The 135,810-nt window shown below is 41.7% G+C and overlaps 8 protein-coding genes across 8 annotated transcripts in view; 4 read left to right on the plus strand and 4 right to left on the minus strand.

Moving 5' to 3' along the window:
• Positions 1-1,744, plus strand: part of dlx3b (distal-less homeobox 3b) — a 1,891-nt gene extending 147 nt beyond the window's left edge. Inside the window, exons 1-3 of the mRNA XM_061095275.1 lie at positions 1-196; positions 924-1,108; positions 1,427-1,744. The exon at positions 1-196 is cut by the window's left edge and continues 147 nt beyond it. Of these exons, the coding sequence (XP_060951258.1) occupies positions 1-196; positions 924-1,108; positions 1,427-1,744 (699 nt within the window). The remainder of the gene's footprint in view (positions 197-923; positions 1,109-1,426) is intronic.
• A 6,541-nt stretch (positions 1,745-8,285) lies between these two features.
• dlx4b (distal-less homeobox 4b) lies at positions 8,286-11,717 on the minus strand. The gene is made up of 3 exons (XM_061095305.1): positions 11,396-11,717; positions 10,279-10,472; positions 8,286-8,543 (listed from the first exon to the last, which is right to left on the minus strand). Exons 1-3 carry the CDS (start codon positions 11,715-11,717, stop codon positions 8,286-8,288), a joined length of 774 nt encoding a protein of 257 aa, XP_060951288.1.
• Positions 11,718-65,753: 54,036 nt separating this feature from the next.
• si:ch211-131k2.2 (protachykinin-1) lies at positions 65,754-66,935 on the plus strand. Its single transcript, XM_061094865.1, has 6 exons — positions 65,754-65,867; positions 66,062-66,167; positions 66,296-66,325; positions 66,488-66,541; positions 66,694-66,765; positions 66,901-66,935. The coding sequence occupies exons 1-6, from the start codon at positions 65,754-65,756 to the stop codon at positions 66,933-66,935; spliced, it is 411 nt and encodes a 136-aa protein (XP_060950848.1).
• kat7b (K(lysine) acetyltransferase 7b) lies at positions 66,569-76,600 on the minus strand. Its single transcript, XM_061094864.1, has 14 exons — positions 76,431-76,600; positions 74,041-74,191; positions 73,695-73,943; positions 73,489-73,571; positions 73,217-73,300; positions 72,351-72,449; positions 72,108-72,218; positions 71,206-71,397; positions 70,895-70,984; positions 69,964-70,104; positions 69,772-69,865; positions 68,615-68,761; positions 68,364-68,470; positions 66,569-67,630 (listed from the first exon to the last, which is right to left on the minus strand). Exons 1-14 carry the CDS (start codon positions 76,446-76,448, stop codon positions 67,529-67,531), a joined length of 1,668 nt encoding a protein of 555 aa, XP_060950847.1. The 5' UTR covers positions 76,449-76,600; the 3' UTR covers positions 66,569-67,528.
• A 772-nt stretch (positions 76,601-77,372) lies between these two features.
• Positions 77,373-78,935, plus strand: ptges3l (prostaglandin E synthase 3 like). Its single transcript, XM_061094522.1, has 7 exons — positions 77,373-77,492; positions 77,637-77,750; positions 77,958-78,024; positions 78,146-78,244; positions 78,387-78,476; positions 78,559-78,621; positions 78,787-78,935. Exons 1-7 carry the CDS (start codon positions 77,458-77,460, stop codon positions 78,793-78,795), a joined length of 477 nt encoding a protein of 158 aa, XP_060950505.1. The 5' UTR covers positions 77,373-77,457; the 3' UTR covers positions 78,796-78,935.
• An 880-nt stretch (positions 78,936-79,815) lies between these two features.
• aarsd1 (alanyl-tRNA synthetase domain containing 1) lies at positions 79,816-84,704 on the plus strand. The gene is made up of 12 exons (XM_061094521.1): positions 79,816-79,924; positions 80,709-80,837; positions 81,025-81,184; positions 81,271-81,328; positions 81,415-81,571; positions 81,685-81,801; positions 82,456-82,586; positions 82,684-82,750; positions 82,932-83,023; positions 83,116-83,170; positions 83,262-83,356; positions 83,868-84,704. The coding sequence occupies exons 1-12, from the start codon at positions 79,886-79,888 to the stop codon at positions 84,004-84,006; spliced, it is 1,239 nt and encodes a 412-aa protein (XP_060950504.1). The 5' UTR covers positions 79,816-79,885; the 3' UTR covers positions 84,007-84,704.
• LOC133027508 (myoferlin-like) lies at positions 84,420-112,157 on the minus strand. Its single transcript, XM_061094523.1, has 55 exons — positions 112,070-112,157; positions 110,987-111,042; positions 110,388-110,479; positions 104,555-104,663; positions 104,344-104,437; positions 104,097-104,254; positions 103,598-103,726; positions 103,424-103,486; positions 103,287-103,337; positions 103,153-103,183; positions 102,568-102,683; positions 102,312-102,438; positions 102,038-102,141; positions 101,858-101,926; positions 101,707-101,750; positions 101,033-101,115; positions 100,518-100,556; positions 100,103-100,227; positions 99,514-99,627; positions 99,115-99,292; positions 98,914-99,038; positions 98,627-98,736; positions 98,248-98,440; positions 97,480-97,635; positions 97,226-97,357; positions 96,900-97,063; positions 95,307-95,421; positions 94,828-94,930; positions 94,047-94,186; positions 93,505-93,675; positions 93,015-93,108; positions 92,802-92,879; positions 92,483-92,664; positions 92,184-92,342; positions 91,815-91,916; positions 91,576-91,737; positions 91,289-91,454; positions 91,130-91,206; positions 90,912-90,968; positions 89,732-89,743; positions 89,545-89,643; positions 89,317-89,445; positions 88,629-88,784; positions 88,440-88,531; positions 88,154-88,324; positions 87,907-88,055; positions 87,287-87,426; positions 87,093-87,181; positions 86,913-87,008; positions 86,569-86,710; positions 86,237-86,336; positions 85,968-86,161; positions 85,572-85,681; positions 85,255-85,402; positions 84,420-85,121 (listed from the first exon to the last, which is right to left on the minus strand). The coding sequence occupies exons 1-55, from the start codon at positions 112,155-112,157 to the stop codon at positions 85,083-85,085; spliced, it is 6,222 nt and encodes a 2,073-aa protein (XP_060950506.1). The 3' UTR covers positions 84,420-85,082.
• Positions 112,158-124,918: 12,761 nt separating this feature from the next.
• On the minus strand, positions 124,919-125,629 carry LOC133028261 (uncharacterized). Its single transcript, XM_061095458.1, has one exon. The coding sequence runs from the start codon at positions 125,627-125,629 to the stop codon at positions 124,919-124,921; it is 711 nt and encodes a 236-aa protein (XP_060951441.1).
• Positions 125,630-135,810: the final 10,181 nt, after the last annotated feature.

Raw genomic sequence — 135,810 nt, forward strand, 5'->3', positions numbered from 1 at the left:
GCCCTGGGCCACCACGAGTATTACCAGGGTCAACCGTACGGACAGCCCATGAACTCTTACCACCATCAGTTTAACCTGAACGGAATGGGAGCCGCCGGAGCGTACGCCACTAAATCTGAATACCCATACACGAATAGCTACAGACAGTACGGACATTACAACAGAGATCACCTGCAGGCCTCGCCTCCCAGCTCAGGTAAATATCGAGACGCTCTCCTGCTTATTCTGCTGCGATCGTCTTTAGTGTGCATGGTTTAATCTGTGCGTAAAAGTCAGGTCAACTGTGTGTGGACTGTGCGAGCCCTGGTTGTATGGAAATACAAGTCACACGGTTGATCTATTATTTAATGAGTTTTATTGAGCATCGACAATGAATTAGTGAAACCAGATCAGGTGTTTTATTTACGTTTCATGTAGTTATGTTACGTTCATGTTTAGTTAACAACGTCAGTGAAATGAAAGTCACTTGGAAGGAAAAGGAAAAAACCCAAACACTCCTTCAGGGTCTGGTGTTAATGTCATGTTTTAACAGTCTGCCTGGGAATGAGTCAGTCACTAACTACTGACCATAAAATAAGAATGATTTGATTAAAGCTAACAATATTCACCCTACTCTTTCTTTCACGTTTACACTGGCAGGCCAGATTGGAGAATTGACAAAATAACATCATCATGGTGGCGTGATTTAGTTTTGACTTTAGTTTTGTGACATTTCTTTTTTGGCCAATCTCTGAATTTGCCAGTTGACACATAAATATATTGAAAAAACATCTACTTCTTAGAATTTACATTGCGTCTAATCTGAATTTCGTAGCAATTGTCCTTTTTAATTTATTGTAGCTCAGAGATTTATACTTTAACAATGCTCCCGAGTGATCTGATTTATTGACTTATTTCTGATGTATTTTCTTTTTTATTTGTAGTGAAAGAAGAGCCAGAGCCCGAGGTTCGTATGGTGAATGGAAAACCGAAAAAGATCCGCAAGCCGAGGACGATCTACTCCAGCTACCAGCTCGCTGCCCTGCAGAGGCGCTTCCAGAAGGCGCAGTACCTCGCACTCCCCGAGAGAGCAGAGCTGGCGGCTCAGCTCGGCCTTACCCAGACACAGGTGAGCTTCCTAACACTTGAGAATACATAATTCATCAATGCGTATAGAGTGACGCGAGTCAGCGTCCCTGATATTGTCAGCAATTAGCCCTGTTATTATCCATCAGGGCGTAATTACGCACACAGGACGTTGGTTACGTGTGTCTCTTAGTTTGAAGTACTTAAGTCTAACAATTAAAATGCGCAGGGAAATATTTATGAATATATTCATCTACTCAATATAAAAGCAAACAATTATTTAAAAAAATTAAATAATGAGTAGCTCTTCTTCTTTGAATTTTCAGTTGCATTATAATTAAAGTATGTGCTTCTTTCCCAGGTCAAGATCTGGTTCCAGAACAGGAGATCCAAGTTCAAGAAGCTGTACAAGAACGGCGAGGTTCCCCTGGACCACAGCCCCAACGCCAGCGACTCCATGGCCTGCAACTCCCCGCCCTCCCCCACTGCCGTCTGGGAGAACAGCACCCCCCAGGGCACCCCGATCAGCAGACCTCAGGTCCCACAGCCGACGCACAGCTCGTCGCCGCCATACCTGGAGGATTATAACAACCACTGGTACCAGCAGGGATCACACCTACAGCACCCGAGCACCGTGCACCACCCAGTCCCGCAGCAGAGCGTGGGAGCAGTTTATTAACAAAGACTCCAGAGCAGATTGATCTCTCCAGATTTATTTTATTTTTCTCCAAACGAGGTTATCTCCACAATGACTCTGCAGAGCAAACTGGACCGGGAGCAGGCCTGAAGTGAAACATTGCGTTTTTCTTTTTCTTTTTCTGGATGATCAAGAATATTTCAGAACTGGGTTTTTTTCCATTCACAAAGCACATAAGGGATTTCTGGTCACTTGTGGCAGCATATTTAACGGATATCTGGCGTGGTTTTTAAATTATTTATCGCTTATGTTTTATTTCCATAACTTGTTTTTTTTGTAAATGAATAGGCCTATGCAACGTTTTTTTTAGCCTATAACCACAAACCGAATAATGACAAAACTGTGCAGTTGATCCATGCTACTATCAAATCATGCATGCGGGTTTGTAGATAGCGCCTAAAGAAAATAAAAGAAAACACTCAGGTCATATTTATATGGATTTGTACAAAACGTCGAAGGTTGTAAATATGTGTTTATATGCAGAACCACTATGATCATATTTGTTTGAAACGGAACGACTGCACTGCGGTGCCTCCAAAAACCATTTTTATATTCATGTAATTAGTCAACTTGTTGCCTTCTTGTCAATTGAATAAAGGTGTTAATTACATGTTGTGTGTCGAGCGCCTTTATAAACAGACTGTTTTTCAGCCGCCGCTCCGGAACAAACCGTGCAGAGAATTCACTGCAGTCGTGAGTGGCCCGTGCCAGCTTAAAAACACAGTGTTCCAAACGAAAGGGAATTTATCAAAGTAAAAATCTAATTACACAAAAAAAAGTCGTCATTGCAAACCAGTTTAATTCCAGCATCATTTTGTGAACCTACTAAAAACTTAAATACCACACAATGTAATCGATTCAAAATGTCACATATAGTGGGAGCAGTATCATACTAATTATTATTTAATTATAACACATTTTTTATTATTATTCATCCACTTGAACACTGACAGTCATGACACACTGGGCAGTGGTTCAGTCATGCACATTAAAGACGTGATAGTGTCCATGTCTATCACATTTAATATTACTGCACTATAGTTCATATTTTTCTTTAAAGTTCTTCCATCTGCTTTGTTGTTTTGCAAGATATCTCCTTATATGTTTTATAAGACCCTACGTATAGGCATGTATATCATAGTCTCTAAACCCCCCCACCACTGCGTGCTCAGTAACACAGGTTGGAACGGCTGCAGTGCACCGAGCTGTGGAGCGCGCTGCGTGCAAAGCGCTGCAGGAGGAGGCGACACGCACGCAGACATGTTGGAGTCACTCGGTTTTATTACTATTCTGTTGCCAGAAAACAAGAGGGAGAATTCAGCGCGTAGCACAAAGACGCAGAGAGACAGAGAGGGAGGCGGTGGGTGGGGGTGGTCTGGGGGGGGGTGGGGGTGGCCTGGGGCGATCTCACGCGCACACGCACGCGGACGCAGCAGGGTGGATTAAAAAAAGCGGCCAAATATCGAAGGCATAAGGAAACACGACTCATGTGTTATTGTTTTTTGAGCGTTTCACTTTAGACACTTGGATTTGAGCCTAATGCATTTGGTGAAGCAGTTCCTCCAGAAAAAGAAAAACGAGACTGAAGAAAAGCAGGTTTTTAACTCTTGGGTTTTCTTCACCTCGCACGTTTACTCCAATATTAAAGCACGTGTTGCATAATAAAAAAACACTTTGAAAAATAGGGGGGAAAGACTATTTCCAGATAATAAATGGCCTGATCCATGTGAAACCTGGAGAATACTCTGATAATAATGACTGTTATGACAGCGACAATGACAAACTCCCCTTTCCTCTTTTAACCTCAGTTTGACCACACAGCCACATGGATTATTAAATACAGTACACACACACAAAACATTACGCGACGGAGAAACCGCTAATGGCGATCTCATCCACATGGACCACCAAGGCGCCATTACGCACGGGGATAAAATGCACTGATGAGGGTTTTTATAACCCTTTTCTACCACCTTTAGTAACTGGAATGGTATGCGCCCGGGACCGGAGGTGTTACTGTATGAAACTTTATTGCAACGTTGTGCCATAACAGTCAATTCAGAACGTTACAGGCGTGAGATTTTTGAATCAAATGTCTTCTGACATTTTTATTTGATTTGTCTTGAATTGGATAATTCATTTCTGGATTTACGAGGAGAAAACATGTTGGAATAAATCTTACAACTCACTTTTTATTAAAACCAATTTTCAAATAATTCAATACAATACGGGAGATAATTGTTCACCTCAGAATCTGAATTCATAACAAAAATCAAAAATATATCTTTAGTGTAATGAAGATGTATTTATATAATTAAATGATTTCTCTGGTCGAATTTTTGTATGAATGACCACAATTTTGCATATTTATTACTATTATTTTATGACATGCAAAGAGAGACTTGGAACACTATAAGATAAATTGTACTAATATTACATAATTCTTTATATCACAATATTTTAATTTATAATTTTCTAAGCCTAATTTAGATCAAATAAACATTATAATACATAAAATAATATTTCCCACAATTTATTTCAGATCAATCACTTGGACGTGTTATTTAACCAGGATTTCAATAATTGGACCACAAAGGTTTTAGTGCACTTGCATGTTTCATTGACACCTGTGACTTTCAGTGAAGAAGCAGATTTCTAGCAAACTTCAAACACATTCCATCACCGTTTCACAGCTCCTTATTCTATCTCCCTAATGTTTCCTTGAACTCAACACCAGTTGTCTGCGGCATCTCTCACCACATCAGTGCACTGTGCTGATCTGACAGAAGCAGCTTGATCACTATTGCATTCTAATATCAATGAAATCTCATCAAGGGTACGTGTGACCTCCCCTCGGTGGCTCCCTCAGCATGTGTGGCCCTCGGCTGTGCGCTGTCAGGGGAAACATTTGTGCCGAAGACAAACGTGTGTTAGCCACCGGCTGCACTTGTATGTGTGAGCTGTCAGACATGTCCATATATGTCATCTCTCAACCATTAACTAGTGCAAGTAGCCATGGAGGTGGAGGTGAACTGCTGAACTTGAATGTGATCCCTGCATGGCAGAGCATCCCAGCACCCTAAATAGAGATGGTGCCCGAGCCCCTATAAGACCACCCTAACCCCTGCAAAATCAACAGTTAGGTGTCAGCACTTGTCTCTGGGGTGCAGCGATATGGGGTTGAGATGGAGGTCGGGAACTGAAATGCATCCACGGAAAGACTTCAGCAGCTGTCCGACACTTAGTACCGGCCTGGGCCGAGTCCTCTGCTGCATTAGCATCACTCACTCTGTCCATTCTGCTGTAAACTGGGATGAAATGACGGAGGAAAGGCATCCTTGACAGCTGTGGACTTGTGAACCCTGGCTGACCTGCAGACCAGGGACAGGACTGGCCTGCATGGGCTGCGTGCTGATTCCTCCCAGCCAGTCATCACATCCTGATAAAGCCTTCCCCTGCCTCGGTGCTGCTGCGGCACAAGCTCACCTTGACCCTGGAAACTCCACACAGGGCGTCCAGACATGGGTTAACAACAAAAAGATGGCTTAACTGTCAACACAGGGAATCGGTCTTTGATGTGAACAGGAGAAACCTTTGCTTAAGAACCAGTCACAATAAGATTTGAGGATTATCGTTAGGAAAGATGCAGGTTTTTTTCTAGCATCTATACTGAACCTCATAAATAGTGCTGCTAACAATAAGCTGTTAGCAGAAAGTTGAGTTACTATTAAAGCTTCTTAGCACATGAATTGCGGTTGAGTCAGAAATAATGTGTGAATTTACTCTTTAAGACGATTTTTTTCTGATAAATAATGATAAAATTACCCAATTGAAAAGATTTCTACAAACCAGTTGTGTGTGTGTGTGTGTGTGTGTGTGTGTGTGTGTGTGTGTGTGTGTGTGTGTGTGAGTGTGTGTGTGTCAGTGTGTGTGTGTCTGTGTGTATTTGTGTGAAAGTAGGTCAGGCCTTTCCATTCAGATGAGTCATGCAGCCACTCTTTCTCTAACATCTATGTTGCTCACAATTACCAGAGATGTCAGATCACTCAAGCTAATAACAATAATCACCCCAGAGACCTGCTTCTGCTGCTCGCCCATTCACTGCAACTGGGATTTAATAACAAGCTATTTTCACTCTCATTGCTATCCTGCAATTAAAACCCATCAGACACCTTGTATCTGATAACCCCCGACCGTCCGCATGCATTGATACAGCCAGACTTTCCTTTATCATCTGCCCCTGCTTCCCCACTCCCTCCTCTCAGCTTGTCTATTTACGCGAGGAGCCTTTTCACTTTCCCTTCAATCTGCCTGCTTGATAATTGGCCCCCGGTTTGAAAGGTCCCACTATTGTCTGTCCAACTCCACGAGCCATTATTCTAATCTGGAGATGTGAAATTGCCTGTAATTTTCCCTGATGCCCTGTCACTTAGTTCAGCAGAGCTAGCCTCGTCTTCCCCTGGCCCACATGTTTAACAAGGCACATAATCATCAAGAATGAGGAAAAGGACAGAGGGGTGTGCATGTGTGCGTATATATATATATGTATATGTGTGTATATGAAGAAGGAGATGTTAATGTAACACAGCGCTTGTTGTTGTGTGAGGGCATGAAGGACTGAGGACATGGGGCTCCGATGTGGCTTTGTTCTTCAGTGAAACACCTACAGGCTCCACACCTCCTGCACCGGGCTGCAGTTCTCTGACCAAGGTAAGACAGGAACTCAATGAATAGGCTGTGAATCTGCTGTGGAGAGTTGCTTGGATGTTGTTAGTGCAAGATGGCACGTTCCCTTCAAATGCAATAATATTTGAGAATATGCAGAGTGGCTCTCCTTCTAAGAGCCAAGACCTCCCTGTGAAAAATATGAGCTCAGTTAGTTTACTGCTATTCAGTAAAACCAGTTTCTGTGCATGTATTTTTCTGCTGAAGCACAAAGAGACTTAAAAACGAGTTGTCACGACACTTTAAAATGGCAGCTACACTTGATATATAAACAAACTGTTTTCTAATGGACGTAATTCTCATGTAAACATGGATGGTTAGTTATTTCTCTAATCCCTCAGTATGACATCACATCAGACAAACAGTACCTAATGTTTGCCAGGACAGCGTGCAGGAGAAGTGGTGGAGGAGAGAAAGGATACAAAAGGAGCCACCGGATGATTCGTGAACGGACTAATCAGTTTAATTAACAAGAGCTTAACGCGCCATTTATTCTAGAGCCCCAGCTCACACCGAGGCGAAGCGTTTGCGATGAGATGTAAATATCTCGTTTTCTGTGTTTAAACAGTGTACACGCCAGAATGTGCTGTAATCAGTGCGAACGACCATCAATCAGGCGCAGTTCATGGGGGGGGGGGGGGGGGGGGGGGGATGTCGCAACCGTTTGTCTTTTCACCGCCGTAAAGTGTGTGCTCTTCTCGAGGGGAAGGAGTTTAAATGTCTGGCTCGCTCGTCCGATTTGCCCGGCTCCTCACGGCATGTGTCCCCCCTGTCGGGTGGAAAAAACCGGGATGTGGCCTCAGATGTTCCTCGCTTTTTCAAACGCACAAAAAGTGTAAATATTTGTAACCTTTGGAATAGTACATGGAATATATTTTTCCATTTCAAACTATGTGTTTTCTGTCAACCTGGATTTAAAATTCTATGAGACAGTTTGAAAGGCACGCAAAGACATATTGTCCGTTTATCCCGCGCGTAAAAGTAGGCTGAGCGCAACCACTGTGCGTAAAATTCCATGCAACCCTTTGCGTTATCACACTGCTTTCTCCCTCGAGTTAGAGGCTATATGCTTGCCTTCATTCTTAACTCATTATTTTAAAACATAAAACCAAGACAAGCTATGGTAAATATACAAGCAACCATTTATTTCTTACCTGGAATATGTATAGATGTTTTGAAAATCACCTCTCGGGTTTGGGTTAGGGTTAAGCTGTGCTGATTTCCCATCAGTTGTGATATATCTATCACGCTGATGTTATCTAACTCTGCACACTGACACCGGAGATACTGTGTTTTTATCCCCAGGTCAGTAGTGAAAAGATATGAGAGTCTCACAGTTGTGTCCGGTTGTAATTAATCTACAGCCGCTCTTTCCTTGAAGCAGCTATACCCCAACAAACGTGTCAAACAAGAAATCATTCATAACGTCACCTCGACAGGTATTTATTTGCATAACGCAGGTTTCTTGGATCATGCAGCTGAAACGTTATGGCCTATTAGTAATAATGCACACAAGATATCTGTAACCGGTCTCTTACACTAAATCCACATTTCACACAGACGAGGCCGTGCCATCCACGCTGCAGCGACATTATAACAAATCAAAAAATAAAAGTAAAAAAAGCATTTGATGCCTGGTAGAATTTATGATTCCAAACGCACAAGAAAACAGTGAATGTCTAAGAAACACACATTTAAACACAGCCTTGTTCTGAGAGGATGCCTTGAGAGAAACCAGTGAGTCCAGCTTCTTCCCAACAGGCCAGAGCACCCATGGCCTGCATGCGCAATAATCCACTCACATCATCTGAGGCCTGGGCACCGCGTCCTGATGATGGGCATGGTGGTTTGGGTACCAGTGACCAAAACTGTTCATGTAATTGTTCGGGTGCATCGACGCGCCCTTGTTCGCCATGGAGACCTCCCAGAGCTGGGGCATGCCGGGCGAGCAGGGGGAGATGGAGCTGGTGCTGTGGAGATGTTCCCCCTCTGATCCGCTGCCATGCTTCATGATCTTCTTGTACTTGGAGCGCTTGTTCTGAAACCATATTTTCACCTAGAAAAAAGAGAGAAACTGCACATAAGCGTCACTGTGGTTAACCATCAGCGGCAATATGAAGGGAATATCAGAGCGAAAGGGTTTAAAGAGCATTTTTCCCGTTGGTAAACGTTTCAAAATTGGCCTGAAGAGAATGCAATAAAAAAACAATAACAATAAAAAAAGAGGAAAACTCGCCATAACTCTCATATTCTCCGTGTTGCTTTGAGTAAATCCCACACAGGCCTGATCATGGCGCACTGTTATTCATGCAGCCTCATGGTTGACTGGTATTTGTAATCTTTTAAAAACGGAGCTCCCTTATTATTGTTTTTATGAGCTCAATGGTGCATGAGTGTGACAGCAACAAGCCGAGACTGGGAATGAAAACATACCGAATAAGAACCTCTATGTCACTGACATTTCTGCTGATCCAGAATAGCATTTATATATTTGTTTTAAATATAGTGAGAGGATCAAAGTGGTAGATGAATAAATATCTGAGCGACAGCAAGGAGAGAGACTGTGTGTCATCTGCAGATCATTGTTGAAGTAACCGTTGAGGCATTAAGGACAAAAATGCGCAGGAGGCAGATCGGATGACAGATGAGTGGATTCATCTGTTTGTCTCTTAATTTGAAAGAAGAGTGAAATAAAACTAGAGAGAGAGAGAGAGAGAGAGAGAGAGAGAGAGAGAGAGAGAGAGAGAGAGAGGAGATAGAGAGAGATTTGAAATTAACAAATTAAAACAGTTGAATACTCATATATGTTATTTTTTGTGTTATATATTTATATTCTCCACACACACGTTCCACTCACGGTGGGTGCAAATTATGTGTGGTGATTATATATATGCCTCTTTTATAATTTTGTATTATCATTAATGTTTTTGTGATATATATATATATATATATATTTCCTATTCATTTCTATTCCGTCCTATTAAACAGTATTAATGGTTCATTTTGTGATTTCGTATTTTATATTCGAACATTTTGCATCAATCTAAATTAAAGTAAACTGAAAACAATATTACACACTGGATGATGTTGGAATACAGGATACTAAAACGGAAACTTCATAGTATTTCTTGAGATCAAGTGAAAAATCTAATTGGTGTGATTGTAACTCCATCCTTTAATCCATGCTTTATTTACTGCACTTATGTGAATGAGGCATGACCGCAGTCCATTTATTTCCCTTTTTAAATTTTTTTCTTAGCATTAATGGACCGTTATATACCTTGTAACGTACAGGTTACATTACATGATTTATAATAAATTATTGCAAAAACCCCGAAGATACCCTCAATTTGCTGGCCTGTAATGGTTTAAATAATTTAACTGCAGTCATGCCTCATTCACAAAATTTCATGGAGCAGGACTGACAAAGGAAATACAGGCTGGGAATTAAGTACAGTAAATAAGGCATGCATTAAAAGATTGAGTTATGAATCGTGGTTATTCATTTGATCTCCAGGAACACAATCATCCTAGTAGTATCCTGATAAGAAGTCTACTTTTCAATTTGCCCCATTAACTTTTTATGCAAAGTTAATATTATTATTAGATTATGAATTATGATTTTTTGAGTCTTTATTTTTGTATCATAAAAATGATTGCAACCATTATGTGCTGCTAAATAGTTATTTACTCAGGAATAATAATAATAATTATTATTAAAAGATAATGTATACTGTCGTCGGGTTGCAGGGGGAGGGGGGATGGGGAGGGGGGGGGGGTTGAAGGCCCACCTGAGTCTGGGTGAGCCCCATTTTGGCCGCCAAGTCGGCGCGCTCAGGTAGGGCCAGGTACTGGGTCTGCTGGAAGCGCTGGTGCAGAGCCTGCAGCTGCAGACTGGAGTAGATGGTCCGGGGCTTCCGGATCTTCTTCCCTTTGCCATTTAGACGAATGTCCCTGGTCTCACTCACCGTGGACTTCTCGCGATCTGGCACATTGAGACAATAAATCAGAGAAGAGTTTTGATTCCATAGCTTTAATCCTCAGGTTCTGACTGAAAACAAACAGCTTAAGACACGCATGTGACATTTAAACAGGATTTAAACTGCTCTGATAATCTCCTAAATGTTTTAGACAAACATTACGTAGTCTGCCACCTCAAACACAAGGTGAACTGATGAAGGATTGTATTTGACTGCATGGTGCCTGGATTCTTTACACCACGGGCCTTGCACAGCAAACTTTAATAATATCAGATCCAATCAATTTTTTGTGAATATGGTTTTATTGAATTAATGAGGCTTAATGTTTTACTGCAATATTTCCAAGGTGTTGACAATCAATTATCCTACGTTGAGTCATGTTGACACTTTAATTCTACAACAACACAAAATGCCAAAACAATCGTGTAGAAAGTGGGACATCGGTGCACAGAGATGAAGAGGAGTCCTGCACCAACACTGAGGGTGAAATTTTGTTTTTGAGGTAACGTCGACTATAATTGGACTCACCCACAGAAAATTATGGTCAATAAAATGAATGGCACCGTCTGCCTTCATTATATAACATGAGCGGTAAAGAGGGAGCATCCATATGGGCCTTGTTTGGATCTAGGAGTGAGAATCTGCCTGCTGCATGACGCGCACGCCCCAAATAAACTTTCGATATAAGGCCAGGGAAGGCAACATTATTTATATATAGCACAATTCGGACAAAAGGCATAATACAGTATAAATGACTTGTGTTTATTAACTTACCAAACCATGAAGTGAACTGTTTTTATCAACAGGGGAGTTTTAGGGAAATTGCGCAACCGTGCGTAATTACGCACAAGAATGATTGCAAACCAGAATTGTATAGCCTTTAACAACACGACTATTTACACCGATTCTATTCGACTGTGTCACATACCTGTCTGCTCTAATCTGCTGTGGGCCAGGCTGCTGCTGTTGCTGTGATTGCTGTGCTGGTAGGGCATGTACGCAGACGGGGGATGAGCGTTCACCGCGCCGGGGTAGGCGTAGCCCAGAGAGCGGCCATAGGACGAGCTGCCGGGGAAGGGAGTTTCGTGCTGGGAATGGCCGGCGGCGTGCAAGCCATGGACGGGATAAATGTGAGAGAGTCCCGGGGAGTGCTGCTGGTGCGCCGGGTGTCCGTGGCCGAACTCTAGAAAGGCCGACTTGGAGGGATCTGAGGCATTCAGACTGTCAGGCATGAACCCCATAGACATCATTAGCTAATGTACGCGAGTCCATAAACCCGTCGCTCTGAAGAGGGTTTCATGAGTTCGAGGAAAACCACACGGAGCAAATCCACACTATAGGTCCAATGCACTGGTGGTGAAAAGCCGATGAGCGCAGTGATGGGAAACAGTGTGCATGTTCACAGCTTCACAGGAGGCAGGAAAAAAATCGGATAAAAAGCGAAAGGAATCCTTCTTTACACCATTGGAGGAGCTGACATGGTTCTGCCTGCAGAGCCTCACACACACTGCCTTCCATCTGCGAGCTCTGTGATTGGTCTTCAGCAGCCGGCTGTCACCGGAGCTCCACCATTAACTTCATTAACATATGATACAGGAGGCAGGTACCTCCTTCTATACATTATCAATAAATATCATAAGAAACTTACTCGAGTCTGGTTTACAGAGACATGGAGACAGTTATAACAAACTAAATCTGCTGTTTTGTCCTGTAAATAAAACTGCAAGAGGACATTTAATAGGCAACATCACGAAAAAACGGTTATAATGAGAATAATTATAAAAGTGATAGTTTTCAAAATAAAAGTTTCATTAGTAACTGTAAATCTTTTATGAGGTAAAAGAGTCAAAGCTCAAACTCAGACTACAGCCAAAATATGCCTAAAGCTCTTTCATGAATATGATATAAAGGGAATTGACAAGTGAAGTGAATAATACGTTAATACAAAGTTATACATCTCTTTTTATTTGGTGTCACTGTCTAAAATGAAATTGAAATTCCATTATGAATTTTTCAAGCTTGTGCTGTCTATTCACTCCAATCATTTTTTAAATTTTTATTCTGAAAATCCTTTGAATAGAATAATAATTCGACCTTTTTCTTAGAAATTCTGCCACGTTGTCAAACTCGCTAATTTATAATTTTCTGTATACACAGCTGTATGCACCAGCTAATGAAAATATAACATAATTGATTGTTAATTATTTACAAGGGCAAACACTACATTTAAAATCTTTAGGACATTTTCATGATATTCAAAAAAATGTAACCTTAAATTTTACAGCACAATTTTATTTTTGCTAATCATCCGACACATTTTTTAATTGTAAAAACTATTAAACAGTAAATATATAATAGTCTATCATTAACAGACGGAAGGTTAGATGTTTCACAGTTCAGGCTACAAATCATTAAAAATTATTTGTGGCTGCTCACAGGCAACCACAATGACTCAAGCTTGTTTCATGTTATCAGATTTACTGCTCATCCAACACTCATTCCTCGTGTCAACATGCAAATTGATCTTATTAACTGATGTGATTATTAAATTAAGCTTAATTGCATCACTACTTATGAGTAGAAAAAAGTAGAGCAGGTCAAATACTTTATACAAGTACACAGTGTTTTTACCATTTGAATGACCCATTTTAGATGACAGACTCTGTACCCCAAAGAATGTTTGACTTTAGTTTTATATGAAACAAAAATACTCAGCTCACATGTCACTCATATTATTTCTAACTAAACGTTGGGGTTTCATAAAATAAGGGGAAACACAAACCTGCCAGAGGAGGGTGGGACTGCGGTGTAAACTGCAGACTCAGCACAAGTCACAAAGGTACATGTGGATAGGTTGTGGGACGGGGGGAGAAAACTGCGAGCATGCAGGGCCTCAAAGAGCAACCCTGTCTCCATCTCAGCCCCTTATTGACTCAACCCTTGAGCATGGAGTCAATCCACAGGTGCAGAGAAACAGTGAAAGGAGGGAGTGTGTGGATAACTTGAGATATTTTCAGTCAAATCTATGAGCTCCAGAGCAGATGTCACCTTTCATCCACATGCAGGCTGCAATCACAATACAAACGGAGTGTCTGGTGGGTTCCAGCGTGGTGCCGAGCTGCAGTCCAACCCCGTCATTTTGGTCATGTCCTACCCTGCCCGTGCAACTACTGGGAATCCAGCAGCACTGCTGGAGGCTGGACCGCTTCCCGATCCCTCACAGGCCTCAGCAAAGCAGTCGGCCAGTACAAAGCCACAAGTTATTATCATAGTAGCATTTTAGTCACAATAAAAAAAAAATTGAAAAATTAAAGAAGCATGTTGAGAGGTCAGATTCTAATTGTGGGCAAAGAAGTTTCTGACTTCATACATGAGGCCTGTAGCTGTAAATCCTCTCTGGGGAAATTACAGAGTGCGACACTGTGGCTATGTCCATAAGGAATTTACTGCAGCATTATTGGTGGTGGGATTATGGTAGCCATATTTTCAACATGGCAACAAGTGAGTTGCTTTGGGAGCAGGTGCTGCATTTAGAGGCCGTGTTATCAGCAGGAAAACAACCTTCAGATCACGGCAGAGTCCCACTTTGCTGAAGTGAGGAATGGGAGCAGGGAGGCCCAACAGAGATAAACACAAAATCCAAGCCTTTGAAGACAAAGAGGCCCATGGGCGTATATGAACAGAGCTGAATGCTGGGGATTGAGTCCTGGATGTTCATATCTGTCAGGAGATAAGGTGTGGGCACGAGGGGTGTACGAGGCAGAGGAGGAGAGAGAAAGGAAGGTGAGGAGGCGGCTCTTTAAGGCTTGTAATTATGTGTGTATTCTGGGTGAGAAACAAAGGCGGGCCCTGTAGCTATAGGACAGGGATGAGTCCTTGCTGTGGCTCGTTGGATACACGCAAGGGGATGATGCTATAACCAGGCCTACCCCGGAACCAGGCCCAGACTCAGTGGTGTCTCCTCTCGACATGTCTGCGGTGTCTTTGAAATAGGTGTGTTGGGTCTCTCTCACAGACACACACACGCACCAGTCGTGTTTGTCGATCGAACGGCTCTGATGCAGAGTGACAGCATTCTTTGTGTACAAACCAAGAGCACATTCCCAGGCGACTGCATCGGCTGTGATCTTCCGCACTTGCACGTCATGTTTTACAAGTAACCCTCTGTTGCTGGGACCGCGCCGAGGCCAAGACTCAGACTGACAGTGCATGACCCTGACAGGATGCCAGGATTTATTATGTTAGGCTCAGCTCACCACATAATAGACAAGAGTAAAGACCCACACGTCCCATTTCAGCAGAACAATATGATGGGTGTGAGGCTAAAAAGCGGTTTGACACAGTTATCTAGTTATTAAAGTGCGTCACATAATCAACCGGGGAATAAGCCATGAGGAACATGAAAATATAGAGTAAGGACGAAACCTACATTTTTTTTTGTGCAAATGAAAAATGGGTGATTTTATCAGTTTATTTCCCTGTATATTGACTTTTTATGTGTGTTTTTATATGTAAAGATATTAATGTTTTGTCCTTATGTCTCCTGTGCTTGCCTGTGTTTGTTCTCGTGCCAAGGTGAGCAGGTGTCTGTCATTAAAACACCTAAACACTGTACACCGCCAATTTTTTTCCAATTCATTTGCATCAAGAAAACCAATGCAAACAATAGAACCGACTTTTTTCTGCCTCAGGGAAGAGAAGGGGGCAGAGGAGGAGCCTGAGCAGTGCAGAGGATGAACGGTCTAATCTCTCCTCCAGGCGTCATCACACTGGAACACTCATATCTCCACGGCCGGCGTCTCATTCCTCAAGTGCAGCCATGTTGCTGGTGATGTGTGTGTGTGTGGGTGTGCGAGCGAGACGCCTGTGCTGGCAGCCTCCGAGGGCCCAGAGAGTTCACCGGTGTTACATGATCAGCATCACTCCTGTGTGAAGTCTCAGGAGCAGACAGAATTAAGCTTTACACATTTGGTTCAGGGGAAATATGTGATCTTGTAATATATTAATGTCATCCAGGTAGTGTCCTTATTTCCTACTGCATGATCATTGAAATATTTATTGGTTATGGGATAGTCTACTGGAAAATGAATATATATATATTTGTGTATGAAATACTAATAACATACAACATGCTATGAATTAACAGCTTTAAGAAATAAACATTTTAAGGTGAGAGGTTATTGTGTTATGTTATCATATTAATAATATTTGGTTTATTTATTTGCTTAATTTAATATGAACATATATATAAGGACTTGTGTTGTATATTACACACATACATATATATGCAAAACTATGCAAACTAATAATAATGCTACATATATTTTAATGCCAAAGCTTATTAAGATTCCCAAGTTTCTTACTTCTTAATAGCTCTAATTTAATTTGAATTAAGTATTGTATTAAGATTAATGTTTTTAGGTGTGTTCTCTTTGTGTGTGTACATATTAAACTTAACATAACACTAATGGGTTATTTTGCTCATCTTTTTAAAACTTATTATTTGCCATTGGCTTGGTCTGTTTTTAATTTCTTTAAATTACTTTGTCTGTGTTTATCATTTTCTATCCTTGTAATATGATGATTAGAAACGACAAAAACAGTTTAATTAATGAAAGATGTGAATGTGAATAATTAATTTGCTTGTTTTCAGTGAAATCAAGACCAGCATTATACTATACTGAATAATTATTCACAAATGAAATATGAAATTGTTCCTGTAACTGTGTCTGTAAATAAGTAAAATGCATAAGAGAACAAAAAATGTTTCTACCTTTTTTTTCTTTTCACTTCCTTTTTACTGTCAATGTTATTAAAGCGATGGCCTTGCATTGCCATTCACGTCCTAACACGTTCAGTTCTCCTTAATTGTTCGTATTATTTTACTGGCCCGTTTATTTGACCTAAAACTGTTATAATTTAAAACCCAAAACAAATCCCATTTATTAATCGAGGATATTTTGCACCACTTTAGAAACAAGAAGAGAAAAATAGATCGAGCTGAAGGCTGCGGGAAAAAAAACAGTTAAACAGTAGAAGTAACGAGAAAATTCAAAATGAAATCACACAACTAACTCCAAACAGTAAAATGAGTCAAATTGAATAGAATCGCGTGGGAAACGTCGGACTGTGTCTGATCTTTTGGGGTTTGAGCTCTGAATTCATCTCTGGCATAATTGTTGCCAGACAGATGGCGACAGCAGCATCGCCCACTGCCGCTGACTGTTGGACTTAAACTTTTAATTGATTGGTTGGATATAAAGGCCTCGACAAGTCCGAAGAAAATAGACCGTCTGGACTCCGTTAAGCGTAATACGCACAGAAACCATTCTGCAGGATGGTGGTGCAACCTGAGCCCGGTGTCAAATATGGCGCATCTGATTTAAATGGATTCATTTGCGGGCATATGTCTAAATTATACACTGTTGATTTTTTTTGCGAAAGTTCCTCAGTCATCCAAATACACATTTGGTAACAATTCTGACTGTGGGTGCTGGAGCGCGTAAACACTCGCACGCACGCACACACACACACACACACACACACACACACACACACACACACACACACACACACACACACACACACACACACCCTGCGGATTCACACAGTAACCTGTCTATATGGATGCAGTGCGCGCCCAGCTGATGGACACGCAGTGGGACAGTGGTGGCAGTGTATTGGGTTACACTGGGTTACTTGGCTGGAGCTGCTCCAGCAGTGTGTGTGCCTGCTGCACATCTGGAACAAAGAAGCCAGTCTGGGTCTACCCTCGGTGTTTACAGCTCTGTTGTTTTTTCACACTCCTCGCAAAATCTTGCCCAAACACACATTCCAGACTCAACAGCTCAACATGGGGGGAAAAATATACTATATTTTTCCACTGTAAATCTTGCCCCCAGTACCAAAGAGAAGGCGGGCAGAAAAACAAAAGCTGGAAGCTGGCATGGATCAGTGGGGCGACACGAAGGTGGCAGCGGCTGGAGGAGTGGCTGAGAGCGAGACGGTTGTCTCTGTGTGGGAGAATCCTGCCAGGCCTGGTGGCTGAGATGGCAAGTTCATCAGAGGTCAAAAACATCTGGGGGAGTGGCATCAGCCGCCCTGGCAGCCGGTTAAATGTGTGTTTACAAGTATCTAAGATTTCAGAGGAGCCGTCTGACGTAACATTCCAGCAGGGTGTCAGAGAACATCAACTAAGGCCTCCTGTGAGGAGAATATAAGGAGATGACAGCGACAATGTGTTCAGGCCACAAACTTCATCTAGAAACAATATTCAAACACGATTCGCAATTCCCACAATCTTACAAGAAAGGCAACCGGTTTAACAAGCTGCAGATGTTTAGACAAGAAAACAATATGAGGAGTGCAGAACGGACAATGATTTGCCCAGGGGAGTCCTACATGCACACCCAATCAACACACAATGCCACATGGCTCAGGGTTGCCAAGCTTAGACTGTAGGCCCCTGTTAAAGACAGGTTCACCAGGTCCAAGGATTATCCATCTGAAGTTACCTGTCCCTCTGGGTAACGTGAACCCCCTTTTGTGGTCTATAGGGCAACAGTGTGCAAGGCAAGCGTCAGTTGGAAATGCCAGAGGTGACGGGGATGACAAGCCTCTGTGGCCTGCATGGCAGACGGTAGGGCCATCTATTACCTCTCATCAAAAATTTGTCTTGTTAGAATTTACCAAAAATTACAATTGACCTATAAATATACATTCTGTAATACATGAATATCCCTTGAATGCAGAATTAATATTTGGCTTGATATACAGCTTGCAGAGCCGTGAGGTCAATGCCCTTCCCTCATGGCTCTTTAGTGGGAACAACTTGACGGGATCAAGTTCAGCTGCTGACAACAAGCCCTGGCTCTGTCAAGTGTTAAGTTCCATTGTGACCTACAATGGGACACAATGGCCCTGCAGCACCCAGCCTGTACCACGCCGCCTATCGAATGACAGCGTCACTCAAAGGAAAGCTCTGAGAGAGCCAACTGATATCAAGATCGTTGGTATTGCGTGTATCATTTGTTCTTTTAAATCATGCAGCACAGGAGCGTGTGATGAAATTCCTGTCAGTGCAGCGTAAATGTAAACATGCAGAAAAGGAGCAGCCATTGGCGGTGGAATGAAAGTGTTCAAAGTTATTAATAGTTTTGCAATATTATTATTATTATTATTATTATAATATTAAAAAGGTTGTTTTACTTAAAATTTGAGAACCAAATTATTTTGTTTATTAGAATTTAAGGCAGCAAAATAAAGAGGCTGTAGACAAAACATTTTTTACAAGCAATATTTTTTTTGTGCAACAGTTGCAACAGTTGCAACATCCGGCAGATACAAAACAGAATTTGCAATCATTTGGAGATGAACCTAAGTCGTCTCACCAACTAGTCGCAAGGTTTGTCTGCCTGCTGTTTAGTGCTGAGCATGTAGTGTGCAGTGAGTTTATTAGAGCTTCCTATGTGTGTAAAAACCAGGCTGAGCATGGTGGGAATGAACCCTGAACAGTAAAGTTCAGGCAAGAAAAGGAAAATAATGAGTTAAAAGAGGACATAAATCTTTTCAAAGCTGAGGGGAATGTAGATTTCACAATATTCTATCAAGACAAGCACCGCCCTTCCCACAGAAGTAGATATGGGGCATAAATATATTGATCACAGCAGCTTTAGTTACTGATCAAATGAACTTCAACACAACAAAGACGAGAACGGTTGTGTAAAACATCCATTAATAAGTTAACAGTCATAGTAAACTACTGAGCTTCCCACCATTTAAAGTTGCACCCCTGACCCCAGCTTTGTCGTGACCATTTTGCTGCAGTGCTTCAGGTGTTTAACCTTGTCATATTAAAGCTTTTGTCACTGGAGGGCGAGACGACTGGGGCCAGGATGGGCCGGAGATTCAAAAAGGCCTCCGCTTCCAGATCATCAGATTGTCAGTGACTGTCTGAAGCCTGCCAAGAAACATCAAAGCCTCGGAGACTTGCTCATTTCATCTTTGAACCTCACCAAAACATGCCCTCTCTGCTCCCTCCCTGCCGGCATTCCTGTCCTACATCACCAGGCTCCTTCTGTCTTAATTAAAACGAGTAAAATAGAACTGGTGCACAGGAGGATAAATTCAGACCAAGTGGAAAATTAAAATAGAAACACCTTCAGAGGATTTGTTGTGGACTCGTAGCTTTGTGTGATTGTCTGGCATGTCATGCCAGCTCTCTGTCAAAGTCAGGAGACAGTCTAAGTCTGAGCAAGCCCGCTCGGAGAGGGAGCAGCCTCCCATCAGCTCCTCGCCAAGATTGATGGCTACCTGAGGCAGAGATCAAAGTCAGACAGGATACATACGCCTCAGCGTTTAACTCTTTCATCTCCTACCTTTTCGACGTGAGTCACGACCCTTCACCTGACTATCTGTTTGACCTCTGACTGATGACTGGTATTGGCACTCTATGAGGCAGACATTTTTCTTTATTAGAGCAAAAACTAATAGAGAAAAAATAACAATTCCAAAGGTAAAATATGTATTTTATTTCTTATTTTTCTTTTTACAATTGACCAATACATTGTTGACGGTTGGTGGTGAGTCCACTTGCTTTAATAATACATTTTGTAAAATTTTCGTAGTTTTTATTCTTCACTACAATAAATAAGAGCTTGGTCTCACAACATGGGGCTCTCCTCACAGTGGAGGCCAGTGGTGGAGGGCTATTTGCATTCCAGCAGTGAGAGTGAGGACAATTAAGCCATTTCCCCTCCAATCTATCTCCCTCCAGCCAGCCATCCAGGCAGCCCGCTAGATCAATGGGAAGTGCAGCTGCACAGCCAATGTGTGCCAGGCTGTGAGACGAGAGAGGAGAAGATTGGGGTTAAAACCCTCCTGGCCCTCAGATTGGCTCCGTACCTGAAGCACAGACAAACCAACAGCTGTTGCCCGACAGAGGTTCTCGCCACATCTGTAAAAGCATTACATGCTTTCTCACTGCGGCCCACTGTTTATTTTCACATTGATTTGAGTAGAGGTGTCTCGGTGTTATATTTAGCATCATTTCACACCTGAGAGGAGGGAGCTCTTGTAGCAGCAGGTTCATCAGTGCTGTGCAGCATCAACTTCCATCACGGTCCATTCTTGTTCTCTTTCACCCCCAGGCGCTCCAGACTGGCCACTCCAAAATCAATTAGCCAAATCACATTTCACAAAAGTAAATGGAGTTCTGCATTCAGCTGCCAGGCCCCTCAGGTGAATTAGCATCGGTTTTAAGGTGCGGACGGTGAGCCTCGGTTTAAACTGTGTGGGATTAGAGCAAACAAAGAGCCATGGATATCTAGCCACACCTGTGCAACTTGCTCCTGAAGGACCTCTAATAGGGAAAGTCTTAGGTCCAAATGGCGGATGCTCAGAACTTAATCTCCTGACTCTCGGGCCATTGCAGGTATCTGTTACAACTGTACCTGGCAGCAGACACCATCCTGGACTCTGACATAATCGCAGCGCCATCACCCAACAAGGACTTCCATTTCTGCTCACCCCTGCCAAGCCCAGGTGATCAATCATTTACATGTGTAATTAGGAACGAGTGTCAAAACAGAAACTGTACACTCGCTCGGGGACCCTGTGTGCAGTGGGCTGACATCAGACTTGGCCACAAGTGGGTAAACAGGGTCAGAGAGAGAGAGAGAGAGAGAGAGAGAAAAATGAGAAACTGAGATGTGCAGGTTTTTCTGACACATTCAACATTTTACCACCCAAGGGGCGAACTCCCACCTCAGGATATCAAGTTATGTAAGAGCATCGTGCGTGTGTGGTGACTTACTCGTGTGGAGATTAAACTGGATCTTTATCCCTGTCAATTGAGCACAACTAAAATCCTCTGAAATGAAAAGAAGATGAGCCAAGCCGTGTTTATTTGAGAAGGCCGTGCAGTCTCTACAATAATCTGTAAACAGTGGGAAAGATCACGTGAACATTTTTGTTATGGATCAGCCCTCGCCGTCCCCTTCCCCAAACAAGACAAACTTTCTGATTTACTCAAGTGGCTCAATGGTCTCCTGGGCAGCCAACCAGCCATTCAGTCCATTTGAAGTCATAACAAGGGATTACACTGCAACAACAAACACACTCAAGTGTAAAGTGATGCTTTGAAAACAAGCAATAAAAATCAATGGACACTGAGGATTTACTTTCATTGTTACGTCGGGTTGGAGTCTGAGTTTGACACCTTAAAAACAGTGTGAAACCCCTGTACAGTAAAAAAAATTGCTGCGGCTCTTTTGCGACATTTTTCCCGCGGTCAACAGGCTGCAAGCTACTGGGCAAGAAAATGCAGAAATACCGATGCCCAATAATCCACCTGTCACCTGAGGGGGATAGGTGTGGTGCTGCAGGGCTAAGGAGAGAGAGGGGGGGGGGGGGGGGGGGGGGGGGGGATATGTGCAGGTCACCGTGACTTATGTGGACTCATCCAGCCACCACCTCAGCGCCCAGGGGGTGAGTGGGTGTTTAAAAAGGGCCTGTCTGGGGCCTAAGTTTAGAGTTTCCCGGCGCAGAGTGGCTGAGCTTTGAAGAGGCAGCTCCAGTAATGAATTAGAGTATTGTCTGCTCGGAGGGAGAAGCCTCTGGGTGGGACATCACATCAAAGAAGGTCCTTTCTTTATTACTTACAGCGTCAGTTCAGGTATGCAACTGGACAGAGCAAAAGGGCAAACAACCTGATCCCTAAAGAAAGACTTTGGGGAAATTTACATGCAGGAGGAAGCCTCAACTTAAGGTGGATGGTATAAATGATGACAGAATGGAATTATAAATTGAGTCTGTCTATTTGATGATGAAATCCCAGAGGAAGCAAGCTGCCTGATGTTTATGGAAGCAGCAGCAGGAGCTGTGTACCTAGCACGAGGGGTGTGATGACAGCTGAAGTGTTAAAGATGTCAAAAAGTGGAAATCAGGTCATTTTTATACTTGTGTTACACAAGTGAATACATGTTTTTCTATAGGTGACTGACTCGTTTCACATCACCAGTAGACAAGTTTCTTTTTCTGTTTCTTTTTCCAAAGTAAGTCGTGTTCGGTATCACGAACGCACGGGAAATTGAGAAGCTCTCTCACCTCGCTGACAAAACGCATACAAATTTTCATAAGGTGTCATAATGCTGTGCTGGAAAACATGCAGCCTCAGCGTCTAGACTGCCAAAATAAAGAAGAAGAAGAAATTAACGTGTTCACCCAGGTGTCATGTTTTACATCTCCGACGATCAGAGCAAGAGCTAATGTTAATGCTGATGTTTCCATTCACATTGCAGACAAAAGCCAGATGTTATTGGGTTTTTTAACCAGTGAAAAAGGGGCTTTAGTTGGAATGTTGTTGACTTATGTTTTGCCGTCGTCCTTATCTCAGATGTAACCAAGAAACAATCTTTTACTCTGACATTTGACAGCTTTCTTGACCGACCATCAGACACTCAGAGGAATGCACTGACCGCACCTCTGAGGTGCATGGACCTACACATCGTCCTGGGGCCGGAGCGGCCTCTTGCTCACAGGGTCATTCTCCCATGACATCCTCCTCAGCGTGGAGAGGGAACAACACACCTCTGCTTTGATGTCAAAGTGGTCGTGCTTTAGAGGATGAAGCAATGACGCGAGAGACACAAACACCTGGACTGAGTGGAACTAAACAGGAATGCAGATTAGATGGTGATGGAGTAGATGTCATATCTGCAATTTCAAATATTTTCCCGCACTGTAAGGCTATATGAAGATTAAACTGATTACCAGGAACTGCAATAAATGAATGAATAAATTACCAAGAGGAATAAGGGAAAGCATTGTGAATGTTGAGGTTGGGCATGAGGATGGACACACACACACATCCCCTGATTTTGCTCAACTGATCATAAAAATACTTCCCATCAGGGATGATATGATTTAATACTCAAATAATGTTGGGGTTAATTAAGACAGAAATCAATCCAAGTCTTGTTACGGTGTTTATTTGTCATTTATTTATTTTATTTATTGGACTGGGAACACAGCCAAGTACTGTAGACCAATCTGTCCTGAAAGCTTTGATTTGATTTGCCAACACTTGATGGGTAAATCAACTGAATTCACCTTCTCCACACGTTTCATTGAGGTGTGATTGGCTTGCATGTCTGGAAAATAGGGGAAATATTGCAGCACTGACTCGGATATAACCTACAATGTTATTTATATTTTATGATTCCTACTGGCATTGTGCATTGTTGTGCTCTTTAATTTGCATCATGGGTCTGATTTATTTTTAAATGAACCCAAACAATAATGACCTCAGATAATGGGCAGAATGAGACAATAAAAGTTTTTTAAGAAAACTGGAATTAAATCAAATCACTGTTGGATCAAGTTGTTATCCCTCTGCTTCCAGACCCAACCCCTGATGAGGACTGAAAAAACTCTGTCTATGTGGTGGATTGCTTCCCAGGCGGGAACAGTTGCTCTCTGGATGCTCATTCCTTCCTCCGGTTTCTCACCAGCTGGGACTGCTGCTCAGCCACCCAGCCATAATGTCATAATTGTCCTGTTCCTGTGCTCCTCTTCAGCCACTGGGACACAATGGATGGCACCTTACAGGCGGAGGGTGAATAGGGGCCCCGGCAAACTGGGTGGGTCCCAGATTACTCCCACACCTGCTGCTCACACCTTGATAATGTGAATGGCTGTCCGGTGCCACAAGGACGAGTTTAAAGGTGCTTTAGTTGTCTTTTATTTTTATCACTCATATTGTTATCAGTCAATAGTATGATATTTTAAGGATATTGCATGAAGGAAAAAGGGCGGTTGAGACTTTATTTGATTGGTTTCCTATCTGCTTTAATTAATGTAATCTATTCCATTGATAAAACATTCAACAGGGACCTGCACGTCATCACCAAACCATTGCAAGCCAACAATGTCCTTCAGTGGAGCTCCCCAGGTCTCAATTAGCCCTGATGACTTACCTAGGGGGAGCTTGTGTTTAAATCAAACAAGGAAATTATTGCTGGGGAGGTATAATAATTGATTGTGGGAGAGAGAACCACAAAACAATTACTGATTACTTATCTGTGTTTGTCAGCTATGACACAGGGGTGTCAATAAAACAACAGGAGGGGAAAACAAAACTGCTCACCAGGGACCATGCAGGCCTCACACCGGAAAAACTAGACTTGAAATCATCTCGTCAAATTCATGGAGACATATTATTCAAATATTTGATTTAGCATTCATTTTGTAAAATCCATAATTGATCCTAAAATGTAATACAACATAGAGTAGAATGAGCACAATTTATTATATCAAACATCACAACTTGTTCATTATCCCTTGTGAATAACACACAGTCTTGTTAAAACATGAGCACAAAAACAAAACTGACAACACAGGGGACCAGGGAACAGGTGTTATGAAACCACACTGCCATCTGCCATATTCACACATGTCATTTTGTAGGTGTAGTGATTCAAAAGCACAATAAAATGATTTCAGCAGTGAGAAAGTCTTTGGTGATTGTAAATGTCTCGTCTTCTCCAAGATTTCCTTATAAGTCACTGTAGCTCGTTTGTGGTGGACGTGACTGGCGTCGACAGTGATGTACTTCCTGTGGGTTTGTCCCTGAGTCTGGCCCACAGTGAGATCTCCAGATAATGGTTTAAACTGGGGCCGGTTTCTCGCCAGCTGCCTCCTCTGGTCAAATTAACTTGGACCTCATTAGTCATAATCTGCTCCCCGGGGCCTGCCACGAAAAAACCTCTGCCTGGTAACTGCGTAAAAAAAATGCTCCGAGCAAAATGTTCCTCTTGTGTGCCTGACCCAAAATTCTCTTATCTGATGGACAGAGCTCTGGCAGCTCTCCTGTTTGAATGAGGCAGAAAGGAAAGTCTCTTTCTCGCAAGATAACAGAAATAGCTACTTCTGAAAATCTGCATGTGTAGACAAATACAGTAAGGCCTGGGGGGAAGGCTGACGAGTAGCTGCACTCTTTCTCTTCTGCGTAACAAAGCTTACCTAATTTATAAGCACAAAATCTGCCAGAACAACGCATCCAATGTATCGCGTATTTATTTGTGGAGACAGAAAGATTTTCTGTAGAATGCAGAAACTTGGGAGCAAGCAAAAACCTGCGGATAGCAATCTTGGGCTAAGGAATTCAGCCAAGCTTTAGCAGACATAACGAACTGTTGGTGATAACGCCAGCAGAATGAGTGATCCGGCTCACACACAATCTTGTAACCTCTTCATTGGCTGTGTGTAGGGGTTAGCACTTCAAACACATCCATATTTCAGTGACAGGAGGCTCCGGGGTAAAACAATCCATTTACTTGTAATCTGTTGGCAAAACCACCCGAGGAGGAGCGGGACAGGCCGGTAACAATGGGAAACCTGACGGAGGAGATCTGCGTTAGGAGGCTGCGTCAAGATCTGACCGACCAGGAGGCATGAAGCTTGAAATGACCAGAACTTGACTCCATTAGCTCTGGATACTTCGCTTCAGGCAAACTAAGGAATTGTTGTTTTTATGGAGGTCATCTGGAAGGAACATTTGAAGGAACATTTGACAAACCAAGCCTTTGAGATGATCTGAGACATGTAAACTTTGGAAAGTGAAAATTTAACATGGGCAGGAGAATGAATTATGCGAGGAGTGGGACTGAAACCTCCATAGCGATAAGCAAACTATCTAGTGGAGCACATTCTGCTCCACCACCCATACAAATACACTTACTACACATATATTCATATTCATATTATTTAATTTAATATTCCCCATGTGACAATAAACTTTGATTTGATTTGATTTGATTTGATTTAGTCTGGCAGCAAATACACTAATGGTGCAAGGTTAGACGCAGGATAAGAAAATGACAAAATTAAGGTGGAATCTCATATTTTGCTTTGAAAATCAAGTAATAGTTGATTTCAGAGTTCGGTACTGTCATGAGGAAATCTTACCTCAGGTCACCCATGTTTTCTCTGCTGGTTTATCATCTTTGTCATGCAGTTTCTGCTCAAGGCCCTGAAGGCCACGAGGGCCCAAAATGGCTCAGGGGGGACACCCTCTATTGTTTCCCATAAGATTTAAAAACCCATCTGTTTTGTCATCTTTCCCCCTTACCGCTACCTTTTTCCAGTACACACTCACTGGAGGGCCAGGAGGAATGTTAAGTCTGGCCAACAATGGCAACAAAAAACGTCAACAAAAGCCAAAGTGCCAAACCCAACTAAGTTACCTCCCCTGGACATACAATGCCCCTGCTTACATGTCCCTGCCCCTCCATTTCACCTCAACCCTTGCCCCCCTGCCAAGCCAGGAATGCAAGGGACAGCGACCTTTTCACCCAGGTGTCCCACCTTGGTTTCTCAGGAAGATTAGGACGTGGAGGAACTGGGAGTGTCTGGAGTTGATTCCTCTGGGAGAGGATTCCATGTTTAGGTGGAGGACCAGATACTGGATTTGAGAGGTCTTGAAATTTCTGTGCTGTATTGGTATTGCAACCAGCATGTAGACTTTTTCTGCTTCACTGGTTTGGCTATTATTCAAAAATGTGGAACCAGAGCAATGGCTTTTACTGAGCCTTCAATCATGAAGAACTGAACGCAGTCTCATTAAAGAGGCCTCTCCTCGGTGGGAGCAGACTGTTAGCAAACATAAAAGTGTGATTAGTGACTTTATGAGCCTTGCCTTCAAACTTGGTTTCTGTTGAGTCCTGTGTTTTTGTTGGAGCGTTGCCCAAAACCGACGCTCCAGCCGTTTGCGAGGATCCTGAAAGGACAGAGCCTCAGGTGTGTTCCTCATGCTGAGGCAACCCATCAGGTCGTCTGTTGCTCTACACCAGCTGTCTGGGTGGCAACAGTGGCCCACCAACCGCTGACATTACATGGTCCCTGCCGGCAGCAGGAGTACCACAGCCTGTATATGCAAACTCACACACAAATTATATAATGTATAGAATGCCACTTTAGATATTATCTTCTAAGCCACAAACCTTTTTTCTGTACATATGATACGTCTTAAACCCAGAATCCACTTTTATTGAATGATGCTGAATAGATTTTTGCTTCTGTGTGTGTGGGACTATAAATTATAAAGGAGGCTGTACTGCATGTCTTCACTGCATGTCGAGGATCGAATAATCATGTCTAGAGGAGTGACGCCCGCCAAAACAAAATGTCTTCCAGCAAATAGCTCAAATGTGTTGTAACGAAATCGACTCTACATCTGCACGGCACATTTAAGGATTACATCAACCGTATAAAGTCACTCCATGTTACGCAGGAGTGAAAAGACAAACAACAGCAGCAGTGGCAAGAAAAGCTCCTGACGCACTTCAGATATTAGGGTCTCTCAGCCACAGCTGGGTATCATCTCAGCAGACCAAACCAAAGCCTCTGAGCTCTACACAAGTAAGGCTTTCACAAATCAGAAAATTTGAAATTCCAATGTTGAGATAAAAGAGTAATCCACAGCGCTCACGCCTGATAGTCAGGGCAGCAGCCATTATTACAAAGTGTTGCCAGATGCCGTCACGACACGATCAGTCAGGTCGTCAGCTTATCAAATCCCTGATCTCCAGTTTCTTTATATCACATTTTCCCTGTGTCCTGATATATACAATAGTTTGCTTCCAATATAAAGATATAAACACATAAAGATCTCTCCAATAATATTCAAATGAAACCTGAAACCAGAGACACTTGATACAGTCAAGAGACCCTTATAATATTATATTTTTGGTATGTTAAATTACCAGTGCAATTCAGTGTCAAAGCAACATTGTGTATTATTTTCCCATTAAAAAGTAGTGCCTTTAAAATAATTTTGATGCTACACAAACATATCATTGGGAGAGCGGCATCCCTGCCATGTCACAGTGCTCCGGAAAATTGCACTATGTAACTCCTGTACCAGGCAGGAACATTTGCAACACGCTTTACGGTAAACATCATACAAAAAACGCAACAACCAGAGCGGGAGTTATGAGCTAAAGTTAGCAGCTAGCTGTAAGAAAAGATTAGCTCGGTATTCTGTATGTACATCATGGCGGAACCAGAGAAGGAACCGATGAGGACATTGTCAGCGGAAAGGAAGAAGAGTTGTATTTACGATTGGTAAAAACATAAATTACGCTTCCCACCTGTAGGGGAACCCTGAGTGGCACTGAGAGCAATTCTTCCATTGTTTTACTTTTAACATTTCAGGGGAACTGAGGGGGATCTAATAAAACTTACCAACTGTTTGAATCAACATAGTTTAATATATATAGTTTATCAAATATTTGCTCAGGTGTCTTGGTAAACTCCACACACTGTCTCTTATAGTCTACTTACTTTACTCTGTTTGGTAAATGGGAGAGGTGTGTAGGAGGAATATGTACGATACAATTTGTCTCATGAATCTCATTATGAAACGCACGCCATATACTCCATAGTGTATATATTCACAAACTACTGTGTGTTTGACTATCCTGCTCAACAGATTTTAAGAAAGTTGGCCCCTGGTCACATGAGGGCAAACCAACAGGCTGAGGTTCTCTGGTGGTTGTTTGTCTCCCTGTGTTCACACAATATCCCTTTCTGGTTGTTTGTCCTCTTTTGTGTTCCCTTTTAGAATTTTTTGGTGTTGTTGTTGTGCTGTTTGTTTGTTTGTCTACAGGATTACACAAAAACAACTGAACAGACGTTATTAAAGCTTGGTGGAAGTATGGAGTTTGGGCCAAGGAAGAAACTATCAACTTCAAAGGGGGTGGACCCAGAAAATTGTTGTATTATTTTGACATTTTTTCCAATTTTCCATTAAATAATGAAAGGATCTTGAAAAAATGACTGGATGCAATTGCCTGCAACCTGATCGAGTTTAAGGGGACTGCTGAAGGTATGTGCTCTACTAGTTGTGGTTTTTTTTGTCTCAGAACCAACAAAGCAGGTTCACACAAAAAACATTTATGTGTAGTTTCTGCAGATTACAAACTAAATATAACACTGTGTTCAATGGCCAAACAGACAAGCATTTTCAAAGCATAACCATTCTAATGCAAATGAATTGCTAGTCAATATCAATACTTCCTAAACTTGCCAGATGCCAGCCATTCTCATTTTCCTTTGGATATTGACCATGACCAGGTCTGCTCAAGTTGACATTTCCAAAGTAATTTATTTGCTCAGGAAGCATAACATCACATCAGAGCTCCCTAACAGGTCTAAGTAGTATAATGCATTGCTCTCCTGTGAATATCTGTTCTCTCACATGCAGTGATTCATTTCGGCAGGAAGTTGCAGGTTTGTGTGAATCTAGGTGCGTCGGAAACCCAATCCATCAGAGCTGAGCGGGGTGGAGTGAGGCAGAGCCAGGCGGGTGGGCCTGTCCTGTCTGACAATATCCAGACACCGTCCTGACATCTCCGGCTTCACTGCTGACACATGTGCTACCAGCAACATAAGATGGCACTGGGTGAAGAGAGGTTAAGGAACAAGTAGATACATATCGGTAAAATGTGCGGACATTACATATCTAAAGTCAAAGGACCTGCATCAAAACACAAACACTGGAGAAGTTAGCATGAAGTGTGGTCACCCATCCAAATACCGGATATTTACAGTGTTAAAAGACACAACATTTTAAAAAAATGAACGCAGTATTTCCGTCATTGAAGTTTAACCATAATATCACACAGTTTACTCATTCTAGTTTGAAAGAAAAGTGTTGAAATATGTTACCCACTGACATATCTCTGATTGTCATATCAAATGTCCGCACCTCTAACAGCCTCTTAAACTGAAACAGAAGCATGAATTCTCCCTGTGCAGAGCCATCTGTGCTAAACCACGCCAGCTTCCTACTGCAATCAAACCTTCATAAACTTCACAATATCAGCAAGATGGCCGTCTCTGCTGCCTTATTTCAACCTCCTTGTGACCACATAGGTCTAAATCAATCCAATTACTTACTGCTTCCTTAAATGCTCAAACCAGATTCACTGATACTTGCCAGAAATGGCTCAGTGAGAGCTATCCGCTTCTTCTGTGGTCTTCTTGTGTATCCTGTGAAATGACAGCGATCATCTCCGCTGTGACTCTGAGGAATTTTAGAACATGCGGCACAACATTACATGAACAGACGGAGAGTAACAGAAATCATGGTTCTGAGATGTTCTTTGATTATGGACAAATCCACCCTGAAGAGAGTAGTCTTCATGGTTACATTACACTTAACTTGTACACTTGTGCGCCAGCAGACATTGCGATTAATATACAACTCCAGTAAAATGCCAGCATCCCTCATTGCTACATCAACACCAAAACCATAGAGAGACAGTGAAGGTGACAGATGAGACTCTCCTCTTTGAGTGGGTGAGCATATGGTAGCAATCAGGGAAAGTGAGGGTCTGCTGGCCCAACAGTAATTAGTGGACGGCCTCATGTTCATGTTTCTTTTAATAGCTCAACACGGCCCAGTGTGGACTAAAAATAAACAGGGCAATTAGGGGCGGCAAGGAAGGCCGTCATTTGAGGGGTCTGACCTCTGAACCCAGGTCAGAACCCATATAGAGTTGTCCATGTGGACCACCTGCACCCCTCTGGGTCAATGGGGAAAGGAGCCATGTTGTGTTTATGTTAGGGGTCAGGCATACAGATAGGCTATTGTAGGGTAAACAAGATGTGTGAGTAAATATGTCTATTTATATCATGAGGAGTGCAAATGCTTGCTCAAGCTTTGGAGCCAAGATGCAACAGTTGCACCAGTTGTTTGGAAGTTCAAACTTAGCCCAGTTGCTAGCTTCCTACTGCCAAGTAGCCTATAAAAGCAGTGTAGCTAGGTGAACCAACCCAACAAAGCTAACATTAACTTACCAATAATATGTAACCACTTAAGTCTAAAGTAAAATGTATTTAGCCTTGGGCTAAAAGTATGGGGTTTATTTCCTATCTTTATCCTATCTTTATTTTAGTCTTTCAGGTTGAAGGCAGAATTAAGTGATTTCAGAGTTTGTAATGTTTTCAATCAGAACCTTGCATTCGCCCTTAAACATATAGATTTAAACTGTGCTCAAACTGTGCACTAACACTGCTTTGATGTTAATTGCTAGAATAGATGTCCAGCTTGCTCAACTCCTCTCCTTTTGAGTCAAAGCATGATAGAAACTGAATGTGAAATGAATAATTCCTCCTCTCAAATTGAAAGACGCTCTTTAATAAGAATACGAAGAAAAAAAGCATACAAAAGCAGCAGTAAGTCAAGTGATCTTAAACGGTTCAAATTTGTGCTGGGGGACGGCAAATAAGACGATAAAGAATTTAAGGAAAGGCAAATATGGATGAAGCAACAAAAACTGGAAAATTGCACTGCAAGACCCAGAAGTTGCACTAGAAGATGTAGAAATTAGCATTTGCATTAGCTGGCTGCCACATTCAGTAGAAAATGGAGTGTATAGCTGGGGTCTTTAACTCTTGGCAGTGATTGGTAGATGGGTTTGTGGTGTGCAGGAGGAGGAAGCCAGATTGCCACGCCCCCTTCACGGACACGCACACACCATCACACACACACAGAGAAAGAATGCGAGAAAGACAAACAAGAGACAAGTGAGGCCAGAAACATGAAATTCAAACATCATGCTTCAACAAAATGGGGTTAAATATTGATGTCAATTTGGAAAAAAAATTATTTACATAAAAAAACATCAACACACAGTTTGTTTTGTGGAGTTTCCACTTTATCAACGTAAAACCTTAAAGTGGGGGGACAGGGGGGCGGATCTGGCACTAGCGCCATGTAATTAAATTACACGGTACATTCATTTACAAAAAACAAACAATTGAATTGAATGTATTACTTGGACCCAGTTTGGAAGCTGTTACAACTTGTGATTATATATCTAGACTTCCTATTTACTGCTTTTGACTGGATGTACACTTGACTAAAGTTTTCATGAAAAAAGACATTCCATTAAAGTTTAAAAGGGAAATCCTGTTTTGCTGAAAGGAAAGTATAATCCTGTACTTTTATTTCCCAATCCCCCACCACACCCATACATGTGTTTTTTCTCTAATTAACCCATGTTTTTAGGAGGAATTCAAAGTCCTCAGCTTCTACATGACTATGTTTCTCTGCACTGGCTAGAGGTCCGGCGCAGATGTTCACATCGGCCCAAGAACAACAACTAAAGCTTTTCACACCTGGCAACTCTCAAACAGAACTTGGCACCAAAGAACCTGCAAGGTTGTCCCAGATTGACCTTTCACCTCTTGTGATGTCAATGATCCTCTCGACCAATTAGATGCTGGAAGCTGCCCTTGGACTTGCCTGGCTCCACACACAAAGACAAATGATTCTATCAGATTAAATGTTTTTTAATGGCAGGCAGAAAGACAAAATGTGGGTGTTTCACTGGAGGCCATATGTGTATTTGTCAGGTTATCATTCCAAATGAAGCTCATTTGTAACCAATATGTGAATGAAAAGCGAAATTCTGGCAGAGAAGAGAAGTGAAATTTCTTGTTTGTTGCCTCAGGGACAGCACACCAAAAAACAGCAGTGTAAGAGTTTATTTTCCTTACGTCAATATCGCTCCAGCATTGACATTTTCCTCAGATTTGATTGACGATGAGAATAACTGGCAGGCTGTTGAGACTGGCAGTCATTTCATGTAGCTGTGCATATGAAGCAGATTATGGGCAATATATTCTGACCTCAATCTGCCAAGAGAAACAGCACGAGCAAGCCACACATCCAGAGACCTTGTTATTTTTAAACCCACATTTGGACTCAACGCTCTGTGCCTACCACAGCAGAGGGCTGCTGGAGCCATCATCAAACCCAACACAAAGACATTGTCCCTGAGACCGGAGCTTCAAAGGAGGTCAAACGCTATATTTTTAGTCTTATGGTTCTGGGGCACACTGGACCTCATGTAATGGTCTTGATAATTTAATATACATCCAAAGATGTATGATCACTCAGCCATCATCCTGATATTCAGAGGATAGGTCATGGGGTACCTCACCTGGCTATGGGGTGACCTGGTCACTCCTGTGACCCCTTGTCATTGGATTAATCCCCCACCTCCTAAAAGAAGAAAGACCCCTGCACCACTTATGAAGCGTTTGTTCTTCCTGTCAGCCTTCAATTGAGGATAATTGTCTCTTTTAGATCTCAAGGGCCTGTGATCTGCCATCCATTGAGCCCAAAAGGAGGTTATGTTTCACCTCAGGTTGGGTGAGTGGGTGGGTTCAGGGGGGTGGGGGATGGCAGTGTCGAAGACAGGCCCAGATTCAAGAAGGAAGGCCTTGATATTGATGTTAACACAAGGTTAAAACGGAATTTGTGAGAATATTATGACGAAATATGTTGTGACAGAATCGAAGATATCAAACACACTTTAATGTGAGGTGAAGAATGGAGTGATTCATGCAGGTACTCACGTTGATGATCAGGTGTGTGGGATTCAATAGAGATTGTGTTTTACTGTCTTTTTTTCTGCACACACTTCCTGCCCTCTGGTCCTTCCTTAACCCACACATGCAGGAAAGGCTCCGTGTACTAACAGCTTGGTTTCAAATGTTCTTCCCAGATCCAGTGCTGCTGACATCAGAGAGAGAGTTTCCTTTGCTTCCTGCCTGTACTCTTACACCTGCAGCTGCAGTCGCATAATCAACTCCCAGTGGCGGTCCTTTAGCGCAACAGCTGTGCACCAGTGAGAGCATCATATGGGAAATTAACATAAGCTGAGGCCCTTCAACAGATTGTTGCATCTGCACAACATAACAACATAATCATTTTCCAACTCCAACTGCAGCTTGGATGTTGCCTCAGCTCTCAAGAGTCGTGCACGCACCCACAAATAACATAAACACATTGCCCTCCTCCTTTCCCCCACTTTATCACTCCATCTCTCTCTCTCTCTGTCTGTCACACACACACACACACAAACACACACACACACACACACACACACACACACACACACACACACACACACACACACAGTCTGAATTGTGGGTCAGTGCCTCATGTGGTGACAATGTGTGCGCTGTGCTGTGGTGGTGTAGGCAGCAGTCAGTCTGTAAAAAGAGGAAGTGGTGCTGTATACCCCGGAGGAGTAGGGTCCCGGGGAAGAATGTTTATCCTGTCCACTGGCTTTGATCTTTTACTGTTAATCACTTCCTGCACACTGTATATGAACTAAGCAGCTTTGCTCTGCCCTGCCAGACTGATAGTGGGAAAGAAAGAGGAGGGGAAGCCATTTTGGATTTTCTCAACCCAAAAAGGGAGATGGTTTAAAGAGTACTCATGCTCTCTCTAATGCTTTTGTACGGTGGCCCTAAGAGCTCAATGCACTGGAGAATCCGTTTTCATTCATCGATTGCACATGTGTGGCTTATAGAATAGGTGTTGCAAATACGCAAATTCATACTCATTACACTACTGATTACTGGCAACACAATTAAATAGGTGACACTAAAAAGTGATTATTATGGCTGGGACCAAATTCACCCACTTATTCATTAACCCCTACTTTATTATATGGGGTCTTCTTTATAGAGCACTAGTGAACTCATTAGAAGACAAAAAAAATGTTGTACAATATCAACAACAACATCGGCCTGTGGAAAACCCAACAATAAATTTGACATGTTTATTTTATACTTAGTACACTTCTTTTGCTGCAGTTTATGCTGTGATGTGCTGCTCGGATCTCAATGTTCATAATGCATTATGGGAAACAATGAGTGCACTATATAGGGTATAAACATTTTTACTAAACATTCAGACACCACTAGAAAATGGCGAACTCACTATTTAGTTGGCTATATATCGATTAATGAGTGATTTCGGACACAGCCTTATTGTTGCCATGGTTTTTGACGTGTGAAATAACTAGTTGAAGTTGCCCATCACTCAGTGTTGTTGGAAATGGGATCAGTGCTTATTTTAAACATTGTAAATTGCATGATTTCAATACGCTGACTCAGTCTTTTTCTCAACTTAAATTAACATATTGTATTTTGTCTGATTTGGTAGACAAAATACAATATATTTGGCCTCAGCTGTGTCCATCACCTTTCATCATCGGGACCAATTCATCATCGCCTCGAAACACAACATGTCTTGTTCTGAGTATTTTGTAGTCTTGTGAGTCTTTGCAGTGCATTTTCATTTGTCATGCATGCTTTGTCAAATTGATGAAGAAGGTTTCACCATTTGCACTTGTTTTCTTAAATTGCAGAGCGTTGAGCTCTCAGGGACACCATACTTTTCAATTACATTGAAATGAATACACTGACCACTGTGGATAAAATGCATTAAAGTTTAGAGCTTCGCAATGGTATTTTGACATGAAACAGTATTGGACACATTGTGTGGACTTCCAGGAAGAGCAAGCACAGAGAGTTACAGTAAAGCTCCCATGCTCAAGACTTATGAGGCCACAATGTGCATCTGCTACACCGTGTGGTTTGAGAGGCGGTGACAGTAGTTTGTGGCCAATATAATTCAAAATCCCTGCCAGTTTTACAAAAGTCTCCAACCCTCAATACCACTGATCACACGAGGAGACTCTCTCAAGTATAAACTGCTCGTCTGGCTTTTGCTTTCCGTCATTGTCTCTTTGTGTCTTGCACTCTAGCATGTGCACACCCCCCTGCGTCGGTGCGAGACCCCATGCAATCACACCTAACCCCTGCACACTTTAACCCCCCTCCAGCATCTGAGAACGTTTATATGGCTTTGGAATTCAGAGGGTCTAAACCCCACACCTGGCGACCAAAATTTAAATCTGCAACCAAGGACATTTGGACTTAAATAAGACAGTTCCTGACATCCACCCAAACCTTTACTACATGTCTGACTGTGCAATGTGCGTGCCGAAAACACACAAAGGCGATCCACGCAAGGAGACAAAAGTCTGTGACAGGTTGAACAGCAACCACCGCCTGCATTGGCAGTTGACACTTGGTTGGCGGCAGTGTGACAGTGGGTGGATTCATCGATGAAAGACAAAGCGCAAAAGCTTTTGTCCTCGTGTGAACGTTGCAAATTATGGTTACTACAGTAGGTTGCAAATGTCGTGAAATGCCATGAATGAAAAAATAAAGAAAATAAACACAAAACGATAAGATGGACAGGAAAAGATTGATGGAGAATTTGCTTTTAAGGGTAGTGAGTGTTTTTACGTGTGTTGTGATTGGGTGTGTGTGATCTTGTGTCCATGTTACATGCATGTGGGCGTATTAAGAGCTTTGTTGTAAAGGTCTCTCCCATCAGTTATTCACCCTGAAGCCTGTTCTGAAGCATACCTCCTGCTTGAATAGGCCATGTGCTCTCATGCTTTGAACACACACACACGCATGCACAGGCACACACTCTCTCACACACACACACACGCACACACACACAATTTAATAACCTAAGCAGTGTCACAGTCATGGAGGATCATTGGCGGCTGTTTTTCTTTGTGAAACACTATAGCTGTGTCAACTGACTGTGCTATTACAACATTGTTTAATTCTGTAATGCAAATACAAACTTCCCTAATAATGACAAAATGTCCTCACTGGTTTTCTAAGCTTAAAGCAACACGGATACTTCTAAATACATAAATCAAGGCTGCATTTGATTTGTGGATTCATCAGACTTTCAAATAACCACACAAACCACAAACAAAGCCTTGCACAACATCTGACTTTACAATCCAGGGCTGCTTCTCTGACTCATTTCAAGTATGAGGTTTTTGTCTGTGTGTTTTCCTGTGTGTGTGTGTGGGGGGGTGTGTGTTGTGTGTGTGTGAAACTCTGACGGGGCTTGCGTGACTAGTGTGGAGTGCGAGCAGAGAATGAAGTGGAAAGGTTCCTCTCCTGCCTGAGGGGAATAGCAGTGTGTTGTCTGCATCCAACCTCTTTTAATCCCAGAGAAACCTTTAAACGGCCATGTAAAACAGCAATCCCCTCAGGAGGCTGCACACGCAGGCATTATCATAAGGTTGAAATTGCATGAACACTACAAGTTGCCACAAAGCTTTTGAGCAACGTCATGTCAAATAAGATGAAAGGGAAAATCCTTAGCATCTATGAGATATAAAATAGTATTTGATAGGGTTACTTCAAATTCTGTAGAGTGCAAGTTAACTTTTTAAAAAGAAGGATTCTTCCTGCTTATCACAACAGTCTCAGCAGCCGTCTGCGTCATGGTGCAGTTGAGGTGAGTCAGACCTGGCCGTGCCTGGCGCCTCATTGCCTGTCATCACGCTACCAAAACATTATTTATTATTACAACCAGTATTTATTTAGTGACAACTTATCACGCGTGCATGCACTTTCCTAGCTTCTGCCCATTGACACAGTAAGTCAAATTCACACCTAGGGGCAAGCCTGTGTTACCGCAGGCCTCTGCTGTTGGCTGTATGGCAGCTTCACTGACGCAGCTGGGGGTTAAGTGTCCAGCTGGAAGGAACCACGAAGACTTAACGGGAAAAGAGAAGGAGCTGCCTGATCGGTTTTCTCAGATTTTTACAAAGCACGGCATGAGATTTAAAGAAGCATGACTTTCGGATTTATGTGCTTTTAACTATGGTCAAAAGCATTACAGTTGCTAAAAGTTGTTGAATGTATATCGCTTCCAGCTTTCAGATCAAAACCCTAAGGATCTAAAATAAACAGTCCCCTCTCTGACTCAATTTCCCAAATCATAATTCAGTGCAAAACAGGTTAGCTCAAATTAGCCACTGTGGTTCTTTGACGTGGATACTAATATAATTTAAAAATATGCACTTAGTTTGTGTGTTAGCATGCTGACAATTGCCAGCTAGCATAAACACAAACATCTAGTCCTTGAACCAGAATGACCAAAATATAATTTGTTCCTGAACCCTCATAAGACCCTAGGTTTGTTTCTTCAAATAGAGCACCCTACAGCTGCGTGCATACCAGATCTAACATCATGGGCACAGTGATGGTTGAGCTTATGGTGTGGTTTGGTGAGGTTAAGGGGGAAAAATAATCACGGTCTGGGTTAAGATAAGTACTTCCTTAAGGTTAGACGACCTTTGTCATTATGGTAACGATGATTTACATGCAGTTAAGGTTGTGCAACAGTCGTGGATAAAATAATTTGTTTCATACAGGAAACAAACAGCGATCTCCTGTGTGAAAGTCCAAAACAACCTCTTCCTAACATGGACTTTGTCACTCTCCATACTCATCACCTGGCATCTACCTTTGCTCCATCAATGTTGCGGCCTCTAGATTTCACCTGGCAATATAATGTAGCTATGTGTTAACACAATAATAAAACAATAACAATCTGCTGCTCACACACCCAATGAGCTTGTTGTTTTTTTACAGGAAGGCATTTGCTTTGTTGCAAAAATTCATTTAAATTCCACATTTAGTCCTTTCTTTGGTACTTACTTGTTGTGGTGCTGCAGCTCCCTCGTGATCACATGTTAAACAAAGAGTGTGGGCAAGAATGTGGTAGTCTTGTGCATTTTATGTTAATGTTGTTTGAGTGGGATTTTCTGCAGATGTTGCTGCTCACGCTAACGGCTCTGCCACTGTTTTGAACGTCTAAAGTAAAGACTTTGATGAACTGGATCCTTATACGGTTGAATTCATATCAGACGTCATGTAAACAAAGGGATCGGGTGAATTTCTCCCAGAGATGTCACAAAGTGACAAGGAAACAGGTAGAGCACAGGTGGCCTCAGGCACAGAAAGAGGGGGTGTAACAGACATGGAGGTGGGTGAAAGAGGGTGGGATGGATGAGGGGGCACCCTGCTGGTTCCCAGTCCGAGTAACAGGTGGAGGGGGCTGGCCCATGTGTGTGTGTGTGTGTGTGCAGACAATTGAGAGCAGGGCCTTGGGGACGGGGGTTCACCTGTTCTACTCATGTCCTGACAGGTAGAATCCCCCTCCTCTACCAGCGACCCTACCCCCCCAAGCTTAACCACTGTCACCCAGTCCCTATGCAGCACCCAACAGTTTATTTTATTCCATCTCAGGCTTCAATCTGGTCACTGCAGGCCCCTTATGCTCCCGTATGTGGGTGGATGTGTGGCAGCTTAAGGATTCCCATCTGCTGTCCATGACATGGTGCCAGAGGAGCAAGGAGTGGATGCTTCCTGGTTGATTTCCACTTTCATTGTCAGAGCATCACATGATGTTTGTGTTGAAGGCAGGGAGAAGTATTGATACTTACACCATTGCTGTAGAAACTACAAATTAAATCACGTAGAAGTAATGGAAATGGATGGGGTCGTTTGCGCTTTGTGAAAATTATTCCCTTCAAAAATTGTAGTAATATTAATACAAATTTGTGTCCAATTAGTTTTTAAAAGTGTCACCAACGTCCATAGTTCTGCAAAAAACTCAAACATACATTCAGTTATGTGTGCCCATAGACAATTGTAATTCTTCACTGCTAACAGTAAAGATATGTGTTCCTCAAGGATTTATTTTGGGACCAATTCAATTCCTAATTATTTTAATGATTTTGGTGGAGGATTAAATAAAAACAAAGTTAAACTTCCATGTGGATGACACTACAAACTGTGGTACCATCTTTGAAAGTTGCAGTGGATCACTTACAGAATAGGGTATTGCAGATATCTCCTCCTGACTCTAAAAAGACCAAACGACGTTAACATATTCTCTTTATCACCTTTTGAATCTGTGGCTTTAACACTAGATGGTAGTTGTGTAGAGAAATTACCTTTACGTTGCCTTCTGGATTGATGATGTTCATATTGATGTTCCAGTAGCTATCACACTCAGAGGAAATTCTCCCCAGTTTTCTCCCTCGCCTTTTCCTTACATGCAACACCACAAGCTTGGAATGACCTGGGAGGCACACTTCACTTGGAATCTTTATCCTCTCTTAACATTTTTAAAAAGTATTTTAAAATCCCTTTTAACAGAACAATGCCATCACCCTTAACATGCCCTTATTTTATTATTTTTTCAACATGTGACCCTTTTTCATTTTGGGTCTTTTTGTTGAGTTTTAGTATGTTTTTGTGTTGTTACCTGTTTGTTTTTTTTTACATATTTTGCCATCTATCTTAGGACTGTCTGGCAGAAAATATCTTTTATCCCTCATATACAAGGACAATAAAAACAAGCAGTAATTTCACATTATTTTGTTGCAGCCAGTCTATCATGTTGTCGTGTGTTCCACCCACAGGAGACAGGGAAGTGGTGGCCGGTTGCAAGTAAACACAGAGCTTTTGTTTGTGGGAATCGGCCTCAGGTGCAGTTGACCCCTGACCCGTTGGCCTGCAGGTTGAACAAAGGGCCATTAAGTGGAGCTGGGCATGTCTCCACTCCAGAACGACTGAGACAGAGAGGTTTACAGAAAGTGTGCAAAGGGTCAGGACTTCAGACAAAGAAAGACACGGACATTTGGAATTTAAATGTTGACATTTTTATAAACGATATAATGCACATTGTCTATCCTTAAAAAGCTCTCACTAAAATAGTGGCAAAATCATACCTGACACAAATTTATTTTGTCTCTGATTTCTAACATTAATCAATTCAACGGTCTTTTTTGAGGACAGCCACCCATCAAACAAGTGCTGACAGCCACTATCGACACTTGTGAATCCAGACCAGATCACTTTATCATCATCTGATCACTGAAACAAGGTTCCCTTGGAAGTATCCTCTTGTCCCCCCGTCACAGCCATAACAAAGTGGAGACAGGGGCTTGTCCTTTAGGCTATAGCTGGTGACAGGTAAGTCCCTGTGATTCAGCGGCAGCACACAATGCCCTCAGTCTCTCAGGGACCCCCGAGGGAACAATGGGGTCACTCAGTCAGAAAGATTCGGGGTGTGTGGGGTGCCCTGTATACTGGTTGCCTTTCCACCAGAAACTGACAGATGGGTGATGCCGAGGGAGTAACTTATGAGCATGGGAACAACTTGAAAACCTAAAACTCCAGGATTTACATCCTATTGTTAGTGTTTAATATGTTAATCCAATCTGTTGTGGACATACTGTACTGCACACACTTGAAGCTGGAACATAGTCCCCCTCTATTCTCGTCTAGCCTCCATCCTCCTCCTTTCTGGCTCAACACTGCCACCCAGTGATCACAGGCAGAGAAAAAACACCACTCAGTCAGTCATCAGGCTTCAGTCCTGAGGTCTGCGGTTAGGTAGACAACATGACCTCACTGCTAGGGAAATACATAGGACAGGACGGGATTTTCCATTGCATCTTGGAAGGAGTATGCCCCCCACCCCCCTTTCACACTGTGAGCTGAAAAAGACAAGTGCGTGACATTTCCAGAAAAGTCTAAAGTCGACGATATCTGAAATTATAAGATTTAGGGTTGAGATTCAACCTCTGTGTGGAAGCTGCTCTGATTTTGTTAGCTGGTCATCAACAAGTTCTTTCTTTCTTTCATCATTAATGTCAAGATCAATGTAGGCGCTGAAAGGTGAAGCACAAGTCCTTCATTATTTCCCTAAAGATGGAGGGTTGTGTCTCTTCTTCTTCTTCTGTTAGGTTTATTGGGCGATGGAAACCAACATCAAGGTGCATTACGGCCATTTACTTGATCTGCTTCTGCTTCATTGGGTGTCTCTTGTGTTGTTATTTGTAATAAAGTATGCCGTCACAGGCGGCAGCTTCAAAGTGCATAGCCAGGCAATGATTTTTCACTATACTGCTTTGATGTGTCACGAAAAAAACACCACTGACCTAGCTAAGTGTGTTTAATATCAGCTATGAATATGCAGATGACTGTCCCCTGCGTGTGTCGCTCTGAAGACAGATAATAACAGGGGTTGTATAAATGGTCAGGAATGCAAATTAGACAAGTCACGAAAGTCATTTAGGAGCCATTGCCAACATGTTTCTGTCTCCAACAAATTTAAGCTGATTATCTTCTGCTATTATCCAAACACTTCATTAGCGGTTTGCCTGAGGAGCAGGTCGGCCGTCAAAATGCAGATGTAATTAGCGATGGAAGGAAACAGGAGCTGAGGGGGGCGAGCACACCTCAGAGAGATGTGAGATACTGTACTGTGTAAGTAAAATTGGCTGAATAATTCAGATGCTGACACACGCGGCGGGCCTGGGCAGTATATCACACAGTGTGCATTACAAAACTTTATCAAAATAAACGATAAGTGGTACCTGAACTTCATCCACTTCTTAAAGCTGCACCAATGAGTGTTTCTGTGATAATGATAATACTGGATCAATCAATGTGGAAAAAGGTCACTGACAGTGATGAGCCCACCGGCAATTCAGCCCTCTGAGTGTATAGAGCTTTAGCGCAGTTTTTATCTTGCTGTTCCAAACTCCAAATTACCTTCTCAAGAACAAAACACTCGACAGGCACAGTTCGCAATTGTGAAAGTACAAGTGTCAGGAATCAGCGTATGGCACATTAAAGCTACAAGAACACTGGAATTATATTTGTTCAGTGGTGAGTAATATGACTCCAAATGAGTAGAGATGTCGCTCTGTTTCTGCTTGAAATATAAAGAGTTTAATTCTTATGTTATGTTAAAAGCCCGTATATTGAGGGTTAAACTGTTTTTACATTAGCTAAGAACGCTGCATGTCACTGAAGATGCTAATAGGGTAAATTTTATATTTTCTAACATAACATCGTTCTATAATGAGCCTCCGCAGATTTGAAAGAAAATCACAATAAATTTACAGTAAATTGACAAACCAAAAAAAGAACATTACATTTATACCCTGACTGGTTTTCTATTTTTTTTAACTTTTATTTTTGGCTGCATTTTATATTCCTTATGTTTATTGTTTTCTTCAATCCAAAATGACCCCAATGTAAATGTGTAATGCTGGACCCTATAAACAATCAAATAAACGAACACTAAATGAATATGCATACTAACTACTTTTCATTTTTAGTGATGGTTATCAAACATGTTTGTGCAGGAAACTGTAGCCCATGTCACGCATGTCTTCGCACGTGAGAGAAAACACGTCCCGAGAACACGCTCGGGTCTCAGGCAGTTTGATCCTCCGCTCCTCTACACCTTGTAGGGATTACAGGTGTTGGTTTTCTTTCCACTGTGCAAGAGGAACCAGGGTCCTGCTCCAGTGTGCCTGAGCATTTGTATCTACACAAGAGCCGGGGAAACCTGATCATATTTAATAATTCATGGCAACTCCGAAACCCCTTCTTCTGCATCCATTAGTTCCTCTAAGACCTCTGGCCTAACGCTACTTTGTAACGTCTTCAACACAAGAGAGCGTGACTCCCCTGTTGCCTCCACTAATGCCTGACTAATATCAGCATTTACATGGACTCTACCTGTGTCTGAGAGACCACTGATCAGTTATATTCACATGCATTGGACTATTACTACGATGATTTTAACCAGATAGTCATGGGGGAGCATCACAGCCATTTGAAGGAGGTGTCGGTGCGGCACAGCTACACTTTGTCTCCATCACCTTAATGAATGTGTATTTCCTTTTCCTGCCACCTCCAACAGAGCTATAAATCCTACTTAGCAGGGACAGCAGGGTGGCGGTGGGGGGGCTGGAAATCACAAGGCAGCCTGCTGATAAATAATGCACACGGTACACCTCAGAGTGTGACTAATCCATACTCCTTGACGTGCGATGGCCGGGGTTTACCCACGACATTAGCCTTGACACTTCCCATGCTTCAGTGCCTCTTGGCCTTGGTTGTGCATGGAGTAAGTGTGACTGTTTGTTTTTGTACGAGTGTGTCCCGGCCTGACAGAAAGCATCTCGACAATCGTATTACACACAGGACGGATCGTGTATCTAAACTGTTTTGGATCCCAAAAAAAAAATACAAATGTTGATTTCATCTACACCAAACTGGCAGCACAACAAAGAGATATGTCTAATTGGTCTATTGCCCTGAGCAGTCCCTGAACTGTGCGAGTAAGGTTCATCCTAGGTGAATATTTGATTACATTGTTTCGATGTGTTGGTCGTGATCCAAAGCGCCACCCTGTTTTCTGTCAGTGGTGACGATGGTGTCGTTGGAAGGAGAACACATAAAATCACCACACCCAAAAGAATTGTACATCTAATGAGTCCAAATCCTTATTTGTCCAAGGTTGTACCCCTATCCTTTATATTAAAATAGCTAACACTTACATTTAAAATCAACCGATAGAAATATTATTCCGCTCTCCTGTTCCTCCCGCAACGGACAGGGATGAAATTGAGCTCAAATTGTTTGTATTGTTGTAATCCAATGAGCAGCTAATGGCACAGTTAATGTCATAACACTCAGCAGATCCCTGTTCACTCTACCACCTGCTGGAATGCAGGTTTCCCTTTATAATTGGGGCAATTAGAGTCCCCCCCCCCTTCACTATCCTTGGCCGTGGAGGAACCCTGCTATTACTATTACGCAACTTGACCAGGAAGATTCACCTCAGGGTCTACAACAAGCTTATCTTAATTATCATATCAGCTTGCCTCACTTAAGCTTTGGCCTGAGTCAGTGCACAAGGGCTAAAAATGCTAATGTAAATTATTGACAGGAGAAAGTGAGTCTATTTAAGCAAAGCGTCAGTGATTCAAATGGGCATTTGTACAGTATGTGTGAAGCCATTCATCAGTTCAACGGGCACAACCCACAGAGAGGAACATGTACGGAAAGTCTATGTTCCGAACAAACACACAAATATGTACACAAGCAGGCACCTGCACAGGCGCCACATGACTGAAAAAGACAATGCACTAGCACCTTTCTATTGTCACCTGAACACACAAAGGCAAGAGTGACAACTGAGATCAAACAAAAAACAAAGTGTTTAGGTGTGGCCGTAGCAGAAAAGCAGCAGCAGGAGTTACTCTCTTCATCTGCCTTGCGTAAGTGTTTCATCTTGTGGCTCATGACAGCTGATGCCAATTACTTCCTTTTGTTTGTCATGCAGTGACAGTCGTCACTTAAAGACCCCCCGTATACTCACACGCAAGGCTCGTCTCTTATCGGGAGGCCCATCTCTCGTCTCCAAACTGACAGAGCGAGATTAATACCCCTCGCGCAGCTTTACCTCGCATTTTGGGCCACCTTGTTGCTGCTTGGGCTTGGGAACGACTTCAGAGAAAAGACTGGAAGATGATATTTGAGGGGGAAAATACAAGAGGAATATTATGAGTAATACAGTATTGTTTCAACATGACCAAAACCGAAAACAAACAGGAGACATGTAACAAAAAGCTCAGGCCTGCGTAGCAGCCCAGGGGTACCCCTCGGATCCAGTGTCTCCACCAAAGCTCTTGTTTTCCAGTACACAGTGATGGAGACAGCAGACACAGTAGGTAAGTGTTTGTGTCGGGCCAGGCCTAAGCCCCTTAGACTCTGTTAGTCCCCTGACGTCTACTCAGGTTCCTCAGGTTCTCAGGGTTGGACCTGTGTTCTGTTCCCTGAGCACAACCATGACACTGGCCCTCAGTGGCCACAAACACAAACAGTAATTGTGATAGACTCACGCAAACAGGCGTAAATGCACACACACACACACAAGCACACAGATGCACACACACACACACAGACGCACACACACACACACTTGGTGTAACACCCATCGCTTTGCATAAAGAGCATCCCACTGGAATGTAGTGGTGTGTGTGTCTGACGCCACGCTAAGCCACCTCAGTCCTGCTGAGGAGTCTACTTTTGCAAGCCCTATCGTCTGCGTCTCGCCATCACAATCATGAGAAAATCACTAGGTGCCTGCAGGGCACATCTCCCAGGTTACAGGTATGCCTGTTGACACACGCTAAATCCCCCTCTTTCTCCCAGGTCGGTGGTGAACACGCTGGAACGCCCTGTCTAAACCACAGACATCACACAGGCCGCTGAGCAGGGCAAGACATGTTGGGTCACGTGATGGAACCACTGGCTACGTAGATGCTTTGTAAACATGCATGAGCACAAACCTGTATGTTGATCTGTACCTGCGCAGCATACACATGAACACAAGCACACTAGAAGATTTACCAGGCAAGGCGCTGCTGCCCCGGGGCTCTTTGGGGCCTACAGCGGGCCACAGCTATGCCTGTTCAAGTTGAGCTGCTGATGGATGGGAGTGCTGGCACATTCCTCTGACAGGTGATGGGAACTGCCCCCATTTGATCTGCCACTGAGTGCAGAGAGAAGAGGAAGAAGTGGAGAAAATAAAAATTGGCCTACACATACGTCTCCGGTGAAAAACCTGTGATATGGCAGCATGTCGGTCTGCCAATAAAGCTGCTCTAAAGTATTTCTACTACATGTTAGTGATACACAGTGGCAAATAATACTAATACAATGATATAATAATAATAATAATAAATAATAATAATAGTGTAACTGTACTTACCTGATTACTTACTTACTCATCATTGTATTAAAAATACTGATGCACTGCTATGTTCCAAACAAGCAAATTTGTTATTACAAATTAACATTAACTCAACCCTACAACATAAAAAAGCTTTGTGCATGTTAATACAAGGTTATAGTCAGATAATGTTATGAAATTTCACATTTAGTTGCTAACCTACTTTTGGCTTTTTTAAAGTCGTTTTTCCAAACTCTTGTAGAGAGTTAAGAACAGAGTATGTCACACCTTATTAAGCCCTATGAGACAAATTGTGATTTGTGAATATGGGCTAAATACAAATACATTTGGATTTATTGATTTTATCTAAGTAACAGTTTAAATGCACTTTACTTGGAATGGACTGATCTGTAATACATACCAATTATTAAATAGTTAATACGATTCTGTACTTAAACTTCAAGTAAGATGTAGATAATGTTCTTCTTCGTTGTATTCTGAGAAATCTACTGTCATGTCTGGCTTGACAATGGCTTTGATTCAAAGAAAAACTCTTGAAAGAGTAAAAACCAACAATCATATTTCCTTGAAACATTCAGCCGAAAGTGTGGGTCCGTCAGCTCGTTTTACAGTTAATAGTTCACCGGCTCAGCCAGCGGCATTTTAATATTTCTCCGTATTCCTCTGACATCACAGAATTGTCCCCTTTATTCTCCGTTACGCTTGAAACCACACTGTGTACATCACAACACACCCTAAGACAACCAACCACAAATGCAAACAATGCCATAATACATTCGGTGCGCTTTAAAGCACCTTTGTCTCCACTCAGAAACCATGATATCCTTTAATGTGGGAAGAAAATGCAGGGTTTGCGATCGAAATGCTACTTAAGATGCAACTATTTGTTTTGCCGCCATGGCGACTAAATCCAGGCGTAGGAGGAAACAAGAAGAAACGTGGAAACGGGAACAAGGAGATTCAGATGGGCAGGTCGGCATTGTTATAAAACCAACGGGATGAAATCGCTCTCACCACAGAGAACATACTGACACACATATGTCACAAATGTCTGCTTTGGCAGAGAAAGAAATGTACTTTGTGTCAATACAGTATGAGAAGACCGGTGGCATATCTATCCACACCAGCTCTACTCTCAGGTATCTGTCATTCAAGCCAGAGACACAATAAGCACACTGCCTGTTGTTGAGAACCTTCACACCCCCTAAATAAGTATTACATTTCAAAGCCAGGCTTGACTTATAGACAGGCAAGAGCAAGTCTGTAGCAATATAACGTTCAGTGGTGGGGGAAAAAATAAAAATAAAAGAAGTGAACTATTGCTGCAGTCTGTTTTAAGAGGTGTTTAATTAATTCTGCTCGCTTGTGGTGCGAGTCTCTCTGGTGTGTGAAGCTGCTGAATCCCGTTGTAAACAAGGCCGTCTTGTATTTCCTGTTGCCTGCTTCGCACGATATATCTCCCCGGATCCACCATGCTGCACTGATAAGCTTCAACCAAGTCTGGCGAGTTTTTTGTGTACTAGATGCACTCGTATGTGCTCATACGCTCCCGGGAAAATGTGCGCTCACATTCACAGGTACATGATGTGTGTGTTTGGTGGGGAGTGGGGTGGATGTCGGCTTGCGGAGGGGGAAGGTGGTTCGGCCACCGCCCTGACTGACTTCCAGGCTCCCCAGCAGAACCGCAAACCCCCCCCAGCTCTACTTCCCCCCCCCCCCCCCCCCTCTGCTCAGCCCTGCAGAGGCCGATGCCAGATTCAACACAGCATCCGCGAAACAAACACAAACTCCCACTGTTCTCCTCTACGTGGCCTGCAGTGGTTGTGCAAGTTGATGGTAGAAAAAAATCCTTGTTTATATCGCAACCATAATACAGCAAATCTACAAAGGGAAGCTCCGGCCCACGCCAGAAGCACTCAAAACATTACTGACCACCTTCTAAACACAGAAATTGAGCCTCATTGCAATGTAAAGGTTTGGGGCTAAAGAGGTTTGGCTCAGCTTGGACCGAATCTCTGCAAACTTTTAATTGCATAAAGTCCATTTTCCTATTCACAGACCTACTTTTTAAGATTCAGTGAAATTTTGATGTTAGTAAATCTGATGCTCGTACACTTGACTGTACGTTTCCAAACGTGTGGTATCTGAGTCCGTACGTCAGGTTGTAAAGACTCAGGAGGGCTGGTCCCCTCATGTCCCAGCTCCCTCATGTCCCCCTCCATAAACCTTCAGCACGCCTCCCAGTCTAAGCACTGCCACTCTGTAATTGTGGAGAAACCACAGCACACAGCCCCATATATAAATACCCTATTCTCCCAGCCTTGTCAAAATAAAGGTTGTGTGGGGAGAGAAAGAAAAAAAGGGCTTTTTCGGTGGCCCTCTCCCCTACTTTGGAGTTATTTTGGGGCAAACTAACTCTTTACCTTTGGTTTGATCTATGTGGATTTGAGTATGATACATGTAGGTCTCCTTAACTGGCAAGAATGTATTGCTTTCAGCACAGTTCATCTTCAAGAAAAAGCTAAAAATAAAGCTGCGGCCCTCTGGTAAAGTTGTGAAACATCCGCAGCTGATTGGGAAAGTTAACTACATTTCAATATGTTGACAGTGACACTGTAGCATATTTACATGGCATGTTTATTACCACATACTAGGTGAGCTGCCGTGACTGGGTTGAATAAGGCTTCAAACACGCACGTGCACATACTCACACACACACACACACACACACACACACACACACACACACACACCGAACACACACACACACACACACACACTCGTAGACCTGTAAAGGACTGTCTGAGATACGTACAAACAGCAGCCTGTTGACATGCCATCTGCTTTGATCTGTGTTTTCAGTGTGCAGAGACTTCCTTGTTGTCTTTGCAGCCCACTCACCTGTCTGAGTCTGCAACAGGTCTCGCCTCCTCTGAACAAGTAAAAATGCTTTCTAAAAAACAAGGTTTTCGTCGACCACTGTGCGGCCTCTGACCAGGTTATATAAATTAAAAACCTCATTACTTAACTTCCTCTTAGAATAAGGTCCCACCCCCTCCTAAAAACTGGGCCAGGGCCTCATAAAAACATGCCACTTGTTTTGTCATATAAGGACCTGCAAGAAGTGGGCCACTGACCCAGATTCAACAGTGGATTACAACTTGTAATTATCTTAATACATTCTCAGCACCTATATATATCACTGAACAACACAAGCAGTGCACTATAAAAACAATTGTTAGTTAAAGTAGGAATAAACACCCTCTAAACAAGGGTAGTCAATTAATGTAAAGATCTTTAATGTCGCTAAGCATAGGATCAATGTGCTTCAAGATAAAAAGCAAAGTTACATGACAAAATACGTGTAAGTACTCAACAGGGTAAGGATGCAACAGCGTAAGTATACAAGTCAAATAGGGTTACTGATTATATAATGAATATTTAACTGGGTCAAAATAAATTTAGGAGAGCCCAGTTTGCACTATCAATAAGATAAAATAAGAAAATCCTTTTCGTTATAAATAGGACTAAGTTATACACTTCTTTCCACTAAACTTACAAGGAAATATTTACAAGATTTTAAAAACCAAAACCAAAAAATTAAGTCTTACCAGATCAAACAAACATCTTTTAAGACTGTTGTTTAATTAAAAGACAACATGTGTGTCAAGTGTAAAAAGCCTCAGAGAATAAGTTGAAGAGGTTTGATCTCATGCTCACTCATGCGTGAATGAAAATATCTGCTGTCTCTTTCACACTGGGTGTGTTGTCCTGCTGCCAGCGTGTCTTGTCATTGCAAAATAAACGTCCACCGATAAGAAACTTGAAAACATGGTTTATATCAAGTTGAGTTTCAGAGCATTAGGGGTTTCTCTATATGAAGGTTAACCTCGTGACTAAGGCCCGGTTTTCAGAGAATCAATCTTTCCCCTAAAAGTCTCTTTGGAATTATGTTTGTATCGTATAATGGCAGAAGATCTGCTTTTCCTGTCCTCTGCCTTCAGGAAAAAGCGTTTCCTCAAATCTGGAAAACATGAAACTGAGCCTCCCTCTGGTTTTACGAGTTCAACAGATATTAGTTCTGCATGTCAAACTCATTCAAGAGTTACTTATATAAGTGTGCAAAAGAAATGTGTCTGTTTGGTGAAAGCATTTTCGTCAAGGACTTAACTTCTCAACTCTCAGCTCAGATATAATGATAGCTCTTCTTAGGAGAGATTCTGGAGAGATTGTTGCTTATTTTTTTTTAGCATGGGTATATCCATGCAGCCCGGATGTAAAACATGCACACGTAATGTGTACATGTCCTCGTGAACATGCGCACACACATTGCATCTTTCACTCATATTCCTCCCTCGCTCTGTGTCTTATACACATGCACACATACACATACAGGCAGGCAGCCATGGGAGGAGGGAATGCGAGGAATGCTCCAAACCCCGGGCTGGTGTTCTGACTCGTCCCAGACTTCATGCCGTCACCACCGGGGTCTGTGGCCAGACCTCCCTGTGCCAGACCCACTGGCTCCAACACCCGCCCAGGCCAGCCGAGCTGCAGCTCGCGACCCATAATTAACCAGCAAGCCGCACTGCAGTGCACATCCCCCCCCCCCCCCAAAACTAGTACTCCAGGGGCCCCTTAGGAAACTCAAGAGGAAGACTATCTGGCCTAGTACAGCAGCTTTGTAGATGAGGATGCTCTGGACGCTTTCGGAGGAGGAAGAGGAAATATACTGATGATGTGTATTGACAGCATTCGCTAACATCCATACTAATACGTTTTCATTGGAAAATGGCACTTTCCAACTAAAACAGTCTCTGTCCACATGAGCATTTTGTATCAGTTTTAATTCCCGTAAATACAGACAGAGCTGAAAAAACACAGCACTGGACCACTCACGCACACTGGGCATTCGTTTGCTGATGTACACAGATTGCTCGAATTATAGCTTGTCAATTACACATGTGAGCAGTAGTATCATTCTCAAATGCAGAATTTTAACTGCACAACATCGGTTAGCAAAAACAACAGGGTTAGCAACACTTGTAATTGATTATCGATGTAGCATTCTACACCGGTAGTTAATGCTGGTGGTTTTCTTCTAGAGGAAGGTCGTATGATAGGAGCCTGACCAATCAACGAAGGCTACAACCTGACAGCAAACACCCGATCAGTGAGCGGTTGGAGTGTCTACATCACCATGATCAAACATCTCAACTAAAACGGGATCAGCAGATTAACAAGCCTTTTCTGCAGCTCTCAAACTCTGTAGTGTGAATACAAGGCTCATATGTAGGAGAGATGGTATGTTTTCAAATAAAAACGTAGTATTGTGGATGTATCCTCAGTCACTGTCCTTCAAACATCATGAATTCTGTGTTTGCCATCTTACGTGTGATGTTTTAAGCATAATTACAGCCAGTGAAACACTCTTGGCAAAGATCGAAATGGTTTTCTCTGTAGTTTAAGAATTTGAAGCACGGGATATATAGCACCGTTTGATAAAGAAGTGTTTGTGTATCTTAGTGTATTAAAAGTAATGCCAGGGTAGCTCTAATTCTCCCAGACTGGCATAATTATGGCTGAGACCTCTGAAGGAACACTGCAGGAGTAAGCAGTGATCATCTTCGTTCCTCTGAAGGCTGCTCTCTTGTTCAGGCAGGAACTTTATTCAGGGTGAGGTTTCTTCACATCTGCCCGAGGGTCTTTTTCAGAAAATCTTATACCAGCCAAGTTCGGTATGCAGGAGCATTGCTCTGCCTTACGGAGACAGAAGTGCCCAAGGTGAATGATTTATCATTTGAGTTTCTTTGATAAGCCGAGCCAAACTCAAATAACTGATAACCTGCCCTAAATTACAACGAGCATAGACTTTAAGATGTTGAAAAACAGCAACCTAGCTCCATCAAGCGCCAGACTTAAGGTCATAAAGCTGCATCCATGCCTCCTCTTCCCTGTCAGAGGAGCCTCCTTCCCGCTGATGTGGGGTCATGGCTTGTAAATTTAACAGGGCTTCCTCGAGGAATACCTCATCCTTTGAAAGAGAAACAGGAAAATTACACGGTGGACAGCCCACTTGGTTTTTCACCCCCTTTCTTGCACTGTAATTTGCCTCTGGAGCGGGTCGGCCTAAAATAACCTTAACCTAATATTCGCAACATAGGGCGACTTGCAGAGATGCTGGAGGTCTCCCCTTGGGTGGCGGTGGACCGTCACCAGGCTGTGGGCGTTAAGAGATTGTTAAGTTGCTTACCTCTCTTAGATAGATCAAGAAAAACACAGCAGGCTCTAGAGCTCCTGTACAATCTTACCACAACCTTTGATATGGCTGTAAATATGTATATCTCAAAGTTTTGCCGAATCTAAATAGGAGTCAGGTTTGAATGCAGTTGGCGTTTTGTGTTTTAATCCCTGAAATAATGTGAATATACATCAGATCTTCGGCCTCAAATGGATCCACAGTCCTGTTGCAGCATTATTCCCCAAGTCTGCAGAACTCGACCAGAAAACCACTAAACCCAACTGATGGGCATCCAGAGAGAAATGCCCATGATCTCACATGAACCGCCTGAAGTTTCCTACAGGCAGGTTTCTCATTAATCTGAGGCTTCGTCTCTTCTCCGTATCCTCATCGTATTTCCTTGATCAGCAACCATGACGGCCCAGATGTTTATATAGGCAGCGTTAGAAAAGGGCCGCAAAGATCTCAGTGCCGGTATTCACTCTGTAGATACAGTCTCCACGAATCTGACAGTGATTTATGATTTTGGATTCATTGAAAATGTATTTGTGGTTTTATGTTCTAATCGTGCAGCAGCGAGAGAACGGGTTAGTCTGTGCCTGTGGAGTTTTATTGTTTCTTTTGTTACAAATTATTCCACTTACTGCAGGTAATAATCAATCAGTGTGTTGACATAAAGTGGCTACACTTTGATAATCACTGGATACATACTGATAATAGGATATAATCGTTTCTAATAAAGTATTAAATACATGTGCATCTGTATGCCAGGAAACACGCCTGCAAGCATAAATGCAAAAAACTGCATTTCCTCATAAAAGCACATGATTTCACCTACACAAGCACACACAAACATACCTCCCTATACCTCCCTCCCCCCCCCAACGCTCACAAGCACCACACCACAGGCACCACACACACACACCGTTTTTTTCATATGGAATATCGTGGGTGGCGCTGGGCCGGTAGAGGGCTCTGTAAATAGCTCGGGAGCAACCCCTCCATTTGAGCGACCCAAATTTCCTTTTCTGAGGTCGGCTGCCTGGGCTGGAAGTGCTGTGCAGCAAGCCTCCAGTCGCCATGGGAGACCGCAACGGCCACGCTGACAGCACTTCACAGGGACCTCGGCAAAGCAGGGGTGACCAGATGGCCCTCCACACACATCACATGGGAACACTGAGCCCTTACACACACACACACACAAACACACACACACCTCATGAATTCATAAACTGTACGCGCTGGTGCATGAATGCATGGCTCTACATCTAGATACAGTGTATGAATCTGTCGGTGTGTGCACATGCACGTTAACACACTCGTGTCCGTGTTCTTACGCTTTCATGGAGAGAAATTGGACACACTGCACACACAAACCCTGCACACAAACCCTGCACACACACTTACTGTACACTCTGTCAAAGATTTTGTCGGTGGAAAGATGAGAGGATGTGTGTGGTGCGTGTTTGTGTTTGGTTTGTATCTGTGTATGTAAGAGGCGATTAGTTTGCGTTACTCTCTGACTTTTTGTTTTTGTGATGTTGGTTTGTATAGTAAATGAGTGGTCGTGTTTGTGTGTTTATCGGGAGGGCAAATCCCCATGGAGCCGAGATGGAAAAACATTGAAAGGAAATAGGTCCTGCACCACCACCACATATCACTTTAATTTCACGGAGAGGCATTTACACTGCAGGTATTCTGTTCACTGATTAAATTGTAACAGTCACTTTCAGGTTTTGAATTACTGGCTCTTAAAAACGGACCTGGCAGTTTCTCAATGTTTTTATGTCTCTGACTGTGCTGATAGTTTACACAGAACATTATGCCCCTGGAAGTGCAAGGAGTAAGTTCACAACCACTGCAGCAATACACAGTCGTTATTAAAGAAACTCTTTGGGAGATAAACTTATTTGCTTTATTTCTAGGAGTGAGCTGAGAAGATTGATATCACTCTCACACATAGCATCAATCCTCTTATTAAATTCTCTGCAATGGCGGAGCAAGGATTTTTCTATATCAGGGGCCATCGTTTCCCCAGAGGCGCAAATTATACGTCATCTCCATAAGGTAAACATTCAAGTCATTCCTTGTTTACTATCAGCTCTATTGCTTTGATTCAAAGCCACACATCATTGGATATATTTTATTTTTAGTTCAAGCACATTTTTTACAAAAAATCTTGAGAAACGGTCATATTTATTAGAATTGGGTAGTATTGTAAGTTACAAGTTTATAAAATAATAAAAACAGGACCTTTAACATAAAGTATTTTACTTATTTTTAATATATGTGCCCGTTGGCACAATGTTGCCCACGTAATACGACTTTTAGCAACCTAGCAGCTCCACTGAAAACCGTTGAGGGTTTGGATGTCTTGCTCAAAGGCCCGGCCAAAGTATAAGCCAATCCCCTCCTCTGAACTAAGATTTTCCCAGATGCTTTGTGGATTTAAGGCAGGGACGTTCCAGGCCCGCTTGACTGATATCAGATTAAACTGTGGTAGTTGGAATAGTATGTAACTAGAGTCATTATTTGAGAAAATCATACTGACATATTATAACTAAACAAAGTGTTTATTTCCAAGGGTCTAGAACCTGATCTGTATGTGTATTAGAAACAGCTCTATATGCAGAGATAGTGCTGACAATACTTATATTCAATGGTGTTTCCAGGTCATTTGAAACCATAACTACGCTAAAAAACAGTTAATGTACCAAGGTTATAACACTTTATCATGAACCGTGTCTCTGCCAGGAAACACAAAGCACTTACTAGAAACACGAATGAACTATGAAAACCAGTAAAACAAGGGTTTAGGCAACAAAGGGAGCAAAACCAGCAGTTACTACCCCATGTCTCTGCTTTAAGGAACCTTTGTTTGCAGTGGAGGGACTGAATGTTGCCATTCACATTGGCCATTTTTACCCAGGACAATATTCTATAAGCCCTTCAGAGAGGACCTTTCGCTTCCTTTTCCTGTGGTTTGGCCCGGGCTTAGCTGTCGGGAGAGGGGAACAGCCAAACCCAAATGTAGATGAACAACTTGGCAGGCTCTTGGATGAGTGTCCTGACCAGACAAAAGCAGAGAGAGAAATACAGCCATTTATTTATATTCGCTGTGGTTTTGCGTGTTGCGTCCTAGACTTCCAGACCCCGGGTGGATATTCCGTCTGAGGACGAAGACAGATGGATGGCTTTCCATTGACATACGTAAAGGAACCTTCAGGATTAATGTCAGATCCATATGTGTTAATCGCGTGTGAGGTTTTCGATGTGTGGTCCAGCCCCATCCCCCAACATTTTTATTTTAACCGAACGCTGTAGGTCAATCTTTCAGAACAGGTTATGGTTGATGACAGACTATCCTCCTGTGAAGACTTGACATTTTGTATGATGGTCGATAATCACAGCAGCAGGGAAAGTATGAAATTTGATCATTGTCAGAATCACCAGCTCCAGACTCCTTTTCTATGGGGGATGACCTCACCACTGTCAGCCAAGGAATGGAACCAATTTAGAAGAGCTCCCCTGAATTGCTTGTGTGTTCAGATTTGTCAAACTCCAGTACATCTGGACCCACCTCCACTTCGGTTACATGTATACATTACTATTGAAGGGCTGAGGATTGGGGGGTAAAACAAAAACTGACAAGACTTCCGACCGAAATTTTGCTAAAGCCTTTTCTGACTCACACCTAGGTGCAGTTTTTTATGTGGGAGAGCCCATAAATTAGACGACCCAAGCTATTTCTATATAGGCTTAGAAGTTAGGATGGGGGAGGGCTATATATGTTCACACACAAACACACACATACACAGTGGCTGTGGCTAGCTAGACCTCTCTGGTCAGGAGCCGTTGCCAAGAGCAAGCCGAACAGTGGAACACTGGGAGTCTTGTGCCTGATTTTGGAGCCTCTGGCTCTCTCCCGACCTTGCTTCAAAATACACTGCGGCTTCGAGGAACAGCACTCTCAGCAGTAGGGAGGCCAGGCATGGAAAATTTAGACGCAACAAGAAAGACAGAGGGGAAGAAAAAAAAAAGAGGCAGACGAAATTTATGTGCTCATTCACATTTGCGGCCGTGGGCATTTTCTTAATGCTTTTAACACACTCACTGTAACTGTAAAGGAAAGAGTTCTCATTGAAAATTTTAGAAACCTGAAAGCGAAAGAGGAAAAAAACTGCACTGTAACAGTAATTTGTGACTTTAACTAAACAAAAGTGTTGCAATGTGATGACAAGTTACACAACCAGGCATCGGATAACGTCATGCTGTGTTAACTTAAATCAGGAACTTGTCCAAAATAATCAAACGGCAAAGCAGAACATTTAAATCCAAACTTCACATTAAGAAAAAGATTAATGGGCCAGAGAACTCTTTGTTAATGTGTTTGTCTACTCACTTGTTACTGAGTACGCCTGCTGATCCAGCAATTGTAAGCATGACACAGACTAGTTGCTCTGACATATCACCTGACACCAGAGGCATAATAACACCTTGTCTTGCTAATAGTGTGTGTTATTGCAGCAGCACCCTGTAATCTCTCTCCTTTCTGACGCTGGTAATGACTCGAAATATCAAACTGGCCTGCAGTGATACAGTCCATACAAACAAATGCAAACACAAATAGTGTGTCATACGGTGACACAAACACAAAGGCACACGCGTGTTTCAGCAACGACTGAGCTCATCTAATCCAGAAGAGGCATCTTACTCTCACTTTTTGTTTTTTATCTTCAGGCTATTTGCCTGCAACTGATCCTGTGCTGTCTTTGTTGATCTGAGAAGTTCAAAAAATAAGACTCAAAGAGCCCACACCCTCGTTTGGGATGAAAATGAAAAGTGGTTTGGAGGCTCTTTGGGTTCTGATTGGTTTATCCTCTCTCTTTCTACTTTGAAAACGAACCATCTGAAAAGTTCCCGTTGAGAGGATGTTTTACAATGTGCAACTTTAATGCGACCGCTTTGAAAGAACACAGGTGAGACGGCCGCCACATAAGAACCTGCAGGTACGGTTGAAGTGCCATCTGAGGCTCATATCAAAGTCAGCGGAAACTTTTTTTTTATACCCCACCAGTGGAGGCTTCTGTTTCCCTTTCATCATTTTATTTGCTTCACAGAGAGAAATCACCGTCTTGTGTTTTTAGTGCGAGTCAAACAAAGCGAGACTATACATCTCAAACACTCAACGGATCATATCTGAGGAGAGGATGTTTGATCGTTTCTGTGTGGCCCCGTCCGGTTTGCCTCAGAAATAATCCTGCTGCTCTGATACACAAATTAGTACACAACCACAGCATTCCTACAGTGGAAATATAAACACCTGACAGCCCACGTAGGTATTTCATTAGTGTGTGTGTTCTACTACTCTACCGTGTGTTGGCAAGACTCATCTACAAGTCATTTTCACGGCACGGGCCTGCGTGTGTTATTTCATGTGAGGTTGATAAACTGTGAATTTACGCAGAAACAACACTCTTGGAAAAATACTGGTGGATGAGTAATGGCTGAGGATCTAAAATCAAACATGTTTTGTCTGCCACTCACTCACAGTTTACACCTCCACACACCTCAGAAACTTTCAGCACCGAGTGAGTTATGATGCACAGGCACGCCTGCAGGTGACAGAGACAGACGCATCGAAAGAAGGGGGGTGGCAGGAAGGAAAACTTCATTTTTGGGGAATTTCATGCAACAGCAACTGCAGGGCCCTGAGAAGGGAGAGAGAAGGAGCGTGAGTGAGTGGAGGGCTGGAAGGTGGGATGGAGAAGAGAAAAAAGGGGGTGGTGAAGCAGGGGATTCGTGAGTGAGTGAGTGAGTGAGTGAGTGAGTGAGTGAGTGAGTGAAGAGCTGAAGGAGGGTAGGAGAGGATGAGGGGAAGAGGAGGAGGAGAAGGAGTGGGAGGGGTGGGAGGCTTCCTGTCGCCATTCCTTCCTGCCCACATAGACGGTCCAAGAAAGAGAGAAAGAGAATATCTGGGCTGTACTGCAGGCCACATGACATTCTCGCTGGGTCCTTTGCTTTTCCTCCGCGCCGAGTGATGTGCTGCTCCCTCCTTCTCTTCCCGTTCCCTCCCCCTCTCCCTCCCTTCCCCTGCCCTTCAAAGCTTTGACATGTCATCTCCCACCACAAAAACAGAGGTGGGAAGACTCGCTGGCGCTACCGCTGCCTCAGGGTGTCTGGCACTAAAGCTGCCTGCAAATACAGCAGGCAGGGGAGGAGGAGGAGGAGGAGAGGGAGTGAGGAGACAGAGAGAGAGAGAGAGAAAGACAGAAAGAGAGGGAGAGAAGGAGGAAGAAGGAGGTAGAGACAGAAAAAGCAAAAGAGAGACGGAGAAAGAAGGAGCGAGCGGGACGGTGTGCATTAAACAGAACTCGTAAAGCCCTTGGCATCAAAGTGTGTGTGTGTCTGTGTGCAAGCTGTTATTAAGGTAGAGAGACAGAGGAAGATGAGTCCTGTCTGTTTTTAAAGGTGACACTGCTGCAACCACACTGTCTGCGTCTCACGTCTCTCACACAGCAGCAGCCGACTGGAGCTTATGGGGAAGAAGATCTATAACTACGTGGGGGAAAGCTCTGGGAAGCAGAGTTCTCGCTGTGTGGCCTGTGCCGCCATCGGAACCGCCAAAACACAATGATACGAATAAAGGTTGAACAAATGGTACGAATTGTACTGGGATGAATGTAAAATGTATGCAAACCACAGGGCCATGATTCAATGTATCTTCCCTGACTCAAATGTAATTTTCTCCAGGACACTTTCCCTGCGACTCTAAATACATACCATGTAGAGCGTTTCCTCGTGAATAAATGATTCCAGGCCAACTGTTTGCAGCTTGGATACCGCGAAATTTGCAGATTGATTTAAGGGGCAATTATGCACTTGGCTTTTGAACCTCTGAGGCTTTGGGAATGAATTGGTGATTGGCTCCTCTACAAAGTAAGCACATCTGACTGAGCGAGGCCTTACCATAGGCTGAGAGTGTCGAAGAAGCCACAAGAGCCCAGCAAACAAGAACATCACTAACGGGGCCAATTATGGGCCTCCGGGGACCCGTGGGTTCTGACCTAAGAACCAACAGATGAGCACTGTAGAGAGGCTATGAAAAGACAACAAACAATTCTACTGGAAAAAAAGGGAATCCAACATATTAATGACCCGCTTAACGAATAAGGGATGAGATTTAGAGAAAACAGTCAACATTTTGGGGAAATAATTACTTTCATTTGCTTGCTGAATGTTAGATTTAAAAGATTGATACCACTCTCATTTGGCAGAATTTGGAATGCTGACTAATTATCCAAAGTTAGCACTAGTGCTGACCTTAAAGTTACACCAGGTAAACTGCCTAATTTATCAACTGGTGGCTGGCTATGAGTCATAAACCCAGCCTCCTCCATGTTAGTAAATGGAACATGGACCAAACTAAAAAGACAACATCACGCGCCTCCGACCCCTGATCACTAGTCTCCAAATGCGCAAGATGGTGGCGTTGTATGTGACATAATGTCGAAACTATTATTTCTTCACATTCTGTTGCAATTTTTTTTGAATGAGTGAATGTTATAAACTTAAACTCTTACGTGTAGCGGCTTTAAACACGCGCGGGACGTGTTGAGCTTCAGGGCTTTTTCATGGTGAATTTTGTCAACTTTGGACAGAGGTGTCTCCCTTTGTCCAGTTTTTGTGTCAAGCTCAGTTAGCAGGCTGCTAGCTTGTTTAGAAAAAATCTTCTGATCTATTTCCAAAGGCCAAAAGATAAGTTGATAAAGACATGTCTGACATGACCCAAATATATCAAGGTCAGCCAATACAAACCCTTGAAGTGAGTACACAGCCATCCAGCTGACGAAGTAATAGTTACTCATCCACCCAACCTGTAATGTGACTTTGTTATGGTTCCAATATGCAAATTTGAATGTACTCGAACGTCATAACCCAGTTTGAAGGAATTCGTTTTGAGAGTGATGCCAGAATAGTAACATATAGGACACAATGGTATTTCACGCAACATCTCCCCACGTCATGAGGCAACACTGAAACACAAAACCGTCTGTGATTTTCAATAACTTCAAAGCAAACAATCGTCTGCTTCTAGAAAGGTAACAACAGCGAGGAAGTCTTCGAAGTTATGAGTAACAACAACGAAACACGAACCCATCACAGAGATTCTTTAATAAGTTCAAAGCAAACAACTGGCCGCTTCTAGCACAGGCCTCTCAGCGCAAGTGTGCTTGTTCCTGTTTGTGTTTGAGGAGGATTCAGTGAACCTCCGCCACCTGACATCACCTCCAAGAGAGCGTGACCGCCGCGATAAGACATCTGACACAACCTGCCGATGCCTCTGTGTGTAGGAAGGGGGAATGCCTTTATCACCTGCCGCTCCTCAAGAGAAAGTCGACATAGCTCGCACAAGATACATTTCTTATGCTCCTCTTTATGGTGCAGCCATGGCACCCACACTGTTGGATACATAGAGACAGAACCACCACACAACGAGCCCATAGCCCCCAGTCTGAGCATGCAGAGACAGACAGTGGTATTTCATTCTCAGGGAGCCTTGAAGAGCCAAATTTATGCCTCTCTAGAAAAACCACACTAAAGTGCCACAGGGTACCAAACGGGAAAAACAACTCAAAGAGCAAGAGAGCGAAGAGCCATTCAGACTAAGACACAAACAAAGTTACTTGTATACTATTGTATGGACACAGTCCTATTCATACAGCGTCTGATCTATTCTAGTATGCAAAGTTTGACATGAAAACAATTAGTCAAATTCCACTGAAAATAATGTAGACGGATGATTATCTGTTTAAAAAAGCTTGTGATGCACCTGATAAAAAGTAATTTATAGATTTGTTTTTGTTTCATGCCCCGTCTTGTCAGAATCTGTGATGTAGATCTGAAATAATTTCAGATCAGCATCATCTCCTTTAATGATGGTATTGTGATGCTAATTTGGAACTTTTTCCCCCAGTCTGCATTGTGTCTATTGTGGTCAGAGAAGATGTCATTAAGCCCCAAGTTTTTCTTTATTCACGCTAAAGAAGAATTTTGCAGCAACAAAGTTTTCAGCTTTTAATGGGTGTAATTAAACATAGTGAGAACCTCTCCAGTTCACTGTGAGCCACAACAAATATCCAGATTTCTTTGTGGTGGCAAAAAAAAATGAAATATTGCAAGCTGACAACTGAATGTAAATTTTTTTAAAACTTACAAAACAAAACACAAATGAACCACAAAATCAAAAGACAAATCATAATGTGTGGCACATTGTCCCTAACCAAGACAATACGTGCACATTTGTTCACTTTTAAACGTGTGACCGTGCAAACAGACAAAACAAGCAAACACAAAATAGATTCATCATGAGTGACTCCAGTGAGGTGGTGGCAGCCTTTTGGCAAAGCAAGGAGAACTTCAGGTTCTGCTGCTCTTAGTTTATTTGTTAGAGAGCACTGCCACCTCCTGGATACAAGGTATCTGTCACTGACTGACTGTACAGGTATTACAGCAGATAGATTCATCTGTTACTTACACATTTGTTTCCCCTTTTTTTTACGGGGTTAGGGTAATCTCTTTTGGTTATGCAGGCTCTCTACTTATACTTTTATCACTGTACTTTTTTAAATTATTTAAATTTCTTCTTCATAAAACTGCAGAGCACAGTGGGGAACATAACGCTACTTCCTCCACTGACCGGCTCCAGTTAAGCCCACTTAGGCCCATGAATGGACTAATTTGTCAGTGTTAAGACGGATTCCGATTGTGTGGAGATAGCAGGTCTAAGAGGCGTCCTTAAAGCCGCTCTGTTAGGCTAAGAGCTGATGATATCAGGCCTCCAGAATGAACTCACCCCAGTGGCTCATCTGATAACATGGTATCCGTCAACAGGGGATTATGGCCCTCGGCTCCAACAATAAAGAGTCCTCGCTTGTTTTTGCCAGGTGCATCTATCTGTATCTACCTTCATCTCCTATAATAAATATAACACTTGTCCAAAACAAAAGAGTCTGTTAAATTGACAGCATGGTTTTATTTAGGCCATATGAAAGCAGTTATGACACAGAAGTCGAGAACAGAAAAGATGATGGTTTTTATTAGTTGAGACCACAAAGAAATTATTCACAGATTCTGAATTTGTATCTGTCATGTGCAATTTTCCTGTCTGCTGAAGATCAGTGTAATATAGTAGACTGCAATTCAGTGGCAGTGTAAGTGAATTAGTGTCTGTAAGTCAATGAAAGATGTTTGGACTCCTGTAATAAATCTTTGAGATGACGCAGATAAAATGGGTTTTCCTGGAAAATGCTGAACGCATCATTTGAAGCCTGCCCACCCGACTGATTTAGTATTATACTTCACAGAGTTGTTGGAGGGCTCACAAGAAAGAGATTGTCTCCTGTGTGGGTCAAGTCAGTCAATCATGCAACATCTCTGGTTTGTGTCCAGATAAGGATCTTTGCTGCATGTCTCTCCTCTCATTTCCTGTCATCTGTTCATCTCAATAACAGTGTAAAAATGTCTCAAAATACAAATGCTCCCTATGATGAGTAAACAGAATTTAAGATGAAATGAGATGAGATGAGATAACACAACACAACACAACACAACATAACATAAAATAACATAACATAACATAACATAACATAACATAACATAACATAACATAACATAGGATAAGATAAGTTAAGATAAAATAGACTTTATATTCCCTATGGGAAATCAGCCTTGGACATCATAGTTTTTATTCATCTGCATCTATTTAAAAATGTCCTGGATAAAATATCGTAAAAATTGGTGGAGTTGTTTAAATGTTCAGTGTGTCGAATTTAGTGACATCTAGTGGTGAAGTTGCATATTGCAGCTGAACACCCCTCACTTCACCTGTTCCCTCCAAACATGACAGAGAATCTGTTCCAATACCCATTATATGCTAAAGAAACAACATTTTGTACAATTTAAATGATTACTAGTGAAAACATCGCTAGGATTATTTCATATGTAATTTCTGCCAATAGTTTCATTTCAGCTAAATCTTACACACTGGACCTGTAAGTGTAATCCTACTCACTAAAGAGGATGAAAATGTAATGATTGGCTGAGGCAACTTTAGAAATACAATACGCCACCACTAAATGTTGCCTATGTGGATAAGTCACTGCCAATGAAATTAAGCAAAGCCGACCTCTTCAATCCTGCCTGCCCTATGAAGCACCTGTAAAACGGTGATCCACAGAAACCAAGGTGACATGTTTCTTGTCAAGGACAGTGACATGGATGGAAACTGACTCTGTTGCAAAACCTCTTGACATGTCATATAAGATGAAGGTGGAATGGATCTGAGGTCAACACCCTGCAGTGAATCACCCGCAGTGGGCACCCACACCCAGCCACTCCGCTCCGCTGTGTCACATGGAAATAATGTTCTGTCATTGCGGCAGCTCTTTGTGACTCAGTCATTTCAGATGCAAATATTGTGCCTCTGATTCCTTTTGATTGTGCACTTTACGTTAGCCGTGGATTACACTGTGAGCACACAAGGGCTGTTCATGTGTAATTGCTTTTAATTGTCCTGGGCCTTTCTTGCTTTTTCCAAAGCACCTGTGCACGGATCAAAGCATGCGATGCTCGTGTCAGCCTTTGTTTCGAGTGGGCGTCCTTACTGGGCACACTGATTGTCATGTAATTGCCTCTCCAGACATTTCTATAGCCTGACAGCTTCCATTAAAACAGAACATCTAAATGTCTAAGTAAGTACGTATCATGAAAGGGTTAAATAACCCGGTAACTTTGATGGAAAATAAATATATATCAACTTATATATTAGTGCAGCCAAATTCAGACACTTTTTCACGCCTTTTACACCTATTTCATTGTATTCATAAAGAAAGAGCAAATTTTTCTTCATACTCTGCTTAACTCCTGACCATCAGTGTCACGAACAACCTGTTCCTCAATCTTAATTTATCAATATACACATGCAAAAGTCACATCTATGTTGACCTGTTCAATAACTCCAGAGGTAGCCGTCAGGCACCAAGTCGCCTGCTCAACCAATAAAAGCTCTACCTTCAAAGCAGATGGTTATATTTGCAAAAGCATCGCCCGACACTCCCACACGTCCTGCCCGGCTCGTCTGCCATATCAAAGAAGCACGTACACATCACAAGGTCACAAATGAGTGATATTTTTAGACCAACAGCAGTGCCGCTGCCTAGTAAAAGTGGACATGAAAGGTTAATGCTTCCAATGTAAATATTTAAGCTTTAATTTCACAGAACATGAGGGTCTTGTTTTGAACTTGAGACTGTCAATAAAATCCTCAGAGGACAACTGAAGAAATTTAGCACTTTCAAGCATCTTTAATTCCCTAATATAAGTCATATTTTCATTTGTGATGGCTGCAAAGTACGTAAAAGAGAAGACAGATTCTTAAAAAATGCTGTGATATGATAAATCTGAAGGTTTTCGATGCAATGAAGAAAAGCCTGGGATCATAGTAATTAATAAGTGGGGAGGGGTCTAGCAGCAGGGGTACAAACGTATAAATGCCCCCTGCTGCAGCCAGGATTGACACAATAACACTGGACCACATCCTCCCAGCATCGTTTTGCATTCAATTTTTTGAGCATTTGCAGAAAATAAATACCAAAGACATTATTTATCTACTCATTGCTTTTATTAGATAAGTTAGATTTTTTGCTAGACAAAGAAATGGATACCTGGAAGATGCAGCTTGTTGTTGTGACTTTTTGCACTTTGTTGCAAACCTGTCAGGGACTCACTGCTAGTGAGGAAGAGGAGAGAGGATTGTCTACAGACTGGCAGGTGAGCATCGTTAACATATATTCCGTTTTTTTCAGGAGAAATTATTCCTTGGAGAAACACGAGAAGACTCTGAATGGATATATGGATTAGATATTCTGTGATTTAATGACCATGTGGGAAATATTTCTTATTTAAAAAAAAGTATATTCTTATTTTATTTACTTGATTAAATGAATAAATGTGTCATCTGTTAGGACGGTTCACAGACACCGATGGAGACAGATGTGAGCCACCTGGTAGCCTCCCTGATGAAGAGATCTAAAGCCCTCCGCTTCTACGGACTCATGGGAAAACGCTCAAGTGACATCCATTAAAAAACTTTACATGATCTATTGTGCTTTTTTTTTCTCCAATAAGATTCACAAACATGACTATTAATAAAGAGAAAATTATCCAATGGTAACCTTGGTCTTTTTTTTAACCCACAGGTGTTAAGAAACCTTTCAAAGTTAATCGACGTACGTAGCTTGACTTTCCATTTCAAACTTCAGTTTAATGTATTATTATCATGCAAATGTGATTTAAAAAAATACTTTCCAATCAAAATAATTTTTGTTTTCTTATGGCATTGGGTTTAAATTCTGACCATTAAACTGCCTTCAACTTCCTTACACTCTCAGGGAATAAAGGAGACACATTCGTAGGCCTGATGGGAAGAAGCCTCTCCAGTGGTGGTAAACACAAACAATATCTGAATCGTATCAAAATATCAATGCAGCTTTATTGATATTAAAAAATATCAAATCCATAATACACATTTAACAGCTATGCTCCAAAGTACAAGGCAAAGATAATCCCATTGAACTGTTTTCTGCTTTTGTTACAGAGTCTTTGACCAGAATAAATCCGTCTGCAACAACCACCGGGGTCGATGTTTCAGAGAAACCACACAAGCAAGGTATGATTGTATCCGTATATAAAAACCTGAGGTTGCATTATTTCAACGTGCATTCTCGCAGTGGTATCGGCAATATTTCCATCTGATTCTCAGCAAATTAAAAATATCTGAATCCATTATTCCGTTTTTTGGCAGGTTCATCTGAGGAGTGGATCCAAATCCTGTATTGATGGAGTTACGGGGGAAGAAAATACACCTTACTATGATCTATACAATTTTACACCAAAGAAGACGCTGCATATATCTGATCCTTGAAATACACTCTGCTTGCAGCTTCAGTTTCATGCTAACGACAACTGTATTAATCCCAAACTTAAGTAACGACCATCTTCAAAATGCACATTTCTTAAAAGAAATAAAAAATAACAATCTGCCAAATATAGGTATGTATTCTTTTCTTTTTTGCAAGAGTAAAGCATAAAATTCATGTTATCCACCACACTGGACCATTTATCATATAACATTCAAAGCTTGGTTGACAGTTTTAAAACAAACAGGAAAAACAGATTTTCTAGCATTGACTGTTTAACGATATCTCGGTAAAGAATCATTCAACTTGGAACGTATGGTGTTTAAAATATGAAAGAAACTAAAATATAAAAGTTAAAAAAAGTTTCATGACGAAAAGTAGCAGATTTAAGCAGGAGAATAAAAAAAAAGCTGAAAAAAAACACTGATTTTTATTGACAGTTCAGAGGTCGAGGCTACTTGTGGCTGGTGAGGCTGTAGGTGAGTTCATTCAGTAGCCTGAGGTCCTTAGTGCTCATGTCCCTTTGGGGGGGGTCCACTTTAGGGAGCTCGGGTCGATGGTCTTGTTGCTGTTGCCTCGCTTGATCTCCTTCGCTTTCCACTCGTCAATCAGGTCCTGAGAGGAAGAGAAGGTCGGAGAGTGAGCCATCAAAAACAGGTACCAAAAAATGTAATAATACGGCAATGATTCTTTTTAATCTAGTCATAAAAAGGTAGAATATTTACTGATATATTCAAAAGGCTACGTTCTAGTTAAATGACCTGTTAAACTACAAATAAATGCTTTTGATTTTCAATTCAAATTTGTGAATTTTGCAACATGAACTCACATTAAACACAGATAAATAAAGCTGGACAATGTGTCTCCACTTCCTGCTGTTTCGCAAAATGAAGCCAAAATATCTCGGACACAGTTGCCACCATCCTGCGCTTTTGACGCCATTTGGAGCCTGAGACTACTCAGTGGTGAGCAAGGAGTGAAGCCGCGGCATCGAGGTCTCGCTAATATACGTAGGCCAAACCGCGAGTCGGTCTCAGCTGTCAATCATGACGTTTCCCCCCATTTTCACAGCATGGAATAAACAATAAAAACCAACACTACCAGTTTAAATAGCATTAGGACAAAGATCAAAGTGATAAGAGCTATTTAAAATAAATGAAACATCTTTTAGAAAATGTATTTGAAAACTTTTTAGAAGCAGGCAGGATTTACGATCTACACTAAATCCTGTCGGGAACCTGTCAAGTTGTCTGTATTTATAAACAGTCCGTCATATTAACATTTTGTAACAATCACACATCTTAAAGAGGTGATAGGAGCCACACAGGCTGATGAAGCAGCATCTTACCTGTCGCTTCAACACCAGGTGTTTTCCCTTCCAGTACTTGAGCATCTGAAGAGACTGCAGGGTGCTCACTATGTCCACTGGATTCACAGCAGTTTCCTGACTGATCTCTGTGCATCACACAAATATAACAAGAATACGTTACGATATGAATCTTTACACGCAGCATCAAATCACCAGTTTAATTTTGAGCTGGAATCTTTTTGAGAAAGAGCAGTAAAAATAAAACCTCCACATTAGTCCTGTGTTCTTACCTTTGATGGAGATCTCCTTGCCTTGAAAGTTGTACATATATCTGAGTAACACTTCTTTCCAGTAGCTTCGGTAGCTGATGAGGCCCAGATCAGAAAGAGGCCTCTCTGGTGAGCCCACCTTCTCTTCCACTTTGGACAGAAGGTAGCCTAAACGACAAGAGCACTTCGAATGAATCCTGATGATATTCATAATCTCTCATTGCTTTGGACTGTGTTTACAGGAGTCATATTTTATATACAAAAAAAATATATATATATATACAAAAACAGGGACAAAAAACATGTATAAACAGACATTTTCTCTATCTATTTATCCATCTATCCATCTATCTATCTATCCATCTATCCATCTATCCATCTATCCATCTATCCATCTATCCATCTATCCATCTATCCATCTATCCATCTATCCATCCATCTATCTATCTATCTATCTATCTATCTATCGTTAACCACTGTCTAATGCAAGAGCCCCAATATCAATGCCACCTTATTGAAGTTGTTGACTTCAATAGCAGGAAAGTCTTACAAGACCATCAAGGTTGCACTTATACAGTATAATTTAAATCTCAACAAAACTGAGCAGAGTTCAACTGAACAGGGTTCAACAATCCGCTTAAATCACATTTATGATGTTGAGATGTACGAGATGAGGAACGTTTTTTTATTTGGTGTCTACAGCTACAAACAAGTTCAATTTAAGACTTCAAGAGCTTTCTAAATTCCAGTTGAAATGAAGTTTAAACCCAAACTTGTGATGGAAATACGCACCAAATGTGAAAATAAACTGTTCAAAGCAGACACAATGTTAAAACTCTTAAAATGTTAAGGGTGACCTTTGGCAGTGACATCTTATGTGATTTTAAGCCTGTGTAAGGACCTGTGGTCATCTTTAATTTATACAAGCAAAGCCTCAAGCAGAACAAGACAGTCTCAGTTATCATCTCAACTTACCTCAGTTTTCATTGTTGAGAACTCAGTTTTTCAGACAGTCTTAACATTTAAATATCAGATCCTTTCCATGTAAATATTTGAATTAACACAATGTTCAAAGCCCAATGGTGTTTGAACCTATTTTTCGGCCTGTCAGTCCTCCTTCCAAATATTAGCATAGTAAGCAACAGAAAAAATTTGGAATAAAAATATCATGTACATACTGAAGTCAATGAGCATCTTGCCGAAGCCCTGTCTCATGTACTGAGGCATCGTCAGGATACAGGACACGTTGTAATTCAGGAAAGAATTCTTCTCCTTGAAATGAAAAAAGGGAAAAACATTTTAGATTTTCCTGTACACAAAAGTTAGAAATGATTATATACTGTAAATGTGCATCTTAAATCTTCATTCACCTTAGAAAAGTATCCCACTAAATGGCAGCCAGTGTTGTCGGCCTCGGTCATGACGTAGAAGAGAAACGGCTCCACGTCGTAATACAGCGTTTTGTGGTCCAGGAAAAGTTTGGCAAGTAAACACAGGTTCTGGCAGTAGATCTGGGAAAAAATGATTTGATTATAGTCACTTATTTGACTAGATTAATAGTAAGATGTCACTCTCAGTGAAACTTGCTTTACAGATGTATAGAATTTATACAGATGTTTACAGTATACAATACAATAAAAAAAACAGATAGAGTTAAGTAAGAGACATTACGATTAGGGATGCACCGATCCGCTTTTTTCACCTCCGATACCGATACCGATATCTGAGGTTTAGTATCGGCCGATACCGATCCGATACCGATACTAATTAAACAGTCGGATTCCCCTGGTCCGCACCAGTTCTAAATCACCCGCGGGCGAGTTCACCAACTTTGCAGCTCCGCCGGTTCCGTTCAAACTGAGCAGGGCGGGAGATCCGGACCGGGACCCGTCCGGCACCGGGTCGGCGCAGGGACCGGGAGCCGGACCGGGAGCCGGACCGGGGTTCACAGCCGCCCGGGGGAAGCTAGCGGCGGCGGCGTGGGCAAAGTTCCGGCTCCCGGTCCCGGGGCAGCAGCACCAGCAGCCGGCAGCCCGGCTCCAGGGAGCACCGCGGCCCCGGTGGAGGCGGCTCGGCTCGCACCGGGAACCGGGGGAGAGGCGCCGGGCACTGTCGGCTCCGCACGGCGTGTTGCTTGCGTATGACGTCACTCACAGCGCACAGCATAGAATTACACTGAATAGATCAGCCGATATGGATCGGCCCATTGTCGCCGATACCCGATCTAGAAATTTCTTCAATATCGGTACCGATACAAATATCGGATCGGTGCATCCCTAATTACGATCTGAGTTTTCTTACTTTATTCTTTTTACCATCTACTTCAAACACAGATATGGCTCCTTTTCTGTAAACTTCGTCTCCTGGAGGATGCTTCCACACACACTTTGCCTGAAAAAACACACATCAGTATTATTATTTAAATAACTCAGTAACTGTGACCAGATATGACAAATACATTAACATGAAGGGTAGAATTCAGCATCTATAGGAATGATATATATAAACGATATGTACATGTAATTCATAATTATATCTTACATTTAAATCAACCTTTTTTTACTTTAATAAGTATGAACTATCGCTCACAACAAAAATAATTTGCCTCTCACCATGTGTCGCCTGAGGATGGTCTGGCTCTTCATGTACTTGAGGCAGAACTCGCAGACGTAGAGGCGACCCAGGCGTGCGTACTCCTCAGGATAGGGGGAGTGGTACCAGGTGTCCAGCTCATAGCGGCCAAACAGGATGGTTTTGATCATGTTGCTGCCCTCTGTGATCTGACCCTGGATACGCAGCTTCTCCTGTCAGACGGTAGACCAGAAGGAAAACCTTGTAATTGCTGAGCTCAGCATGTCAACTCGGCATTTAGATTATTTTTCCTCAACGTAAGGCTTTGTCCGTGATACATTTTTGGATTTTTACATGTGCAAACAGCAGCAAAAATAAAATGTACGATAACATGAGGATTCGCACTTCATCACACACCTGCAGCTGCTGAGTAAGACAGAATAAAACAGACTAACAGGCCTTAACCTAGATTTTGGCAACCAGAAATATGAATATGTCGACATGAGACCTACAGTAGAGATAAGATGCTAAGATGGTGCTGATGTCCCAGGAATGTAGAGCTTGAGGCGCCAGGGTAAAGTGATGTCTATATTCTTTAAACATTGAACCTGTCCCCTTTTTGTTACAAATCTTATTGTCGGTTAACAGTAAATTATGGGAATCTCTAACATGTGTGATAAGGTGCTAACTGAGTGACACTTGGATGTTCAGATAAGTAAACAAATACAGAAATCGAAGGATGTACAGTATGATGAGAATGGGTTCTACTTAACAGAGAGGCACCACGGCAAGTTTCCTCAGTTATTATTTCTACCTCAGTTCCATTTTAAAAAGCAAAAAATGATATTTCTTATACATCAGTTGATATTAATGACAAGTTACTTTAGTTTAGGAAGTCTTGTTGCAGGAGCAATACTGATAGAGACATGAAACTGCTCATTACCAGGTCTTCAGATGCACGGGCCTGAGCTTTCCTGAAAAGTTCCAGATCATATTCACTGGTGATGTTCTCCAGCAGAGGTTCCCTGGTGTTGCCGTGTGTCTGCCGATGCTCCTGTGGATCAGTGAGGAGCGGGTATAGAGGTGAGAGAACATATCAGCAACAATATGTAATGCAATACTGATAATAATAGAACATTGTGGAGTGGAAGCAAATGTGCAACTGCAGTGAATGCCAGTGACGTACCATGTGCTTTTCTTTCTGCTCCTTCGGCAGACCAGAGTTTCGCCCTTTCCTGATCTCAGCCACCTGCTCTTTGTATTTGCTCTGTTTCGATGTTGGTGTCTGAAAAGCAAGATAGAAATACAGAACATCAGTCATGGTCATGGTTAAATGAGAGCTGGCCAATAACATTCAACACTGGGTAGATAAGAAAATATGTAGTCTATCCGGCCCTGATCAGAGAGTGTGTGTTTTGTAGATATTAAAACGCAGGGAACACTGTGTTGCCTTTATTTTTGAAGCCTACACTGCGGTGCAAGGTTGTTTTTTTGTGTTTGTTGCTAGGCAACCACTGAATCTGTGATTTTATTGTGCAGTAAATTCACAGATCTGTTCATGCTTTTTTAATATACACATGACATGTTGAGGACACTTGCTCTGGATCGTAGAGTGAGAGACACAGACAAAGAGAGAAAAATCATGTTGGAGTACTAATTTGCCTCCAAGCCTGATATGTGTTCAAATCACGGTAACTGCAGTTGGTTAGGTCATATTTCTCCAAGCATCCTGCAACATCCACCACTAGCCTGTCCTGCATGAGTGATGTTTACAAGAGAAAAACTGCCTCTGGGTGTGTTTTTGTGCTCAGAGTTGAACTTGTTTCATCCTGATGTATTCAGAGCCTTCCTGTAAAAACATGCTCCAAGCGCCTTCAATGCATAAGCAGTGCACAGAATGCTTATTGTCTGTAAAAATACAACTGGAATAAGTACCTCACTGGAACAATGCACACTGTATGATCTGGGTTTTAATCGTGCAGCCATATGTATGATTCCTGATAAAAAGTAAACATAACTGATGTCGCGCAAAGCTTTAGAAAAAGAAAGTACCTGGTGACGAGTTGCATGGCGTGAGTGGTTTTCTTCCTGTGCTTTCACCTCCTCTTCTTGTTTCTCACGACTGACAGCTTTCACCTGCAATGACGAGGGAAGGATAGATTACAGTTTATAAAAAAAATGTTTCCTTACTTCTCCTTTAAAAAGAGAGAAACTGTAAATGACATCATGTAAGAGAGATGTATTAATATCACATATCATATAGTAATTGGATTTTATCGTGAAGGGATGAATGAAATACAAATAACTATTTTCAAGATAATCACCTTGCATTCATCAGCAGAAAGATTGTGGTAAAGAGGACAACCTGATACAGCAAAGTGACGTTCATGTTTCCCTGTGAGGTGACCTAAGCAAACAGAAAGAAAAAAGGACGTTTTAATATTGTGATAAAGGGGGATAACCCAGAATACAAATCAAAATCAATATAATTCCTTGAAGTAAAATGTGTACAAAGGCAGAGATTCCTCACCAAGTGAGTTACAGCCCGGCGTGGGGCATTTCATGTTGAAGTTGTAGGTCTCGTGACAGCGGCGGCGCTTGGGTCGATGGGAGAGGTCTTTATCGGAGTCCCTGTTGGCTTGGTCTTTGGCCTGGCTCTCATCATGAGACGCGTTGGGGCTGGAGATGTCCAGCTCAGATTCGGAGGAGGGGGCATTTCCCGTGGGCGTCAATGGTGGAGATTCGTCGTGGTCCGCAGCTCGTTTCAAGTCTGGAGCATCTGAAGCAATGGGAGTCAAACAACCACCACGTTGAGGAAACAGCTGAGATGACTGAAGAAGATTGTGATACATCTATATAACAGGAACAGGACTCACCCTGAGAGCTTTGGCTAAGGCGCGTGGAGGCTCTGGTGAGACGCTGTCTCTTGGACATGTTTCCATCACTTTCTGAACTGTTGGTCTGCTCTCTTTCAGCGGAGGAGTCCGAGTCTTCAGTTCCATCTGAACCACTCCCAGGCATGTGTCTCTATCAGGGGGGAAACTTAAATGAGTGTCTTCCTACACTGATCCTAATAATAATGGTATAAAAACATTAAAGCGAATGTAGATCTCACATCATAACACTGGGGTCTGGCATACAAAGGTGGATCAATGAGGTGAGCTTGCTCATACATTCATATCGTATCTGACAGCTGCTGGATGTTAGTTAGGTCTGTGGCGAGGTTAGGCTAAACTCAGCAGTAGCTAACGTTAAATGGTTAAAATACATGTCACTATAGTTAGTATTCGCTACTTCTGAAAGAGCAAGTGGCGCTAGGTTAATCAGGTAATGCTACACTTCCAACGGATTCCGTAGCTAGCCTGGTTAGCACCTCAAAAAACGGTTATTATTGTTAACGTGTTCAAGTTTAACCGGGGATCATGGCATCTGGTGATCTGACGTCTTTATTCCAGATGTTGCTGGTGGGTTGCAGACTCAGTCGCAGATTTGTCATTTTCCCAAAAGCGCCTGTTTCTGAAGTGTGGTGATCTACTGAAGGTCTCGTTAAAATAAACATCAAATAAAAACCCTTCACGAGTTAATGGTGAATAAACTATTAGCTTCTGGACTGATGATGATCTCATCACGCCACCGAGCCACTGAGATGTTCGGTGCGCTTCACCTATGCTTTTGATTTTCTTTATCCAGAATGTTAGTATGGCTGGTCGCAATCATTTCAGACTTACAATTGTTAAGTTGCTTACGGTTGACATGTTCATAAAGAAGCTGTATGAAGAACAGGATGAGGAAATGAGGAGGCAATTCTTGGTCTTGATTCTGAGTCTGAAATCTCTGATGCTGAGAACCTAGACTTTGTTCTCAGGAACAGCTGATGTTGTGGGTGTGTTTTGAAATCCAGCTCTCCTAAATGGAGAAGTCTCATTTGATGACATGTTCAAGATGAGTCTTCTGTGTAATCAAAGGAGCCTTCTACTAAATGAAGAAGGAAGAATAAGCTGTACATGAATATAGCAACGAATCACCCAGCCATGCATGAAATCACACATGAAATGAATACGGGGTAATTTGTACACATGTTGTGCATTAGAAGGGGTTTGCATAGCTTGTATATCAAAGGGTTAGTGTGGAAGAGCATTTCCTCTTCTACAATGAACATCATCATAAGGAGACTTATCCTGTGAGTAACCAGTGTAGATGAATCCAGCGGCGACAGGAGGACACATGAAACTTAACCCATCCAATAAAAGCACGTTTACCAACAAACACCCAACGAGCTTCCACCTCATTGATGTGAGGGATGTTTTCATATGACACATGTTTGGTGTTTGTGCATTGTTGTGATCACCAGCGTCAAACGAAGGCACTTTGCATGGAGCTGACCACGCGTGTGTACTCTTCATAACTCCCTGTGTCTCCCATGAACGATCAGCATCAGTTTGTAAAGCCTGTTTTTAGGGATGCACATCAGGTGTTGTACAGCTGACAGTGTAAAACACGCTGTTGAAGCTCGGTGGCATGCTGAGATCAGTCCAGATGCTAATACTACAAGTATTTTGTTCTATTTTTTATGATTTCTATTATTGCCTCAACGTGATGCTGACACGGACACATTACATCAATCCGTGAAGGGTTTTTGTTTGAGGTTTATTTCAACGACACCTTCAGTAGATCAACGCACCTCAAACACAGGCGCTTTGGGAAAATTAGGAATCTGCGACCGAGTCTGCAACCGACCAGCAGCATCCGGAATAAAGACATAATATCACCAGATGCCATGATCCCCGGTTAAACTGGAACACCGGTAACATTAGCCCCGTTGTCCCACACGGCTAACGGGCTGAAGCACAGAACTGCACTGACAAAACTGTGAATTCAGGGTGCAGTGAATTTATATTAATGTTATTGATGAGTTAATCAAATAAGAGCAAATAATGGGGTATTGTGGTAGGTTCGGCAAACACAGCGCCAACCAAGCGTCGTTATATTCCAATAATTTTCATGTTAATTTGTGAGATTGGGCTGAGCTGCTCGTTACCGCCCAGCCTGGATTTCTTTATAAACTGTCACGAAAACGAGTGTTATTGAATGTGAGTGATATCTATGATGAAACTCGCTCTGTGTGCACAACTAACGTGACCAGCACCGGGCGTTTAGCGCGTTAAATCGACGGATTATTGAATGGAATATGGCGGAACCCTGTCCCTGGACGTCGGTGCTAACTTAGCTAGCGTCTCCCTCCTCAGCGACCTACATTGGTTCTTACCTGTGGTCTGCGCGGCATTTCCCCCTCGATGCTCGCTGATCCCGGTGAACTAGAGGAAAGGAACGCGATAAATCTCCCGGTACTAAAGTAAAAAAAATGGGAAGGAAACTAATTATTGATTTTTCATCTTTTTAGGGACTAGTTTGTGTGTACACAGCGTTGCCAGGATGTGATCGCGCCACATCCTTCACAGGCGGAGCGGGGAATTGTACTTCCGGTGAGAAATCTGTTGCCCGGTGAGCCTCCAGAGCAGCAGGGGGCGACACTGTGCTGCTAGAGGAGATTTGCATTGTGCTTCAGAATGTATATAAAAATATGTATATTATATTGACATTATAAAAGCTATTTTATGGGCTGTTAATATTGTGCTTTGTCACACCTCCCCAAAAGAGTTTCATCTTCGGACACACAATATCACAATGTCCCCTTCAGCTCATAACATTTAGTTTGTAAATGTAGAATAATTGAAATATCCTGATTCAACTCACCTGAAGTGACATATGTTTTCAATGTGTAGTTTTTCTGTATTAATGTACAGTCCAATTCTGATTGATTATGACACCTCCATGTCAACTGATTCACACAACTATACATTAATTGATTTATTAGTGTAGTCAAAAAAGGGGGCCCAAAAAAAATCCAAAACATAAATACTTTATTGTCCTTTAAAACTAATTTCTATATATTGTTTTTCTTCATTCCCAAACCTCCCATTTGTTGCCATGTCCATTTCAGTTCACTGTCACCCTGATCCCCCCCCCCCCTGTTAAGCCTCCATCCAGTCGGGGTTGGCTGAGGTAGTGGAGACACTAGAAAATGCATCTGTTTTCCAGAGAGTTCCACTGTCAGACTATAAAAGGCAGAGCAATTCAGGCAGCAGCTGATACCAAATGCTTTATAAATAGCCAGCATGGCCTGGTCACTGCATTGGAGCACACAGCCCGAACGCATGACCCACATACTTTGTGCTCTTACAGTCGAAGGAGTAAGAAAGTAGTTTCTGTTTTAGTTTTGTGTAAGAATTAGAATGAACAAGCCCAAAATTGTCAGACCAGAGGAGAGGTAAGTGCTGCCAGTTTCTTCTCTTTAACACAACACATTTGCGTCTCTTTAAAAATCCTTTTGTTTATGAAGACTCTTAAAGGGAACTAACACAAACACTCATATAATCATATTCCAAACTTTTATTTGTCTGTATTTTAACAGCCAGCCAGCACATGTGGTGTGGTACGACAGGAAGAAATACGTCACCCTCAACTTCAGGGTGCAAAAACCGAAAGATGTCCAGGTCGAGATCCAGTCAGACAAACTGATCATGTAGTGAGTTATTTGTTTTTTTTATTTCTCTTGCTTTCTCGTGTGAGATACTTATTGTAGCAGGGTTTTCTGAAACCCTTTTTAAATCAATTTCTTTCAGGGTGTGAAATATTAACATGGGAAGTTGTCTGCACTATAGAATGTTGCAACTTGTGTCCACGTTGTGCTGACTTGTTAACCTGAACCCCCAAATCCTGTCTCTACAAACAGCTGCAAAAATGACACAGATGATGTGTTCTACAATGAGCTGTACTTCTACGACAAAATCCAATTCAATGTATGTGTCTCATTTTTAGGCATGATGCAATATATATATTCACTATTATATGCAGAAATATACATTCATTAGGATGTTGAATATAGGCTAAGCATGTTTCCAAATATTTGCCACTTAAAAGGACTCCAGAGAAAGAGTCTATGACCGCAACATCCACGTCTTGCTGAGGAAGATGAAGCCTGATCATGCATGGCCGCGTCTCCAGAAGGATGCTGCCAAAGTAAGCTTTACCTTGTCCCACAATTACTTTTGAAAAATCTCATTATCTTAACAGAGTTTGAAGAATTATTATATTGAAAAATCTGAGCCTCTCCAGGCCATATACAAATTTGAACTGTGTTGTTTTGCCTGGTTCTTTGCAGGCCAGTTGGATTGCTGTGGACTTTGACAATTGGAGGGACTGGGAGAATGAGGAAGATGACGGGAAGGAAGAGTACGACAGATACATGGACGTAAGTGACGAAATAAGATAATTCTGATAATGTTGAAGAGCTTGCATGAACAAATATTCATGTCGTCGTCCCCCCCCCCCAGATTATCCAGGACATGGCTTCATCTAACAAAGGAGAGACACCAGACATGGGAGACCTCAGTGATGTAAGTACAGAGCTCTGACAGACAAATAGCTTACACAAAAAATCATACACATGTATATTCATTTCAAGTTATATTTTTATGCTGTGTTGTAGACTGGAAAAAAACATAAAGTATTGATGACTTTAAATGTTGATATTGATCTCGTCCTTCCCTTCTCCTCCACAGTCTGACTGAGACTCACTGTCACCCAGAGACCTTCTTCCCTGTGTTTTCTGAAGCTTGTTATATTTGTGGATGACGTGATGGTTTGATCCCCAAAATACTGTTTTTACACAATGTGCCATTTTCTATGAGATATTTATTGTTTTTGTCCACTGTACACTGACGTTTCAATGTCAGGTTGAATAAAAATCCCTTTGTATCAACTGTGATCTGGTTTTGGGGTGCTTGTTGTTATATCATTCATGTTAACACGGAAGCAAATAAAGAGCTTGATACTGGAACGTGAGGATGGGAAACACAAAGAGGCAGAGCAATTTTAAAACAACTAAATTGCTTCAATTGAAAAAAAGATTGTACGTACAATCGTATATGTGCAATTATCTTTTTAATTTGCAAGCTTTCAATTAGAGCCCTTCTTCAATGCAGTTTGATGGTGTCCACCTCAGCCAAGCCTGATACTGGATGAGTGATGTGTTTTTTCCCCTTATTTGATTTAGTTAATTAATTTATCTAAAGATTGTCTTAAATACAGAGAATTTTTTCATATCTCAGAATGGGCAGTTACATTTTCGACCACTATTTTGGATTGTTGGATGCACCCCAGGTTTTGTGTTAGCCTTTTTACAATCGTTTTTTGTACACATTATTATTATATTAGTATTATTTTTATAATGTTTATAAGACGTGTTTTTCTGGTCGTGTACTTTTTTTGTATTATATTTTACATTGTCTAATTAAATACATATATTTATTTTATAAATAGTTTTATTCTATTCATGAAGAAAGAAAGAAAGAAAGAAAGAAAGAAAGAAAGAAAGAAAGAAAGAAAGAAAGAAAGAAAGAAAGAAAGAAAGAAAGAAAGAAAGAAAGAAAGAAAGAAAGAAAGAAAGAAAGAAAGAAAGAAAGAAAGAAAGAAAGAAAGAATGAATGAATGTAAGAAAGAAAAACAATAGGTTCGACGAACATAAAAAGAAAGAAGGTCGCTTTAAGTCGATGTTACTAAGTTTGGACCATATTAGTACCCGTACCTTCCTGACAGCTGCTCATTCAGTTTCGTTCTGACTCGTGCTGCTGCAGAGTTTTCACTCAGAAACTTTCCACTATGGCTTTTCAGTGTCAACGGGACTGTTACCTGCAGGAGGTAGGGAACTGTCGATCAGAGATAAATTCACATTACATAAAAACATCAGGCGGAGGTTCTGTGCAGACCAGGTTAGCATGATGGCTAACAACAGCCTCCTATCACCGAAGCTAACTGGACATGTTATGTTATGATGCAACCACAGACGCTTCTTTCACTATTACACGGATCTTATCCCTTCAATGTACCTTTAAGTTCGGTCAGTAATGAAGTTAAAACATATGAATCGGGTCTGTTCATTCAGTGGTTAATAAATCCACTGTAAACTCAAGACAGTTCAGCAGCTGAAGAAAGTGATTTCTATTCAGTGTAAAAACTATTATGTACTGTTATTGCATAATACAAATAAAACTAGTAAAAGTGACTAGATTTGTAACAGTCTAGTGCATGAGGTTATATTATATACACGTTTATATAAAAACCTATCTGTAAATCATGTTAATTACAATGTAGCTCCCAAATCTAACAAAATATATTACACATATGCTACTAAACACGTATACACATAAAAAAGATAATGAGGTGGTCTAAAAAAAACACTTCTTTGACCATGAAACGTTAGAATTTCACAAACGCATGAGGTAAATTATTACCAGAGACATAAAGTTAAGTGTATACATGTTATGGCTGTTTGAACCAGATAAAGCAGCTATAAACATACGTATATAAACTAGGCCATAAGGCTGCACAATCACTTTTGGTCACACCACTCATTACATCACAGTTCATTTCCACTCTTCCCACAAGGAGTGAGTTTTCATTTCATAAATTTTTCCCCCCGTAGTTTGACACCTCCGTCATTTCCTGCTGTCCGGCTGAGTTAAAGCAAGAAGTCAATGGAAAGAAAGAAACTGTCAAGGGCTTCAACGTCAAGCTCCAAGACACCATCTTGTTTCCTGAGGGAGGTGGACAAGTATGCTTGTTATTTCTTTTTTAATATCAATCACCTTTTCAGATTTCTATAAGAAGCCCAGGCAACCAGCGAAATAATCATGTTGCTCCTTTGGCAATATCTTGTTTCCGAAGTTATCAAAACACCTAAAGTCATAGGGTGTAATATTACTCTGAAGTGTTTCATGGTATGTTGTTTCTTCCTTCAGCCAGACGACCACGGGCTGATCGGAGATGTCCCAGTTTTGAGGGTGACGAGACATGGACCAGAAGCCGTGCACTTTGTGACCTCCCCCCTGGAGGTGAGCCAGGAGGTGCACGTGAAGGTGGACTGGGAGAGGAGGTTTGACCACATGCAGCAACACTCAGGTAAAGGATCAGTAAACTGTGACTGATCATATACTGTTTTCAGACACTTATTTGAAGATACACTTCTTCATCTTTCCTTCTCTTAGGTCAACATTTGATCACAGCATTGGCAGATTCCATGTTTGGACACAAGACCACATCCTGGTAATTCACCACTGCACAGATTCATTTCCCTGTAAATGTTAAAGACTTATGAGTTTATTTGTCTCCTTTGGGTGTTTCTTCTTCAGGGAACTGGGGCGTCAGAGAAGCACAATTGAGCTAGACACTCCCAGTGTGAAGCCCGCGCAGCTCCAGGCTCTGGAGGAAGTTGTTAATGAGAAGATCAGAGCTCATGTTCCTGTCACTGTTCAGCTGCTCTCTATAGACGACCCCGCTGTGGAAAAGGTACGTGTTTTGCACTTATTTTGTGCTCAAAGGCCAAAAGGTCATGATCTTTGATTCTGTTTCTGTTAGAACTATAATTTTACATTAAATGTTGTGTGATGGGTTTGAACAAGGTGAGGAGTCGTGGGCTGCCAGAGGACCATGCCGGGCCGATTCGGATCGTCGATATCGAAGGCGTCGATGCCAACATGTGCTGTGGGACGCACGTGTCTAACCTCAGTCACTTACAGGTGAAACATCACACATAGGCTAATACACAAACACATGGTTTAGATGGTGTGCTGTTTGCTGCTATGTTGATGGCTGCTTTCTCAATCATCAGATTTTGTTCCTTAATTGATTTGTTTACTCCCTATTTATCTCTCCATTTCTCCTTTTCTCTGTTTGGCACTTAAGACACATCATTACTCTTTCTTATGAACTCCAGTTTAACTAATTTAACTGTGCGATTCAGTGGCTCATTTGCAATCCATTTAACTGTATATTCTGTTTACACTGTTTATATTATTTCTATCCTGTTTGTGTTTTTATACTCACTTGCAACCGGTGTACTTATTATTACCTGGATGGATATTTCTATTTTGATCGTCCTCTTTGCTCCTTTTACACAGCAAACCACCCTGTTGTGGGACTAAAATAATAATTATATATATTATAATATATTTATTAATAATAATAAATAAGTATCTTGTTATCTTTAAAGCTTCCCAGTATTTAATCATGAAAATTTTAATTTTTTAATGCAAGCACTGATACGTCACAGTTGGTAAAATGGTCAAAACTAAAATGAAGAACACATCACTTATAGTAAAGGGAATAAAACTTGTAAAAAATCATTTTAGTAATCAACTCATCTGCTTCAACTTGATTTATCTGTATTTTAGGTTATCAAGCTACTGGGAACTGAGAAAGGGAAGAAAAACAAAACCAACCTGATCTTCCTGGTAGGAAACCGAGTACTGAAGTACGCTGAGAAAAGCTACAGCACAGAGCGCTCGCTGGTTTCTCTCCTGAAGTAGGTTCAAAGTGTTAAGGATAAATATCAGCAGTATATAATCCAACGGATACAGGAAGTTTAAAGTGGACACAATTCTTCTATCACTGCTTAACAGGACCAGACCTGATGAACATGTTGAGGCGGTCGACAAGTTACAGAAATCTGGAAAGCTGCTACAGAAAGTAAGTAAAGTAAAGTAATTTACTGCTCATACTGATTTATGGTTGAGAAATTAATGAAAATCATGTGGTATTCATGTTGTTGTAACTGCCAGAAGATGTCGTTAACTATAGCGGGTTCCTTTAAATGACAAACACTATATCACAGGGCAGATCGACTCTCTAACCATCTCGTATTTTGCAGACGAACCTGTCACTGCTACGAGACATGGCCATCCTCATTGCTCAGAATTTCAAAAACGACCCCCAGAGAGGAAACTTCTTCACCTTGCACAAGTAAGAAATTCACAAGGGCTGGTTTTTTATGTACAGCAGAATACACTGCCCTCATACAACCATGGAGAAAATGTTTGTTTTTCTTTCTATAGGAAAGAGGGCGACAATGAGTTCATGAATATTATTGCCAATGAACTAGCTACTGAGGTAAGATCATAATCTGTCCTGATTAGTTCTAGGTGTTCACACGTTCCGTAGTGAAATCATTTTATTGAACCTTCGTTTATTCTACTCGCAGGAAACCTTGGTTTTCCTCACTGTTGGAGAAGAAAAGGGACCTGGTTTGTTTGTTCTGGCTGGACCCAGTGGACAAGTGGCCGAGATGGGACCCAGGTAAGAGACACCAACAAGTATTTATTTAGCTTCTACTGCCACAAATTATCTAGGGTGGTGCTGTATCGCTGCTTTTAAACATGCACTGAAGCTCCGAGGCTTTCTTATATTAACTAGATATTTTCCAGAGGGGCTCTATGTGAGAACACAAATTGTCAGAATCAATTGTTCGGGACATTTTCCAGAACCTCTCCTAGCAGCCCCACCTGGTAAAATCCATTTGAGAATACAATAGGAATTTTTCTAAGTTGATAGCAAGCGAGTTGGCGTGTTGTTTCCCCAGACGTGAAACTAGAAGAATACAAATATCTTGGGATGAAAAAGAGGAGCCATACATGTAGAAGACACCCACAAGGAATTCATCTTAGAAAGATGAGATTTGAGAGCTTTTGGTGATATCGCTGTCGATATGCTGTAAACACGTGATTTTCCACAGCAGTATTTTTACGTCATGCCTCTTGTATACTTGATACCTGTTTGAAAACCATGCTTGATTTGTTGTGTTCTCCAGGGTGTTGGAGATGCTGCAAGGGAAGGGGGCAGGCAAGAACGGACGTTTCCAGGGCAAAGTCAACAGTCTGGCTCAGAGAGGAGAGGTGGAGGCTTTACTGCAGCAGAACTCCAAACATCAAACCTCAGAGGAAAAATAAAGCCGACAATACAAATTAAAAAGTTGACTTGATGGTCCTAAATATTCAAATTTTGTAATAAACACGAAAGGATGGGTAAGAGATTAATCATCCGTGTGACGCTGTATATAACTGGGACTTTGGTAAAACACGTGCTGTACATATCTGAACGTTTAATGTCATTTGCTTTCAATATTCATTTGGAACCTCATCCGTTCAATTAAAAGTCTAATCACAGAAAATACAATTTGAGTTTTTTGTCCCCCATTCAGGTTTAATACTACATGTGGGAGGTGAATTAACTTTTAACTGCCTTGCTCGAGGGCATCACAATCTGCAATTTAAAGATAATGTAAAAAATATATCCTGCTCCTCACACAGCTGTTTGACACACGCATGTACTTTCCCATGGATAAATAAAAACATACACCTGATGAATATTTAGTATATTTATTTAACATACAGAAGATAGACACATTTGACATGACTTGCTAATATAAATCTTTGGCAGGATTACATTGAGAGACAAAGATGGTACACCCTGTGCACCCTGGTACACTGTAATGCTGTCTAGTAGAACTGTCAGAATAAAGTGGTGAAAATATCATTAGTTGTCACCTCATGTACAAACATCGTGCATTAATATTAGAAACCTCTCATTTTATTGTGCAACCCAGTAAAAATTTACAATCAAATACCAATAAAAACAGTTGAATCAACTTCTTGTTGCACACAGTGTGTTTACATTTTTTAAATTGTGGTTTATGACAGGACTGTTGTACTAGATTGCATTACAGTGGAGGAAGATCAATTTTGTGAGAGAGGGTGTTTAAAGCAGTGGTTTAGAAACAAATCATAGATGTCCAGTTCCTTCGGTCATACAAATATGTCACAGTTCAGCGGTGTAGACAAAGGTAAAATGTGTAGATCTAATAGTGCAACAGTGCAAACGTGCAAGCACCCCCTTCCCCATAAACAAAACACTTAAGGCATAAAAAACTAAAAAGATATGGAGGTGTTTTGTAACTGTGCTCAATGGGATCCTGGAGACATTCTGATTCGTCCTTTTCAGTTCCTGCTCCTCCTCCACAGTAAATCTATGAGAACGGCTTCACTATCTTCATCGAGATGTAGTTCTGAAAAAGGAAAAAAAAGCATTCAAACCAGCACACGCCACAACCTCACAATTATCCTCTGCAACACAAACCTTACAGCGTTCAGAAAAGTGCCCTTGTGATTTTAGAATATATGAGCAATGTCTGTCCTTACCGGTAAAGAGTACAGCAGGATGGCGAGGAAGAGAATCACTATGGTGAGGATGAGGAGTCCGATGAAAAGGCACCTGAACCGTTTCCAGATGATGAACTTCATGGTCTTACATGGGTTGGTGAACCAGAAGAAGGAGGTGTCTGGGCGACTGGAGAATGACAGCCGGAAAGAAGCATTAGAGTCTGGAGAGAGACCTTTTTTACAGAACCAATCTGCACAATGTTTTCCATTAATCCCCTTCACAGTCAACATTTTCCTGCCACAGTTTCCTAACGAGCAAAAACTTTTATTTCACATTTATTCTACTGAGTTCTTACTTGGGAGGATCCAGTTTTGGGTTCATGTTGGGTTCGTCTCGGCCTTTTCCTGCAGGTCTCTCATCGGCATCTGCTTCAGGTATGATTTCCAGTGTCATCTCCACTTTACCCTACAAACACAGATAAATAAGCATGACAAAACAAAACTAATAGCAATGAGGTCGTCTGAAACACCAGGCTTCATAGTGTAAATTAGACTTAAGCTTTTAAATCAACAGTGTCTGTGATGTCATTTCAAAATTCTCGCCGCACATAAAGGCTAAGACTGAATTTCCTCATGATCCAAACCAGTTAATGCTCATTCGTTTGCTCAACAGTTTAGGTTCGAAGATACTTTCCCTTATAAAAAAAAGAAAAAGAAGCAATCTGTGGGTTATTCTTTGTATTCATACTTACACCCAGCACTTTCTTTCCATCCTGTTCAATGGAGCAGGGCCACCAGCCTTGCACTGACTTCTGCGCAAACAGGGACTTGGCGTTCTCCGGCTTGCGTGGGTGTCCGATGTCCTGATCGGCCATCATCTCCAGAGAGCACTTGTGTGGCGTCTTCGCAGGAGGAACCAGGTCACGCAAATCCAGCTCCACAGTGCCTAGAATCCCAGAGTATTATGTGGTCAGGTTTTGTAATGTCTCCAGGTAAATGCACCTTAAATGTAGTATCTTACCGAGGTAATCATCCAATGAGAATTTGTCGTTATCCCATATTTGGACGATTATCTTGGGAGGAATCTTGAACTCTGTTTTGTCAAGACTCCAGAAGTTCTCCTGTTGAAAAACATGTGAACACAGGTTTTAGATGAATCATTATAGCAATACAGATACAACTGATACTATATCTTTACCTATGTGAGGGATATTTTCAAGTACAGATTTCCCAGGGATAAATCTGGTGTATTTAGGGAACTAACTTTATGAGTGTGCGGCTAGACTGAATTTAAGAGGACAGTTGGGCCTTGTTGTTAAATCTAAAATGGTCAATAGTTCAGAAGAGCCTCACCTTCTGGGACACGAGGCAGAGTTGTTCAGCAGGCAGATACTCAAAGGGGAAGACGAGCCTCCAGTTAAAGTTACCGTCTCCGTCCAGAGACCTGTAGTGGACATCCGTCTTCTGCTTGTCGTCCTCCATGCCTGGCATCCAGCTGGGACAGGGAACAACAGGTCATTTTCCCTGTCCACTTCCACAATAACCATCCACTACATTTTTACTTCAAAAGTCACCAATATATGAGTATAATCAATATAAAAAAGCAGAAATAGATTAACACCGGAGTTAACTGTATGGCAAACTTTCAGAACATGTCAACTTTACACGTAAAGATAATGATGAAGAATGAAACATACCCTTTGACATAGATGTCGCTCATGTGTTCTCCGGTGATGCTGGTCTCATCCAAAGTCACATCGGTGGTGTTCCAGATGACAGCGCGGAGGAAATACCTGAACATCAGACACAGTGGATGTTAGTCCTCTGGAATCTGCTCGGACCAGTGACAACGTACCTCAGAGCTGCACAGCACTCACTTCTTTGCCTTGCGGGGTTTGATGTCAAACGGAGGACCAGGGATGCCGATGCTTTGGGGGAAAACATCCACCCACATCTGAAGCTTTCCCTACAAGAACACAACATGCGTGTTACTCATACTAGCTGCATCAACATTGTAGGCAGGTGGACGTGCATTGTGCAGATACAGTGTGTGTTAGTTGTGACACTGAACCTGCGAGATATTCGGCTGGAAGGTGCTGTAAAGGGTCCGGGTCTCCACATGCTCGGGGACGACTCCCAGTGTTCTGAGCACGTGCAGACAGAGTCGTTCTTTCGCTGGACCCAAGTATTGGTGGACTTCCTTGTTGATCTCTGGACGTGATGAGATTTACAACTTCATTAGATTTACAGTGGATTATACCCGTCAAAGCAGATGAGAGGAAAAGATTCAACAAACCAGTCAGCATTCTGTAAATACAATAAGATTGCAGTAGTGTGGTTTTAATGCCCTGTAGCACACAAGGATCTGCACGATTCAACAATCTTTAGATTGGATTGTCATGATATCTGGAGCAAAAATCTTAAGAATAAAAATGTATTTTAGTCACCCCCTGACTTTTCCATGAGCATGATTGTGGACTAATAGTATGGTTGCTAAATACTGACTTTGTTAAGCTTCCATTTGACACACAGACACACAGGTAAAAATAACTTCTTATGTCCTGCTCCTTTACAAAGAAGTTCGGAAGCGGAGAGCTGTGAACATAACCAGTGGAACGACAGATACTCACTCTCAGTAACCAACAGTGCTATCAAAATAAGCATCATATCCATTTTATTAATTGACATTACCAAACTGAGCCAGTGTGTAGTCTTTGCCGTTGAAGGTCAGCGAGTTGCCGTTGTCTTCAGTCCTGGGTTTGGACAGGCCTTTGAGACGCGCCAGGTTCTCCAGGATCTGAGACGGCTTCAGCTGGTCCCTCCACTGGTTAATGCCAGAACTAAGATGGCAACAGAGATACGTCCATAAGACTGATCGTGACCGACTTTCTGTTTTCTTCCTCAGCCTTAATATCACCCTTGCCCTGGAGTTTCTTACGTGCAGTATGTTTGTGGCAGGCCGCAGTAGGAGTTATATCTGGACAGGAAACGATTCTCCAGGTCAATCACCGTCTCGCCGACCTTCTCGTCACGGGAGAGGAGATCATAGTCATAGACGCTGATCTTCAGGTCCTTGTCCTGGGGCAGGAAACACGTCATCTCAAACATCCTAAACCAAACAAAAAGATAAAGGGTTTGACAAGTGAGATTGTTGAACAGACTTCAATTTGATATTATCTTTATTATTTCAACGCTGTTTAACATTGTTCATCCATAACATGTACCGTCCAAACACAGGGTCGATAGTGTTGGGTAAGTAATGGTCTCTGTCGTCAATCGTATTGTTTCCCAGCGATATCTTCATGTATGGATCACACTGAACACAAGAGGGAAGACAAGTTAGAGCAGCAGGTGGAGCCTGGTGTGTTGATATATGTTGACTTTTATCACTGGTAACATAGATTAATTCTCACTCTGCCGTTATTGTCTTTGGGCTGCAGGTCTATGGCCTGGACCACATAAAGCCTGACCAGACACTCCTGGGGTCCACTGTCTGGCAGCTCTCTGAACTGTCGGAGGGGAGCAGTGACACCGGGGTCGTCTGACAGAGGATACATCTTGAATGAACCCTGCGTGGACAAGGAACACACGCAAAGAAGAATTGACTTGACTTTTACGGCTTTGTACATTTTAAGAGCTGGATTTCTCTCCGGTGGATAATTATTAGCAAATAAATAATCAGCTACAAATTAATTTCTTACACAATTTTTTATAGCCGGGTATCTAACCAAGTGTTAGGGCCCAGTCTTGCATCCGGCACCAAGTAGCACGAAGCACAATGCAAGTGTCTTTGCTAGTTTCAGTACTTTTTATTTTAGCAGCCGTGCTGATTAAATAGTAAATGGCCTATAAATTCTGGTGTTGGTCTTAAACATAAGTTTGGTCAGGGCGCTCACCCTCCCTTTAAAGGGAATGGGAGAGGGCACTCTGATTGGCTTATTGCATGTTACGCCCGATACAAATATTCATGATTAATTGACAAAGTGCAACCAACAATTTGTTTATCATTAATAGCAACACTAGGACATGCCCAAAATGCACTAACTCCACTAATATACCCTTAGTTTAAACAGTCTTTGGTTCTGCATGGTGTTAAACTACCTTTAACTCTCCGACCACTGTGGGGTCATGGTCTCCATTGTCATTCTTCCCCCGCTGCAGTTTGAAGGTGCTGCAGAAATCTGTCAGCCCTTTGAATTCTGGGACTTCTTCCAGTTCACATTCATACACCTGAAAATGGACATGACACGTTCAAGCGGTCAATAGCTACAGAAAAAAAGCATCTGTACAATAAGCAACACTTAGTGATGCTTCATTATTTACACTTACTTTGAGGGTGTCGTATCCTTTCTGGATGTACGGTTCACATCTCTCCTCGTCTCCAGTTGAAGCATAGAATTTGCTCCACCAGTCGACTGTCTCCTTTTCCTGATGATTGAATTGCCCATGTTCAATATTCAAATGTTTAATTCCCTGCATTTTGTGTGAGAATCTGAAATGTCTTGTCAACTCTCACCTTCTCTGCAAGCTTTGGAGGAAGGGGATGCATCGGACACAGAACAGAGAAGTCACTTATGCGTACTCATACAGCAGTAAAACAGACATTAACACCTATATACAGAACATACATTCAAGGTGAAAACATTAACAAGAAAGTGAAACAGTGAATTATGGGGAAGGTTGGAGAGTAGATCACAGCTGTAATTATACATTGAAAAAAAAAAAAAGGTAAAACAAGGGCATAACATGGTGAATAACTGAGTCAAGGCCTCCAGGCCTGTAGGGGTCACTGAAAAACACCACCTGTCCCTTAAAGTACAACATGGCAGTGGTGATGTTCTGGTATTCGTGCCTGTCATGTAATTTGGCCTCAAAGTAGTTTTTCAATTTTAATTTTAGTAATAGAAATCAGACAAAGAAGAGTAGAATCCCCCTGTCACTCATATCATAGCATCAATTCTTCACTAACAGATTTCCAGTCTGACACTTGGGAAAGTTGGGTTTAATCTGCCGCCAAAACAACAAACCAGTCTGTCACTCTTAAGTCTGTGTATCTCTCACTATGAATCTGTTAGCGCCATAGATTGAATTAAATCTGTGGGAAACACTGATGCCCTTTCAGTTTCTTTCCTCTTGTCTGTAACATTGTTTTTTCTTGTGAATGTTAAGTTAAAAAGCCTTAAGACCATGCTTATGAATCACTCAAAACTGATGTCTACAAAATACGGTAAATTATATAATGTTTGCTGATGGTTCGGTGTTTGTCAAGCGAGACAGTTTTTCGTCTTTTAAGGCTAAAAAAGCTGCAATTAAATAATGTTTGATTTGGCTTTTTTCATTGCTTATTTCCAAATGATGTGTTATAAAAATAGAACTAATAAAATAACAAGTGCAATTTAAAAAAAAAAAAAAAAAAAAAAAAAAAAGCCTTAAGACCACGGTAAATAACAATAAAAATCTCATATTCCATGTGTGTGACATGCCATGTTACGCCCCTGCTTTGATCATTATAATGTGCTCATTCAATTAGTGACAATTAAGTACAATTTCAGTTATTGTGACGATTCCCACATAACAACATCGAGTCATTATCGGGAAGCTTGCTGTAGCTCTGTGGATTATGTGATCTCAGCCTTCCGGCGTCATTGGTACCCAGCCACGTGAATTAGAAAGCTATAATAGGTAATCATACATACAAAGTGGGAGGTAGGAGAAGCCATTTTGTTGACAGCAGCAGACATGCTGTACATGAACTGTAAGAGTGATACAGTTTAAATTTGACTGAAGATTTCATAGTCAAATTTTAGAGCTAGTTAACTGATTATTTTTTTTTGGAAAGGGTTAAAAAAAGTAACTTGTAAAAATCAGTACAAGGAATTAGAGATCGGTTGTGCGAGAAGGAGGTGGAGTTTACCTGAGCTTCCAGCAGCGGTCTATTCTCGCCCATGTTAATTGAGAGATGTTTGCGAGTTGAAGCCTTCATCAGGGACACTGTCGATAATAAGAGGACATTACAGCAAGTCATCTTCTCTCAGAGTCATTCATCGTTTTTTTTTTTTAAATGCTTCCTTACTTTTGGAAGACATAGCTCCTTCTGCGGTGATGATGTTTGGGTCACATCTGAACTCCTCCAGAGAACCGATGGTGCACTGACCAACCACCGGCTTCCTGCCAAACGGACGGTGATCGATCACCTTCAGGACAATGGGAGGTGTGTACATCTCATCCTTTGGCAGGAGCTGGAAAGAGCAATTGGAGAAAATGTCAGGAGAGAAAAACATAATAGAGATTTTTATCCTTGGGATTTATTCGCTTAATCCCCACAGACACACCCTGTAGCTTGTGAAACCCTGACTTTACCACTTTGATGAAGAGAACAGAGCTGGGGAAGTTGGGGCTCTTTTTCATGTTCTTGATGACGGCTGACTCCACCCTCTCCCCCCCACACTCCACCACCAGGCTGGGTGATGTCACTGAGGCCAGCTGGTAAGATTTCATGTTCCTCAGACCCCAAGCCAGAATCTGATCAGATAGACAGCAGGATTTAGGGCCATTTCATGTATCAGTTCAGGGAAACAGCATTTGAGGTTTTGTATTACCTCTATGGCGGTGAGCTGCACCACGGGCCGGATGCCCTGTGGAACCATGTAGATGTTCTCTGCTCTCTTTGGAGGAGCCAGAGGAAGATCTGACTCGTTTGACTACAGAGACAAGACAATGGATTAACCTTATGTTTCAAGATTAATCACACCGGAAGGGAAACTATGAGCCTGTGAAGATAAGCCCAATCCCTCAAAACTAAAGTAAATCTACAATTTTATATTATATAATGTTGAGGTATCATAAGACAATTGGCCGGATATGAAAAACTAAAAACAATGCTTTTAACATTATTTAAGTAAATAAGTAGAGTTGTTTTGTGTTTAATACTGTAAAATAACCTATTCAGAATGACTTTTATTGCAAACCTTGTCTTTAAGGATGAGTTCAGCAGCCAGCAGTGCCTCCCCTGCCTTTTGACCCTTCTTAGTGATGGGATGCCACAGGAGTCTAGGTTTCTGATCCATCCCTGGAACCAGCTTCACCATTGGGACACAAATAGTGCGGCCAAGCATCTCGTCCTTCCCCTACACGAAGAATAACATGATTATAACACAGTTAAAGCTATAACGTCCAAGATTATAAGAATGAGGAGTGCCGAGTTAAAACTAGAGAAACAACATAGATTGGTTGTATTATATATATATATATATTGTCCATGACCTACCACTTGATCTTGGTCGTAGAACTCCACCACGACATCTGGGGGGCACTGAAGAACGTTCTGAGGGTCTCCATAAATCTCCACATCACTGAAAATCAGAGTTTGGTCCCAGGTTGGGTTCAGCGTTGATCGCAGCTTCTCAGTCGTCTTACTGACGTGCAGGAAGGAGACATGTGCATACGGATCTGTGAAGTAGAAAAAAAGAAGGTTTAATCTTCCTGAATCGAGAGTTGTTAAGCACTTTGCAATTATATCCATCTATTTCTTATTATCTAATTGCAATGCGTTTAATTATATTTTTGACCATCAAGTAATATCTTACCCGAAAAACTATCCTTGTCCATAGATGTCATGTTCCGTGCCTGATAGATGTAGACACGCAGATGGTACATGTATGACCCTATAGTGGGGGGGGGGGACACTTTATGAGATCAATGGACATGTACATGTGTGTTGTATGTGTTTAGAATATATTCATGAGTTTCTATGCTAGAGCATGTTGATTTGTATGTTCACCAGTATTTGCATCACTCACTGTCAAAGGAGCAGGATACAGTAGGCGTGTTTGCACCAAACAGCTTTGAAGCATCTACTTTGGAGTCTTTCTCCTTCTCCTCCGTATCAACACCCTGCAGAGTCAAACAAGCAGACGTCTCAGAACTTCTACATGTACATCACACACACACACACACACACACACACACACACACACACACACACACACACACACACACACACACACACACACACACACACACACACACACACACACACACACACACTAAACAGTTAAATAAAAACACACCATGGCACCAAGGATTAGAGTTTAATACATGAGTAAATATTTGAAAATATCAACTGACTCACTGACATCAGATCTGGTTTATGATTTCATGTCATCACTTCTTATTTATTCAAGGATTGATACTCATGCCACTCTGAATTCTGTCCATTCATCATCAGTATCTCTCTCCGTGTGGCATCAGCTGTCGTCCACATCATTTTTTCCCCCTTTCTTTTCTCACCAGTGCCCCCTCCAGTTGAAAGATGGCAGCTGCTCCGAGCCGGTCCTCTGGTCCCATCTTGCGCCTCCATCGCCTTCGACGGAACGTGTCCGATGAACGTTCATTCTTGTGGAACTTCCAGCCAATCAGGGAAGAGAATTCCCATCCCTCGGGGTCACCCTGATCCGGCCTCTGTGTTTACAGGTAAACATGTAGCTCAAACATTTTTTTCATGACAATCTGTTAGAATCAGCATAATCACATACTGTCAAATGAATTGATGGCAGAGACACCTGGATGCCAGTCTCTATAATAGACAGTGAATAAAGACGGATGACACATTACCACGTCCTCCCACTTTACAGAGAGAGGCCAAAATATCTTGCACACCAATCTGTCATGTCGCCCATCTTTATATATACATTATGTGGTATCTATCAATCTCTATAACAGAATCATTTGTCATTAAAAAACAGTGTCTTGTTTGAAAAGACCTGTCATTACATCAGACCTTGACTGGTGCTTCTTCACATAGAGTTCTGCCCTAACTGTTCTTTACTGACCTCTGTAGCTCCTGCTGTCAGTGCAGCTCTCTTGCGTTCCCTGACCAGACGTCGCCTGCGGTGGACGTGGTACACCTTCTCCGTTGGGACCCAGGACAGAGGCTTGTCGTTTGGAGGAATGGTCACTCCGTACTCCCAGCCTGAAGTGTCCATGCACACAATCACACAATTAGTTTCCATTCTTTAATTGTAGTGAATATACAGACCTCATTTTTTATCACAATCATATATCCAAGATCTGATTAGGAGGCTATAATAACTCAGAGCCCAGGAAAACCAAGACAAACATCAGACATTTCAATCCCATGTTGCCCATTCAAATTAACTTCATACACTTGAAGGTGAACAGCTGGATAAAACAACTTTTATCTTCAAAAAGGTTCAGTGTGTAAGATATAGGTGAAAAGGATATATTAGCAGAAATTGAATATAAAATAATCCTAGTGATGTTTTCACTAGCATGTTATCATCTAAAAATGTCAGAACTTTTGTTTTCTTTACCCTAGAATGGGCCCTTTAGATTTAATACTCTGCATTTACATCGGGAGTTGGTAACCATTTTGGGGTGTGTGGGTCCTCTCTACCGAGGCCGCCATTTTTTTTACAGTAGGCAGACTGGACAAACCAAACACCTTTGAGGTTTGATGAAAACTGAAGGCTACCACAGGTTCTCTTTCAAGGGGAGGGTGAGGTGAGGGTTATTAAGCTGCAACATGCTACTTCGCCACTAGATGTCACAAAATTCTACACACTGAACCTTTAAACCAGTGTATGTCTGCACCTTCATCATCCACAGCTCTGTTGTCATCCACAGTCCATGCGTCTTCCCACGTCCAACCTGAAGGCAGCTCAAACTCTTGAGGGTTACGGCTCTTTTCTCCATTCTGCACCATACAAAATTTCTGTTAGCTGTACACATACATTTTTTTTATTGGTGAACTTTTTTAAAATTTCAATAATTTTACCACACCTATGGTATCATAGATTTCCACGTACTATTCCATTAATGACGTTGGGAGGAGTGAACAAGGGGATAAATATTTCAACAATAGAGATAGTTGTGCGCTGAATGTGTCTGTCTAAGAAAATAATGCATGCTGTGTGAGTCTGGGTAGTACTCAAAGATGTACTGTATTCATATTCATACATATATTTGTTTGTGTGTGTGTGTCACAGTGACACAGAAAAATACTTAACGGTGTGTGTGAGTCATTTAGATCCACCCAGCACATTATTTGAATACGAGTGTGCTGTTCTCACCACATCGGTGTAGGGCTCAGAGGCAGGCTTCCACTCTCTGCCAGGGTAGCGAGCATCATTTTGGAATACCTCATCCATGAAGTCAGTGTGTCCTGCATCTGCCTCTGTTAGCAAACTAACACAAGATTTAAATTATATTAAAAAAAATTCTTAGTCACAGGAAGCAAACTTTGGCACTGGTCAGTGGCATCAACTAGAACTACTGCCCTGTGGGTGTACAACCAACCACTGCAGTTTCAGTCTACATACAAAAAATGTCGTGACTAATATGAGGTCACTGTGACCTTTCACCTTTGAATTCTGCTCAGTTGATATTTGAGTTGAAGTGAATTGAGATATGTTCAAGATGCCAAAAACATGTTTTGTTAGGTGACTTGACCTTTGATCCAATCTAATCAGTTGATATGTGAATCTAAAGCCTTTTTCAGACATTACCTCCAGGTCAAATCCGGAGAATGTGCACAACACAGTGGGAGGTTTTCTGAACAGTCACATTCACAACAGCATCAAATCCTCTTCATTTTAAAAGATAAGAGGTGGAGCAGCCTGGTGCAGCAGACAGAGGCATGAAGTGATGTCCTAACTCTGCTACGTAGATCACTTGATCATGTATAAAGATCAATTTATACAAGGAGGCCAGGGAGATAAAGTCCATAGAAACTGGAGGGTCTCACTCGAACATTTGCATCCACACATGCACCTCCTCCGGAGACAATACAGAGGGGCTGCTCAGTCCAGTGCACTTCTGAAAGCAGCTAAAGAGAACATTTGTGCCAAATTTGAAAGGATTCTCTTAATGTGTTCCTGAGACAGTGCGTAGCAAAATTAAAGACAATCCCTCAAGGTGTTCTTGTGTTCTGGCTAGGGTGGAGGCATTCAAAAACAGCAGCCACGTACACTAATGCAGACGGCCGCTTTTGATAGATGAAGTTAGTGTAGTGTCAGAGGGAGGGAGGGGCTGGTGTGTTTCAACAGGGACTGTTTACATGTTGGGAGGAATCCTGCTGAAATGTTTTATTAAGAACAAGCTGCGTCTCTAAGAGGTGGGTGTTCCTCTCCATGCTCCACACAGGCAATTTTACTTCTTATTATATGTTATGGTTTAGATATATTATAAATTGACCAAAAACTATAACAATAAATTAGAAAATTGTCCTTTTGTGCTCACTATGAAGGAATCTGCATTTGTTAGGGTTCTATGTATAAACATCAACAGTCTGATGTGAAGTACATAAGAAAAAATCGAACTATTTATCGGAACGTAAATAGGGGGTAGAGATCAGAGAGCAGGGTGTGGTTGTTCTTGAGTTGAGGAAGTAGATTAAACTTCCAGCTCACTAACACACTCTGGGACTTTCTTGTTAAATAATTTTTAATGGCATGAAAGGAATGTAAACAGCACAGTAGTCCAAACAGTTTGAAAGAATGTGTGTTTTCAGCATGGGGAAAAACCTATGTTCAAATATAATAACCAGCAGCGTAGCTTCCATTTAGACAATTAGGTTTAGACGCGTAACAACAAATCAGAAGCTCATCGTTTGGGGTCAGAGAAGAGCAGTGAGAGGCCAAATTGTCATTTCCAATTATACTCACGCTTTCTCTGGGTCAATCAACCACTGGCCCTCCCACTCCCATCCTTTAGGGGGCAGGAAGTACTCCTGCTTCAGCTTCAGTTTGCCCGTTACATCTGAAAATTTGTGGCGTCCCACCAGGCCTGTGGTCCCCCAGTTCCCAAACACCTGGGCCTGGTTCTCGTACTGTAAAAGCAAATAATAATAAAACATTTAGATTTCACTCAGCTGACAATTATCAGGAACAAGAACTTTAACAGTGACAAAGTGAAACACAAACTCATATACACATATTCACAAAACAAACTCATGCTCTGCTTTGATAGTTGTGTTTTTATAGTCACGCACCAACTCGGCAAACACGCTGAACGTTCCCTCAGAGAAGGAGTTGAACTTTTTCTCATGAGCAGACAGACCCAGCCACATGTTGGCTCTGATCTCAACGGGCACCTTCAAGCCCTTGTCCTTGTCCATTGGGTACTGAGGGGGAAAGTAAGAAGTTCAATCATAGGAGCAGTATAATGTCAGAGAAACTCAAATCTGGTGTCGTAACTTTCATGCTTTGAAAAAACATCTAATGCAACTCATTACTACGTCAGTACCTGTAAGAAGATGGTCTGTGTTTTGCCACAGTGTCGACCACAGGCCTGCTCGCTGTACGTGGAGTAAAGGATTTGATGAGCGGGGATGCGACTGTAGGCCACTCTCTTCTCACCGCGGAGCATCCATATGATTACGTCAGGCATGCTGTTCTGGGGCTGCACACGGTGGGAAGAAGAACATGTGAATGAAACGCAGCATCATGCAAAAAATATTAAAATACTTAAAATAAAAACATGTAACGAGCAGTCTAATTTCTGTGCCCACATGTCCCCTAAAGTGATAATGACAGATTAGCAACAGCATCAGATGCAGCAGGTCAAGTTAAAATTGTGACATGTGCATGTAGATCTTTTATTTTGTCAACTAGCTCAAATGAATATTCTTTGTCTGCGCCATTCCCCTCTGGGGATAAGTAGGGTCCCAAGTCTGTAGTACCTTTCCTTAGGGGGGTCCGGGGGTTGAAAAGACCCTGGTGTGGGCTCATGCGTGTTTTCTCTTGAATCTTAATTTGATCTCAACCCTCTTTGAGAGAATGAATTGTGGAGGGAGCATTTTAAGATCTTAAATGAGAATCATGCTGAGACAAGTGGAGGACTATTTCTCAGGAAAATAGTCTAAATCTCATATTGAACTTAAAATGAGCTCAGTTATGTCCATGTAGGAGAAAAATGCAAGACAAAGAAGAGATATTACTTTCGATTTCCCTTTTCTTTTGGTAATCGCTGAAAAATCTAAAGACAATTGAGTGACACTTGCTGTGTTTGTACCTCCTCAGCCAACATTTTGAGTTTGTCTGCCCAGGACTCGATGTCAGACAGAGTCTCTCGGATCTCCATGGCCTCTTCCTTCATGCGTCTGGCTCCGTTCTTCATGGCAGTGAGGGCGCTGTCTCTCAGCTTCTTGACTTGGATGTCCAGGGACGTCAGGTTGGCGCTGCCCTCCAGCTCTGGTGTCGGGAAACTTTGGGGGTAGCAGACAATAGATCATTACATCAAAATAATATATTAACTGAGATTACACCAAATAAAAGCCCAGTAAAAATCCTCATGGGATTATTGCTTATAACATCTTTTGGTTCACAAAGTCTATAATTAAACATATTTCCAGACTCTCCGGTTTTTATTATTCAGCATATCCTTTGATCACCTCTCCAGGTCTTCAATCAGTTGAGTGAGCAACTTGAGCCACACCTCGACGAGCTGGTTGTCGGGGATCTTGGCCAAGATGGCAATTTTAAAAGCCTCCAGGTTAGATTGCTGAAATAAAAACAAAATAGGGGTGAGGATTACCCTCCCACACACTCACGCTGGAACATGTACACACACGAAACAAACTGTAGTTCAGTTGTTGATGATTTCATTGCTGCATTCCTGCAAGCACTCAACTGTGAAGTCAAAGTTTGGGTTAGGATTACAGGGGATCATGCGTCATACCAGCCGGTGAGCGATGTAGAGGATGATGTTGACAGTGTCCAGGCGGTGGCTGATGTCTTCCCAGAATGAAGTTACCACCACCACTGGCTTCGTGTTGGCCCAGGGCAGGTAATAGTAGTGGTTACCTGAAAGAAAATGCACATCACTCAAGAAATACTCTTCCTTATTTTTCCAAGTATAAAATGTAGCTTCGTCCCTCACCATCAAATACAGCACAGCTAAACTGAGTGGTAGAGGCCAGGGGTTTGCAGGTGGTGTCCAGTTTGTTGCCGTAGTTACCGATGCTGACCTCAAACTGGATTGGTTCTCCGGGTTCCCGAATCATGGAAGCGCTGTGGAAGACTGCACACAGACAGTACTTCCTCCTTCTCTGGTATTTCTGATGCAAAGAGGAAAAAAGAAAACGAGGAAGCAAAGAGAAAGAGAAGTAGAAAATATTTGAATGCATCAAACCATCTACAGACTATTTTTATTTCAGAGCATAAACCCGACCACATCCACTCATCCCATGTGTCGACTTCACGTCTCATCACATCCCCACTGCTGTCATACTCCACCACACTTGTCAGTTTTCGCTCAGTGGATAAACAGCTAAGGTACCTGTGACACCAGGATGTCATCACTGTGGATGCTGTCGACTGCTTTGTCTTCTTTTCCCTCCAGCTTCGTGGACAGCTCCACCAGGATCCTGCCCCTGAACGCCACTCCTTCTCCCTGTGCATTGACACAATGATATCAGATATTAGGTGGGTGTATCATACATGCACTGAACTCTGGATACTCTCCTGAATTTTGTACAGCGTTAATGTCCAAGTCAGTTGCTCTGGACTCTCTCATTCTACAGATGTTCTTTTGCCAGCCCCCTAGTAAAACCCTCCCATGTGAGAATACGGCATATTGGTGAGGATTTGTAACAAGCAACTGCAGAGAAGTTTAAAATAACAAAAAGGATAGAATATTGCAGGATCAGATCAGGTGCTAAACATGAAAAAGACGCAGATGAAGATATCTACTTGGAAAGACAACACGATTCAAGAACTTTTTGCAGAAGGGGAAGTCGTCATGTTGATGTGAACGTTTCCGCAGTGGCATTTATACATTATGCCCTACCTCCTGCACGCTCTACTCGGGCCTGAGAGCTGGTCTGAAAATGGCTAAGATATTGGCAAAATGATAAATGATGTACTACCTTGCCATGATTGAGATCCTCGTAGGGGTCTGGCAGCCCGCTGAACTCTCTGGGGCTGCCGTACAGGTTGACAAAACAGGGACCGAAGACAGGCAGGAACCCCACCTCAGACTCCCCTGTCTTCGCTGGAGAGAGAAGGAAACTGAATGAACCTCTTCATGAACAGACTCGAGCCAAATCAAAGCAAAGCGTCAGTGTTAGTACGTCTGTGATGCTTTAATTGAGGCTGTGGTGAAAGAGTGAATGCTGGGAAAGCAAGTGGCACGCACTGCGACGACAAAACAGTTAAAACATTAAAAACTAGACACACACTAAACACAGACAAAAATAAACGTATTCAGCAACTGTCGTGCAAAACATGCTTTACGGGTCACATCTCATGCAACACAGAGTAAAAAAAAGAACGTGGGTGAACCTTCAAACGATGTCATTTCCCCATTTCCTGCATGTTCCTCTATGCCAGGAGAAAAAGGACAATACTTAATCCAAACAGGCACATAATAGTAACAGTTGTACTTACTGCAAAAGGAACTTTTTCATACAGTTGTACAACAATAGACATCTTAGCTGAGACACAAAGGCTATGAACTTGGGGTTTTCATTGAAGGCCAGGACTCTTTACCTCGGCCAAGGTGTTGTTTGTATAAGCAAGATTACATAAGGGATTTTCACAAATCCGTCACACTGAGAGAATTAATTCAATTCAATTATAATTTCTAGTGAAGATCTGGATCAGGGGGCAGATCTAGAATATTTATTTAACATGGTGAGATATGCCGTTTGTCAACATTGAGGGAATAGATATCTTAGTGTGTGAAATTTGTGAAGCTTGATTGAATTTAAGGGGACTGTTGGGTCTTGGCGGAGGTTAACGCTCTATTTAGTGTCTACTTGGGGATCCCCAAAACTCCAAAATCCCAAAAATAATACCTTCTATCTCTCCACCAGAGGAGGCTATCTTGGCCAGGTTCAGGTACGTGGTGCCAATAGCATCATTTCCTGTCAAACGATCCCTGCAAATCACACACAGTTACTTTATACACATAAAACTGCATTCATGTAATCAACTATAAAATAACACACATATCTCATAAGGCAGGTAAAGTGTTATGTTTTTTCACTAGCTACAAGAAGGAAAGACATGAGATGGAAAAACAATGTCTCTTCTTGCTGTTTATGTAAAAACGTTTTTTAGGGGGAATTCTGTGGGCTGTAGATTTCAACACCTTCTTCAGGGCACATTCTCTAATCTTTCCTCTTGCACTCATTTTCCTTCAGCCTTCCTGGACCCGAGTTATCTCGCTGCTCACTCACTCAGAAACACACTATGATGGAAATAAGCTGCTGCCAACAGGATCCCAGAATGTGTTTTTGAGGGCTAAAGGGAGGAGCCTGCTCAGCCTGAGTCATAGGCAGCTACATTATTCTCATGTGGTTGGTGATGGCGGGGGCATGGACACGCACACACATACAGACACATTAAGATCTGACCACACTACAGAAAGATTGAGGGAACAAAATAACACTGCCTCCTCACATTCCAATCTTCTTGAACAGAATGGGGAAATTTCAAAATGGAAAATTGCGGTTTGTGTTTTACTTACCAATCAAACACTGTCAGTTTGACGGACTCACACATGGAGGGGAACTATAGAGGATACAAGAAACACAGTCCGTTAATGACATCCATCACTTTCTTTAATCTTAGGTTTGTGCTGTAGAAGAAACCGGCTTTTCATCCCAGCGACCTCTTACCTTGACTTGAAGGTGCAGAACTTGGTTCCACTCAGGGTTTGCGTTTTTCTCAATTATCTGAGTGCATAGCTGAAGAAACAAAAAAAACACACAATTAGCTCCTCTGCCATTAGACGAACATATAATAAGCAGCTTCAGTTAACACTGCAACTAAAACAGCACAAATGATCAGTTCGGAACCTTTTTGCCTGCAAAGCGAGCCTCTAAGAACGGATCCACCAGGTTCTTCTTGTTGTCATCTCCTCCAAAAAATTCTTTCATGGTCTGGACGAATGCATCATCCACTGAAATGGGAAGGGGACTTAATCAATCACCAATCATAACTTAATACACTCGTCTTGCTTCAATCAGTTCAACTTCAGCATACTGCTCTTCTTCTGTGTCTTTAGGTCTGTGTGTGTGTGTTGCTTGTGTTACAAATTCTAAATGATAATGGATCTAAAGCGAGTCTCACTCTGAGGAATGTCCTCAGCTCTGAACACCTTCAGCGACAGGGTGGCCCAGCGCAGAGTCAAACCAGCCGGCAGCAGCAGGTTGCTCTCTATGTCGTCCTGGTCGTCATTATACTCCCTCTTCTCCACCTTCACCACGTGAGATAGAGAGAAACAGAGGAGAGTCCATGTGTGAGAGAGAGAGCAAGGGACGCAGCCACATCATTTACATATGGAAAGAGGAAAAAAGCCAGAGAGAGTCAGTGTGTCTGTTTGTACCGGCGGCTCGTCTCCCGCCCCCACCACGAAGAGGCTGACTTTGAGGTAGCCTTTAGCCCCAGAGCTGGAGTCGTCTGGATCGTTCAGCAGAAGCCACTTCCTCATGACACAGTGAGCTGCAACAGAAGAATCACACACATATACATTGGGACACATAGACATAACATTTCTTAAAAATTTAACAGATCTGGGGTTACATAAATTATGTGTTAGACTTCCTCACTGTGCTTGTATAGTGCATAAGGATTATGGCGATACATATTGAACTTAAAATATTGGTGTTGATGAAAATTATATTGCAACAATTATATAATTAATTTATAACACACGTTACCTAAATAAAGATTGATAGCCGATTGAATAAAAAATGAAAAACTAAAATGAAAATCATGTAAATAGGCAACTTCTATAAAGTTTCATGTTAATCACATTTATCACATTACAAATAAAACCATTTGATCAAATTATACAAACCAACCAAGAGTAACTACACGTCACATTATACCCGTACAAGTTACACAAGAGCCATATCTGTGCAAATGTAAATGAGAAACAAATCAAGATTGTGGTCTGCGACAAACTTACCTGATTCATCATAAACGTAACTAACGTCCAGCTGTGAGACAGAAAAACACAAGATGAGACAGAATCCTGGGAACACATTAACCCGATGTTTTATATATTAACACTGATGTGAAGAGGGAAATGAGACCAGGCACCTTGAACTCCCCCATCAGGCTGTCGGCCCTCAGAGAATAGGAATCGTACACCTGCAGGAGTGGAAAGCAACAACACAGTTTATATATGAATGCACACTGACAGCGGATAGGTCAGAGGTGAAATGTGTCGTGCTCACCCGCATACTTATGTTCTTATCGAACAGGTCTGATGGTAGCATGTTGACATTGTAGAAGAACATCTGCAAAAATGGGAAAAATACATAACCCAAAATGGGAAAAATACATAACCCATTTTCTATTCCATCACCAATCTGTGTCATAAAGCTTCACTGAGAGTAAAGTGATGGTACCTCATCAAAGAAAGGGTTGTTCCCTCTCCTGATCCTCGTCCTGTGGGTCTCTCCACACACGTTGACCTTCACCACCGGTTTGATGTTGTTCCCTGACAACTGACGAGCCTGGATGATCCGAACACGGATCTGAAAGGCGAATAGCATCAAAGTATCAGTGCAGGTGAATGTATCTGATTCATGAGAACATGAGAGCATCCGAGTCTGACCAAGAGATCCTGTGATCCCACTGTACGTTCATAAAAATACACATTAGATCAATATGCAGATACACAAGATGGGTCAAAGTAACTTAAGCGATTTAGATAGCATATAGCTGCAATGCTGCAGCCGCATGAAAGGAAATAAAACTATCTTGTTCTTAAAACCAATTAATTTCACGTATTTCAGATTGTGCAGAATTTGTTTTGCTTATTTCACACGTTCCAACCAAAGAGGACCATTACAAATTTCAGCTGTTGATAACTGAGTCGCACTAAAGTAAAAAGCTATCACTGACCTGGAAATCCTGCGGTTTATTGATCAGTCGGTGGCGATTTTGCGACTTGGCCAGACGCTTCCGGAGGTGACCGCCCTGAGCAGCGGGTGAGAGCCCCCCCGCAGGGCCCCTCGGGCCCCCGTCTGTTTGAGTCTCATCCCCCTCCTCTCCTCCATCTCCTAATCAACAGGGAGACCAGATAATCCAAGGATCAAATTAGTGGAACAAAAAGGTTTGACAGGGATCATTAACAACAACATCGTCGTACCAGCATCCATCGTAGAGTCACCAGCTTCGGGGTCGTTGGGGTTTGGTGTAGCATTGGGTGGAGGGTCATAGCCAATCACAAGGTTGATTGTGCCCTGGAAGGAAAACGATTGGCTGGTCTGAGAATTCATTTTTGTCTTCAAAATTAAAGCAATTTTCTGGTGCTTGCATTTTTTTTATATTCATACTGACAGAAAAGAAAAAAAACTTACTCCAATATTCTGTCCACTTTCATCCACTAAGGGCACATTTTTGGATGGAAGGGATCTCACTTGACCTGAGGCAAGATCTCGCAGAGAGATTTTGGTTGATCCAATGAATCTGTTTGGAGGGAGAAAGATAGCAAGGACATTATTAGACAGTGTTGTTTTATGTCTGTGTAATGTGACTGGGCAAAAAAACCTTTTTCCAATCAGATAAGTTTAATACACTAGCTGCTGACAATAGGAATATATTGACCCTTGCGATGAACAACTTGTCCTCTAATATCTTAGTTTTATCAAATGCAAACATTGACCTGACTGTAGAGAATAATTATAACCATAAAAGTTGGTTGCCGAATGCCTTCTAAGTCACATGCACAGTTCCTGCTATCTCCATGCATTTTCATCACCACCATCAGTGTATATAGGCTCCATCCAAAGCACCTAATTCATAGGACTGCTTCCAAACAGGCCTACTTCCCACTGGGGTCAAAGCGCCAAAGTTGATTCTAATGTTCACAATTAAATTCTATTCTAATTGACACATTGTAATGTATTTAGTCTCTCTGGATTGAACTTTTTCAGGGAGGAGATGAGTCTGCAAAATGTTGTGATGTTGCTAAATTACAATGCCTTACACTGGAGGAGTTTACATTATTGCGTCAACTTAGAAATATTAGAAACACATCTGGGCCTGTCTTTCTAGTCAGTAGTTAAGTGGAAGAGATGAACTGGTGTTTGTGTGCAGAAGCCACGTTCACAAAAGGGGCATACAAGTCACCACCCAGAGCTAACAAACCGTGCCTGCTCAGACAAACAAACGCACCTCATGAGCCAGCACACAGTCGTCACTGCTCAATCGCTACCAACCAGCAATTTGAGTGTTTAGATCACTGGTGTGACACGAGCAAGGTCTCTAAGCCAAACCCCTTTTCATTGGGAGGTTCTTTAAAAACATGGCATGAAGAACACAACCAAGACTATATGACTTTTCCAAGTGGTCATGTAGCAACGCAGTAAAATGAAATATTACAATTAGATCATGGCTTCCTGCAGCTGAAAATCACTGGATTATCTTGACACTAAAAACATTATTCCCACCATCTCTACCAAACGGCATGCATACAATTATTGCACCATTTCCATTAGTCATACATTTTCTGTATGGAATATTAATTACAGCATTTCCGGGGAACATTTGAAATCAGAATCAGTACAGCGCATTCATCCATCAAGGCCCAGCTGTCCTATCTATACATTATTCTATAAGAAAACAATGAAGATGTTGAGAAGAGCCCTATCTCAAAATAAGAAAATATTTTTAAAAAAGTAAAAAATCTGGCTGTTTTGGCGAAATCTTGCTTACAAACATACGAGTCAATCATTGCCTTTAAGGAATATGACAGACAGCATTTCCTGAAGAATACATTAGCTCACATAATTAATGATTAAACAATAAAAATAACTAACTCTTGAAACAAGCGAGGGCTGTGAGAACAACATCATCGTGAAAGCTTGAACTGGAGTTTGTCAGCCTGTTCACCAGATCAACCAATCAGTGAGCTTATATTTAAATCACTCTTACAATCTTTCCTTGGAATCGTACCAGAGTAATATCTAATGGAATGTCATGTATAATTTATCATTGTTTGGGTGGACTCAATGTTTTTGGCAGCGTTCCTGATAGAAGGAATTTCCTCTGGATAAGAAACACACTTATTATGGAAGTTTAGTTCACCAACTCAAACACGCACCAGACTAATGACTGGACCCAAAGATTCAAATGTATTTACTTTCCAGCATTTGCCAACAACTTTTACTTGACATGAATGATCCAAAGAGAATTTAAAGGAAAATCAGATATAAAGATATGCTATGAATTGCTAGAGGTTTTGGGCTCAATCTCTGTTGTTGCATTGATTATATTCACTCTAAAAAGGGAATTTTTACTTTGGGACTGACATGAAATCATTCATTAAGAATGCAGAGATATACTTCCTTACTAATTTTGCTTGGGGCATTTTCAAGCAGGGGCAGGCAAATTAAATATGACAATTCAATCAAAACACTTAAAAGATACAGATATTGAAGCACGATATTAGAATACTCATGTTGTTAAACAGCTGAAAATAATCTTTTAACATATTTTACTTTAGCCGTAAAAGTAGACAATTTTTCTTAAAAACATCAGGTTACCACCAGTTGTCACTTGGACAGAATTTTGGGAGGAGAAAGGATGTAGTGTGATTGTTTTGGCAGCACCAGGAAGGAGGCTGACTCGGGGATTCTCCCGGGATTCACTGACGATATCAACCTGGTATGAAGCCTCAGAATCTGGGTCACCATCATAATACTTTTTGGGAATGATGAAACGTGAAACGGTGGCTCCAGCTAGGAAGTGAGCGTGGATGGAGTTGTCTTTACTTGCCCAAAAACCTGCTCTTATGTCTCCAAACTTTTTAACGAATTTAGAACCCAACTTCTTTATCCAGCAGGAAGGTTGTTTTGGTGGTACTGACGATTTTTGTTTTGCATCTCTTTTCTTTTCAGCGGGACTAGATCCTGATATGAAAATATGAAAAGAGTCTGACTGTACAGTATCAAACACTGACGGCAGACACCTGAACCTCAGTTGTAGGAAAGCCATTCCGACCATTACTGCACAGTGTGTACTAGGAACAGATTAAGGAAGATGCCCTCGGACTGATAATGTTCACATTGTTTCCCATGTAAACACACAGAGGACTGACCAAAACAGTGTGACAATGTGACGATTGTCAAGCTGAGGCTACATCCATACTAATGTGCTTTCGTTTTGGATCTGTATCAGGAACCCTGTCCTTTAAACGCAAATCAGGCGACCCCTCATGAACACTGGGCGCTGCTGTTAGAAAAGATATGAGGGTCAGCAACGCTTGTAATGAATCCATGTTGCGTTCTGCACTGGTAGCTGGTAGTCTATTGCTAGTTGTTTTCTTCCCGAAGTGGGGCATGTGACAGGCGAATGACCAATCAGCGAAGGCTACGTCGTGACCAAATAGATCCAATCAGCACGTGGCTGTAATTATCGACGTCATCGTTTCCAAACATCTTCACTTCTGCTCTTCTAAAAACGAAGCCTCTGGAGTTTCCAAACTTCTCTGTTTTAAAACTTCTAAATCTCCAGACTAGTGTGGACGCCACATGTACCCGTAGTCGAGTTGATATGTTTTTAAAAGAAAAATGCAGCAGTGGCATGTAGCCCGAGTAACAGAGAAAGAAGTATCAGTATAGAGAAGTATTAGTCTGGTAGTATTCTACAGCCAATGGGACTACAGATTTGTAATCAACTACAACTAAATTTAACTTTTTAGCCTCACCCATGTTTAAAAGTTAAATGAACTTCTCATTTATCACAGCCAAGTGATTATAATGAACTTTCTGTGAGGTAGCAACTTTCAACACACGCAGCTCTGACGCTCCTTGGCTGAGTTTCAGCTTCATAAAGTAAACACCCTCCCCCTGTCAACATTAAACTGGTCTCACTGATCAGTGAAGATAGATGCATGTGATGATCCAGCTCATCTCAGATCTGGGACGAGAGAGTGTGAATATCAACGATTCCCTGACAGTTCTTCCATCATTGCTGTTAAATATAATTCATAAACCGTTTTCAGCACTGCCAAGAAATTTGTTTCATCCAGTGAAAGTGCAAAAGGGGAAATATTTGGACACTGTCTGACTGTGTTTTTTTATAAGACAGGATACGAAACAATGTTTTTGTTTTGAGTTATAATAACTTCTCTAGCTACATCACATGAGGACTTTTAACCTGACTGTTAATCATCCCCTTATTTCCACCTTTCAAATCTGTGCCCAACAATTATGATCAATTTTTTTGTCGCCCAATAGCACCATAACTATTCATTAATTTGTTTAAGTCTGCAGGCCTGTTGGAGAACTTTGCAGTTTATATTTATATATATCTCTGCTAGGAAAATGCAACGTTCTCGGCAGCATGCAAAGCAGGTGTAGCATGACAGTCCAGACCACAGGGTTTCAACTGGGTTTCACCAAGGCGCTTTTCAACCACGAACTACTTTTACTAACTTGCCAGTCTATATGTTTTTCAGTAAGTCTCAACAATGATAGGATGGATTGTCACGACAATGGCTGGGTTGTTTTTCTTAATGTTTCACCTCTAATCCAAGAGACTTCTTTGTTTTTTTTCCAAAGCACAAGCACGTCCAGGTGCCTATGTTTACGTATACACATCCTGAAGTTGACATCATGTGGATGATATAAATGAGTCATTTGCAAGTTCCTATTTCAATTTGGGCGTCTACCAGAATAGGTTATTGTTCTGGTCTCGTAGACCGCTGCCGCTCCAAGCATGGCAAAATGTGCTCTGATTGGTCAGCTCTTTTGTGATCAGAAGCACAACATGGGCACTTTAAATGTTCCCAGAATTAAGAAAAAAAAAAAACTTTTGAAATGTTTCATTGAGACACTGTCAGCTGCACTACAGGGAAATGCACTATTCATATTCACGGTCCCCAGAGGATGAATTGAAACAAAAGTAAAACCGCTTTACCTCTTGAAATAAACTTTGAAATAAACAGATGAAAGGAAAGATGTGAGGAAATTAGGAAATTTTTCCCCTAGTAAGTCACTGAGAGTCAGTGCGTTGCTCCATGGAACCTTCGCATGTGAAACTAAACCATAGTTTGTCCAACAATTTCCTGAGTCCTTCCTCTTCAAAATATCATGTAACTCCCCCACTTTTGTTGCCAAGACAACATGAATTACCCACAACAGCAGCTGGAGAACCATTTGAGAGCAAGGGAGAGAGGGAGGGAGAGAGAGAGGGAAGGAGAGTCCTGCTCTGGTCTCGTTGTGTAGATCTTTAGGGAGTGTGTCAGACGGAGCAGCCCAGTGGAAAACTTTACTCAGTGTTACATGGACTCTTGTGCTGGAATAGCACCTCCCTCAGTTATGACTGTCCCATCCATCCAGGGAAACTCTTACTCAGTAAAGCACATGAACAGATAAAACATTGAAGTTTGACACTTTTTGATTCATTCTAAAGAAGGAACAACTTTTGTGTTACTTGTTTTCTCGCCGTAAACTAAACTTTGATCACAGCAATTAGTGATGTCGAGGAAACATTCTTTGCGGTGGGTCTAAAGTGATCCCATATGTGAGCTGGGTTTTATTTGGAAGGAACAACCTCGAGCTGGCTTGCAGGGGCAGCACTTCTCCTCATGCAGTATTCAAGCAGAACTTGTACCTGCCTCTGCAATGGAGTTTGTAGAGTAACTCCATCATCAAGCATTTGTCCCTGTTCCCAGAATGTCGCAATGCCACACAAAGCGCAGCAAGAGAGAGAAAACAAACAGCAATTCATCCCTCCACGTTGCCCAATCGGCATCAGTCAACCCACACAGCCCAACAAGTCTCAGCATGGCAGGCAGGGTGTGTGTGGGGGGGCAGAGGCATAACTCAAACTGGGTCACTTGGGAAATATCACACTCAGCTTCCTTGTATATGACACTATGTCGAGGTTCACAATGATCTACATCATCACCAGCAGGTCGGTAGCATGTGCAAATCATTATTTGGTAGCCAAGGTGGTTCAGACTGGAGACTGGAACTGTGATGTGAGTTATTGTTGAAAGACCTGACGTGCAAACATCTGGAAACCTGCATCCTAACCTACTGCCTCACTTCATCCACTGTGTTCAGACAGGAATAAGGTGCCGCTGCGGTTCAGCTCAGGTGACGCCGACGTGATCCCTCTGTTGCACAAAGTTAACAAGGATTTCAGCGCCACTCACGCCCCCCCCCCCCGGGCTGCACTTACTTGTCTCTCCCGATGGTTTCGTAGTCTTTCACAATCACGTCTATGAAGGAGCCGGCGTCCAGTGGAGTCCCCTTCAGGTCAAACTCCAGCACCTGCAAGACGAGACGAGGGGCACATGCACCAGGGCGTCAGATATTACACTTCTAATTCTGTGGCGTCCTGATTGAGCCACATCTACGTACTACGGTGGCCCCGAGGGCTGAACGCATTGCAACTTAAGACAACACATGCAAGTGGACAAAACACAAGCAAAGCAAGAAAACCTCGGCATCAATTTGACAACACAACACCACACATTACTCACAACAAATTATAGAAACGCGCTGCAAATACAGGAATGCGCTGCAAATACAGGAATGTGGTGCAATTATATATTTATAGATATAACTCCTCCTTATCTGTATTAGCCACAGCAAAATCTGTTGATATAGGAAATTCAAACAGTGATAATTGACAGAAAGTTTTCACTGTGTGATACTGGTACTGTAGCGTAAGTATTCTGTGATGAATCAATCAATCAATTCCAGCAAATCTAACTTATCCTTTGTTTAAAAAGTAAAGTAAACGAGCAGATCTGAGCATGTTGTGTGTGTGTTTACCTCATTCCACACAGGATTCACATCACTGTCAACTGATTGTGTTTTCTTCTTTTCATCTGGAACGAAAATCAAATATATTCAGTGAAAATGTTTTCAAAATAAAAAATGAGTATTAGCACTTTCTTGTTGCCACATATCGAATACATAAGCTTGTCTTTACAATGGAAATGTTTACTGAAAAACACATTTAAAAGGTAACAAATGAATTAATATTGTTCAAAGTATAGTTATGCTAACAGAGTTATCAGTTCAAATAAAAATTTAGAGTTGGAAACATTTTGTTGTTTGACCAAGTTCTCAAAACTCTTGTTTTCTAACAATTAGGACAGACGTTATGAAAATCAACTCGTTGATACACCTATTGTCAATTTACCCATTAACTCTGTTGATTGAATTAAGGAAATGCTATTTAAGGAAATGGGTTTTCATTTCCTCTACACGTAAACAGGGAAACAGGAGAGAAGCTGCCACACCTGCAGCTGCTTATGAGGACAATGGCACATACTAAACAGCTGAGATCCAGCAGGAGAGACCACCACATAATCAAACCCCCCACCCACCTACACACGCACCCCCAAACACACACCATATCTGGCTTTAATTCAGTGGTTTAAACCCAATTTCTACTATTTCTAACCCGTCTGTTCCCTTCATTAATGCCCCCTCTCTTCCTCTAAGGTCACACACTCCAAATCATACAGATTCAAACATGTACAACTGCCTTTGCATCTGAACCTGCTGTGACATGTAATCCTTATGTGCTGTGATTAACTTTATGACATATTGTATTCAAGATTTCCCTTTCAGTCAAAAGTTGAAATCTAAAATAGTTATTGAGCCTTAAGTTGACGCACAAGTAACCAAAGAGAAGGACAGCTGCATATTGTTATAGTATTGGCTACCAAATAAAAATCACAATAAAAACTGTCGATTCATCAGAGTGATGTCATCATGGTAAATAAAAGTATAAACAATTAAGTGATTAAGCTGTAAAAACTCTAAGAGCACATATGTGTGCCACAAGTTTCCAACCAGGTAGATCTTTGTACAAGTTTTTCTTTTTTTTAAAACAACAAGACTTACCTTTAAAAATCACAGATGCAACTGGATCAGGAGTTCCAAACTTCTTTTTGGGCAGAGCTTTAGCCGACTCTACAACAACCCGCAACATGGTAACTCACACTCACACACACACTCTCACACACACACACACACACACACACACACTGGTTAACAAAGGACCAAATCAGTGAAGCAGGGAGTCAAATGTATCAAATAAGAGAGGAAAGAGTCTCCACAGGAGTGTCGAGCTGGGACACACTCAGAGCCCCATCAGTGAGACACAGACACACACACACACACACACAGACAGACAGGGCAGGGCTGAGGAAGGGACGAGGAGGAAACAAGGGCGGATCATGGGAGAGTGATTAGACTGAGCTGCGACCTCCGCTGCTCCTGCTGCTGCCATCCTAGGAGAGAGAGCAAGAATGAATGGATGTGGATAATAACATATATGTGATAAAAACCACAGCAACTGTGTATTGAGGGGTGGTTTTAAATACATAACAAAGACTCTAAACCAGTGTTGGTTTACAGAGGCTGTATAAAATATAACTATTTCTATAGACAGCATATAAAAGGGTTTCCAACTTTTTGTATTGCTCTAACTCCATCTTGTGGCTGTGCTGGGAAATTACATTGTAGGTTCTATAATTACAGGATACGTTTTTTAAACGGTCTAAATTATGAAGGACAAAAAGTGAGAACAAAGAAACAAATGAATGAGGATATGAATAATATATATGAAACTATCTGTTGATGGAAAATACTGTTTCTGAATGTCTACATTAATTCATTTTCAAATGTATTTATTTCCGTATGTGTACATTTATTCACTTATCAATTTTGAATATATGTCTACATTTATTTTTATGTATTTCTGCAGGTATACATTCGTTTATTCATACTGAAAAGTGTTTTTATATGTATGTATTTCTGCATGTATTCTGTCATTTATTTATTATTTTCAATATTTATTCATTTATTTATACCTGCATGTATTCAGTTATTTATTAATACTTTTCAGTATTTATTTATTTATTAATGTTAATTATTTATATATTTCCACGTGTATTCATTTATTTAATTCTTCACTTCAGTCGTTTCTTGATGTCTCTTCATTTATTTATGTAACTGTCAGCAAAACCGGCCAGTTTATGCAGACTGTTTTATTCTTTTATTTTAGGGTTGGGCTATATATTGTTCTTATGTTCAACTACGGTTTGGGTTATTTTCAGTTTTATTTCGTCGTCTTTTACACGTAGGGACTCCCCTCGCATATTACCCGCAGCAAAGGAGCGGACGGTTTTATTCGACACACCTGATCCCTCGTTTCCGCCCCAGTGCAATAAAATACCTGCCGTCAGCCCGGCACAGATAGAAGCGGAAACCAAACCGGACGCCAGCTTTGCGGCACTTCTCGGACCTGAGAACCATCCAAACAACGATAGCTTAACACCCCTCGCCGAGCGGAACGAGGTAACGAAGCTGGTCCCATTCACTTTGCTGCGGGTAGTGCGGAAGGGAGTCGCTATCACGTTAACGAGTCAGATGTGTCTCACGTGGCGATTTGTTTGTTCATTGTATTTTAACGTTCGTGTTTGGTTTTAATGATTAAAATCTTTGTAACTTGTAACTGTCATTACAGTTTTACGGTGCTACTACGGCAAGCCAGATGCAAAAATAAAGAGCCGTGTACATCAGTTGAAAAGACAAAGCGTTTGTGTGGAGAAGCGGGGGGCCGTTACAATTTATCTATTTCTGTATTTAGGGCTCGAGCACAGACATCAAAGGTGTCTGGTGAGACCCTATTGAAATTGTAAGGATTATTAGGGCCCGAGCACAGACATCAAAGGTGTCTGGTGAGACCCTATTGAAATTGTAAGGATTATTTCTTTCTTATTATTATTCAGGCAAATTAATTGGCTTTTTGAGGGCTTTAACATGCTCAACTTCTTACCAAAATTTGCAGAAAGTTAGAAAGTGGTGAAAATTTACGTATTCTGAAGGAATTTTCAATGGGCGTCGCAAAATGGCTCAACGGTGCCCCCCGAGACAGCCCGAGACCCCCGGAAGGTGTTCCCATTGACCGATCTTCACAAAAATCAATACACAGGTGTATCATGACCAGACAAACAAAAAAGTCTCTAGATGCAATTGGAAAAACAAAACAGGAAGCCTGCTATTTTGTATTTAGTGGCCATTTTGGCCATATTCCACATTTTTTCTTTGATACACTTGTACCAGGGTTTTCATCGAATCAACTTCAAATTGAGATGAGTGTCATCACAACAAGATGGAGATAAAAACTGACTGACGGATTTTTTTTTAATCACACGGTGTGACCGTGGCGTGGCGTCAAAGTTTGATTACACGCCATTAAAACACGATGTTCTGTACATACATCGACCATGAATCCTTTGATGCTGAGCCGGTCAAATATCAAAGGAATCTTTGTTTTTATTATTATTTTCAGGCAAAACGCATGCAACGCTTCAAAATGCATGTGCTCGGGCCCGCCCAGTGCTGCTTTGCAGCCCTAGAAATTTAATTTATTTGATACTGTATTTTTGCTATCATATTTATTTATTATTATTATTATTATTATTATTCAGGCAAATGAATTGGCTTTTTGAGGGCTTTAACATGCTGAACTTTTTACCAAAATTTGCAGAAAGTTAGAAAGTGGTGAAAATTTACATATTCTGAAGGAATTTTCAATGGGCATCGCAAAATGGCTCAACGGTGCCCCCGAGACCCCTGGAACGTGTTCACCTTGACCGATCTTCACAAAACTCGACACACAGGTGTATCATGACCAGACAAACAAAAAATGTATTTTTAGTTATTATTATTATTTTATTATTAGGGCCCGAGCACTGACATCAAAGGTGTCAGGTGAGACCCTATTGAAATTGTAAGGATTATTATTCAGGTAAATGAATTGGCTTTTTGAGGGCCTTACCATGCTCTACTTCTTACCAAAATTTGCAGAAAGTTAGACAGTGGTGAAAATGTACGTATTCTGAAGGAAATTTTCAATGGGCGTCGCAAAATGGCTCAACAGTGCCCCCCGAGACCCCCGGAAGGTGTTCACATTGACCGGTCTTCACAAAAATCGATATACAGGTGTATCATGACCAGACAAACAAAAAAGTCTTTAGTTGCAATTGGAAAAACACAACGGGAAGCCTGCTATTTTGCATTTAGTGGCCATTTTGGCCATATTCCACATTTTTACTTTAATATACTTGTACCAGGGTTTTCATCGGATCAACTTCAATTTGAGATGAGTGTCATCACAACAAGATGATATAAACTGACTGACGGATTTTTTTTTAGTCACACAGTGTGACCGTGGCGTGGCGTCAAAGTTTGATTACACGCCATTAAAACACGATGTTCTGTAACACGGCCATACATGGACCATGAATCCTTTGATGCTGAGCCGCAAACAAACAACTCCACTCCTGCAGTGTCAGTCTTCTTAGATCAAAGGAAACGTTTTTTCAGGCAAAAAGCATGCAACGCTTCAAAATGCATGTGCTCGGGCCCACCCAGTGCTGCTTTGCAGCCCTAGAAATTTTATTATTATTATTATTATTTAGGCAAATGAATTGGCTTGGCTCAAATTCTTTGAGCATGAAAGTTAGAAAGTGATGAAAATTTACGTATTCTGAAGGAATTTTCAATGGGCGTCGCAAAATGGCTCAACTGTGCCCCCCGAGACCCCCGGTTTGTTTAGTATTTGTAATCCTTTATTTGAGCAGAGAGGCCACATTGTCACGCCACTTTCAATCACCAGTTTCACAACTGACAATGAATATACTGGTTACCTGTTTGGGCTGAATTCACATACTGGGGAGGATGAGTCACATTAACCATTGTTGACCTGTGAATCACTACATGTTCTAATATCACAGATCTACATCCAGAGTTTTAATAAATCACTTTATGAAATAAAGACATTTTTCTGGAGCTGATGATAGAAAAGGTTAGCGAGTGTCTTATCTCTGTTGAGGGTTCTGCTCTGATTGGTCGACAGTCAAGTGATGACTCAGGCTCCAGTGAAACCAGTTCCCAAACAAAACACTACAACTGGTTTCACTAGTTTGTACCAACATGATGGTGATGAAGACATTTATCACTTAGACTCAGGGTCCAGATCAAACACATAGAATAAGAAACTTACATAAATATATAATCATAACTTTATTTATATAGAAACTTTCAAAACACAGGAGCTCTTCAAATTTAAGATGAAAAACCATTGGAAATTATTAAAAGCAATTTGAAGCTCACACGACATTAGAGCACAAACACAAAGATAAAAAACGATACAGACGAGAAAAGGGCTCATTTAAAATGACAAAGCAAATTATTAAAACAGTAAGAACAAAATATGGAGAAAACAAACCTATAAAAATGTGTCTTTAAAAGAGAAGGTGTTGTTCAGACAGAGATTATATATTGTTCCACACATTATATACACATAATAAAAAATATATTATTATTATTAAAATATCAATATATTATATTAATATTAAGTGTTACATCCCGTGTTTTGTCTCTCTCTCGTCTCCTCCAGGTGGGTGGTCTGGAAGCACCTCTCCTGGCACAGCTGAGGCCACTCTGGCATCAGGGTGTGGCCAATAAGACCCTGAGCAGAGCGTCAGCTGTTGCTAGAGGGCCAATCAGCAGCAACTGTGTGAACATACCGTTTAGACATACTGTGTGGACATACCGTGTGGTCATATTGTGTGGACATACCGTGTGCAGTGTTAGATGTTCAGAGCTCTTGTGTTGGACAGTGGTGTTGACTGAAAGTGTCACATTGTGCCTTTTAATATTTAGTTTCATATTGTTACACCTTGGCTCATGTGTGCAACCAGAAACGCGGAAGGCCACAAAGTTCTGCCGTTATAGTATTTAATCTACAAAGAATAAATACAAAGAAAACCTCCACATGTCCTATATTTTTAGGGCCCGAGCACTGATCAAAGGTCAGGGAGGACCCTATTGTTATTGTAAGGATTATTTCTTCTTCTTCTTCTTCTTCTTCTTCTTCTTCTTCTTCTTCTTCTTCTTCTTCTTCTTCTTCTTCTTCTTCTTCTTCTTCTTCTTCTTATTATTATTATTGACCCTATTGTTATTGTAAGGATTATTTCTTCTTCTTCTTCTTCTTCTTCTTCTTATTATTATTCAGGCAAATGAATTGGCTTTTTGAGGGCTTTAACATGCTCAAATTCTTACCAAAATTTGCAGAAAGTTAGAAAGTGGTGAAAATTTATTTTCAATGGGCGTCGCAAAATGGCTCAACGGTGCCCCCAAGACCCCTGGAACGTGTTCACATTAACCGGTCTTCACAAAAATCGATATAGAGGTGTATCATGACCAGACAAACAAAAAAGTCTGTAGGTGCAATTGGAAAAACACAACAGGAAGCCTGCTATCTTGCATTTAGTGGCCATTTTGGCCATATTCCACATTTTTACTTTGATGTACTTGTACAAGGGTTTTCATCGGATCAACGTCAAATTGAGATGAGTGTCATCACAACAAGATGGAGATAAAAACTGACTGGCTTTTTGAGGGCTTTAACATGCTCAAATTCTTACAAAAATCTGCAGAAAGTTAGATAGTGGTGAAAATTTACGTATTCTGAAGGAATTTTCATTATTATTATTATTATTATTCAGGCAAATGAATTGGCTTTTTGAGGGCTTATACACGCTCAACTTCTTATTCTGCATTATGTTGGAAACAAGGATGTATCAAATCTTAATGAGTTAAACACTTCAAGTGCACCACGACCACAACCTTTAATATCTATTGGCAGAATGTGACTTTTATACTTTTTCTTTTTTAATTCAGCTTTACCCTTTGCAGAAAATCAGAGGAGGGAGCAGTAATAAGAGAACAGAGTTTTAAATGGTGAATAGCAAGCCAGTCTGATCTCAAAATGTGTAAAATACGTTGGTCCATAGAGACAAATGTAGGCATCAGAATATCTTGACGGACGTTGGCATTTTGTCCACATTTTGTAACTTTGATTTTGTTTTATCAGACTGTGCAAAGAATTACAGAAGCAACAAAGGACCTTGAGAACATAACCACTGAGTTGTCTCTACAGGAAGACCCAGTTCAGTAATGGGTGTCAGATGTTCAGCAGTGGATGACAGGTACTGTGGAAATAAATTCTCATTCTTGCACAATGTCCGTTGATTCTGTTTATACAAGGTCTACACAAAAGGTTTGATTGTAAACTGATATTGGCATTCAATTTATTTTATTCTCCTCTTCCAACCAACCAGTCAAAAGACCATTGAAGGACTATTTGAGCATTAAGAAGCAAATATTTCAGCTGTATCATCAGACTGGTGAGAAAACAAGATGCCACCATTAATACGTATGTCTTTCTGTAACATGCTGTGACAAAATATTTTAATTACCATTTATAGAAAGTCAAAATAGGTAACCCATTTATTAAAAAATAAACTAGAATTACCACACTGTGGTTGTAGATAATCGCCAAACAGTGCAGTTTCTGTGTACACATTTCTTCATATAAAAGGTCACTGTAACCTGAGGTCATTGTGACCTGTCAGTGAACATTTCTACCAGATTTAAAGACATTCCTTCAAGCTGATCTTACGATATCATGTTCAGCAAAAACATGAACATACTTTGTGAAGCCACTGTGACCTTGACCTTTAGCTACTAAAATCAAATTAGTTAATCCTTGGGCACAAATTAAAATATTTACCAAATATTAGAAAATTCTGTCAAGTCATTCTTGAGAAATTGCATTAACAGGATGGGACGGGCAGACAACCCGAATACATAATGCCTGCGGACACTGGCTATTGCCGGCATAGAGTCATAACAATATTTGTATTAGACTGGATCTTTTTGGTGTTACATTGGTCATCTTGTATGGGTACACTAAATAAACGTTTATTTCACATTGTGAAACTTGAAGTTTTATATTTTTTAATATAGCGCCAGATCTCTACATAAATAATTTTAAGGTTACATTTCCTATAAGACAGGTCTATAGCTTGCATTTCTGTCTCGACATGGTCACGCGGATAGATTTCTCCTCTGCTCTCTGTATCGCGCACGGAGGAGTTCCATCCAGATGCCCGCACACACAGACACGAGCGCGCACACACAGGTGAGCAACCAGCGGACAGAGAGCATCCATCTGAATGCGCCTGGCTGTTCTCACGGGACGCGCATTTCTCAGCGCCGGTCAGCCCGCGATTCTGCTTTCTCCGCTTGTTGTATTTAACCGTGAACGCACCTCGCCTCGCAACCTCAGCCTGAACCATTATTAAACCCGCTGCGTCACTTCCTTCTATCACTGTCTAATCTATTTTCATCGGACCATTGTTCAAAACCGGCAAATCTGACGTGAAAATATTTTTATTACAGACGGAAGTTTCAAAACGGTAACTTAACACAAACGAGGGTTATGGCGAGGTGCTCTATTCTAACTAGCGCTGTTTGATTGCCATGGTAACAGTGATTTCAGGTGGTAGAGAAGTCGTTATGGGAAGATTGCTAGTAGGATCTCGACTTTAGTCTTCTTTCACTTTATGCGCATGCTCCATAACGTCTTTACAGTGATTTCAACCACTCCGCTGCAGCGTTTCCGTGGTTTTGTGACAGGGCTTCATGTAGATGTGATAAACATAAGTACCGGAATCAAAAATGTTTCTGGATTCTGGCAATACAGGTTACTTATGGAAGTCAGTAAATACATACATACATATATACATGCATGAATAAATAAATAGATAGCCAGATAGATAGATAAATTACAGTTCATAGAGAATGAATAGGCGATTATTTCAGTTTTCTTTTTGGTTTTAGGAATGTTCTGTTGAATACGTAGACAGCATAAACAGGCAGTTGTGAGAGGAAACCAGACCCGGCTGTTGCGGTGGACATCTCTGCAGCGGTCTATCCGTTTGCAGTCACCAGATTGGTTAACTAATTATCACGGGAGGAAAAATCAGAGCACCTTCTTCTCTCTCGGTCTGGGAACACGAGACCGTTTTTATTAAGCGCATGCGCAACAGGTTACAAGTGCACGCAGGCACAACATGCTCCGTGACATCATTTCCTGTGCTATATAACATGGCATTGCTCACTCAACACTCCCACTCAAAGACATGTGTATAGCTCTCTCTATAGTGGTAAATAAAAAACAAAAATACACAACTCCAAAATAAAACATTTGGTATACTGACAGTGTTCTAAAAACTTCAAAACTTTTTCATCTGCCAGTTCACATTTACATTCCAAACAAATACCCCTTGAAACTTTCAAACTTAGCCTTTGTCACTGGCTTGGTAAAGACATCAGCAACCATGTTTGCAGTAGGACAGTATTCTATAGATATCTTCCCTTCTGCGTGTGCAGACCGTACAAAGTGATACTTTATATCTATGTGTTTGCTTCTCTGTCTGCATACTGGGTTCTTAGATAAAGCTATCGCCCCCTGGTTGTCCTCATATATCTTTACTGGTACATGCTGGCTACTATCTATTCCTCTAAGTAGTTGTACAAGGTACATGCTCTCTTGAGTAGTAGCTGCTAGTGCCATATACTCAGCTTCACAGGTGGATAATGCCACTGTTGGCTGCTTCCTACTCTTCCACGATATAACTTGACCATTCTCAGTTAAGCTGAAACAGTATCCACTTGTGCTCCTCCTATCATCCCTGTCGGCTGCCCAATCAGCATCACTATATCCCTCCAGCTGTAGTGGGCTTTCCTCACATTTCTGGTAGTGTAGTTCTTGATCTATAGTACCCTTTAAATACCTCAGTAGGTGTTTTGCTGTAGCCCAATGCTGTTGCTTTGGTTCTGCTAGGTATTGAGATAGTTTGCTAACAACCCAGCTCAGGTCAGGTCTGGTACATGTCATAATGTATATCAAGCTACCTATTATCTCTCTATATCCTGTTGAATCAATAACCTCACCCTCACTGTCAAAGTTTAACTTTTGCTCACATGGGGTGGATCTGGGTTTGCATTCAGACATTCCAAATTTGGTTAATATCTTCTCTATGTGTCTCTTTTGAGTCATTTTGATCTCTCCCTCACTCTGTCTGAAATCGATACCCAGGAAGTGTTTAAGTGGACCCATATCTTTCATCTTAAACCTTCTCTTCAACATTTCTTTTACATCACTGAGTAAGGTGTTGTTACTCGCTACTATGATTAAGTCATCTACCCATACTAACAGAATCACTTTCTCATTCTCAGATTTTCTGCTGTAGACACAATGATCAGCATCATTTTGCACAAAACCATTCCCTGTAAGATGATCACGGAGTAACTTGTTCCAGTTACGTCCGGACTGTTTTAAACCATACAATGACTTGTTGAGTTTACACACTAAGTGTTCCCCTGTGTTTGACTTGATTTCAAAACCTTCCGGTTGCTCCATAAATACCTCACAGTCCATTGGAGCATGGAGGTAAGCAGTTTTCACATCCATTTGATGTAGGGTGAGATCCTCCTGTACAGCCACCTGCATTAATGCTCGTACAGAGGTCATGTTGGCTGTCGGTGAAAAAGTCTCTTTATAGTCGATCCCTTCCACTTGACCATACCCCTTTGCGACATATCTGGCTTTACAAGTCTCAGATCCATCTGGGCTCTCTTTCACTGCATATACCCAGCGACCTCCCACTGCTTGTTTGCCTCTTGGCAGTAGGGTCAGAGTGAAAGTGTCATTCTCTGTCAAAGAGTTCATCTCCTCTTTCATCGCGTCAGCCCACATTTTTGACTTCTTAGAGTCCATTGCCTCTTTAAGTGTTTTAGGTACATCATAAGCCACTCTGTAGAAATAATCTACATTTTCACATTCGTCATTTTTACAATCAGCTTTACACTGGTACCCCTTTAAGTAGTCTGGAGCCTTTCTCTGTCTCGTAGGATATCTCCTTTCTCCCTCTTCTTTCTGAGTACTATCTGTCTGGGTCGGACCTGCCTCATCAGTCTCCTCAACATTGGACTCTTTACTTTCCTTAGGCTGTCCCTGACCCTGGTTGACTATCTGCTGTGGTGTATCTTCATGACTCTCAGTGTCATTCCCCATGTCACAATCTGTCTGAGTCTGGCTCTCTGCGCTACCTTTGGTGATGAATTTCACCAGCCTATGTTTTAGGACTTTTCCTGTCTCAGGATAGTACACGTTATATGCTGGACTATATTTGTCATAGCCTACAAGGATCGCCTTTTCGCATCTAGAGTCCAGCTTTTTCTTATCCTGCTTATATACGTAGCATTCAGAGCCAAATATTTTCATGTTGGATAGGTTAGGTGTTTTTCCTGTGAAAACACAGTAAGGTGTCTGCTCTAGCCGCTTACTGAAGCACCTGTTGCGGATTTGAGCTGCTGTCTGTACAGCATATGTCCACAATTTCTTTGGGAGGTTACTCTCCAATAGCATGCATCGAGACATCTCAAATAATGTTCTCCAACCTCTTTCGGCAGTTCCATTCTGATGGGGTGAGTAGGGTGCACTCTTCTCATGCCTTATCCCTTTACTCCTAAGTAAACACTGGAACTCCTGCCCGGTAAACTCTGTGCCGTTATCAGATCTTATGCACTTTATTTTTCCATATGGAGCTACATCTGCTATGAATTTTTCTGTAGCTTTTGTCGTGTCACTCTTTGCTTTAATAAAATATGGAAAAATCATCCCACTGTAATCATCAGTAAATGCTATCGCATATCTGTATCCGTCTTTATCTGCTGGATCTATAGGACCGCATAGGTCTGTGTGTACTAGCTCTAATACGGTTGTAGCTTTAGCGTCTGCCTGTCTGTTTCTGCTTTGTGTAAACTTTCCCTGTGTGCATATTTCACAGTTTTGATTGGACTTGTCATGTTTCCCTTTAATAGACATCCCTTCAACCACCTTTTCTAATTTTGCAACATCCTCAAAATTGCAATGACCTAGTATCCTATGCCACGTTTGAATGTCATGACAACCATACACTTCATCAACATTTTCATTCTCCACTGTGCTAAGGTAATACAACCTACCATACACATCCATTTTAAACTTAGTACCTTCCCTGTGGACCAGCCAGTCATTACCGTCCTTGAAGCGGACCTCAGCTCCGTTGGCTGTTGCTGCTTTGACTGAAAAGATGTTTTGTGGAAACGAGGGGATGTAGAGTGCTTGCTTTAGCCTCGTTTTCACTTGTCGTCCCTCGCTGTCCAGCAAGTAAACTTCAGCGTCTCCCCTCATCCTCGCCATCCCGCTCACCTTGGATCCGTCAGCAAGCTCGATCATGTGGTCCTCGGGTCTGAAGCTCTTGTCAACTGTTATGAACTTCGTGGCGTCGTTGATCATGTGTGTTGTCGCTCCGCAGTCGACCATGAGACCCTTCTTGTTTCCTCTTTGTGTGGGACAGTCACTCATCCTGAAGAAACAGAAAGATGTGGGCTCTGCCTCCGTCTCGCCATCAGCTTTCTTCACATGGTCACGGCCTCGTCCCCGGCCGCATCCCCTTCCTCGCTGTGGCGCGTCCCATCTTCGTTCCTCTCTTCTCACCTGGTATTCGTCAGGACATATCCTGGCCATGTGTCCCTTTTTGCCGCACGTGTAACACTCAACATCAGCCAGGTCCATTTTCTTTCCTCTTCCTCGTCCTCGTGACCTCGTTGCTCCGCTCATCCTCATCACGTTGTCATCTTCAACATTCACGTCACTCTTCCCATATTTTTCAGTACTCTCGTAACTCCGCAGTTTTGTTTTAAACTCGCCGAACGTTACAGTGTCATTTGTCTGGGTGATGTGCACGACGAATGGCTTGTATGATTCAGGTAGCCCCTTTACCACCATAGCTATCTGAAGCCCGTCACTTATTTGCTCGTCTGCTCTTCTCAATGACGTGAATATTGTCTCTGCTCGAATAATATAGTCCGTGACAGTTTCATTGCTGGCCTTCTGGAGCGAGGAAAGTTCACAATATAAACTCACCACACGGGGTTTATCCTTTCCCGCATAGTGCTCGCGGAGAATATTCAGTGCTTTTCTCCCGTCACGTCTCGCGTCCCTCATCACCAGCGATAAGCTCTTGTTGTCCAGACATTGCACCAGCTCTGCATATGCCTCACCGTTCTTCGTCTCATCTTCCGCGAGAGCATCGTCGTCATCCTCATCTATCCGCGGGTCCTCCAGGATAACTTCTCTGAGGTGACGCAGCTCCATGTGCGCGAGGAACCTCGTCTCCCAGAGTTCATAACTTTTCTCATCACCGTCGAATAAAAGTCTGAACCACCTCTGGCCTGTTTGACTGGGCCCATAACCTGTTGCGGTGGACATCTCTGCAGCGGTCTATCCGTTTGCAGTCACCAGATTGGTTAACTAATTATCACGGGAGGAAAAATCAGAGCACCTTCTTCTCTCTCGGTCTGGGAACACGAGACCGTTTTTATTAAGCGCATGCGCAACAGGTTACAAGTGCACGCAGGCACAACATGCTCCGTGACATCATTACCTGTGCTATATAACATGGCATTGCTCACTCAACACCGGCCCTTTATAAAGTCTCCCTGCCAGTCCTACAGAAAGGACAAACTGGACAAACACATGACGTCTGAGCATCACAGAATAGCCTGTCAGCGCCGGTCAGAAATCCAATGTACAGTTCAAAATCATTAAAAGAAACACATTAACATCATGATTCCTTTAAGTTTTTGTGTCCGTGTCTCCCCCGCCCCCCCCCCCCCCCCCCGCGACGCTCTGCCACCACCGCTGCCGCCGCTCCCCCCCCCCAAAGCTGCAAACCTAGGGGAAACACTGAATGTTACAAGGGCAAAATGCTGTGTAGGTGTTTAAAAGTGGTAAAGATATCGAACAATGGCATAGATGCAAAATAATGCTGAACAAACAACAATCATGCCTGAAATAGAAGCTAAAGCATAGATTGACATGCGTTTCTCTGGAGCGGCCCTCACAACACAAACACGTAACTCAGCGCAAATGTCCGTGGAACATTTGTACGGACCATTATCCAGAGCCGGCAGGTTCCAAACCAACAGAACATATATAAACCAGGATTCAATCAGAATACGCAGGGTGATGCTGAACAGGTAGAAGCCCACTGTGCCTCTCTTTCTAAAGAGATCAATCACCATCTTCCCTGTGGAGTCTTTGGTCCCAACCTGAGCCTCCTCGGTTCCCTGGCCCTCCAACACCATGTCTGTCTTTACCTGGCAGCTCCTCTTCTGGGGCCGGGAGCGCAGGTGATAGATGAACAGCTCCATGATCATGACGGAGAGGATGACCAGGACAAACATGAAGTTCCAGGCCGACACCATGGGTTTGTGGAAAAGTCTGTTGAAGCAGGCATTGGTGCAGATGCTGTCCCTGGTGCCATTGCAGGTAAAGTCCGAGCCCATTTTGTGGAAGGGCAGCTCAGCCAGGAAGAGGATGACCACGCGGATGCACAGGAAGCCAAACCACAGCGCGCGGCCCGTGTAGTTGGTGGTGGCATTCACCGCTGTCCGCAGGATGGGGATGAGGCCTGTTACTAACGCTGCCATCACCACTGGTTCTTGTTTGGAATCTAAGAGTGGAAAGGTTGGAACAATGGAAATGGAGGTTGATTTAGGGCAGGTAAAGTTTGTTAAGGCAAGAAGTTAAAATCTCTTCAAAACAAAGTTTTAATCTCTGAAGATTTTCCCCAAGTGCTCTTCACAATAGGTTTACGTGACTGAAATGATGAAGTTTTACTTGTGTTTATATACCTCTCACTGTGACTTTAATCTATAATTCTCTATTTGTCATATTTGACACATTTTTATCAAAAACATCAAAGCCGTCTTTAATGTTTTTAAATAAATTGTATGATTTAAACAGTAGGTGGCGGTACCATTGAAGCTTTCCATCCAATTGGTTCACTCATGGGCCGAAGCTTCATGGTGCTTCATGTGCTCTACTGCGCCACCAAGTGGACAATAAATGTAAAACAGGAAGAATGATTATAATGGCACCATGGCTTTAGTCTGTGAAGCTTTGAATTGAATAAATGAATGAATAATGTTTGTGATGCCAATACATAAATTATGAACTTATTAATATGGTGTCTGTCTTTATGATACAATGGCGGGGTCAAAAGGGAAAGTGGAAACAAATTGTTGCAGAGGGTAGAGATGTGAATGTGCTTAGGCTACTAGGGACAACATGTAACACGTATAATATGGTAATTCAACTGGACGATGGATGCCAACCGCCAACAAACCAAATGAAGGAGAATAAGATCCTGATTTGTTACACAAATCAAAAAGCCAATTAATTTGCCTGAAAAAAAAGATTATCCTTTCAATTTCAATAGGGCCTCACTGACTACCACTCTGTTTGGTGCTCGGGCCCTAATAACCCAAACCACCTCACCTTATTGATGAGGCATCTGTTTTGGTAATGGTTTAAGGTCTATAGTTGAAGTTCACAAATTTATGGTTTGTGATGTTTCTGTGTGACTTTTTGAATGGACAGATTGTTTGTACCTTGAAAGGTTGCACACATTGGGACACAGGGCTATTATATTCCACCTGAAACCAGGGGGAAAGCCTGCTGCCTGGTTCAGGCTGAAAAATAGGATGAAGGCACTTTATGAGGTGCTCATCCTTGGTATGTCCAATTTAAGATAATTTGAAATCTCAACATATAGCTCAGTCTACTGCATAAACTCAGAAACACCCAACTTAAAGCATATTTTAAATAAATATATGGATGTTTTTAATAATATATATTGGAAATTATGAATTTGCTACAAAACATCTCCGATAGTTATTTGTTTTTGTTCCATTGAGGGTGGAGTTCCAGCAACCCTCCACTCACCAACCCTCCATCATCCCTCCCAACCAACCCCCACCAGCCAACTGACCACCACTCCTCTCAACAAACCCCTCCATTATCCAGGGAAATCAGCCGCCCACCATCTAACCAACCACTACTCTTATCAACCAACCCTCCATCATCCCTGCAAACCAGCCACCCACCATCCAACTGACCACTACTGCTCTCAACAAACCCTCCACCAGTCCTGACATGCAGCCTCCCAGTAGTATGTTGAATCAGGGTTTGTTGTGGTGACATTTAGATAGCGAACACATCCAGATACAGAGATGTGAATAATTCTTGTATTATTACTAGGGTGTTAAACAAGTAATACGTAGGTCAATCTTGGAAATCTTCCTAAAGGTTAAAAGGAAATGACCAAATTCTGAAAGATGTTGGTGAACTTTATTTATAAAATTGTCATGACATTTCAATCCATTTACTATTATTATTATTATTATTATTATTCAGGCAAATGAATTGGCTTTTTGAGGGCTTTAACATGCTCAAATTCTTACCAAAATTTTCAGAAAGTTAGAAAGTGGTGAAAATTTACGTATTCTGAAGGAATTTTCATCGCAAAATGGCTCAACGGTGCCCCCGAGACCCCTGGAACGTGTTCACATTGACCGGTCTTCACAAAAATTCGATATACAGGTGTATGATGACCAGACAAACAAAAAAGTATTTTGGTGCAATTGGAAAAACACAACAGGAAGCCTGCTATCTTGCATTTAGTGGCCATTTTGGCCATATTCCACATTTTTACTTTGATGTACTTGTACCAGGGTTTTCATCGGATCAACTTCAAATTGAGATGAGTGTCATCACAACAAGATGTAGATAAAAACTGACTGATGGATTTTTTTTAATCACAAGGTTTGACCGTGGCGTGGCGTCAAAGTTTGATTACACGCCATCAAAACACGATGTTCTGTAACGCGGATATACATGGACTATGAATCCTTTGATTTCAGTCTTCCTAGATCAAAGGAAACTTTATGTCTTGCAAAGGTCACGTCTCTTTCTCTCTCAGAACTGGTTATTTTTGTTTTTTTCAGACAAAAAGCATGCAACGCTTCAAAATGCATGTGCTCGGGCCCACCCAGTGCTGCTTTGCAGCCCTAGAAATTTTTATTCATTATTATTATTATTCAGGCAAATGAATTGGCTTTTTGAGGGCTTTACCATGCTCAACTTCTTACCAAAATTTGCAGAAAGTGAGAAATTGGTGAAAATGTACGTATTCTGAAGGAATATTTATTATTATTATGATTTTTAGAGTTTGTTTTAGATCTAGGACAGCCATTGTACCTGAACATCGTTACTTGAATATAAGAACATCCCTGTGTGAGAGTCCTTGCCTCTAAGATTCTTCCTGGACTTTGCAGACATATTACTTCTGCTAGTCAATACAACAAAATGTGTGGCCTGAACTTTGAAGGGAGCTCAGTTGTTCCCACAGTCATTAAACTAAAATCACATTGAAAAAAATATTTATGTATTATAGATGTGTCTTGATAGCAGCAGTTCTGGACTGACAAAGAACTGACATTACCGAACGTTGGATGTCTTGGGTTTTTTAATGCTCTAAATCTGGCTGAAATAGTGTAAACTATCTGAATTGACTGTATTGGCAACTTTTAAGTTATCAGGCTGCATATGATACCATACTATAGCATTGCTGAATATAACTGCAAATCAAAACTAACTCTTGTTGGACGTGATGACTTCTCTTACTTGAAAACGATCTGGGGTTGGAACTGCCTGCTTAACCTGCAAGTTTTGTTGTCTTTTTAAACCTAGCGACTCCCCTCGCACAAATGCCTGTAGTTTGAAGGACCGTTATTAATAAAACCAGCTTCCTTACCTCGTTCCGCTCGGCGAGTTCAACTAGGTTCAACCATAGACTAGGATCAACAGGTCCGTAAGGTTGGGAACTTCCTTACAGCTGGCGTCCTGTCGTTACTCCTGCTACCATCCTGGAGACGCAGCTGTACGGCATGTATTTATCTCTGCCTCGAACCGTAAGCGAGGTAGTCGGTATGTTTACCTAAACGGTCCGCCTCTTAAAGCTACAGGCACTCATGCGAGGGGAGTCGCTAAGTTTAAAAAGACAACAAATTACTAACTTAAATAATACAGCACTTGTTCTTATTAGGGCCCGAGCACAGACATCAAAGGTGTCTGGTGAGACCCTATTGAAATTGTAATGATTATTATTATTATTAGGGCCCGAGCACTGATCAAAGGTCAGGGAGGACCCTATTGTTATTGTAAGGATTATTATTATTATTCAGGCAAATGAATTGGCTTTTTGAGGGCTTTAACATGCTCAACTTCTTACCAAAATAGCAAAATGGCTCAACGGTGCCCCCCGAGACCCCTGGAACGTGTTCACATTGACCGGTCTTCACAAAAATCGATATACAGGTGTATCATGACCAGACAAACAAAAAAGTCTGTAGGTGCAATTGGAAAAACACAACAGGAAGCCTGCTATCTTTCATTTAGTGGCCATTTTGGCCATATTCCACATTTTTACTTTGATGTACTTGTACCAGGGTTTTCATCGGATCAACGTCAAATTGAGATGAGTGTCATCACAACAAGATGGAGATAAAAACTGACTGACGCATTATTTTTTAGTCACAAGGTGTGACCGTGGCGTGGCCTCAAAGTTTGATTACACGCCATGAAAACACGATGTTCTGGCCATTAAAACACAATGTTCTGTACATACATCGACCATGAATCTTTTGATGCTGAGCCGGTCAAATATCAAAGGAATCTTTGTTTTTATTATTATTTTCAGGCAAAACGCATGCAACGCTTCAAAATGCATGTGCTCGGGCCCGCCCAGTGCTGCTTTGCAGCCCTAGAAAATTTATTTTATTTTGATACTGTATTTTTGCTATCATATTTATTTATTATTATTATTCCTATTATTATTTTTCTCCGCTTAAATGAATCAGCTTTTTGAGGGCTTTAACGTGCTCAAATTTTTTAAAAAGTTTTTTATTAAATTAGAAATGTGTGAAAATGTTATTATTATTATTATTCATTATTATTATTATTATTATTATTATTATTTATTATTATTATTATTCAGGCAAATGAATTGGCTTTTTGAGGGCTTTAACATGCTCAAATTCTTACCAAAATTTGCAGAAAGTTAGAAAGTGGTGAATATTTACGTATTCTGGAGGAATTTTTAATTATTATTATTATTATTCAGGCAAATGCATTGCCTTTTGAGGGCTTTAATTTTAGTTAGTTCTCTCCTCTAGGGAGTGATCTCTGACCTGTTAATGGATGAGTATAGAACATGGGACATCATCATTAGAGATGAGGCATGTCTTTATGAATACACTATTTCATTTACATTTTATGCTTAGACACATGCAGTTATGTCCTGCTGAACCACAAGATTTGGGACGTTGTTTTGCCTTGGGTCGCAACCTCTCTATAAAATGTGGGCTTGACTCCTGCAAAGGCAGGCTTCCATTATTGGTGTGTGGATGTCTCCGGATTTCTAGAGTCCGTCCTGACCTGTAAGACTTTTGTGTAATAATCTTTAAACTATACAAGCAAGTTTTGGGTCCAAGGAGATTTCTTTCTTCAGCATCAACTTCACCATCATCGACACCTCTCGGTTGCTATAAATAGACGATACAACATACTCTATTCATTTATTGATTCTTCAATTAATTTGTAAAAAAATGCATTAATGCACGTGTTTTTTGTATCAATTCCATGGAAATGATTCATTAGCATTTCCTTGTAAGTTGTGCTCTTCCATGGAACTCAGTGTGTCACTCTACAGGATCATTTCGTTGCCCCCCGCCTCAGCTTCGTTGAGTTTCTGCATGGAAGGAATCCAAGGTGTGTCTCAAACAAAATACCTTTCATTTCCTGGACTATTTTTAGTTTCCTTGGAAGAAACTTGTGAGACTTGTTTCTCGTAAGAGGCGTCTGCTGATTAAAGCGATTAATCAGAAACACACAAGCCACAGCAGCTGATGCCAACGCCTTGTTTACGAACAAGTGGAAAGGGTCCAAGACTGGCCCTTTTGGAAGATGAAATGCGAGCGTATGTTACATATGTGGTTAATCTGCATAAAAGAATATCCACATATGTTTCTGACAGGCAAAGAAAAGAGGAGGTGCAGGAGAAGCTTGATGAGCAGAAAAGGAACACGGTGCAACCTGGGGACAAGGTGTTCGTGAAGGTGTTTAGAAGAAAGTGGTATAACGAACGCCGTGAAGGACCATTTGAAGTAGTTCGCAGTACTGGAACCGTGGTCCAGGTTAAAGGATCTCCAACATGGTATAATTTATCACATTGTGTCAAAGCACCAAGTGAAGAGGCTCCACACTTACAGAACCAAGATGTTGAAGGCTCAAGAGAGCCGAGAGACAATCTGGAAGAACCTATACCAGACAGGAAAAGACATGAAAATCCTCAGAGTCAGAACTCAGAAGGAGAGATTGTCCACGTTGTGGACAATGTTGATGATTCTGTGCACATTCCTGATGATGCCAGAAATGACTGTGTAGTTAATGGACAGGAAAGAAGATTTAGTGACATTGTCTTTCAACATGTCCCAGACCAAGCAGGACCTATTTCAGTTGCCTGTGAAGCACCGGAAATGTCAGAGGGCTGTGACCCTGCTGCAGGACAACTCAGGGATCCAGTTAGACAAAGGAGCCCAAGACCAGTTAGGAAAAGGGCTAAACCAAACTATTACTAGAACCAGGGTTGAAGTAACTTTGGGAAAGTTAGTTCAGCTTCCATGTCAGTGTATAGGAGAAAAAAGTGGTGAAGGGAAACTAAGAGTTGAGTGGAAAGATAACAATGGTAAGGTGCTAGTTCTGTCAGGGACATCACTGAGGAAGTGTGCATTAATTAGTGACAAAAGGAGACTGAAGGATGGAGGAGATTGTAGTCTTTATGTATATAGACCTCAAAAGGAAGATCAAGGTGATTATAGGTGCTTTTTTTATAATTCACGTTTTGGGAGTGAGCGGTCCAAGTTGGGATTTAGTTATTATTATTATTATTCAGGCGAATTGCCTTTTGAGGGCTTTAATTTTAGTTAGTTCTCTCCTCTAGGGAGTGATCTCTGACCTGTTAATGGATGAGTATAGAACATGGGACATCATCATTAGAGATGAGGCATGTCTTTATGAATACACTATTTCATTTACATTATATGCTTAGACACATGCAGTTATGTCCTGCTGAACCACGAGATTTGGGACGTTGTTTTGCCTTGGGTCGCAACCTCTCTATAAAATGTGGGCTTGACTCCTGCAAAGGCAGGCTTCCATTATTGGCGTGTGGATGTCTCCGGATTTCTAGAGTCCGTCCTGACCTGTAAGACTCTTGTGTAATAAACTTTAAACTATACAAGCAAGTTTTGGGTCCAAGGAGATTTCTTTCTTCAGCATCAACTTCACCATCATCGACACCTCTCGGCTGCTATAAATAGACGATACAACATACTCTATTCATTTATTGATTCTTCAATTAATTTGTAAAAAAATGCATTAATGCACGTGTTTTTTGTATAAATTCCATGGAAATGATTCATTAGCATTTCCTTGTAAGTTGTGCTCTTCCATGGAACTCAGTGTGTCACTCTACAGCAGGGGTCTCAAACTCGAATTACCTGGGGGCCGCTGGAGCCAGTATCTGGGTGAGGCTGGGCCGCATCAGGTATTCCACAAAAAAAAAAACTTTGCTAAAAAAATCCAAACTTCTCTAATGTCATTACTAACAGTTATTTAACTTCAATGGGTTCTTCTGAACATGAATAGAATATTGAAGAACACGAACGGTTCTTGTAAACATGGCTTCTCTTGCCTACTTCTTGCTGCCAGAGACCTGGCAGTGCTTCCTCTCACATAGCTGAGCCACATTTGGCTTGAGGGATGAAGCAGTTGAGACCCTCAGTATGGCTTGAAGATGATCATCAGTAAGCCTGGACCTGTACCTGGACTTATTGAAGTTCAAGGTGGAGAAGAGCTTTTCACACAAATATGTGCTCCAAAAAAGGCACATGGTCCGCTTGAACATTCGGGAAAGCTCAAGGAAGCTGGGGTTCAATTCTCACAAAAATTGCCCAAGCTTGTCTTCCTTTCCACTCACCTCCCTGAACTTGGCTTTGAGGTCAGAGTTGCACTGCAGGCCAATGAGCTCCATTTGAAGCACAGGAGGGGCATCTTGCACATCAAAGGAGAAGGGATCCGCAAAATTTTTGTAAAAGTCGCTCTGTGCTTCTTGAAGTCTGCAAATCTATGATCAAATTCCTCCTGTAGCCTCACATTTTTCTATCCATTTTTGTGCTTCCTTTGTGCCGGCGTGTTGGCTTACCTGCGTTCTGGGACTTATTTGAGCAGATCCGGTACCTCTCGTATCGAAAAAGATATGAATATTAAAAAAAGTTTTTTAAGAAATGATTAAAATAAAATATAACAATATAATGTAATCACTAGAAAATTACGGAGCCCCTGTTGACATCGGTGGATGAATTACTAATTTGTGGCCACGCAATAACAAGATAATCTAATAAATTATATATAAAGCTTTCTTAACAACAGCATCACAATTTCATAAAATAATAACAAATGCAGACTTCTAAGATGAACCAAAATAACTAGCACATCGTCATGTACAGTCCGTGGCTCGGTGCGTAAATGTCACCACCAGAGGATGAGGGAATTTAAATCATTAAAATTCATCCACACATATCAGGTGTAAATAATAATGTAAAACAGCCCAGACTGTAAAATGTAGATATTAGCTCAATGACGTGTTATAAACTGCTGCGGTTTAGAATAATCTGTCTGCGTAAAGAAGCTCCAAAACCTCACAGCGCAGCGTGTGCGTAAAGGAGCCGTGGTGTCCCTTGAATTTGCCTTCAATTTAACAAATTGTGTGTGTGTGTGTTCCGTTCCGCTGGACACAGAAGTCGCCTTTGCTCAAGACGCCACTTTATTAATCACTGACATAAAGACTGATACCGTCACTGCAGTATAGCCTAAATAAGTCCCACTGCATTGTAAGTGGCATGTGTGTGCTGTTTTAAGCGGCGTTTTATGTGCGTTCCGGGACCTGTGCTCGTCGTACCTGCGCTGTGATATGTACTTAGTGTTCCGGCACCTTGTGATTTACAAATGAAGCACTGGATACATCATGACCTGCGCGAAAGAGGGCGGAAAACTATGAATTTCACCCTCCTGCACCGCACATCCAAAGCCACTCTTTTCTCTCCCGGGGATCACCGGCTCTCTCTGTCACTCACTCTCACACGTACACACACACACACGACCCCGCCCCCCATGTCACTCACTTGCATGCTGCGTTCACTGGTCAGGCACACAGTAGGAAACCAGAACATCATAACATTGTCCCACACAGCAGCTAACAGCGGAGCTGCTACAATGTTTGTGCGGGCCGCACTAACATTAAACTTTCATATTAAGGTGGGGGCCACAAAATATCGTCCCGCGGGCCGCAATTGGCCCGCGGGCCGCGAGTTTGAGACCCCTGCTCTACAGGATCATTTCGTTGCCCCCCGCCTCAGCTTCGTTGAGTTTCTGCATGGAAGGAATCCAAGGTGTGTCTCAAACAAAATACCTTTCATTTCCTGGACTATTTTTAGTTTCCTTGGAAGAAACTTGTGAGACTTGTTTCTCGTAAGAGGCGTCTGCTGATTAAAGCGATTAATCAGAAACACACGAGCCACAGCAGCTGATGCCAACGCCTTGTTTACGAACAAGTGGAAAGGGTCCAAGACTGTCCCTTTTGGAAGATAAAATGCGAGCGTATGTTACAAATTAATTGAAGAATCTGCATAAAAGAATATCCACATATGTTTCTGACAGGCAAAGAAAAGAGGAGGTGCAGGAGAAGCTTGATGAGCAGAAAAGGAACACAGTGCAACCTGGGGACAAGGTGTTCGTGAAGGTGTTTAGAAGAAAGTGATATAACGAACGCCGTCAAGGACCATTTGAAGTAGTTCGCAGTACTGGAACCATGGTCCAGGTTAAAGGATCTCCAACATGGTATAATTTATCACATTGTGTCAAAGCACCAAGTCAAGAGGCTCCACACTTACAGAACCAAGATGTTGAAGGCTCAAGAGAGCCGAGAGACAATCTGGAAGAACCTAAACCAGACAGGAAAAGACATGAAAATCCTCAGAGTCAGAACTCAGAAGGAGAGATTGTCCACGTTGTGGACAATGTTGATGATTCTGTGCACATTCCTGATGATGCCAGAAATGACTGTGTAGTTAATGGACAGGAAAGAAGATTTAGTGACATTGTCTTTCAACATGTCCCAGACCAAGCAGGACCTATTTCAGTTGCCTGTGAAGCACCGGAAATATCAGAGGGCTGTGACCCTGCTGCAGGACAACTCAGGGATCCAGTTAGACAAAGGAGCCCAAGACCAGTTAGGAAAAGGGCTAAACCAAACTATTACTAGAACCAGGGTTGAAGTTACTTTTGGAAAGTCAGTTCATCTTCCATGTCAGTGTATAGGAGAAAAAAGTGGTGAAGGGAAACTAAGAGTTGAGTGGAAAGATAACAATAGTAAGGTGCTAGTTCTGTCAGGGACATCACTGAGGAAGTGTGCATTAATTAGTGACAAAAGGACACTGAAGGATGGAGGAGATTGTAGTCTTTATGTATATAGGCCTCAAAAGGAAGATCAAGGTGATTATAGGTGCTCTTTTTATAATTCACGTTTTGGGAGTGAGCGGTCCAAGTTGGGATTTAGTTATTAGGGCCCGAGCACTGATCAAAGGTCAGGGAGGACCGCCCGAGCACTGATCAAAGGTCAGGGAGGACCCTATTGTTATTGTAAGGATTA

Source organism: Limanda limanda, chromosome 21, assembly GCF_963576545.1.
Source record: "Limanda limanda chromosome 21, fLimLim1.1, whole genome shotgun sequence".
NCBI classification, from domain to species: domain Eukaryota; kingdom Metazoa; phylum Chordata; class Actinopteri; order Pleuronectiformes; family Pleuronectidae; genus Limanda; species Limanda limanda.

Excerpts from the sequence above, each read along its gene's own strand:
- dlx4b (XM_061095305.1), bottom strand. The coding sequence starts at position 11,717 with ATGATGTCTATGGGGTTCATGCCTGACAGTCTGAATGCCTCAGATCCC. Across the intron at positions 10,473-11,395 it reads CAGCAGATTAGAGCAGACAG|ATCGCGAGAAGTCCACGGTG; the intron begins GTATGTGACACA and ends TCAATGTGCCAG. Across the intron at positions 8,544-10,278 it reads TGGGGCTCACCCAGACTCAG|GTGAAAATATGGTTTCAGAA; the intron begins GTGGGCCTTCAA and ends TCTTTTTTCTAG.
- si:ch211-131k2.2 (XM_061094865.1), top strand. The coding sequence starts at position 65,754 with ATGGATACCTGGAAGATGCAGCTTGTTGTTGTGACTTTTTGCACTTTG. Across the intron at positions 65,868-66,061 it reads GATTGTCTACAGACTGGCAG|GACGGTTCACAGACACCGAT; the intron begins GTGAGCATCGTT and ends GTCATCTGTTAG. Across the intron at positions 66,542-66,693 it reads AAGAAGCCTCTCCAGTGGTG|AGTCTTTGACCAGAATAAAT; the intron begins GTAAACACAAAC and ends CTTTTGTTACAG.
- kat7b (XM_061094864.1), bottom strand. Across the intron at positions 71,398-72,107 it reads CCCGTGCATCTGAAGACCTG|GAGAAGCTGCGTATCCAGGG; the intron begins GTAATGAGCAGT and ends ACCGTCTGACAG. Across the intron at positions 68,471-68,614 it reads CAAGGAGATCTCCATCAAAG|AGATCAGTCAGGAAACTGCT; the intron begins GTAAGAACACAG and ends TGTGATGCACAG.
- ptges3l (XM_061094522.1), top strand. The coding sequence starts at position 77,458 with ATGAACAAGCCCAAAATTGTCAGACCAGAGGAGAG. Across the intron at positions 77,751-77,957 it reads TCAGACAAACTGATCATGTA|CTGCAAAAATGACACAGATG; the intron begins GTGAGTTATTTG and ends CTCTACAAACAG. Across the intron at positions 78,245-78,386 it reads TCCAGAAGGATGCTGCCAAA|GCCAGTTGGATTGCTGTGGA; the intron begins GTAAGCTTTACC and ends GGTTCTTTGCAG.
- aarsd1 (XM_061094521.1), top strand. The coding sequence starts at position 79,886 with ATGGCTTTTCAGTGTCAACGGGACTGTTACCTGCAGGAG. Across the intron at positions 79,925-80,708 it reads GGGACTGTTACCTGCAGGAG|TTTGACACCTCCGTCATTTC; the intron begins GTAGGGAACTGT and ends TTCCCCCCGTAG. Across the intron at positions 82,751-82,931 it reads CTGGAAAGCTGCTACAGAAA|ACGAACCTGTCACTGCTACG; the intron begins GTAAGTAAAGTA and ends CGTATTTTGCAG.
- LOC133027508 (XM_061094523.1), bottom strand. The coding sequence starts at position 112,157 with ATGTTGCGGGTTGTTGTAGAGTCGGCTAAAGCTCTGCCCAAAAAGAAG. Across the intron at positions 98,441-98,626 it reads CTGATTGAAGACCTGGAGAG|TTTCCCGACACCAGAGCTGG; the intron begins GTGATCAAAGGA and ends CTACCCCCAAAG. Across the intron at positions 91,917-92,183 it reads AACTCATCCTTAAAGACAAG|TCAAACGAGTCAGATCTTCC; the intron begins GTTTGCAATAAA and ends TTGTCTCTGTAG.
- LOC133028261 (XM_061095458.1), bottom strand. The coding sequence starts at position 125,629 with ATGGCAGCGTTAGTAACAGGCCTCATCCCCATCCTGCGGACAGCGGTG.